The sequence below is a fragment of the Sminthopsis crassicaudata genome, chromosome 2 (genome assembly GCF_048593235.1).
Source record: "Sminthopsis crassicaudata isolate SCR6 chromosome 2, ASM4859323v1, whole genome shotgun sequence".
In the NCBI taxonomy this organism is placed as follows: Eukaryota; Metazoa; Chordata; class Mammalia; order Dasyuromorphia; family Dasyuridae; genus Sminthopsis; species Sminthopsis crassicaudata.
Window position 1 is genome coordinate 208,024,988 of NC_133618.1, and position 144,179 is coordinate 208,169,166.

Genomic DNA, 144,179 nt, shown 5'->3' on the forward strand with positions numbered 1-144,179 from the left:
TTGAATTGTCCTTGCTTCTCCAATTATTTTTCCATGTTGCTCACTCAAAATATGGTATTCTAAAGCTGAAATGTTATAAAATTGTAGCCAACTCTACCCCCCCCACCCAAGTCAACATGTTCATTTAATTCTGAATTTTAAAAAAATAAGAACTAGTCATATAGTTAGAGTTCATGAGCTTCCTATTGCTTCTAGGATAACATACTAAATTTTCTTTTTAGCCTTGAAAGCCACTCTAACTCTGGCTCCATCCTATTTTTCCAGGTGATTTCACATTTTTTTTTTATTCCTCCTATGCCCAGGCTGGCCTTCTTTCCTCTCTACCTGGCTCTGTTCCTTGCTTCCAGATTTCAAAATCATACCCTATCTCATCCTGAAATTTTCTCCAGTATAATGTGCTGTTGTCTCCAGAAGCTGCCCATCGCTCTCTGGGAGCAGATCTGCTGTGTCAACTCAAATCTCTCGTACAGATTCTTCTTCCTGTAGAGAACCGTTGTCTCCAGACAGTTGCCGTTAACTCTGGTCCAGAGTAGTGACTTCCCTCTTTTATTCTCCCAGAGAATGGGCGTGGGATAGTGCAAGGGCTTCTGGGAAAAATTACTTCAACCAATGAACTTGCTCCTCCTAAGCATGCAAGCTCTTCCCCAGAAATTCACAAGTAAAACTCCCAGTAAAGGCCAGAACTAGAGAATTGTCAAGTACCGACTTAGCACTTTGTAAGAACCTAATATCTCATTATCTCATTAACACTTAGTAAGAACCTAACACTCCAGTAGATGGGGTCACCTCACCTTGTAATATCCAACTTCTCTATAGCCTTTTCAACCTGGGATATCCTTTTCTAAGGCTTACCCCCACCCCTTTTCCTACTGCTGAATTCCTCCTGGAGCTTCCATTTAGAGGCCATTTTACAAATGGGAACAGAACTTGCCCAAAACCCCATAAGTAGAAATGGAATGGCTGTTATCCTTCATTCTTGAAGAAGACCAAAATGACATCACTATGTTTATCAAGTTACAATGTGTCCAACTATGGCTGATCAAAACAATAGGAGCTCAGAATGCTTTATCACAAGTAGGACACAAATAGTCCATGTGAACATATGGATTGGATTCTCTAAATTTGCAAACCTCACATTTCTTTTGAGCTAATTTACCTCTGCTTTGCTCATAGAGTATGGCACCTACTCTGATGAGGTCATGCCATGCCAGACAGTCCTATGACAATGTCTCACATAATCAATTCCAAAATTCTTAAGACAGACTTTGAGGGTGCCCCTGTATCACTTTTTTCTGATGACTGCATGAGTGCTTGCCCTTTGTGAATTCACCATAAAACAGTCTTTTTTGACAAGTGTACATTTGGCATTCAAACAATGTGGCCAGTCAGAGATGTGTACTCTCTAATATAGTTGGAATGGTTGGCAATTTTGTTCAAGGAAGAACCTCCATCTGGTATCTTATCTTGCCAGGTTACAATTGCCAGGAAGGCATATTACAAAAGGTGTTCAGCCCATCTCTTTAGGATTACGTCCTTATCACTAATCAGTGTGGCTCCATTAGCACTCAGTAGCGAAGATGTGCCATAAGTCTATGGCCCATAAATACCTTCAATGCATCATAAAAGTACTTTGCATTATTACTATCAGAATAAAAGAGAATTTCATATGCTTTCTTACTGAGTCAAGAAGTCTATATCTCTCTAAGCTTTACTTAAATTTTATTTTTGATAGAATTAAATGCTGCTATCTTGGAAGTGAACTCCTGTTGGTAGATTCTGTGGAGCTCTCATCTTTCATTTGGAAGCTTCTAAATTTCCTCACAATTTTCATCAAACCAGTCTTGATGTTTGCAAGTGTTCTGCCTCAAATGAGCAAATGCAGAGCTATATATCAAATCTCTGAAAGTTGCCCACTCTTTTTCTGCTCCACTATTGCCAACTCTTTATTGGTTCAATTTTCCTTCCAAGTTTGAAACAAGCTAAGAGAAATGTTCTAATCTATTTTCATTAATTCTTCTGGTGTTCATTTTACCTTGGGGCTGCCACTTTTGATAAATGCAAACATGATCAATGCAACACTCTCTATCACACCTTATCTTCATCACTCTCACATCCTGTCTGTCTCTTCTCTTTACAATATCATTGTTTGTTAAGTATTAATGATTGCTACAAGGATGTGTCCATGAAATTTTATTGCATTGAGGTAAATGGAAGACAGTGTTAATGATCAGAAGATCATGAGATGAACAAGTCTTCAGTAATAAGTAATCATTGTTGTTGCTATTTCTGACTCCATTCCTCCCCAAAATTTCCTGATATCTGGTAATCTGAACCTTCTCTAGCAATACAGTCACCCAGAATTATAAGCTTGTTCTCTTTTGGCACATGGATGATAAGTATCTCTAGGTGTTCATAGAATTTTTCTTTGACCTCATCAGGATTCTTCATGGTGGGAGCACAAGCCCTGATGATGGTGACATGGTATTTTCCTTTAAATGGCAATCACATTGTCATGAGCCTGTCTTTTTGGAGGCATACAAATTTATTGACTAGATTAGTTTTGATTGCAAAAATCTACATCAGCCTCACAGCATTCCCCTTCACTACAGCTACTCAACAAACAAACAAACAAAAACACCACATGTATCCAGCTCTAACTTCATTGAGCTAGCCTTCATTTGTTAGCCTTGATTCACTCAGGGATGCTATTTGGATACAATACCTGCTGAGTTCTCTCACAAAAAGAGCTGTCCATCTTTCAGGTCTACTGAATTTTATGCTGTCTACAAGTGTGCACACATTTCATGGGTGAATGGAATCATCTTTGCAGAACTTTTTGTACTTTTTTGATGTTTCAACTACAGGGTAGGGTCCCCACCTGTCAGGGTGATCAGACAAGCTTGAGCAAGCAGACAATTTTTAGGGCACCTTTTCTTAACCCTTTGTCATACCATGATATGAGCAGTGTGAACTTTAAAAGCCTGCTCAGATACACTTCTAGTGAGAAGACAACTGTACGATCTGTGAGCAGGATTGTGACTCCAGCTCCCAATATATCTGTACCTGCTGCTTTGTCATTTGCCTGTTACCAGAGGACTTTGAGTTAGTAAATATGTTTAAATGGTATGGGTGATATCTTTTGATTGGTACATAAATTGAGTTGCACAAAGTCACCAGCCTCGTTCTCTCAATCATCACAGGCCAGTAGCATGATAGAATCAAGATAATTGGTGATAGATTGAAATGTAGCAGATGGTCTTGATGTCTGAGGTCTAACCAAGCCCCCCTCAATGCTCCACGGTAACTGTTTCAGCTGCTTCGTTCTCGCCTGCCCCCTGGGAAGACCCTTGAAATACTCTCACCCTGGTTTAGCCCATCTGCTGAAATGGTTTACTGGATGTGGCCACTGTGTATGCTATAGCTTATTGGAGCCACAGGTAAAAGTTAGGTAGATCACGTAAATACCACAGCTGGAAAGCAGCCCTGAAAAGAGCTCAGCAGTCCTCACAACAGAAGTACTAGTCTTCCCTGAATTCACCTTATACCTAGTAAGTGGAACACTTAAGCTTAGAAGTTAGGCTTCTGACTAAAAATACATCAGTGTTAAGAGTAAGTTGTTATAATGTATCATATAACATTGTAAAAACCCTCTAGACTCCAGTTTGTTTTGAGATTCTCTTGTGCATAAACAGAATGCTTTTGCATTCACTGTTATCAACATTTCTTTAAGCCTTTAACCAAATGTCTTATTTCAAAACAACCCTACCCATCCCTGTTCCTACAGTAAAGGGAAGACCCTCCTTAAAGGGAGGTGTTTGTTGTTGGAATCAGATCCTTCATTCCAAGCTTTGGAAAACCGTTGTCTCAAAGCCTTAATTTTTCATTTCTTTGACCCTTTGAACGATCAACTTGGTACCTCTAGGTACCTAGGTATTTGTATTGATCAAATCAAATAACAGGAAAGGGAAATAAAATGAAATTATTCTCAGTTCATATACTTGGATATCTTCATGGAAGCAGTTGGTGATACAATGGTTAGAAATTGAGTCTGCAGTCATAAAGACCCAAATTCTTTTTTTTTTGTTTTTTGCTGAGGCAATTGGGATTAAGTGACTTGCCCAGGGTCACATAGCTAGGAAGTGTTAAGTGTCTGAGGTCATATTTGAATTCAGGTCTTCCTGACTTCAGGGACCAGTGCTTTATCTACTGTGCCATCTTGCTGCCCCAAGACCCAGATTCTAATTGGACCTCAGATACATACTAGCCATGTGATCCCAGGAAAGTTACTTAACTGCAATTTGACTCAGTTTCCTCAACTGTAAAAGGAGGATAATAATAGTATCTACTTTGTAGGATTATAAAGATCAAATAAGATAATAATTGTTTAAAAATTATTAATATAGTGCTTCAAACAAAGGTACTTTATTTTTTTTCCTTCCCTTCCTCTCCTGCAGATTTCTTCCATAATGTCTCCTCTACTGGTATAGCTCTTAAATCCTCCATATTTTATTATCTTATGATATTCTTGTCCATGTCATTAGATACATTCTCCACAAAGTATCTAATAGCCCCAGATGACTTTTTCTAGTTCTTTTCAATGTCTTGGGATATTGAATAGGTATATCTCCTTTTCTAGTTATATGTATTTTCCTTTGTCATCATTTTAAATTTAATTCTTAATTTAACAAACACCAAAACCAACAAAATAGACAAAGCGTTAGTAAACCTGCTTTATAAAAGGAAAGAGAAAAAGCAAATTGTCAGTCTTGAAAATGAGAAGGGAGAATTCACCACTAATGAAGGGGAAATTAGAACAATAGTCAGGAGCTACTTTGCTCAACTTTATGCCAATAAATTCGATAACTTAAATAAAATGGAAGAATACCTTCAAAAATATAGCTTGCCCAGATTAACAGAGGAAGAAGTAAGTAGTCTAAATAGTCCCATCTCAGAAAAAGAAATAGAACAAGCTATTAACCAACTCCCTAAGAAAAAATCCCCAGGACCAGATGGATTTACATGTAAATTCTACCAAACATTTAAAGAACAACTAACTTCAATGCTATATAAACTATTTGAAAAAATAGGGATTGAAGGAGTCCTACCAAATTCCTTCTATGACACAGACATGGTACTGATACCTAAACCAGGTAGACTGAAAACTGAGAAAGAAAACTATAGACCAATTTCCTTAATGAATATTGATACTAAAATCTTAAATAAGATATTAGCAAAAAGACTTCAGAAAATCATCCCCAGGATAATACACTATGACCAAGTGGGATTTATACCAGGAATGCAGGGCTGGTTCAATATTAGGAAAACTATTAGTATAATTGACCATATTAATAATCAAATTAATAAAAGCCATATGATCATCCCAATAGATGCAGAAAAAGCATTTGATAAAATCCAACATCCATTCCTACTAAAAATGCTTGAGAGTATAAGAATAAATGAACTATTCCCTAAAATAATAACGAGCATATATTTAAAACTGTCAGTAAACATCATATGTAATGGCAATAAACTAGAACCTTTCCCTTAAGATCAGGAGTGAAACAAGGTTGCCCACTATCACCATTACTATTCAATATAGTACTAGAAACGCTAGCCTCGGCAATAAGAGCCGAGAAAGAGATTCAAGGAATTAGAATAGGAAATGAGGAAATCAAACTATCACTCTTTGCAGATGACATGATGGTATACTTAGAGAACCCCAAAGACTCTGCTAAAAAGCTATTAGAAATAATTCAGAATTTTAGCAAAGTTGCAGGATACAAAATAAATCCACATAAATCCTCAGCATTTTTATACATTACCAACACAATCCAACAGCAAGAGATACAAAGAGAAATTCCATTCAAAATAACGGTCAATAGTATAAAATATTTGAGAATATATCTACCAAAGGAAAGTCAGGAATTATATGAGCAAAATTATGAAACACTTGCCACAAAAATAAAGTCAGATTTAAACAATTGGAAAGACATTCAGTGCTCTTGGATAGGCCAAGCGAATATAATTAAGATGACAATACTCCCTAAACTAATCTATTTATTTAGTGCTATACCAATCAGACTCCCAAGAAACTATTTTAATGACCTAGAAAAAATAACAACAGAATTCATATGGAACAACAAAAGAGAATTTCAAGGGAAGTAATGATATAAAAATTAAATGAAGGTGGTCTAGCTGTACCTGATCTAGAACTATATTATAAAGCAGCAGTCACCAAAACCATTTGGTATTGGCTAAGAAATAGACTTGTTGATCAGTGGCATAGGTTAGGTTCACAGGGCAAGATAGTGAATAAAAATAGCAATCTAATCTTTGACAAACCCAAAGATCCCAACTTTTGGGATAAGAATTCATTATTTGACAAAAACTGCTGGGAAAACTGGAAATTAGTATGGCAGAAACTAGGCATGGACCCGCATTTAACACCACATACTAAGATAAGATCAAAATGGGTCCAAGATTTAGGCATAAAGAACGAAATCATAAATAAATTAGAGGAACAGAGGATGGTTTACCTCTCGGACTTGTGGAGGAGGAAGGAGTTTGTGTCCAAGGGAAAACTAGAGACCATTATTGATCACAAAATAGAAAATTTTGATTACATCAAATTAAAACGTTTCTGCACAAACAAAACTAATGCAAACAAGATTAGAAGGGAAGTAACAAATTGGGAAAACACTTTTACAGTTAAAAGGTCTGATAAATGCCTCATCTCCAAAATATACAGAGAACTGGCTTTAATTTATAAGAAATCAAGCCATTCTCCAATTGATAAATGGTCAAAAGATATGAACAGACAATTTTCAGAGGATGAAATTAAAACTATTTCCACTCATATGAAAGAGTGTTCCAAATCACTATTGATCAGAGAAATGCAAATTAAGAAAACTCTGAGATACCACTACACATCTGTCAGATTGGCTAAGATGACAGGAACAAATAATGATGAATGTTGGAGGGGCTGTGGGAAAACTGGGACACTGATGCATTGTTGGTGGAGTTGTGAAAGAATTCAACCATTCTGGAGAGGAATCTGGAATTATGCCCCAAAAGTTATCAAAATGTGCATACCCTTTGACCCAGCCATACTAGTACTGGGCTTATATCCTACATCAACTGATGCTGAGTGAAACGAGCAGAACTAGGGGATCATTATACACTTCAACAATGATACTGTATGAGGATGTATTCTGATGGAAGTGGATATCTTCAACATAGAGAAGAGCTAATTCAATTCCAATTGATCAATAATGGACAGAATCAGCTACATCCAGAAAAGGAACACTGGGAAATGAGTGTAAACTGTGAGCACTGTTTTTTTTTGTTTTTTTTTTTTTTTGGTTTTGTTTTGTTTCTCTTCCCAGATTATTTTTATCTTCTGAATACAATCATTCCTTTGCAACAACAACAAAATTTGGTTCTGCATATATATATATTGTACCTAGGATATACTATAAGATATTTAATATGTATGGGAATGCCTGCCCTCTAGGGGAGGGGGTGGAGGGAAGGAGGTGAAAAACTCGGAACAGAAGGGAGTACAAGGGATAATGTTGTTAAAAAAAAAAAAAAATTACCTATGCATATGTACTGTCAAAGAAGATGTTATAATTATAAAAAATAATAAAAAAATTTAAAGAAAAATTTAACAAACACCAAATATTATGGGATTTCCATGTGATGAAATCTAGATAAAGGGTAACTAAATGAAATTAGGTTTAATTGAGGTCTAGTGGCAAATTCTGGGTATAGGAAATCAAACAGAGCTCCCCTGCAACCTCTTTGGATTCGGCACAAGGATACAGAGTTAAATGAGTTCTATTGGTGGCGCAGAGTTTCCTGTAAAGGGATTTACAGGCCCAAAAACTTAGATTGATAAAAAAAGATTTATTGTAGGGTTTGGAAGCAAGGTTAAAGTCTGATTGGTAAAAGGTATTAGATAGAGAAAGAAATACATCGGAAGGTCCAGTGGACAGAGAGTCCATGATCCAAAGCATGTTGCTAGCATGTTTCGATCCTGTGTAAAGAGATGATTCCAGCTTGGCCCGTGGGTGGATTTCCAGGTTGGTTCCTCATCAAGGGCCAGAACCTGACAGGTGGAGGTTGGGAAACCTGAGCAGATCATTAGAATGGGGCCTGGGACAGCCCAAGTTAACTAAGATTGGATGGGGGCTGGGAGCCAGTTATCTCCCTTTGGAATTCAGAAGGGTGCTTTTGACCAGGTCTTGTAAATCAAAGGTCAGCCATGGGGGTTGGGGATCATAAAGGAATCTTAAAGGGGCTACTGCCCACATCACATGAATCTTGCAAAATAGTAATTAAAAAATATTTTACATACACCTGCAAATCTGTTATGTATAGCTTGCTTTTCTTTTTAAAATATTTGGCAAATTTAAAATGTAGTTTTCAAAACTTTCCTGTTTGTGACTTTTTCTGACCTCCTTTCTGTTCTCTTCTGATGTAAAAAATATTTCAATGATCCTATTTCTCTCATTTTTTTTTTCTTAAATTTTTATTTACCCTATCTCTAATCCCACCTCCTTTTCTTCCATAGCCCTGAAATTAGGAAAGGAGAGAAGAGGAAGTGAAAAGGGAAGGAAAGGAGGGAAGAAGAAACAAATGTAACAACTATCTGCCATATATATTCTCAATGATTTCTTTTCTGCCATAGGACCACAGGATCATGAGTTCAGAACTAGAAGGCATCCTAGAGGTCAGCTAGCTTGGTGATTATTAAAATGTGGTCCAAAGACCCATAGGGGTTTCTAGTGCCCTTCCAAATAGTTTTGCAAGGTCATAACTATTTTCATAATCATACTAAGAAATTATTTACCTTTTTAAAAACATTAAAAACAAATGGACAGAAGCATTTTTCCTGGAGTAACTTGACCTAAGAATTAAAGACTTAACTGTAAACAGGAAGACCAAGTTACTAGCTTCTCTGCAGAATTGTCTTTTTGCCTTACAAATGAATGAATCTATGAACCTTCTTGTTTTCTTTGTATTCATCCAGCACCAACTAATCATCAAAGAAGAGCTTTCATATGAATGCTTGGCAACAAACACAAGTGGTGCTGAAATATTCAAAATGTTGAATAAAATTCTTGAGTCTTGTGGTTTATCCTGGGACTACTGTGTTGACATTTGTCATAACGGTAGAGGAAAAAATGTTGGTTAAAATTGCTAGTTCCCTAACATAAAATCCAGGCAGTGGTACCAGATTGTACCAATAGTCATTATATTCTTCACTGCCATACACTCACAATTTAAAAACCAAAAAAATTGGTTTCACTGAATAAGGTTCTTGATGAAACAACAAACATTATTAACTTGATTAAAGCTTCACTCTTGTGTACATATCTTTTTAATATTCTGTGTGATGAAATAGGAAGAACAAATAAAGCACTTCGGCTGTATATCAAAATACAATGGTTTTCTCAGTCATTTGTTTGAGTTGTGAACTAAACTAACTTTTTTTTTAATGGAACACAATTTTTTTTTAACTTGAAAGAATTATTGAAAAATAAACTAAGGCAATCTTGGACTATATTAAGAGGGGCATAATTTCCAGAAATTGCGGATTTCTATTTCTATTTCATCCTGCCCTGATTAGTTATTCAATAACCATTTATTAAGTGCCTACAAGGAAAGGTAAAAAATCTCCTTTGAGTTGTTTACAATCTGATGGAGGAGAAAAGATGCAATGAACTTTGTAAATGTAGGAAGCAAGAAAGTAGTGATAAGATCAATTTATTCAAGATATCCAAAAGTGGAATGGAGTATTTGGGGAAGGGGGATTTGCAGGGTGTTACTAATGAGGCAAAGAAAAGGGGGAACCCCATTTCTTGGCACATAGATAATCCATGAGGCGCAGCGTCCCCTGTAAAATGAATTTACAGGCTGGAAAACCTAGATTGATAAATAAAAGGTTTATTGTAGGAATTTGGAAGTAAAGCTCAGTTAGAAAGACGCCAGGGCCAAAGGTGGCCGCTGGCGGGCAGGGACCCTTACATGGCTGGAAGGATACCATGTGTTGGCTGGGAGGGCTCCTGCAATGAGGGCGTTCTGGCTCACCTCTTTTATACCCAAAAGATGATGGGCCGTAGCCCTAAGTTCTCTGTGGGCTTTTCAGTTAGCTCAGATCAGGTGAGGGCGGTGGGGGGAGGGGGAGCTGAGCTGATGATGGTGGGGGCTGGGCCCACCAGGATTTGTGAATCAAGGTCAACCATGGCTTGGACAATTAGAAAGGAATCTTAAAGGGACCCCAACCCTCATCATTACAGCCTTACAAACTAAGCCTGGAAAATTACTTGTTGGAGAGGTTATATTAGAGATTCCTTTCATATGTGTGACTAGATGGCAATAAATAAATCCAAACAATAATACATTTTTATTTACTGCCTTTCAAAAATCAATAAATAAAGCAGAATCTTATCTCTCAATTCTGTGATAAAACAAAAGTGTTGAAAAGAATTGGTAAAACTCTATTTCCTTATCATGTTTTCACCAAAGATTTTTTTATAGATGCAAAGATAATTTTCATAAAGATTTCCTAAATATGAGAAAACTGATAGGCATGTGGGTCAGAAATAACTGGTATCATTTTTTTCTTTTTCTTTTTACTAATAGTTTCCCCTGTGAGTTTTCCCTTTTTTTTGGAATATCCCTTTTTGAAATATCTTAGAAATCATTCGCTGAGTGATCATTCATTGCATTTGCCTTAAGTGTCATGTTCAGCATAGATTTCTTCCATATGGATTTGGTCATGTAATAGAAAAATTTGAAGCTTTAAAGAATCTCTACACATAAAGAGTATCTTTTGCTTTTCTTCATATACCATTGCTTAGCATAATGTCTGGCAGATAGTAAGTTGATAATAAATGCTTATAAATAATTTAAACCACTCATGTATAATAATGATGATGATAGCTAGGATTTATATAATCCCTACTATGTGCCAGGGGCACCATGCTAAGCACTTTTTAATAATCTCATTTGATCCTCACAACAACCCAAAGAGATAGACGCTATTATTATCCCTATTTTACAAGAAACCGAAGAAGACAGTAATTAAGGGCTTTGCTTAGGGTCATATACTAAGTATTTAAGGTTGGATTTGAACTCAAGACTTTCTGATTCCAAGTCGAGGGAGCGATGCATTTTGTCACCTTGCTACTCCTATATCTCTTTCTTTGGGGCTTTGAGGCTTTCTTTGGGACACTGGAGATAAAGATGGCAGTAATAAAATAGCCCTTACCCTCAAGATACTTAAATTGTAATTGGGAAACAATACCTACAAATCTAAACATAAACAACACAAACTACTTTTTTTTTTTTCCCCTCACAAGGCTGCTCTCATAACAGAAAGCCACAGGTACAGCCATTTTCCTTGACAGCAGCAGTATAATGGAGAATGGCTGCATGGGAGAATCAAATTAGGTTTTAGTCACATTCGAGAAAATAAATTTCTTTGTACTCAGTAGCCTAAACTCCTAGCAACAAGAGGTGGTAGACAGATTGCCGGCCTTGGAGCCGGGGGATAAAAGTTTAAATCTCGGATAGAACGCACATAATTTGTGTCCCTTGACCCCGGGCAAGTAACATAATTCCTTAGTTCGCCCGCGACCATCCCCCAAGACTGTAAATCCCAGATCCTCCCGGGAAGTTCCCTATGGAAATGAAATCACGGGCCTGGACTCTTCCCTGCCCAGCCCAAAACCAATAACCTGAGGGCATAGAGGGAAGCAAAAGAATCAATTAAATGTTTTGCAAATAATGTAAGCCATTATCAACTTTCCCCTTCCGAATAGGTTCTTAAGATCCCAGGGCACGAAAGAGCTGACTCCTCCTTTCACCCTGGGGCAGAGATTGATTAGTCCAGCTGTAATTGCAATCTCGGTAAATACCACGCTCTGGAATCTGGGGGGGTAGGGGAAGGAATTCCAAATTTACAAGAAATCAGTTTCAGAACAGTTCAAACGGCCCTCCGTGACGGCTCGCTGCACGGGAAAAGCAAGGAAATGCTCGGTCCCCCGGAGGGCGCGAGGCCCCCGCAGCCACACCTGGCTCTGCGCAGCACCGGCCGCATTCCCGAGCCAGCGCTGCTGCTGTTGCTGATGCTGCGGCTGATGCTGCTGAGGACTCCAGGAGCGCTCCCCCACCCGCCTTCCCCGGCCCTGCCCACAAGCATGGCGGCTCCCTGCGCGGCTTCACCTCGCCCAGGACGGCGCGAGTCGCTTGCCAGTAGTCGGCACTTCCTATGCCCCGCGGTTTCCTGCAGGGCTGGCATTTAAATCCAGCCGCACAAGCTGGGGCATGCAGCCGCGCTTGCTGCCGCCGCCGCCGGACTGTCCGCAGACGCTGAGCTGAGCAGAGCCCGCTGCACGGGGGGTGCCTCCCGCGGCGACCTGAGCCGAGCAGCCTCCGGAGCACAGTGGGACCCACGCCACTCCCCGGGCGTCCAGGAGGCGCGCGCCGAGCGCCAGGGCGGGGGTGAATTCTAACTCAGCGCTCCATTGCAGCCGCAGCCCGAGCTCTCGGAACGGGCTGCAGCGGGGGGAGGTGGAAGGGAAGGAGCTAATTTGACATTTTAATTGCAGATATGACATTTATTGCTGAGACTAAGTAGCGCTTAGGTCCTTCGGGTCACACGTTCTCTGCCTTCCCACGCAGTTTCCCTAGCTGGATGAAGAAGGCTTGGGAGTGCACTCAGGAGAAGGGGAGAGCGTAGTCCAGGTTGCCCCTCCTTGCGTGGTAAAGGAGCGGATAGGTCAGTCTGCTACTGTAGCCCGGTCCGCTTCTGTGTGTGCATTAGCTGGCTGATGGTGAGCCGCAGGGAGCAGCGAGATAAAAGGTGTATCTCCCCTGTGTAGGAATTCGGAGTGCCCCTGATTGTGGGTCTCTTTTTCTTTCTCACCATCATAATTTTAAAATAAATTGGGCCAACTTTTGGTAGCCATCCCCCCTTTTAAAAGAACCAAGTCGGAAAGAGTTGGGGGCTGGGCAGGTGCTCTCTTCCTGTCTGTATCCGAGACTAGAAGAGAGAACAGGAACCTGGGAGAGGCGGTAGTACAGCCGTAGACTGCTGGGACACCCTCAGCCAAGATGTTCAGCTGGCTTGGGCATGACGACCGAAGAAGGAAGGATCCGGAGGTGTTCCAGACTGTGAGTGAGGGGCTCAAGAAACTCTACAAGACCAAGCTGCTGCCGTTGGAAGAGTACTACAGGTTTCACGAGTTTCACTCTCCTGCCTTGGAAGATGCCGACTTTGACAATAAGCCCATGGTCCTCCTCGTGGGGCAGTATTCCACTGGGAAGACAACCTTCATCAGGTGAGAGGAACTTGTGGGCTATTTCCATCACTCTGTAGATAGGAGTGGGTATGTTAAAACCTTGAACCAGTCTATTTCCTGGAGCCCATTTTCGCCTCTCCAGAGTCACCATGCATAGGCGAAGACTGGAAACATCTTGAAAAGTCTTTAGACAATTTGGGGCTCAGAAGAAATCGTAGGCTCGAAGGAGTGGAGCTAGGTGGGACCTTAGAGGTTATCTGGGCCACTCCCCATCATTTTATGTTCCTATAATTAGGTGATTAATAAATACTTGATGGATTTCTTTTTAAGATGAGGAAATAGTTCAGAGAAGTTGTGATTTGTTCAAGGTCACACAAATAGTATCAGAATTGGTATTTGAACCCAGATACTCTGATTGACTCCAATGTTCTTTCCACCGTACTATAGAACTTAAAAGTTGCTCCATCTCTTAGTTCACTACCTCACTCCATTCTTCTCTATTTAACCCTGGAAGTCAATTGAATTAACTGCTCTTTTTGAAAGGGTTGGGCGTGGGGGCAGTAGTTGGCTATATTATTCCCCTTACAGATAATGAAACTAAAGCCCAGAGAGCAGAGAGATAGGAAGGATTTGGCAGTAGGAAAAAATGTGGTGAAATTTCCATAGCCCCAAAGTTTCCAGGTTATTTCTGAAACATGCTTGACTTTGCTCTTCTTCCTTGTTCTGGGTTAATCTGGTAAGATCCTGTTGTAGCTATTTATCCTACGCCTGCCATCAAAGAATTAACATGCAGTCATTACCCTAAACTCAGCCGGTGTCTGGACAAGCCATTGGAGAACCATTCTCCTTCATTCTTCCTTGTTTCCTGTTGCCTCTGAGAGATGAAAATGGCGAGGACTTCCATGAAGGTCCTTTTTTTGGGAAGCATTGGTGATCTCAGTCAAAAATTTTATTCCTTCCAAAAAAATCCCCCAAACCAGAAACAAAACACGGGAGGAAATTGTGTATGTTTTCATTTTTTGCTTTATAGAGGCCCTAGTACCAAAAGTGATCAGGAGGAAGTTCACCGACAAATCACATGACTTGCTACATGGTACAGGTCCTGATAATTGAGCCATCAAAATCTCCTAATTAGTGTACTAGGAAGATGATGGCAGAGTATAGTCATAGAGAAAGAGCATGGAGGATAAGGCATTTGATTTTGGTAGCCCAGTGGATAGAGCATTGGGCCCTGAATTTGGAAGATCTGAGTTCAAATACAGCCTCAGTCACTTATTAGGTATATGATCCCAGGCAAGTCACTTATCCTCAATTTGCCTGTAAATAAACATTATAATAGCACTTACCTCCTCCCACCCTCCCAGTGGTTGTGAGTTTCAAATGAAACAGTAACTGTAATATGCTAAGCTCAATATGTAATAAGTGCTGTATAAATGTTGGCTATTCTTATTATAGAAAGAACTCCAAAGTTTGCAAAGAATGTCATGAATATGATTTCATTTGATTTTAACTATAGCCTTGATACACCAATGTCAGAGCACTGTAAGTAATAGTAACCCTGTTTTGTTGATGAAGAAACAAAGAATCAGTTGGTCAACTGACTTGCTCAGGTTACCTTGCTAAGAAATATCAGCAAGTGGATTTAAACCCAGCTCTTGATGCCTCTTGTCCAGCTATATAACTCTGTGATTGTGCAAAGAAAGTTTTAAGTACTGATTGTCAGTCCAGGTTTCTGTGGCCTCCTTTACATCCCCAAATATTTCCAAGATATTTCCGAGTCTACTGAAGTATACATGGCTTTGTTCTTCCTTGATTGGGATTAATAGAGTAGGATCCTGTTGTAAGTACTATCCCAGGCCAGCCATCAAATGCCTGATATCCATCCTACATAGCCTTTCGTCTAACATGGGGGAAATGGCAGATTTTTCTCTCCCTTTTGCTCTTCATGGAATCATAGGATTATGAATGTCGGAAAAGACTTTAGTCATCATCTTAATACCTTTGTTTTTTGGATGAGGAGACAAAAAATAGGAGAGGGAGAAATGACAAATGGTTCTTGGCCAAGCCAGGGTTAGAACTCTGAGCACCTGATTCTTTGTCCTTTGTGAGTAAGTTTAGCAGGAAATGCTTATCATCCTGAGAGAAGATTGTCTGTTCCTTGGAACTACAGAATGCTTGAACTGGAGGGGACTTCACAGGGTCAGATTAGGGTATATCCTTTGCGTTTTTAGGAGATTTTGTGGACCAGGATCTCCTCCATACTCCAATCCAGTCATCAAATGTGGGCTAGCAGAAATAGCTGTGGCCTTCTGTAATGATCTAATTTACTTAAAGTCTTGGAGTTACTGTTTTCTGGTCAATAAAATGGTGACTGTAGTGTTTCTATTATGTCCCTTCCAGGATCTTTGTCATGAAAACAATCCCCACCTATTTCCCCTCCCAAGAATGTAAGCTCCTTGAAAATGGTAACTGTATCCTATTTTTAAATCATCATATTCCCAGTAAATAGACATTTTGTAAATTTTTTATATTGAATTATTTGGTAATTCTCACATTCAAATTATTTTTTATTTATTTTGTCACAGCATAAGTAATGATGGTAAAAGGTTTGAGTTTCTTTGTTGTGGCCACTAGGATTTAAGCTGGTGCCTTGCTATAGTTCAAAGAATATTGCCTATGCTGGAAATTTCTGCAATGGACTGATTAGATCTTCTATAGTGTATTCAAATCTGGGTGCCACACTTAGAGGGGAATATCAAGCAATTCAGTTTTGTCATGGATTTGAGAAGTATGGGTAGCTACCTAGAGAGTTACAGGCTTGGAGGAAGACCAGGAGAAAGCAATGGATAGCTCCCAAACATTTTAAGAGATGTCTTATTGGCCCAAAAAATGTTGTTAATATTCTGTGTCTAGAGAAAGTTTGCCTTGCCAGTGTGTGCAATTCCCCTAGTTAATGTTTTTCTTTTCTAATATTTCTATCATTTTTTTGTGAAATGATTATCTGTTATAATAATGAATCACATATAAGTTTTCAATTTAAAAAAATCTTTAAAAAAAAAAAAAGGTTTGTCGTATGGAAAAAGAAGCTGATTTTTCTATATTAACTTCAGAAGGGTAAAAGTAGGACCAATGGGTAGAATTAACAAGGAAGGAAATTTTGCTTTCATTCATGAAAAATGTCTACCCAAAACTGATAATTATAAGATGGTGAACTTTTTATTCACAAGGGATAATCAGACAGAGGCTAGTTAAGCCATCTTTTTAGGATGATTGTTGAAAAAAATCTCAATTTTGGTTTAGAGTATGTGTATATATGTGTGACCCTGGGAAAGATACAACTCCTACATCAGTTTCCTCAACTGTAAGTTGGGGAAGATAATAGTTCCTACCTCAAAGAATTGGTGTAAAAATAAAACATTTTGTATTTGTACAAGATTTAGCATCAAACTTGAAGGATTATCTTGAGGCTCAAAAGAGATAACATTTGTAAAGAGCTTAACACAGTGTTTAGCACATAGTAGGTACTACAAATAAATGCTTATCCCCTTTCCTCCCTCAAATGGAACAATAATTGGAAAGCACTTAGAATGGTGTACATAGTGGTTGCTTAATAAATAATTATGATTAATTCCTTCCCCTTCATTAATCCAATAATCTCGAAGATTCTATAACTGGGTTTCCTAGGCAAAGAACTTCTGGGAGGCTACATTTATGAATTAAAGATAGGAACATCAGTCTAGATATAGTATTTTTTGTTCCCCAATTGTCTCTGAAGTTATACTCATGACTCCCAACTTTTAGGACAGAACAAGCTCAGAATTAGAATAATTGGAACACATGGGAATAAAAAAAAAATGCTTGTGTGATTTCTGTGTGTGCAGACAGACTATTGGAATTGTGATGAATATCAACTTGGGTCTTTCTGCCAGCAAATCTAATGTCTGAAGGATTTAGGAACTATGTGACTACGGAGAAAAAAAGATGTAATAATGACTATAGTTCACATTTGTAAGCCATTTTAAGGTTTACACAACATTGTAGATGTTGAATCTGGCAAAAATCATGTGAGATCAGTGCCCTTATTTTTCAGTTTTACAGATGAAGAAACAGAAGCCACACAGTTAGTATATCGTCTGAAGCTGGATTTCTGTCTCCAAATCCAGCACACTATCTTTTCTACCATACTGCCTTTCAAATTAATTTCATTTCTCTTATAAAATGGGAATAATAATACTTAAAGAGCCTTTTTCATAGGATTATTGGCTCCAGTGAAATAATGCATATAAGGAACTCCGTAAATCTTAAACTATTATATAAGTGAAATTATTCATTATTATTGCCAACATTAGTTCACAGAAGTATGACCATTCTAGAAAAAGCTTGGCAAGAAAGGGTACATGAGTAATAAGAGTAGACCAGCTCTTGCCCTTTGAGGTTTGTGAAATTCAGTGTTGGTTTTCCCCAAACTTTATTTCAGAGCAGCCTGAGTCCATGCCCAAGGGGATAGAATAGGAAGACAGCTAGGTTCCTGGTCCAGTAGTTTCTTTCTACACCTTCTCTTTAAAGTCAGGCTTATCCTCATTTAAAGTACCAGTTCTTGAGAGATGTTTGGAGCGGTGAGAAGCCAGTAAAACTTGAAGGCAGCATCTGAAAGACACTAAGAGAACTGAGAGAATGAGAGAGAAGTGGTCAGAGTTAAGTATTTTTGTATTACGAAAAATTTCCACATTAAATATCCTCTTTGCTAACTGACTAAGTCGTCTCTAGCTCTGTTTGGAGGAGATGGCCATCACAAATTCTTCTTGGTCTGAGGCAAGGGAAGAGCAGAACAGAGCCCATCCTCTTCCCCACTTTCAAAGTTAGCCTGAATTTCCTTTTTTTAAAACCAGAGAGATTAAAAACATTATAATAGAGCAGTTATTAGCTGTGAGTCTATGAAGCTGTTTTTTTAAATGTAATAACCATTGCAACATAAGTAATTTTCTTTGTAATCTTGAGTATTTTATTTTATGTATGTGAAAATTCTTCTGAGAAGAGAATTCCATAGGCCTTGCCACACTGCTAATGTAAATCCATTATGCAAAAGTGGTTCAAGATCTCTGCTTTTGTTCAGGTGCTGGTCTTTTGTGGCAGAGAGCTGCAGTGTATATCAGGAGATGCTGCCAGCTCCGTGGTATGTGTGGCCTAGGGAGGCCACAATACAATACAAGATTTCACTGTATCATTGTTCAGAGCCTCTCATCCCTGCCAAAACTCTTCCTTCTCTTAGAGGAGCTAGGGGCCCAGGAACGCAGCTGTCTTCCTGTTCTGTCCCCTATCTCAGCCTCTCCTATTACACAGGATTTCTCTCAGTCAGTTCCTAACTCTGGTACCAAAATGCCCAGCCTACCTAAGCAGAAGCCTGTATCTGGGTACCTAGCATTTGCCTCTTCTTCCTTTACTGTTGGCTTGCTCTCTCCTAAGTGTCTGCCTGTAATTATATGCTCTTGCCACTAGGTCTGTTGCCTGCCTAAGGAAGTACATGCAGATAAGAACATTCTTCTAATAATTAATTAACAAGCTGTGGTCTCTGCCTGAAATAACTTCCCTGGCCCAAGGCCCAGTCACCCAAGTAATAAAATAAACAACAAATTGGCCCAGGCTCTGTTCTCTGCTAGTGCTGCCTGCTGCTAGTATACTAGTCCAAAATCACTCATACACCAGCATTCTCTTAGCCTTTTTTCTCTAGACACTTGGCTTTGAGTCCTTATCTCTCAGATCATCTGTCTACCCACAGATTATCCTGCATTGCTGTTTCCTTGGATCCTATTTTTTTTTTCCTGAGTCCTTTCCCCTAGGTTATGAGCATATGCTTGCGGTACCCATGTAGGTACCCACCAAGAGGCATTGCTGGACTTCAGGGCATTGTTGACTGGAGAGCACTGAGAGGGACCAGATTGACAGGATATCAGGGCTGCCCCAGGTTGAGATCAGTGCCAAATCTCTTATGTCATATGTTCCATCTGTACCAGTATCCTTGTCACTGGCAATGAGAAACTGATGGAGTTTATTTGTTTTTAAATAATATATCCAAATTGCTTTTATGGAAAAGTAGCTTATTCAGACTTCTTTCCATTTTCCTCTGTTAATTCTTTATGATATTCTTTGTATCATTCCCAGTGATGACTCATCAGTGGAATATGATAGCACAATTTTCTATTACTATGCTCACTTCTTTCCCCTTTCCCCTCCATATTATTTTACCAGAAAAGCTGTTTCACAGATGAACTGTAGGAATGGAAAAAGGTAGATATAAGTTGGCTTGGATTTATAAGAATATCCTTATAGATCTCTTCCGAGCTATCATTCTTCTCTTAGGCTTTCAGATCCCATGTACCTTTTCCTGATTTGGTGTTACTTCTTTTCTAGGTCTCAAGCCTGCCAAAAATGCAGAATGGGGCCTGGATAGTAGTGCATCCTATAATTTCTGCTCAACCTCTTAGAGCTCCTGAATAGGATAGAAAGAAACAAAAATCCTTGAAAGAGGAATATTAATAATGATGGCTTCTTCTTGGTTACTAGTTCAGATTCAAACTGAGAATTCTGTTCTGAGGACTAATACCCTGAGGGCTCTCAGGAAATGAAAGGATGAAAAGCATTTAGTTAGGGGAGAGCAAGGTTGAGCTACTTGGTTCTATGACATGTAGCTAGACTATTTTGTATTGTTGTGACTCTACTGGGAAGGCTTTCCTACAGGCTTATGTCAAGGTGGGGGAATTTATTTCATCCTTAATATAGCTGAGAAATAGCATGGTATAGTGGAATAAGCCTGGACCTAGAATCAATATCTGCATTCTGCTTCTGCTTCTGCTTCTGCATTTTATTGAATGTATGACTAAGGATACATTTCTTCACTATTCAACCCTTAATTTCTTTCTATGTGTGTATGTTTGTGTATTTATATGCAATCATTTACCTTAACTATATGTTTATTATGTATACATAACTTAAATATATCCATATATGTATGTATATATTTGTGAGTGCATTTTATATATGTTTGTGTATGAATATACATATATATACACATATATAATCTTAAATATGTGAGTATGTATATGTATGGTTTGCAAAGTTTCTATTATTATGACTATTAATACTTCTCCCCCTGCCAAGATCCTGTCCCCTTGAAGTGCTAAAAGGAGAATTGTGGTTCTGGGAAAATGATATTGAGTCCTGCAGAGTTAGAAGAGGAGAACTGGATTGAGTGCTGTCCTATGTTTGAAAAGCACAGTAATCATCTGCTTGCCAGACTTCAAACACATCTCATTTAATTTCATTCTCCACTTCCAAGGAGAATAGGGTATTATTTCCTTTTTATAAATGGGAGAAGTGAATGATGGAGCCAGGCCTCTTAGCAAATGTACTATCTTGATTAGGTCAGCTTGCTACTTACTGAATTTTTAGGGGCAGTATGGCATAATGTAGGAAGATAACTGGTTCTGCAGTTAGGAAACTCAAGTCCAAATCCAGCCTTAGAAGCTTATTACTTATAAAACCTACCTATGAGCAAATCACTTTACACTAGGCCTCCTTTCTAAACTGAGGAGGCAGAGCTTAATGATCCATACTTATAATCTCCTACTATTGGGGAGGCCCAAGACAGATAGATCTCTTGAGTTTGGGAGTTCTGAGCTATAGGGTTATTGGATGTTCATACTAAGTCAGGAGGGTGAACCAGTGCAGGGCAAAACAGGATTTCAGCCTGGATGAGCTAGAGAGACCCAGTCTCTAAACCTCCCCCTCTCCCCCCCAAAAAAATAAAAATCAGGAATTGGATTAGATGGCCTTCTGGGGCCTCTAGGAAGCAGGCTGACCCCCAGGGTTTGGCCCTTTCCTTGTTCATGCTCTTCTAATTCTGGGGATAGACAGAGATGGCCGTCTTCTACTTGGATGGACCTATCAAGTAACAAATCCACTCTTCTTTACATGTCTGTGGGAATGTTTTTGTCTCTCAACAGAGGCGATTTTTATCTTTCCCCATAAAGAGGCAGTGTGTGAAGCTTCTCAGTAGATTTTTCCTTTGTGCATTTGGCTCTAAGCACAGTAGGACCTTTGTTCTAGGTTTGCAAGGTCTACCTAGACTCCCTGTGCCTTTCCCCAGCCCAGCCTCGTCTGCCCTGCTCCAGCTTGGTGTTCCCAGGATCTGGAATGGGGATTCTTCCAGGGTCTTCATTTTCCTTGGTCTCCTGTGCTCCCGAGACTTGCTTTCTTTTGTGAACAGCAAGGTGGGCTGACACAGAATGCCAGGCTTACTCTTGAGGCTTGTCGTCCAGTATTTCTGGGTATTGCAAATTGCCATATACGTGGTCTGTCTATTAGGAAGGAGCTAGCATTTGAGAAGTTAGTGTAAAGATAGAAACTTAATCACTGAAGTTTATCTTCTTCACTTTGGGGACAGAAATTCTTGGGCTGGTATTCAGTTATGTTCCTTAGCATTTGACTTCTCCCTCCCCAGTAAGGTTCTAAGGCAGGACTAGAACTCAAAACATAAACCTTTCTCATACATCCTTACTGCTCAGTTCTTACTGCAGTATCTTAATTTTTTTTGTGTTTGTTAGAACTGCTTTTCTTTTTGACCAAAAAAGTCCCCACAGTCTAAAGAAACTTCCTAAAGGTTCCAATTTATTATTATTATTATTATTATTATTATTTTATTTTTTTTTTTTTTTTTAAGGGAGGGTGAGGTACTTGGGATTGTGCCACACAGCTAGTAAGTATCTGAAGCTGGATTTGGATTCAGGTTCTTCTGACTCCAGGGCTGATGTTCTATCCATGAAGCTGCCCTCCCAATTTACTTCTAAAATATAAAGTGGCCACATAAAGGACTGGTTTTGCATTCCAGAAGGCTTCAGGTTCAAACCCTGTTTCAGATCCATAATATATGATCATAGACCAAGACCATTGGTTACAGATGAGTCAGGGCTCTCTATGCACAGAGGGAATTTTTATACCAAAAGTTTTCCCATAGTGATATTAGAGCCATAAGTGTGCACCATCATAATGTTCCTCACTGGGAATGATTTGTCTTGATGATTCCTGAGCTCCTAGAAATATCCTCTTAGGATCCTGGGTCTCCACAAACAAGCCGGCATCTCTTTTAATATTAGACATTCCTGTTTCATTTTTAAGAAGAGATTTGAAGTGATGGGCCTACATGCACAGAAATGGCATGATTTATGTGGCTGTTTTCTCTAAACTATGTTGTAGCTTTCTCTAGAAGTCCTATTCTTTGGTCAGTATTCTTCAGAGTTACTGGGATAACATTCCTCATTTAGCATTTAGCACTCCTTTGCATACAATGCTCAGCCTGGTTCTTGTGTCCCACCTTCCCATTCATGCTGTCCTTTGGTGACTTCTTCCATGGTGACTATAATTCCCTGCCACAAAAAGGAAAGATTGATCCTTCAGGGAGACAGACATAACATCTAGGGAGTAGGTATAATGCCAGCGTAAATGTGATGCAAACCAGTAACAACCTCTCCTCCACTGGTGTGTGTGTGTGTGTGTGTGTGTGTATTTTCAAAAGTCTCACTTGTTCTTCAGTTAGTAGGGTTGCAGAATAGACAGCAAAGTCCTGAGCCCTGCATACACTGTACGGTCACTAGAGATACCACAGAAAAAAAAATGGGATTGTTCTGTCTGATCCTTACTGATTGTAGTGAGAAACTAGTAAGAAAATGAATGTGATGGTAATGGAGAAGATAAACTGGACTTATTCTGTATCATTACCTAGAACAGAATTTGGAACCAATGAGTCAGAATTTAAGGAAGTTGATTTGGGCTCAATAAAATGGAAAAAATTATGCTTTTTTGTAAAACTTAGTGGGCTGTCAGCTCACTAAAAACTGTCTTGTTAGGTCTTCTATAACCATGCATTTTTTCCTCTGTAGTTTAACAATTTTCTCTGTACAATAGGGTTAATAAATATCTATTGAAAAGTGAAAAGAAACATCCTTGAAAGGTGTTTTTATTTTGGTTTTCAGACCTAAGGTCCTAAGGTGCTTGCCCTAATAGTAATCCCATTACTGGAGGAAATCCTGGCTCCAAACAGTATTTGTTTGCTTAGGCTGGAATCCTTGGGAGGGAATGTCCTAGCCATTGGAGGTACCAGCCCAAGATAGTTTAGATCTGTTCACAGACAGCTGTGGTCTTTGATTTTTTTGAGACCTGGATTACCCATGCCCCAGTTTTAACTCGTGTATCCTTAGTTTCTCTAGGGATTTCCTCTTCTGTGTGTTATCTTTGGGGAAGGTTGGCCATGGCAACCCAACTGAAACTGCTGGGCAACCTTTATGCAAATGAACTGTTTTGTCCTGATAGTACTTTAGTCAGTATAAGGCTGTGGAAATTCCAGAGTTGGTACTGAGGTGTGAATCATCACTATTCACTAGTCGTGTGTAGTTTTTTTTATTGGGGAGAAGAGGAAAGAGAAAGAGTGTTGGTTTCATGCCATTTGCTCGTTTCTCATTCAGAAGATCTAGTCTAAAGAGTTCTTAGGATGGGAGTTTGGAGATTTAGGTACTTCCAGCTCTGTTTGTAACTTGCTGCTCTTTGATCCATGCAAATTACTTCCAATCTTGAGACTCCCCAGTTCTCTCTTATGCAGAATGAGGGGATCAAAGAAAGATCATCTCTAAAAGCCCAAGACTCTGCCACTGTTCTTCAATTTTAAAGTTAGATTCTTTCCTTCTTCTGGCCTCTTCTCTGTGTGAAAGAGACAGACCCTTCAGCTGCAGGCCAGATATTCACTTAGCTGTCGGAAGGATTGACTTTCTCAGGCCTAACACATTTCCATTTCAAGCTGCTAAAGGACCTATGTCATACATGTATCACATATAACGAGTCCTTTTTTAAATTTCCTGTGCCCACCAATTACTTTTCTTTTATACACTGGGGCAGTGCAGGTTATCAGCCAGCCAGAATTGGGCTGGTATATGGTATACTCTAATCTAGTATATATATATATATATATATATATATATATAAAATCCTAATAGAGGTATAAGCCTTGTGTGAGAGACTCTTCTGAAACAAAGGACCCAGGTGTACTTTGGAGATGTTTTCATTCTCTCATAGCCCCCATGTCAATATGTGCATGATACCCATGCCCCTTCGTTAATGAAATATGACTAAATAATCTCTAGTCAAGTTGTATGTAAATTCCCAGAGCCATTTAAAGGCTGAGTCCAGATTTCTTCATTTTCTTTTTTTTTAAATCATGAACCTAACAATCATTGCAAATGCAAACATTTCAATATATAAAGAATAAGAGAAATGTATAAAAAACTATGATATTCTCTTACATAAGATTTGTTTCTTAAAAAATATAAATACTGTATATTATATGCATGTATGTATATTTCTATATATATATGTATATACGTATATACACATAATTTTAAGATAGTAGCAAAGTTGCTTTATTGTCTGTACTTCTGTTTTGTTTTGTGCATTTTTTAAAATATAGTTTTATTTATAGACTGTTTTTTTCACCTTCTTGCCAGGCTCTGTCTCCACAGCATGAGTTTCTCGGTGAAGACTGGCAAATGTCTATTAAGATTTCTTTGCTGCCAAGTCTCTTGTGCAAGGTGGTAGCAAAAAACCTGTTTGTTTATTTTTTCTTTCTCTGTCTCTCTCTCTCTCTCTCTCCTTGCTTGCTTTTAGCTTCTTGCCTCTCTCATTTTTCTTTTCCCCTATGCATCCTCCTTCTGAGGCCTACTTATCATGTATATATATATTTTTAGAAGGAGTAAATACTTCACTCAAGCTACTTAAAATGGAAGGATAGAGGAATAGTTAGCATAGCATTATAGTCTTAGATGTGAAGGTCATGTCCTCTCAATTTGGGACCCCTAAAAATATATTTTTAAAATTTTTTATTTTTTTCCGATTGCATGTAAAAACAAATGTTAATATTCATTTTTAGAAAATTTTGAGTTTCAAATTTTTTTCCCTCACCCCTTCCTGAAATGGTAAACAATTTGATATGTTATACATGTGCAATCATGTAAAACCTATTTTTATATTAGACCATGAAAATAATTGTTAGGGCAACTTATGCCTACATAGGTTAGACCAGTGATACTTAAACTTTTTAAATAAGGGCCAGTTCACTGTCCCTCAGACTGTTGGAGGACTGGACTATAGTAAAAACAAAAACTCATACTCTGCCTCCGCCCCTCAGCCCATTTGTCATAACTCAGAGGGCTTCATAAACATCCTCAGCTGGCTGCATCTGGCCCTCAGGCAGTAGTTTGAGAATCCCTGGGTTAGACTTTTAAATTAAGTCATTGACCCACATGCAAACTTGGCAAAAGTTCCATTTCTGTGAGCTGCTTTTGTTGATGATAAGGGATCTAGGTACAGTATTAATCAGAAGGAACTGGAGGGAGAGATGTCATGGAATGAACAATGCTTGTATGAGGAGAGATGAACAGAGTTTGGGGGAGTAGGGGTGGGGAAAGGTGGTACAGACCTATGATTTCATCAATATAGGGAGTTTGTAGCATGAAAACTCTCCACTGATGCATGTCTGCAACTCATCTGTAATTTATAGTCAAAAAGGGACTGGGACCTTAAGGGATTAAGAAGCTTCTCTAGGGTCAGGTAGTATGATATTATGTTGGGTATTGTATTGGGTATCAAGTTTCTTGACTACAGTGCTGGCTCTTTGTCCATCATGACATACAGCCTCCCAGAAGCAGAAAAGCAATCTTTTTAAAGTTAAAAATAGAAGCATTTAATAAAAAGACATAGTTAATTAAAGAAACAACCAAACATTTCCCCAATAAGCCTTCCACAGATATATAGAACATCAATGAGAAGAATTGACCCATTAGGGAACCCATGGGGAAGAAAACATGCAAGGTATATGTATAGGCAGGAATACTTGGAGAGATAATCCCAGAGAAGAACATATGACTTATCTTTGAATATATGCTAAAAAAAACAAAAAAACAACAATTTCCCTTCACTTACTTTAGATGTTGCAGTAGAGCATCCCATGCCTTTATTTCTCTTAATTCAAATAGTACACAGACTATTCTACCATCTTTTCCTTTCCCTTCAAGCCCTAGCAAGTATAACTAATATTATCTGCAAAATTTGCACTTGAAAATAACCTGAGCTAAAGGAGCAAAGTCTATATAGACATCGTTTCTGTTTTTAAAGCATAATTATAGTTTATTTGTCATCCTTTTTGAGTAATTCTAGCTTGCGTTTATAGACTACTTGAATGTGTGCTAAGCATTTTATAACATTATCTCAATAGATTCTCATTAACAATCCTATAAGGTGGATAAAATTATGGCCTCTATTTATGGATGAGGAAACTGAGGCTTAGAAAAGTGAAAATACTTAAATTAGTGTGAGAGAGGTTCTGAACTGAGCTTTTTCTGACTCCACCTCCTATACAATGTCCCGTCTTATTAATGATTTCATATACCTTAATATAACCTCTAGGAAACCTCAGCATATGTCTTCTTACCTACAGTATTTTCTCTAAAATAAGGATTCTTAATCCAAGGTACATGAACTTAAAAAAAAAAAATCAGTATTATTGGTTTTATAATCTTATGTATTTTACCCATTAAAAATTATTTTGAAAAGAGATCCATAGGTTTTGTCAGATTACCAAAGTGGATCCATAATACACAAAAATTAAGAAATCTTGCTTTAAGGTAAAAACTGAACTCCTCACCCTGTTATGTAAAGCTCTTCACAACCTGGCTTCAGTCTTCTTTTCTAATTTGATTACAAATTATTCTCCCTGACACATTTTACACTCCAGCCAAATTGATCTACTTGCTATTTACCTACTATTGTATAAAAGCTATTCCATCTTCCCACTTCTGTGCTTATATACAGGCTGTCCCTCATATCTGGAATGCCATTCCTCCTGACTTTTGCCTGTTGGAATCTCTAGTTTCCTTTAGCCCAGGTAGTCTGAGAAAAGTATTTTTGGTCTCTCCCTCCTCAGATTAGCCTCTCCATATTTCTTTTATTTACATGTTGTATTCATTCTGTATAATTTAATCTCTTTGAAAGCCCATACTGTAGAGTTTTAGCTTTTTAATTCTGGTGCCTGGAATATTGTAGATGCTCATCTTAGATTGGATCAGAGTGGATAATGGCCTATAAGAGCCCCTTGTGGGATCTTTCTTGGCATTATGGTGTAACAGAAAAAACACTACACTTGGTAGAGAAAATGAGGATTCAGATTCCCCATTTTATTTGTTAGCTGTGTGATCTTGGACAGATCACTTATCTCTAATTCCATTTTCATCATCTGTAAAATAGTGATCATGACCTGGATTGCAATGTTGTTTTGATCATCAAATAAGAGAATTTAAAATTTAAAATTAACCAGCCAACAAGCATTTATTAAGTGTCTTCTATAGTTCCAAACACTATCCTAAGCACCGAAGATAGAAAGGCAAAGACAGTCGCTGCTCATAAAGTGCTCAAATAACCATGTGCAAATAAGATATACACAAGATTAATTGGAGGTAATCAAGAGAGGAAGACACTAGCTTTAATTAGATCACAAAAGACTTCTTGGAAGAGATGGTATTTTAATTGAAATTTGAAAGAAGCCAGGGAATTTAGGAGACAGATAAGGAGGACTGAATTCCAGACAATGGTGGACAGCAAGTTAAAGTGTCTAGAGTCAGGGGATGGAATACCTTGTTCAAGAAATAGCAAGAAGACCAATGTCACTGGCTCACAGAATACACAAAGGGGTAGGACACTAAGGAGTGATAAAATTGGAAAGGCAGTAAGGGATCCCCTTAAATCTGTCATTAGGTATTCATGGACCACACTATGGTTAAAAATCTTTGGTTTAGAGGTATCATTCTGTTAAATGATAAATACATTTATACATAAGGATAAGTACATAAGTATAAGTCTTAGAGTAACTAGTGAATTAAAAGAAAAAGAAATACTTCCTAGCTGTGTGACCTTGGGCAAGTCACTCGACCCCAGTTGCCTCAGCTAAAAAAAAAGAAAAAGAAGAAAAATAGGAAGGGGCTAAGTTATGAAAGGCTTTTAAAAACTGAATCGATGATTCTATCCTTGATCTTGGAGATAATAAAGAACCACTGGACAAGATTGATTAGGGTGGTGATGTGATCAAACATACTTTAGGAACATCAATTTGCTATCTGAGTGAAGGATCCAGCAGCAAATTGTTGTAGTAACCCAGGAGTGAGTGATAAAGACCTTGACAGTGTCAGAGGAGAGAATGGAGTATATATAAGAAATGTTGTGAAGGTAGAAACAATAGAACTTGGCTGCTAGTTGGATACGGAGTTGGAAGTCAAGGGTGATATCTGATTGTGAGCTGGGGCAACTTGGGAAGGTGATGGTACCCTCTGTATAGCACCTTAAATTGTGTAATTGCTTCTTGTACAGAATGCTGAAATCCAGCTTCTTTTTCCTTTTGCCAGGTATTTACTGGAACAGGACTTCCCAGGCATGAGAATCGGGCCTGAGCCCACTACTGACTCATTCATCGCGGTGATGCAGGGAGATGTGGAAGGAATTATTCCAGGAAATGCACTGGTGGTAGACCCGAAGAAACCCTTCAGGAAACTCAATGCTTTTGGGAATGCCTTCTTGAACAGGTTGGTGAGCAGGGGCCCTTTCCTGTCCCTCTCCTCTTGGGGGCTACAGCGGAAGAGGTAGAATGGAAACAGTAACAGAGAAGAAAAGATGGAGTCAGCTTTTTCCTTAGACTTCCAGCCTTTGTTGTAAGCAGAGGACTCCCCCCTCCCTCCTCTGCTGTTGGTATCTTGGGTCATGCTGAGCCGAGCCAAGTCACTCTCCATGTGGACAAACATGAATAGGAGCCTCGCAGTGGCAAACACCAGGCCCATTCAGTGCTCCCCAGGGTGGGAGCCGGGGCACTGTGCCAACCCGAATTCTCCTGGCCCTTCTTTCTCCCTTCTCCGGATGAGTGTGACCCAAGCTGCCTCATCTGGTATATTTGTTTCCTGGCGGTTAATCTTAGCCTGCCTGGAATTTGGCTCAAAGTCATAGGATTATAGCTTTAGAGATGGAAGGGGCTGTAAAGGTCATCAGGTCCAAACCTGTTCATTTTAAAGATGAGGACATAGAAGTCCTAGTGATGTGAGTGATGTTACTTCCCTAAGATCCTACAGCCAGTAAATAGGAGAAGTAGCATTTCAGTCAAAGGCCCCTGATTAAAAAATCAATGTTATTTCCATTGTACCAGCTGACACCTGTGAGAGGTGTTAAATCCCAAGAAGCTGCTTAAGAAACATGGAGATTAAATGATTTTCCTGGAATCTCCTAGCTTGTAAGTGTCAAAGGCAGAATTTGAATGTAAGTCTTTTTGATTTCAAGCCTATTGCTCAATCCATTCTGCCTCGGGTGCCTCCATATATCAGCAAAAAGCATTTTCATATTGAAGATGTAAATAGGGAAAATGCAAGGTCACATTGGTAGGCTGGTAAAATTCAGGGGTCCCATAAAACAGGTCACAAAAAACAAACTCATATACTTTCAGCTAATAAAAACAGAAAATTAAAGTTGGAAGTAGAAGAAACCTTAAAGATTATCTCATCCATGGTGTACCTCCAGAGTGTGAACTGATAAACTACGAGGGTCATTTGAAATATTTTTTTCACTGTGTTAATTTTTCTTGCCTTTTAAAAATTGCAGCATGACTTATGGAAATGTTTCGCATGACTTCACATGTATCATAGGTATCATTATTTGCCTTCTCAATGGATAGGAAAGAAGGTGGAGAGAGGGAGAGAATTTGAAACTGAAAATTAAAATTAAAAGTTTTAAAAATACATCATCTAATCCAATCCTATCATTTTTTAAAACTCAAAACACAGAGAAGTGAAGCTTACATGGCTAATTAATGACAGAGCTGGTATGGAACCCCAGTTTTGAGTTCATGCAGCTTGAGAATCAGTTGAATAAACTAGGTTGTTTAAGCTGGAGAAGAGAAATTTAACAGGGTCATGGTAGCTGTGTTCAAATATTTGTGGGCATGTAATTATTATAGTCAAACTTGACCCCTAAGCAGAGTTGACAAAATGTACCTTTGACCTTCTTTATAAAGGTGGAAAAGGTACTATTAAAGGTAGCTTTTTCTGTCAGACTTGGCTAATGTGTTGATTAGTTATGCTGAAAGTTTTTGTCCTTTTATATTTTATTTATTTATATATTTATATATTTATTTATGCAAGACATAGATGGATTGTACTTAATGGGCCTTGAGTTCACCTCCAACTGCCAGATTCTATGATTCTGGTGCCATTGAGCCTGGAGTCCCTTCTAAGAGATAATGGAGGTCCAGTAATGTGTAATATTATGCTCCTGCCATGCATGCTGAACTATACGGGATGTGGAAGAGATAGAAGAAACAGTGTCTACCTTCAAAGAATTTATAATTCAATGAGACAAATAAGTTTGGGTCAACAAACTAAGTGAACAGTACAGGATACAATATAACAAAGCACAGAATTTCATGGTACAGTTTGTAAGTGTGGCAGATGTTCCAAGGGGAAGGATTTCAGTAGGGATCATCAGAGGGGCAATGAAATTTGAAAGACAAAATTTGGATTTGGAATAGTGGTAGCCATTCTTGCCATGCTACATAGATGGAGGTGGAACCTTCTCTCTCCTGTACCCCCAAATGTTTCCTCTTTTTGTCCCTTTGAGGAAGGATATCTCCTATTTCACAATACTTTGGGGAGTAGCAAGATGAGTCCAAATGTTTGGACTAGTGACCCTTCTATAGGCACAGTGCTTGGGGAAAAGCCTGTCAGGACCTCAAGATAATTCAGAGCATCAAATTGACTTAATTAGAATAGAGATTGCCTCTAAGAAATAAGACTGGATACTCAGAGCTGAAACAGTATGTAATGGGTATTGATAGCCAGGCAGAAGATTTTGGACTTGAGGCAGTAGGGAATGACCCATTTTTTGAGCTACTGAATGATGGGATAAAGGCTTTGTTTTCAGAATATTAGTCTGATGGTGGAGTTCTGGATAAATCTGGATAGATCACAACAGGAGAGTATCCTGGATCATGCAGTGTGTGGAACAAAGAAAGTGTCTGATATATGCTTAATGATTGAAGCAGAGGTATGCAGGTAACATTTAATAGCCAGTTCTACAAAAATATGCCCATGATATACTTTTAAGTTTAGTCAATATTATTAACATCTTTTTTCCATCACTTCCATAAATCTAGACAATGAACAAATCAAAACGAGCCTTAATTTGTAGCATTTGTTAATTTCTTTAGTATAAATATTCTCATTGAAAATAAACAATAAAGCTGGTTTTGAGTTGGTTGTAGTGTCAGAAGGGCTATCCAGTTAATCATTTAGGTATGAATGAGAAGAGCCTAATTTCAGAGCTCCAAAAAAGAGACCATCTAGTGCAGGCCAGACCTAAACAGCTCCCTTTTGCAGTATAGTTGAAAAGTGCTAATCTGGCATTTACTTAGTCTTCAAGTGACAAAACACTCATTACTTTTGAGTCAATCTGTTCAATTTTTGCATATCCCTATTCATGGAGCAGTTTGGTGGCACAGTAGATAGAACACCGAGCTTGCAATCAGGAAGCATTAGCTTCCTGGGTTCAAATCTGACCTCAGACATCTACTAGCTGTATGACACTGGGCAAGTTTTTTAACTGGTTGCCTCAATTTTCTCATCTGTAAAATGAGCCAGAGAAGGAAATGGCAAACCACTCCAGTATTTTTGCCAAGTCATGAAGAGTTGGACATGATTGAAAAATGACTGAACAACAATAAAAATTAGTGAGAGTTAAACTTGATCTAAGTTGTTGGGTTTTTTCCCCTTCCATCAAGCTTCATTTTCCACTCAAAAGTAGAAGGATAACATTAGGAAAGAAGGAATTAATGTTAAACATTCTAAAGAAAAAATTTACAGGATTTGGTGAATTTTGAGGTGAACTATGATTTTAAATTCAGTATATACTTCATTTTAAAATTTTCTTTTAATATCTTTTAAAAAATTTAAACTTAAATACAAAATGAGAAAAGAAAAAAAAAACCACGTACACAGAGGGCCATAAGAAAGTATTCAGTATAAAATAATTTCCATTTCAAGAAAACCTATATAATAAATACAACACATTGTTTTCAAAGGTGTCTGACTTTGCTTTCTTGTTGGTTTTCTTTTGTTCTCTGTTAATTTAATTTTTCCCTTTCCCCCCATCTTAAAGAAAGTTACAATTATGTGTGTGTATAAATATATATGTATGTATAAAATACATTGTGTATATGTGTATGTGTGTGTGTGTGTATATATATATGTATATATATATATATGTATATATATATACATATATATATATATATATATACATATATATATATATTATACCTATATGCCTAGTATGCCTATATACACTCATACTTATAATGTGTAAGACTATACCATGCTTATTTCCATGTGTCATCTGGTCCAGGTGGATAACATGTTCCTTCACAGATCTAAGTCTTTTCATATTTTTCTAAATCAACCAGCTCATAATTTCATACACCATACAATATTCCAACCCAATCACATCTTATCTGAGAGTGTCTATGACAATTTTTTATACATTCCTTCTATTCTTGATTATATAGGTTTTATTTATATGAGGAAGATATTAATTCAAAATAACATCATCTTTTTCACATTTCAAAAATGCTTTCACTTTACAGTATAGTTAAGATTTGATACTACTGAATCTACTTCCTTTTCATATTTTTTCCTGGCTTCTTTTAAGTTTATAACCTTTTGCTTTTCTGTATGAACTTTGTTATTTTTTTTTCTAACTCAGCAAAATAACTTTTTAGTCATTTAATTGGGAATAAATTGAATTTGAATAAATAGATTTGTTAGGTGAAATTGTTATTTAAAAAATTATATTGGCTTTACCTATCCATGAACAATAAATATTACTTCAGGTTTTTAGATATGAATTTATTTGTATACAAAGTATCTTATGTTTTTGTTCATGTAGTTCTTGTGTCTGTTTTGGCAGGTATATGCTCAGATATTTTTTACTGTCTAGGTATTTTAAGGGATCTAAAACAATATTGATGAGTAATATTGCTGACATAGTATAGTTTCTCTATTTTTCCCTTTTGTTTTTAACTTCAGTTTTGTTTATGATCGTGATTACTATCTCTGCTTTTTTTTTTACATATTGAATTCTACTCCTGCTCTTTATATCTCTTATTTTTATGTTTCCTGAAAGCAACATATTGTTGAATTCAAATTTTTATCCATTTTTGTTTAATAGGGAAATTTGTCCCATTCACATACCAAGGTACCACCACTTCTTAAGTATTTTCCTCTCTATTCTTATCATCCTATTTATGCTATCTTTCCTTACTCCTCCATTCTGTTTCTATCCACCTCCTATTCCTTTATCTACCACCCTTCTAAAAGTGCCTTCTTTATCTTCTCCCCCATTCTCTTATCTTCTTTTTGAATTTAGTAGACTTTTAATATTCTACACACACACACACACACACACACACACACACACACACACGTTTGTGTGTGTGTTATTCCCTCTTTAATCCATTCCCATTGAGGATAAGGTTCTAGTATTACCTGCCTTCCCCCATGTTACCTTCTTTTGTATCAATTTTCCTTTTATGCTTCATATACATAAGATAATTAGTCCTTTTTTATCTCTTCCTACAGTTTTATTTTTTGGAATCACTCCATCATACTCAGCTCAACCCAAACTTTTCTTTCAGATATCTAAATAATGAAGACAATCACAAGAGTACTATTAATATTTTCACATATATGAAGCAAACAATTTGAGCTTATTGAATCCCTTATAATTGGTTAATTATATAACACCCTTATATTTCTCCTGGGTGTTATAAGTCAAATTTTCTCTTAAGTTTTGGAGGTTTTCTCACAAAAATCTGAAAGTCTTTCAATTCATTACATGTTCTTTTTGGTTTTTTCCATTCAGGATTACACTTAACTTTGCTGGGTAAGTTACCCTTCCAAGACTTACAGTCATTCAGTATTCTATCTGCTAAGTCTTGTGTAATCCTTATTGTAGCTCTATGACATTTAAATTGTTTTTTTTTTTTTTCCTTCTTGTTGCTTCCAATATTTTCTCTTTAATGTGAGAGCTTCAAAACTTGGCTTGGATATTCCTGTAAGTTTCCTTTTGGAATCTCTTTTAGGTGATGATGATCAATAGACATTTTTTTTTTTCTTTAGCTTCTTATACTAGAACTTCAGAGAAACTTTCCTTGAAAATTTTATGAAATACATCAAGATTCTTTTTTTTTTAAAAATCATAATTTTCAGGTAGTCTGACTATTCTTATTTTGTTTCTCCTTTTTTTCACTCTTGATTTTATAATTTCTTGGTATCTCTGGATGCCATTAGCTTTCCTTTGCCCAATTCTAGTTTTGAAGGAGGTATTATCTTCTTTGAGTTTCCCCCCCCCTCCCCCCAAGGCTGGGGTTAAGTGACTTGCCCAGGGTCACACAGCTAGGAAGTGTTAAGTGTCTGAGATCATATTTGAACTCTGGTCCTCCTGAATTCAGGGCTGGTGCTCTATCCACTGTGCCACCTAGCTGCCCTTTCTTTGAGTTTTTGAAGTCTTAGTTTGAAATCCTGATTCTACCACTAATTACTTGTTTGAGCTTGGCCAAATTAAGGTCCCTGGAATTCAGTTCAATCACCTGTAAAAGGAGAGGGTTAGAGACTGGAAGATCTCCAAGGTCCAGTGGTGTTTTTTGTATGTTTAACATGATATTTAACAGCTGACTTCTTGGGAAAAAATAGACATGCCACTATTAAGTTTAATCTGAAATGTTAATGTTTTCTTTATCATTTGCTTACGTTAAGCCCTGATTTGTAGTCTTTGCCAATTTCCAAGGTGTGAATGCTCACACTGAAAATCTAACAGTTGGAGAGAGCTGGTACAAGCTGGTTCTACCAAACTGCTGAGCTGCCTTCCAGACTTAATCTTATGATGTATGATGGTACCATTGAGAAGAGTCATGATGGAAAGCTCATGATTGGGGTGGAGGAGGGGAGAATTAAGAGAGAGATGACAAATTTGATTGAAAACCTGCTTAATTGTGAAATCATGGGGAGATATCCAAGTGAAAATATGTAGTAGGAAGCCTCTTGGATGAATAAAAGTGGAAAATTTTCTGGCATCAGAGATGAGGATTCTGTTATAGAATGAGATGCTAGGACACATCTCTTTAAACAGGAACTCATCTCAGTTATCTGTTTGATAGATGATCCATGGCTAAAGCCTATGTCAATTTCCCTCTGCCACTGAAAAACACCAACTCTAGATTTGGCAAGTACCAAGCAACTGAAAAACAAGTGATAAAATGAACTTAAGGGAAGCAATTTTAAAGTTAGAGCTTTGGGCAAAATAAATTATAAAGTATATGTGAAAGCCAACTAGAAATGATTCTTGCATTTTAAAAATGTTTAGTAATCATTTGGACACAAAGCACTAGTGCTCAGGTAAGAGAGGGAGGATTCATGTAGAAATGGTGAAGCATGCCTCCTGTCTCTTGGCAAAGAGGTGGTTGATTATAGCTGCAAATGAGGTATATATTATCAGACAGGCACAGAGTTCATTGTTTTGTTTAACTGTATGTATTTGTTACAAGATGAGGTTCTGTAGAGTCTGGGAAGAATCACAGGGAAATTGGAAAAAAATGTCAAAACATTTTAAAAAGGGAAGGAAATAATTTAAAAAAGGAGGCAGTATAATATCACAGGAAAGGAACTGAGCTAGCAGTCAGGGAAATAGGATTTTATCCTTAGATCTTCTTCCAGTGACTATATAACTAGACAAGCCATTTGAGAGGCAAAATGGTTAAAATTATTTATTTTAAATTATTGTAATCAATAATTATAAATTATTGTAATAATAAATCATTATTTAGTGCTCAAAGGATTGCAAACTGCTTTACATAGAGTATATTATCTCATTTGGTCCTTATACCATTTGTGCTATTATTATCCTTACTTTTCAGATAAGTAAGCTGGGGTTCAGCAAAGTTTAATGACTTGCCAGTGTCTTACAGTTAAGTAGGTATTTGAGACAAAATTGAAACTTGGGTCTTGCTAAATCCAAACACTATCTTATTATATGATCCAGTCAGGAAGACCTGATTCAAACCAAGAGTGTGGTAATAAATGATCAACAATTGAAAAAGTTATGTATGACATACTTTAATTTCCATTACTTTCTTAAGTCCAGACAGAAAATAAAAACCAAGCCCAAATGAAAAATTTGCCAATTGTTAAGGTGTAAAGTCGCAGTGGTCCTCAAACTTTTTAAATAGAGGGCCAGTTCGCTATCCCTCAGACTGTTGGAGGGCCAGACTATAGTAAAAACAAAAACTCACACTCTGTCTCTGCTCCTCAGCCCATTTGCCACAACCGGGCTGGCTGCATAAATGTCCTCAACAGGCTGCATCTGGCCCGAGTTTGAGAACTCCTGGACATTCACACTGAAAATTTAACTCTTGTCTACCTAGGCTCCAGCTGCATAACCAAGTCAAGTTACTTATCTTAGTAGCATCCGAAATATTAGGATTGTTGTGAGATTCCTGTGAGATAATGTTTGTTAAACCCTTGGCATATGATAAGGGAATGAATGCCATTTAACATTCCTTAATGTTTCTGTGCCTTCTCAATTTCTTCCTCTGGCTTAATGTCGTTATAGCACTACTTTGAAGATGAAATGACTTACCAGGCTGCAAAGCCCCATACAAATACAAGGATTATTAATCTAGAATACTATGTGAATGCTTAATTAATTTGAAGGGTTTTATCACTTTGCAAAAGTGAGTAGATGCTTAGCCATCAATCCATCATCCCCAGCATTGATTTGGGCCATTTTCCCTATTCTTCCCTAAACTGTATCAGGGTTTTTTTTTTTTTTTGAGGTTTTTTTGTGCCTCTTGTAAATGTTCAGAATGTTTGAGCCAGGCCCCTCCTGCCTCAGCCTCCTACATGCTTTCTGCCTGGGCTCAGGCATCAAGTGGATAAAAAAGGCCTTGCTCATGCCCTTGGAGTCACTATTGTCAACAGGCAAGCCTGTGTGGGGTGGGACCTGGCAGTCATACTACTTAACAGGACACATTTCTCTCACAGCCATTTCAGGAATAGCCCAGTTTCTCTGATATACCCACTTGAAAGACCCCGATGAGATTTTTGCTCTGGGAGAATGAGTGGATCCAGAATTATAAAGACCCACAAATCATAACCAAATTTCAATTTATAGGAATTTCTCCTCATTCATCCTGCTATCTACTCTTCGAATATTCTAATAAACTACATATCACTTCAAGATTAGTTGGGCTTGAAAATGTTAAATTCATTTTGAATTAAGATGGGGGAGAGAGGAGGAGAAAGGATAAGTACTATGCACTAGGAAGTGTATTAAGTGCTTTACAATCATGACCTCTTTTAAACCTAACAACATCCCCAGGGACAGGTATTATTATTATTATTCCTATGTTATAGTTGAAGATACTGAGGCGGTCAGAGTTTAATTGATTTCTCCTGAGTCACACAGCTAATAATTTCCATCCATTTCTTAAGCCTAGATAGAAAATAAAAATCAAACCCAAATTATAATTTGGCCAAAATCAGTCAAATCTGAATTCAGTGCATCCTGACTCCAGGATATCCTTATACTACTGAGATCTTTTTTGTTCTTCAGACATTTTTCAGTCATGTCCAATCCTTTGTGACCCCATATGGGGTTTTCTTAGCATAGATACTGAAGAGGTTTATCATCTCCTTCTCCACTAGATACAGTAGATCCATCTTGTCAGGCAATCAGATCCACTGATTTAGAGCCTTTTCCAGTGTCATAAAAACCAGTTAGTGTCTGAGCCTGGATATGAACTGAGATGCCTCATATTGTAAACTTACAGTTTCTCAAAAAGGGGAGAGTTCATAGAATCTTAGTTTTAAGGGTAGAATGGAGTCTTAGAAGCTATCTAATTTTGTCTCCAGAGGTCCAGAGAGATTAAGGGGACTTACTTTCCCAAGACCCAAGGGTAGAAAGAGTTTGGACCCAGATTTTCTGACTCCAAAGCTCAGAAACTCCCTTCCATTGTTAATTCTGGATATTGTACACATATCTTGTTCTCACGAGCTCAGGCTATCTTTTAGACTCTGGGGTTGCTCATCCTCCCAGGAGATCTATGATTAGGCTTATATTCATCATTATACAGGATATAGAGTCATAAGAATGCTGGTGAGAAGTTCTTTTTGATCTCTCCTAAAAGCAGTATATCTGAGAAAAGGTCTAAATTACTGTAAATGTGAACTTGGATTCTTCTACTTGTTGGAAGAACTGTGTGTCTCTGTGATATGTTATCAGAGGTGGGGTAAGTGGGGGAAGGTGGAAGATTAAATTCCTTCTAGAGAATTTCATTTTTAAAAAGTCAGGTTGCTCACTTAGTAATTTATATGCTACATCATACTTTTTTTTTTTAAGCATCTTTTCTCATTCATCATTATCCCTATTTTGCAAGTAAAAGGCCTTAGACACAGCTACAAACGGGTTGTGACTTTCCTGAAGTCACAGAGCCAGGATATGTCACTGGAATGGGTGTTTGAGGTACAAAAATTAAGCAAAAATAGTCTTTCATACCTTTAAGGATCTTACAGTCTACCTGTCTTCCACTTACTATGTTATTTTGGGTGAGTCAGCTTCCCTTTGGACTTTGTTTACTCATCTGTAAAATGAAGTTGCTAGACAATATGGTAGCTGAGCTGGGCATCAGGAGATGGGTTTAAATCTTTTTTTCTACCATGAATTTGCCACAAAATTTCAGACCAATTGGTTTACTTTTCTGGCCATGATTCTCCTTGTTTGTAAATGAGTGGATTGGGCCAAAAAGATCTTTAAGAAACATGGAATATTGAAGAGTTGTTTCTGTAGGAAGGTTTTCATTTTTAAGTCTGGCCTCTTTGCTGCTTCTCTCCAACAACTGCTGGGATTTCTTTCTCTGAACTTCTCTGACTTTATCCTACATATACATGTCTATATACATGTTGTCTTCTCTGGTAGGTTGTAAGCTTTTTGAGAGCAGATTTTTCTATTTCCTTCTTGAGGGCAGATCTTTGTATCTATCTAATAGACTGCTTGATACATAGTTGGCACTTAGTAATGCTTGTGGATTATTTTATTAACCTAGCAATTAGATATCCATTTTAAATATATTAGGGAGACAGTAACTGGATTTGGGTAAATCAGAGAAAATTTTCTGGAGAAGATAAGTATGGAGTTCCATTTTAAAGACAAGAGATAGGAGACAGTAGCTAGGAAGGATTGAAATTGTCCCACTTGCAAGGAGCCTTTAGTTTAATATATAATCTGAGCATGGGCTCTGCCTTTCACCAGAGTTCCTTGAATGGAGAACAAATCTTATATGACTACATATCTCAACAGTTTGATTAGCCCATTCAATCAATTGTCTTTCAGTCATGTTTAATTCTTCATCACCCCATTTTGGGTTTTCTTGGCAGAGGTACTGAAGCAGTTTTCCATTTTCTTCTCAAGCTCATTTTATAGAGGAGGAAACTGAGGCAAGCATGGTAAAGGGATTTGCCCAGGGACACACAATTAGTAAATATCTGAGGCCATATTCGAACTGGGGAAGATGAGTCTACCTGACTCCTAGCCAGGCACTCCATCTGCTGCACTACCTAGCTGTCCCTTACACATGCTTAGCCAATGTTTATTGAATGAATGAATGAATTTAATTGAATGAATGAACTTTGAGCTGCAATTTGTGATCTAGTATAAGAAATCAGAAAGAAAAAAGAGAACAGAAACCAGCAAGAATACAGAGGTCATCTAGCTGTATACTAATTGACCTTTGGAATCCCTTAATCTGCCTCATATCTATTACTTAGATTGAGTTCCCCAGATCTGGCAATTGGAGCTACAGTTAAGAAAAGAGGCCAGCTGGGACTGGTGGATCCTATTCAAAACTATGTCCCTGACTTATTAGACCAGAAAGAAGTAACTCTGGGTTTGGAGTCAGATAATATGGGGAAAACCCTTGCTGCTGACATGTATTATCTTGGCCAATTACTTTTGATTCAAGGCTTCAGTTTCCTGATCTGTCAAATGGGGATTTGAACTAAATGATCTAAGGTTGTTGTCAATCTAACATTTAAGATTACAAATTAAGAATTAAAAAGTATCACAGAAATACTCTGATCTGCAGCCTCATTTCATTTTTTTAAAGAATTTTTAAAAATTCTGGACTTGAACACCAATTTAAATTAAAAATGTGATCTGCATATATGTGTGTGTATAGGGGAAAGAAGTTATACATAAAGCTGCAAACTTCTGTCATATAGTCATAATAACAAATTCTCCATTTGACCTTCAAAACCATATTTCTGGTCTATAATTTTTTCTACCTTTCCTTTTTTTCTGTACTCTTTGTCCCTTAAAAAAGTTTCAATGATTATCTTTCCTTTTCTTTTCATTCCTTTCTTTTTTTTTTTTTTTTTGGATGTCTTAAAACAAACAATTTCTCTCTCTCTCTCTTTCTGTTTCTGTTCCTCTTTCTCCTCTCCCTTCCTTAATTAAGGGAGGAGAAAACACCTTTTAACAAGTACACTTATTCAAGTAAAACAAATCCCACTTAGGAAATGTGTGTCTTACTTTGCATCTTAAATGTAGCTCTTCTCTGTCAGAAGCTATATTACACTTCACCCTTATACTCCTGTTTTACAGGTGAGGAAAAGGTGGTCCAAGAGACTTATTTTCTCAAGGTCTCATAGATGATAAGCATCAGAGTCAATATTTAACCTTAAGTCTTTTCATTCCAAAACCAGTGATTTTTGTATGATAAGACCCTGAATAATAATAATTTGACATTTATTTAGTTCCTTCATGTTTGCAAAATATTTGATGTATATTATCTATTTTGAGCCTCACAATAGCCCTATAAGGTAAGGCATATTATTAACCTCATTTTACAGATGAAAAACTGAGATTCAGAGAAGCTAAATTACTTTCCTAGGCTCATACCAATAATCAATATCCAAGTCAGAGTTTAAATCCAGATCTTTCTGATTTCAGGTCTTGCATGATACCCACTATGCCCGAGTGTCTTTCAGTTTCCAGGCTTAACTTATTAATCAATGAACATTTTTGTTGCCTTCCCAGGAAAGCCACAAATTCAGCTACATATGTCACTGTGATATACATACAGAGATAACATTTGGATGGGCTGTGCCTTGTAGAGAAAAACAGATGCTAAGAGAAATTAGCAGCTCTACTCAAATACTTGAGAAAATAAGTCTTAATTTCCTAATTAATGATATCCAAACATTGTATTGGTGATATTGGCAGAGGTGGGGCAGGGTAGTGAATTCCCCATCCCTGGGAATACTGAAGCATATGGTGGTTGATTTTTGAGGAGATGTTGAAGAAAGGGAGTCTACTTTAGGGAAAGGTCAATCTAGAAGTCCCTTTCTACACTGAGATTCCCTAATTCTTCAAGCCACTATTTTTGATATATAGGATATAAAGAAAGAATATATGGGAATTGGTTTTTGTCATTTTTTACACCACCTCTTCCACTTTTCCCCACCCCAAAGACCCAAGGCTTCCATGAGGAAAATGAGGGACATGTTGACAAAATGTGATCTTTTTCTTACCACAGTGTTTTTTTTTCTTTCTTTTTCTTCTTTTCTCTTGTAGATTCGTGTGTGCCCAATTGCCCAATGCAGTGCTAGAAAGCATCAGTATCATTGACACTCCTGGGATCCTGTCTGGAGAGAAACAAAGAATTAGCCGAGGTAAAAAAGCCATATTGCTTTATGTGCTGGATAGAACAAAAAGGTGAATTAAGGAACATGAACCCATAAATCTATTCCAAAGGCAAAGCCCTGGATAAGGAAATAAGGACAGCTAGTTTCTAATCCATAGACCCAGAATGCTTTGCCCCTCCAGGGTCTGAGAAAGATGGTCTTGAAATTGTCCCAACAGGAGATGGGGAAGGGGATTGAATGGTTCAGAGCTTTATGGAAAAATCCCAGGAGCCCCATATCAGGGTTGAGACTTGGATCTGGGTTCAAGTAATTAGATTTCTCAGTGCCTCTGGCAACTGAGTGAGTGTATAACTTGCAAAACAGTTGCAAATGTTTGTTGGTATTTGGCAATGGGAGTTCCATATGCTAGTGAAATCAGAGAATCTAGTTTAAAAAGGGAAAAAAGTTGGCATTGATGTAGAGCTGGAAAGTTTACAGAATGACTTAGATTCATTAGCTGATTTGATCCTCACATCCCCAAGAAATAGGTACTATTATTATCGCCATTTTCTGGATGAGAAACTCAAAGTGACATGCCCAGAAACATATATAGATGACAATTGTCAGAGGCAGATTTGAACTCAGGTTCTTCTGATTCCTTCACCATACTCTCTCCACAGTTCTCCACAGAGTTAGATCATTGCTGTGGTGGGGGCAGGTGAGAATATAAATTCTTTTAGGTCCTTCCTTTCTCCTCTTCCCCTGGAAATTCCAAGGCCAATTCCCATGGCTTCCTTCACTACTGAAATCTTGGCACATAGCTATTTTTAGACGTGCTTGTCTGGCCTATCTTCCTGGGGCCCCCAGAAAAATTTTAATTTCCATATGGCATCTCAAGGGAGTAGCATTCTCAAGGGCCAATAAAAATCCCTATCTTTTACTCAGGAGGAAAGAATTTGTTTGGGCTATCATCTCCAGTCCACACCAGATCAACATCCAGAGCCAGTGGTGGAGTAGAAACGTCTTCATAGTAGAGTAGAAAAATATTGAGTATATTAGCGGGGTAGATCCTGTTTCCCTCTTTCTTTCCCACTTATCTCTTCTTTTTTATGTCTGCATCCTTGAACACTCTCCATTAAGAAAGAGTTCTAAGATCATTAAGGAGAGAGGAGAGGTGAGAATTTCAAGACCGGGTTAGGAGAAGATACTTACTTAAAAAATAAATTGTTGGGGCAGCTACATAGCGTAGTGGATAGAGTACCAACCTTGAAGTTAGGAAAACCTGAATTCAAATCTGGCATAAGACACTTAACGGTTCCTGACTGTGTGACCCTGGGCAAGTCACTTAATCCCAATTGCCTCAGAAAAAAAAAAAAAAAAAAAAAAGCAAATAAATAAATAAATGAAATGAAACAATTTTTCACTTTATGCAGACTGGCAGCTAGATTCAACAGTGGTAAAAAACCTTGGGCCTGGAATCAGGAATTCCTGAGTTAAAAAATCTGGCTTCAGATTTATTTACTAGCAAAGCATCTTAATCTGTTTCCTCAGTGTACAATGGGGGTAACAATAGCACCTACATCCTAGAGTTGTAAGGATCAGATAAGATTATATTTCACAAAGCACTTAGCACAGTGTCTGGCTTATAGTAAGTGCTTAATAAATGCTTGTTTTCTTTCTTTTTTCCTTTCCTCTCTTGAATACTGTCATACTGTGGGTGAAGGGGGTGGGTGGGGTAGCATTCTGGCTGGATGTCTTCTCCATTATGGAGAGACATCCAGCCAGAATGCTACCCCACCCACCCTTCTCCATTATGGAGAGGGTAAATTAAATTCTAGCAAAGGGAAAATGGCATAGGGGCCCATTCTAGGTCTTTCTTATATTGACACCTCCCTTTTCAGAACTTTGGCACTAATTGAAATCCAGGGAGTAATTCTTGGGCACATAAAACTTGTAAGTGGTGAGCGTGGTGCACTAGAAAGAATTTGGAGTCCTGGGCTCCTAGGATGTGACACTCAGAGCCAGAAGGGACCTCAGAGACTCTCCAGTCCAATCCCTGAATGAGGAAGCTGAATCTGTGAGAGACTATAGGAAGAGTCCCGAACAATAAAGTCACAGGTTTAAATTCCTGCTTCTGACACTTAATCCCTGTGCAATTTTGGACAAGTCACTTTTATTTTGACCTCATTCTCTTCAGTTAAATGAGAACATTGGACTAATGGGCTATAATAGAGCTATGATACTTTTATTGGTGGGAGAGTGGGGAGAAATCTCAACAATTGGAGCTAGGATTTTCATATTCTCCAATTTTATTGTGACTTTGTGTGTACTATAAGGTGTAGCAATATCTGGCTAAACCCTCTGTTCTTGGGCCTCCAGTGATAACTAGGGTGGGGATGATTGGACTTTGACCCAGGGTGTCAAATTTAAAAGGTGCTGACAGCACTTTGTTTCAATTCCTCAACAGCAAAGAAATGACAGAGCTTAAGACTTAGTTGGTAAGAAACTATCCTAAGTTAAAAATGACCTTCCTCTCCCTGGTCTTTGTCTTTGGCTTCCTTTACCATGTGTGATACTTTTCCCATGCTCATAAATTCCTAGTTGTTACTTTGTCTGCAGATTTTGGGTTGCCAGAGATTTTTTCCTTTCTCTCCTCTTTACTTCATTTCCTATTCTTCTCCCAAGTTAGATGACAAAGTGGACAGAGCAATGGGCTTGCATTCAGGAAACCTGAGTTCAGCTCCTACCTAAAAGCCCTATGATTCTGAGTTTTTTTCATCTGTAAAATGGACAACAAGTAGACTGATGTTTATGATCTAATGCCAAAAGAGTGCTTTAGATAAACTGGAAAAAGCTGTGGAGATTAGAGGATTACATTTCTCTCCCTCTGTCTTTATTTCCCCTTCATTCTTTATCTCCTCTTGCTCAGCTCAGCTATTGTCCTTGCCTGAATAGGGAAATGTAGGCCTTTCCCCTCCCCCCCATGGCTTGCTGCTACAGGAGACAAAGGGAAGCGAATCTCTACCCTGATGTGTGGGCTCCGAGAATTTTAAGACCATGTCTCTCTTCTGGGTACCTTATCTTTATCTCATCATGCTTTCTCTCCTTTCCTGTCCAGATGCAGAGGAGGGCTATAGCTGCCTGTATAGATGCCCATTTGGAGGTATACCCTGATGTTTTCTCTAGCACATAGCCTCTCTGACCTCATAGCAGCTTGGGTAGCTCTTTGGGGTTTTGTTTTTATTTTTATTTTTTGCTTTTTAGCCTCTCCTTTTGGTTTTCTCACCCTTCCTCCTACTCCCCAGCCTTACTTCAAACCGGTAGAATTTGTAACACTTCTGCCAATAGTTGTGACTCATCCCATCCCAAAGTGGTGTGGTAGCCCTAACTGAGAAATAACAACTTAGCAAATGTACAACCCAGTGTCTCTTAAGAAGTATGAGACAGGCTTGGTGCCTTTTAATTTGAATGACTTGGAAAAGGCACATTTGAATTTGTGAGTATCTCTGAGAAACTCTTTCTTTGACAGAGTACTCATAAAGATTCAAAAGACCTAGGTCTCTGAATCTTTAAAGAGATCTAGATTAGGATTTCAGAGTAGCATTATATTGGATAAAATAGCAGTGTGATATTAGACAAATCTCTTTATCTCCCTGGGCCTCCTAGTCTGCTCATTCATAAAACAAGAGCGTTAGATGAGATCATCTCTTGCATTTTTTCAAACTTCAGTAGTCCAAAATTAAATTCTTTCTCTGCCAAATAAGTCAATAATAAATCAATATAGTCAAATATTATATGTTATAATTATATATGTTGATATTTATTCAATATATATATGTATAGATCAATATATAAAATCAATATAATCAAATGTATAAATTATAAAATATAATCAATTCTAATCAAATCAATAGTGCCATTGCTGTTGGAAAGGGCATAACAATTGATTGCCCTGTGGCTCATTTCGTCATCCCTAAAACTGCCCAAACCAAAACTATCTTCCCTGGCCACCATTCCCCTTAAATGTCTTGTGTTCCCATTAAAATGTCAGCTTCTTGAAAGCAAGGATTGTCTCACTTTTGTATTTGTAGCTCCAGCATCATAACTCAGAGCTTGAAACCTAGTAGGTGTGTAATAAATGCTTGTTAGTCAATTGAATAAACATTTATTAAACACTGTGGCAGACACTAGGTATACAAATACAACTATGAGGTAATTCTTTGTGGAGGGAAAAGATTGTAAGAGATTGAAGGAGACCTAAAAATGGTGAATTTTGGTCTATCAGATGGAGTTGTAGTTCGGGCTAGACTAAATACCTGGGTTTGCATGTGACAGAAGAACCTCTGGCTTGGGGTGTTCTTCAGTCTTTGCTTCTTATAGGACTTTGGGGGATTTGTTTGGGTGGGTAGGGAGAGGCTGGAGAGGTTGGAGGGTCTAGAGAAGGACTCAACTGGTTGGTACCACCCCACTTTGTTTTGTCAGTGGTTCGGGGTAACTGGTTACTGAGAGCTAAAACAATGACTTCTTGATTCTTCAGTGTAACCTACCATGAGATTCTCCCTTTATCCCTCTGATCTCCTAGTCTCTTTTTCCCTGCTTTATGTCCTTCTACATTGAGAGAAAAAGAGTAAAGTCTGTAATATACCTTTCCTGAGGAAACCAGTCTCCAGTTTCTCTGGATATGTAAAGTTATCATATTTTTCTCCCTTCTTTAGATATGGCTTCTACACATATCTTCATCTTTGTGGAATTCAAGAAGAAAACCTTTCAGTTTGAATTTCTTTCATAATTTAGTCCCATCCTTTTTTTTCCCCTCCTTTCTCCTTGCTTCCTCCTTTTCTTCTTCCCTCCTTTCTCTCTTTTTTCTTTTCTTTCCTCATTCTATCCTTACCTTCTTTCTTCTTCCTCTCTCCCTCCCATTCTTTGTTTCTTCCTCTTCTGTTCTATCCTTTTCTCCCTTCCTTCCTTCTTTCTTCTTTTTCTTCCTCCCTCCCTTCCTCCCTTCCTTTCTCTTCTGTTCTATCCTTCTTTCCCTCTCTTCCTTCCCTCTTTCTTTTCTTCTTTCTTCTTCCTCTTTCTTTCTTCTTTCTTTTCTATTCCTCTCCCTTTCATTGAAGTAAGGAAAACTTGTGTCAGACATTTATTAACTGTATGACCCTAGGCAAGTTACTAAACCCTCCTAAACTCAATTAGATTGTAAGCTCCTTGAATACAGGTACTCTCATTTCCTTTTTTTATACTCCCAGTACTTAACAGTGGACCTAACATAGAAAGATACTTAATAAATGTATATTGGTTGATCTGTAAAATGGGAATAATAATAGCATTAACTCAACAAGGTTATTGGAAGGGGATCAAACTATGACATATGTAAATCACATTGAAAAGCACTATGTAAATGTTAGCTATTTTTTTTCTTCCTGCCTTGTCTATACCAAGGATTCTTTCCCTCCAGCTCACCCCCCCTGTTTCCTGACCTAACCCAAACCAACCTTTCCATGGCCATTGCTTAGCCCTGATCTTAGGGTTAAAATTCTTCTGTTTCTTGTCTGGCACCCACAAGCCTTCTAGAATTTGATTAGGCCTAGCAGGTCCCCCTCCCTCTGCTTTCTGGAAGAGATAATGGATCCAAGAGTCAGTTATCACACCAGAATATCCTCTTCCTGGCCCGGATCCAGACCACAAATGTGGCTGTTGGCAAAGATGGCCCAAGTTATAAGTGCATCCTGAGAACCTGGATGCTGCCACAATATTCCTGCCTTGGGGATGCTGTTGTGAGTATCTCAGTAGATGGTTATTATTTTTTAATTGCTGGAGTCATGGTGAGTATGGAAGGAAATTAACCCTCCCCCCCCCCACACACACACAGCCATAAAGAAACAAAAGGAATGAGTCTAACAACAACAACAACAAAAACAACTAAACATCTTTGAACCTTTGATCTGAATAAAGCTTGACATTGCTGGGACCACAAACTGAAAGAGAAGTTTTGTGTTGATACAGTGCCCCTCCTTATCCTTCTCCCCTCCTCAGTTTGCCAAAGAAACCTGCCTTTCCATTGAAAAGACAGGAATCCATTTCTTAGTCCTCCTGCACTCCTGGCTCTATTTATTCTGTGTTACTTAGCCCACTGGCAGAACCAGCCTGGCCAGTTTGTATTAGGCCCCTAATCAGTTCTTCTTGCCCATGCTTCAGTTTGGGGCCCTATGAATGGGGTGAATGTTATCTCCTGGTGACATTTTGGTTCCCTCCAGGAAACTTCCCGAGGAAAGTGTTGGTTATGCTCCAGTATTCCTGTGACCACCCCTTTGGGAGGTGACCTGAGGGAACTCTTAAAAGGTCTAGATGTAGGCAGGAAGACTTCTTGGCTTGAGTTTGGGTAGGTGAGTGTTCAGTTTCACTGACCAAGACTTCTGGTAATGGGTGAAGGCAGAAAAGTGCAGAGTACTTGATATATATGTACAGTGTGGCCCATGCAGAGCACATAAATGTGCGAGGGATACTGACTGGGTTGGGAGAGGGAGAAAGTGTGGAAGAGAGGAGAGGGACTTTTGTTGCTAACAGTGAGGTCTGTTCTGTCCTTTTCTTCTAGGAAAGACCCAGTCCTAGGGATCTTACTTGGAAGGGAGTGGTGGAGCTTAGGTGGAAGGGGTATAAAGGCTAGACCTTGTCCTGGGCCAGGGTTATTGAGCATTTCTAATATGGAATTTCCCACAACCTCAGGAAAGGAGTCCTTTGAACTCTGGACTAGTTTTAAGAAATTGTCAGGAATTTCATCTGAAGCCAAATATTTTTACTTTTATTTTATTTTTATTGTTGAGGCAATTGGGATTAAGTGACTTGTCCAGAGTTACCCACCTAGGAAGTATTAAGTGTTTGAGGCCAAATTTGAACTCAGGTCTTCCTTACTTCAGGGCTGGTGCTTTATCCACTGCACTACTTAAGCTGCCCCTAGTTTTATTCTTTAGATAACCAAGTGAGTAGGCAAGCTCAATCTTTGTTTCGTGTCCTCAGATCCCTCAAGCAGTTTCTAGATATTTAAAATCAATTCCTTTTGAGGTGAATTACTCTGAACTTTAAGCAGATGTTTACTTCATGGCTTATAGGATAACCTGCTTTTAAAATATATTTTTTAGCTGAGTAGAGGTTGGGATGGAGTAAAGTGAGGATGGATTCAGTCGAGGAGAATGACCAGAAGACCAAGTATGAGGTGTTGAAGACCTATACTAGACCTGAGTGGAGAGAGGGGCAGATGTTAAGGTTAAAAAAAATGTTGGCAGATTAGTTATTTGAGGTGAGTGAGACTGAGTACTCTAAGCTGCAGGCCTGAGTGACAGAAAAGATGGTAGAGCTCAGGATAGTCAGGAATTTGGAAGGAAAGATAATGAGTTCTGTTTTGGATGCATTAATATTTGAAATGCTTATAGAATACTGACCCTGTCCAATGTTCAGGAGATAATTGGTAGTACAAGACTGAGCTCAGGAGAGAGATTAGGACCAGATAGAAATAAGAGATGGGGTGTTCAAAGAACTGCAAGTAGGTCAGGATAGTTAGACCCTACATTGTGTGGAGGGGGGCCAAGTATGTGAAACCTGGAAAAGTAGGAAAATTTTAAGTTATAAAGAGCTTTAAATGATATACTGAGGAGCTAGTTATATTTGATCCTGCAGGTATTAGAGCTACTGGAGCCTTTTGAGCTGATGCCATGATCTGACCCATTAAAAAATCATCCTAGCAACCAAATTGGAGGATGGATTGGTGTGAGAGAAAGGCTAGAAGTAAGGAGACTGGTGGAAACCTCATTTCACTTTGAGTCTGGTAGTTTACCTCAATTTATGAATGGAAAAACTGAAGAAAGATCTGTGGCATATTTTTATCATAAATATCATAACTAAAGAGAAGCCTGAGATTTCCTGACACATTCACCGGTGCAATGGTGGGAGTGCAGAATTCATGTAAGAAAAATATAGGTTCTGGTCCTGTCGTTTATTCACTGTGTGATTTAGGGTGCATAATTTCTGTGGCTAAGTCCTCTATCTGTAAAATGAAGGGATTGGATTATATGGGTTCTAGATGAGCTCTAGACCTTATTCTCCTCCCAACATCTCACTCAGTAAGAAGACAGAAGAGATTCAGGTCAGCATTTGTGTAGCTCTGTAACTTAGAAAAGCAGTACACTATCATGGAAAGGGACCATTTGTTCAACAAGAATCTATGTATTTAAGTTTTATAGAGATATTTTATTTTTACATTACTTTGAGTTATTCAGTGTCTTCTTTATCCCTTCTCTCCTAGAAAGTCATCTGTACTAGATTTTTTCATTCATCTGTTCTGTTCATTTATTCATCATTTATTAAATACTTCCTATATATCAAGCACTAGAGGGTATGAGATTATAGAATTTAAGAGTTGGAAAGATCCATGGTATCTACATATAATTTACATACGAAAGAAATCCCCAATACAACATATCCAATAAGTATCTGTTCTCTGCATTAAGTCATCTTGGGGATGGAGGGGAAGGGGAAGGTTTAGAGGGAGGGAGGAATGCAGTTTAAAAAAATTAACCAATATATCAACCAAATCTAACAATGTATACAACATTCTATATAACTAGTCTCCCACCTCTGTTAAGTAGTTATAAGGAGGTTCTTTCTTTGGTGGATCCATGATTGTGTTAAAGCAGATCATAGTTTTTCTTTGCTTTCTTGTCCTTTGGAAACATGTGCAAATACAATTATTATACAGAAATCTTTGCTGACATCTCAACATAGGAGGCTAAATTTTTCAGAATTCTTTACATTTGATCCTTACAACGAACCCTATCAGATAAGTACAACAGGTAATATTATCTGTAGATGTAGATGAGGAAAGTAGGAGAAATGCTCATTCTTAACTCAAGGTCACACAGCTAATAAGTGTTCAAGGTAGGATTTAAATCCAATTCTTTAATTGCTCTTGGTTCAGCACTCTTTCCAATGTCCCATGCTGATTTTCTGTATTGTGGGGTTATTATGTTATGGAGTCAACTCCAAACTAAGAATTTTGAGTTAAGAGGACTCGGGTCAATTAAGAGAACTCCAGCATATAGTAGGTATTTAATAAATGTTTGAGAAGAAGCATCACTTCTAATTTGGAGATGGGGAGAAGAAATAGGAGAGAAGGAAAGTTTCTTGGAGCAGGAAGGAGATTCTTGTGCTTTCATTATTTACTACCTGTCTAACTAAGAGCCAGGCCTTTCCTGGCCTTAAACAAAGTCAATTCCTCTTTGTGTCTCTTGTTTCTTTGCCCACCAACTAAAGTTACTAATACTTATCTCAGAGGGCAGTTCTAAGATCCAAATAAAATAATGTAGATGAAAACTAGAAAACTATTTTCAGAGTATAATGTGTATCATGCAGATTAAGGTAATGGTTGGCGTTTTTCCACATATCTTCAGACCATTTCTCAGTGTGTGGGAAGAAGTCAGATGAAAAATTGGTGACTGTAAAACCTCATTCATTTCCTGCAGCTGAGCATTAGACAAGCTTTGTTTCTAGTTCTCTGGTACCTTTAAAGGCAGAGGATTTGAGTATAGGTCAGTGATGGCTGCACAGTTTGGGTAAGTTATCTTGTTTGGTCTAGTGCTTTTCAAGCAGCCCAAATAGTACTTATTAAATGTACTAGATTTTTTCATTCATCTGTTCTGTTCATTTATTCATCATTTATTAAATGCTTCCTATATATCAAACACAAGAGGGTATGGGATTATAGAATTTGAGAGTTGGAAAGGTCCATGGTATTTACATATAACTTATATACAAAAGAAATCCCCAATACAACATATCCAACAAGTATCTGTTCTCTGCATTAAGACTTGCAAGAAAGGCAAATCCACCATCTCCCATCTCATTTCACTTTGGGAAAGTTTTATTTATTATGACATTTTTTTCTAGAAAATTTTCCTCTTTACAATTTATACCATTGCTTTAGATATTAGAAAATAGGTTTTATCCCTTCTTCTGCCCCCACCCATCCAGTCTTCTCTACGCTAAAATCCCCATCTTTTTCCATTGATTTTCACAAGATATGTTCTTGAGACCCACCTCATTGTGTCAGTGCCCTACATGTGGTCTGACTAATGGACTTAGAATAAAGCCATGACTCCCCTGAGACAGCTGAATGTGGTATTCATTTTTTGGCTGCCATATTGGTCTTTCTCACTACGCATGTGTATTACTGCAAAATTCCTATTCACTATTCTTGACCTTCTTCCAGCTTCCAGTAAATTGCTTCTACTCTCAGATTAGAGAACATCCTTCCCTCAGTTTATAAATGAGGAAAAAATAATCCAGATGAGCAAATATCTAACTCAGTGTCACACAGCTGGTAACTAATTAGGCCCCAGGTCTTCTGAATCTTGGTCCAATATTAATGGTATTATTCCACAATGATTCTCCAAAAATCAGATTCTTAAAGTTCTTTCACCACAGATCCTGATAGGAACTGGTGTTTACATGGAGCTATTTTTAAGTAAGAGGCAAATTTCCATTCTTGCAGTCAGGCAGTGCTGACCTGGTATTTTCTTAAGTTTTTCTTCTTCCCTTTACCTCAGCTATGGAGACTTGCCAGTCATTTCTTTTTGCCTTCTGTTTTGGTAAGGGACATTTGAGCCCATCCTGGCAAATTAAAAGGTCTGGAATCATCCATTGGCCATCCAGTAGCTTTAGATTAAGCAGTCTGAATTCCAAAGCCTCCTCTCTCTTCCAATAGGTAGAATGTCTAATTTGCAGTTTCTCCAGTCCTTTATACCAGGCCCAGAGGTGTTTTTCCCTTTTCAATTTAGGAAATTCCTTTTTCATAAGAGGATGTTAATGTTAACTCTGGTGATTTTTTTTTCTTGCTGTCCATAGCTTCTAAAATAGAACCTAACAATGTTTTTGTGTTGTTTTGAATTCATTTGTGATTTCATTGGTGTAAGCATGACCTCCTGGTAAAGAATTTCTCTCCTTCAAAACACGTCTTCAACCATGTGCAATGTATCTATGAGAGCATTCCCTGGGATACTAAGAGGTTAAATGGATTGCCCCAGGTCATAATCCAGTTTGTATTAGATATAGGGCTTGGAACCAGGTGTTCTAGATTCCAGGGGTCCTTCCTTACCCATGACTCTACCCTGTGTCTGTCTTGTACATAGTTTCTGCTCAGCAAATACTGAATACATAAGTGTAAATAATAAATACCTATAACACAAGATAATAGATAGAAAGATAAGTGAATTATAGGGGCTATATCTGAACAAAGTTCTGTGTGAAGTTTAAAAGGAGTTGGGGTGGGGACTGTCATTCCATTCCCTTCCAGTCCTCTCTCTGTCTTTGACACAGACCAGTGTAGGAACACCTGAAGCAGAGAATTAACCCTCACCAGCCACCTTCAAGTAGATCTCCAAAAAATTCCAATGCCAGAGTTTTTGAAATCTCAGAATCACTGCTGTATGCTGAAACTATCCAGAGGCATCAGAACCGTAGCCCACCAAGCCAATAACTTATTGCATTTGGTGAAGGGGGAAGCACAGAAGACCATTGGAGAGTCAGAGGATCTGAATTTAGACTACTCCCTGGGTGATATTAGGCATCTTTTTGGATCTCATTTCCCCATCTAGATGACCTTTAAGGTCATTTCCAGCTCAGTCACTCAGTGGGTAGAAGGCCATCCCTGAGGCTGGGAAGACTCACATTCCCAAGTTCAGATCTGGCCTCTGACTCTTACTAGCTGACCCTGAACAAATCACTTAACTCTTTTTGCCTCAGTTTCTTCATCCATACAATGAGCTAGAAGAGGAAATGGCAAATGATTTTAGTATTTCTGCCAAGAAAAGCCCAAGTGGGATCATGAAGAGTCGGACACAATTGAAAAATGACTGAATAATACAAAGGTCCCTTCCAGGATGCAGAAGCTCCCTCTGAGTACTTCAGGTTGCCTCAGCACCTTCTGAGGGACAGCATTTCTGTTGGACAGCTTCCAGAACTTTAGAGTAGCCTTGGCCCCTTATCTCTGCTGAGGGAAGTTTAAAAATAGGATATAGCTGACCTGTAACAGATCAGGGTGGCAGATCTCCTGCCCCCAGCTGGTTGGAGCATGGACAACTTGAAGCTAGTAAATATGCTTGGCAATGATCAGCTTTGCTGCAACAGGAGTTAGTTGGGTCACCATGGGCTATATTATGGAAAAAAGTACCTTCTCCTCTCAAAGACTCCTTGGGTCCCTGGTTGAGAAATCCATGTAAAAGTTGGGAGGAAGCAGAATGAATACCAGAGGATCATAGCTTTGGGCCTCAGAAGCCCAACCTGTTTATTTTTCAAATGAAAAAAACTGAGGCCCAAAGAAATTACACAGCTAATATAGGATCAGGGAGTTCAATTCAACAAGCATTTACTTAAAGTCTGCTCAGCCTTTGGCATTGTATGCTTGTTGTTACACACACACACACACACACACACCTCAAACATTCCCTATCCTCAGAGCCATTAGAACTAAGTAGATTTTCTCAACCCTTGCAGTGGATCCTGTCCTAGTGAAAACGCCCTCCCAATTTCTGGAAGAAAAGCAGCCTAGACATTAAGTTGCTATTAAAATTCTTACTACTATCTGGATCCATTCAGAACTGGTGGGCTTGAAAGGATTAGATAATATACATTACAATTTACTAGCCTCCACCAAGCCCAAGACTATTCTGCTTTTGCCCAAGTTGGTTTGTGTCCTCTGAAATGACCTGTTTCATCCCAGCTGCTTTGTCCAAGAGCACCCCGCCCTCAACCTCCACCTTTGATCTCAAAGGTCAAACTATTTTAAATCTACCTTGTAATAGTTACAAGACTGACAGTTTTGTAACTGTAACTGTAAGAGTTACAGACTTACCTTCTACTATGTTGGTTTTCACTGAAGTAAAGGAAGAAACTCTTTGGGTACTTGGAGAGAGTTATATTTGAGTTTAAATCCTCCTCAGACATTAACCTTGTGTGGTATGAATTGGTGAGGGAACACCATTTAATAAAAAAAAGCTGGAGAGAACTCTAGAGAAAAGCAAAGTTTATTGTACATTCTTGCGAGCAGACAATCGAAGAAAAGAAGCGCCTCCTGTGGGCAGGACAGCACTTTTAATCCCTAAAACCCCCTCTCACCACTGACCCTCATCCTCATTGGCTGAGGGTCTCACATTCTAAACTCGAGATCTACCCATGACATTGAACTTGACCAAAAAGTTCATAGTTGCCCATATTTGACTGAAATAGGGAGGACACTCCTCCCACCACTGACTTTCATCCTCATTGGCTGAGAGTCTTACATTCTAAGCGAGATCTATCCACGACATTGAACTTGACCAAAAAGTACATAATTGCCCATATTTGACTGAAATAGGGAGGATTTTGTGTCATGGGAGGATAGCAGGAATTATGCCCTTGAATCAATGCTCAAAGTCCTTCAGGCCTACTCCAACTCTGAAGTAGATGAAGCCTTACTCGATTTTTACAACTGTCCAGAGAGATTTCACTTCATCTCATTCACCCTCGTTCAATCTTATTTTCCTGGACTGTTGAATGGCAATAACAGTAGCACCTACATCCCTGGTAGTAACTAGTTTTTTCTTTTTTTCCCTGAGGCAACTGGGGTTAAGTGACTTGCCCAGGGTCACACAGCTAGGTGTCTGAGGTTAAATTTGAACTTGGGTCCTCTTGATTTCAGGGCTCTATTCACTGTACTACCTCGCTGCCCTGAATTAGTACCCCAGGTAGTAGCTGGGATTAGAGACAGGATAACAAGAAATCTATTCCAATCATAGAAGTCCTACAGCTGTTTCCTCATCTGTAAACTGGAGATAATAGCACCTATAGATAAATATATGTTCATGCATGCATGTATATATACATACATATGCATAGATATGTTATATGTAGGTATATGAGTTGTATACTGCACATATAATATATGTATTGTGATATATATTCATATATGTGTGCATACATTTGTACATTTGTATCTACATTGTATGCATATAAATGTGTGATACAATGTAATGTGTATTCTTGTGTGTGTCATACACACATGCTCACATACATGTGTAGATGCTCACGTATGTTTACAAGCATGCATCACACCACACAATGTGTATTCTTCATGTGCTGTGCATGTGTTCACATACTATGCATACACAGTGCATGTGTGTGCTGTATGCTGCACATATGTGTATGCATTCTTGTGTACTATGTGCATGTTTGTATGCATGTACACATGTGTATATGCACTATATGCATGTATGTTGCTATGCATTGTCCATGTGTGTACATACATCTTCTTGCACATTGTGTTATATGAATGTGTTCATGCATGTGTGTATATACATGTGCATGCATTGCATGCATATGCTATATGCTTATAATGTGTGCCTGTATGTTATGTGCATTGCTGTCATGTATGTGTACAATCACATGTATGTCTCTGTGTTTGTGCATTGTGTGCTGCACATATGTGCATATTCTTGTGTGTTTTGCATGGCAGTGTGTATATGTAGTCATGTGTATGTATGTTACGTGCATTGTTCATATATATGTTTACATGCATGTGTGGATATATACATACATGTGTACAATTATATATGTGTGCATTGCAAAAATAAAAACACTATAAGACATCTCAAAAGTCTCTGTATAGTTAAATCACTTATGTCTCTGGGCCTCAATGTGCTCATCTGAAAAATAATAATAATCAAAATAATAATAATTCTTGACATTTATGAAAGTTTTTAAAACTCACAATGCATTTTATACATATACTACCTCATTTGGTCCCAATAGCAGCCCCCAGAAGTAGTTATTATTATCCTTGTTTCAAAGATGAGAACACTTTTTGGGGTAGGATTCCAATTTAGGTCCTTCTTACTCCAAGTCAAATACTTTAGCCACTGTGACTCAAAAAATAAATGAGAAGAACTAAAGTCCTGCCAAAATTCACTGAATTTAATTAACTCTTCCAGTTCTAAGATTCTGTGATTTTTGCTGTTCTGGAAAGCATTCAATAAGTGCATATATATCCATACTTTTGCATACATACAAATGCATAACTAGATACCATACCATCAAAAACCAAAGATGATAACATCTGAAAACATTTCATTCAGCCATATAGTAACTGATTCTTCCCCTAAAAAATTCATGTTTAATCTGTTTTAATATTTTTCATCCTCATAAATATGGAAATCAACAAAACAATACATCAAGCCCTTAATTGTATCATTGCTGATTAAATAATAATTATATAATCTAATAATCAGGAGGCAATTGAATGTGTGACCCCAAGCAATTCATTGAACCCCCAGATTGCCTTACAGAAAAACAAAAAAGAAAAATAATTGACCAACCCATCTCTTATTTTCATTTTATGTTGATTTTATTCTTCTTGACAAGTAGCCATAGTGGATAAAGAAATAGTCTCAGAAGAGGCCTGCCAGGTGCAGCTTCTAGTTCTGCTTTTTAATTTTGTGACTCCAGGCAAGTCATTTAACTCTTCCATACCCCAGATAACTGTCTTGCCAGAAATTGAAGAAAGGGTGCCAATTTGCATGAGAGAAGGAGTTTCTTCCTCTGGGAGTTCTTTAATCCTCAGATAGGATATTTCTTTCTTGTGCCACTTGGAGTTCTCACAGCTTTTTTGAAATCATTAATGATCTCTGGGGGACTTCAGAGAGCTAGCATTCTCATTTTGCTTCTGAAACATCTCTTCCCTAAATGATGGTAATATTTTGACTCCTGCTTGAAGTATATACAGAAAAGCCCCAGGAGTTTTTGTATACAAACCAGCATGGGGAAAAAATGCTCCTGGGCTCCTAAGACTCTCCTGATATTGCTGTCTGGGGAATGACATCTGGAGACAAAGCAGGTCTGTGTGGGGCTATCAGAGTCGGTTCTGTCTGAACAATAACCATTACGGATGATCTGGGCTGGATGAGCCAGGAAAGCTTTGTAATGAGAGATAGGACTCTGTGAGCCTCCAAGGCTGCAAGGCAGCCATCTGAACCCTCACTTTGCCTCCTTTAGCCTGTCTGCAGGCAGAAACAGCCTCTGCCAGACTCTTATTGACTTAATGTTTCAGCCAGTGATGGTAACATGTTTTGATTCTTTGGGGTATGTCATCTCCTCTGCCCCTCGCTACACCAATCAAAAGATATTTATTGTCTTTTAGGGAAGATATAGAGACACAGTTCCCACCTTTGTGAGAATATCAGGCTAGTGCTATGCAGTAATAGCTAAAAGAATCACAATTCCTTCTCAGGTCTAAACCTTGCCCAAAGGTATTGACCTTAATTTCTTTTCTCCAGTTTTGATTTTTCTCAGATCCAAGGGATTTTCGATGCTGGCAGAGCACTTGCTTGCTTAGGGTCTCTTTAAGTCAAGCTCACTATGATCAGAGCACTAGATAGGAATGATTGATATCATGTAGCATCTGACATTAGAACAAAAAGCTCCAATAAACAAATGTTTAGCCTAAGTTTCTTTGTGGTGTACATTAGGAAATGTCACTGTTTCACTGTAGTTGATGGACATAAGAAATTAAGTATCTTCCGTAATTGAATTCTTAATTTTTTGGTATCATGAATTCCTTTGGTATTCTAGACTCCTGAATAATGTTGTTAAACATATAAAATATATAGGATCCCAAAGGAAGCTACTTATATTGAAATGCAGTTAACAAAATGTTTTTTTAAAAAGTTGCAGACCCCATGTTATGATTCTATATCCTGTAACAATAGCACCTCTTTTTTCTCTTGTTGTTCAGTTGTATCCTATTATTTGTGACCCCAATTGGGGTTTTCTTGGCAAATAGAATAGAGTGTGTTGCCATTTCTTTCTCCAGCTCATTTTATAAATGAGGAAACTGAGGCAAAGAGTTAAATGACTTGCCCCAAATCACATAGCTAGTGAGTGTCTGAGGCTGGATTTGAACTCGGATTTTCTTGACTCTAAGCCGAGTGAGTTATCTACTTGCCTCTCCTCTGAATAGGTTCATGCAATTAAAAAAAAAAAAAAAATCCTAGTACTCGGAGACTAAAGACATGAATTTGAGGCCCAGTGGAACCATGCTGAATAAGTCACCAGATTTTTCAGTACCCTGGCCTGGTCACTTTTAAGATGCAGAGTTAGAGGTTGAAAGAGTTCACTCATCAGTTAAATGCCAAGGTCCATCTAAATACATATGCTCCTAATACCGCAGGGTCTTTGTGACTGTAAAGTACAACAAAAGCCTAAGCTATCATCATAAATGAATGTTTTTGATGAACAAATATTTTCCCAGATAATTTCTAAGATTCAGTCTCTAAGTCAGTAAGAATTAGTCCTCTCTCTCTAATTTGTTAGTCTAGTATAGAATTGGGGGTAAGTGGTGAAAGAGAAGAAACATTGCCTAGGGTCAGATGATCTGGCTTCAAATCCCCTCCTAGTCACTCCCCTTCCTCATCTGTAAAATAAAAAGTTTTGATTAGTTGGTCTCTTCCATCTCCTCATCCTTTGTTCTTCTCTTGGAAGGTTTTCAGATCGATATGCAAATCTAGGGCCATTGGAAAGGAGTTTGATGCTTTCGGCTATCCTGACTCCAGGCCACCAGGCTAAACTTTTGCTTGGATTGTTCCATTTTTGGACCTTTCCCCGATGTCAGACAAACCTTTCTGTTGTTCTCTCTTAACTCTGTCCCAATCCCACAGGTTATGACTTTGCTGCAGTCTTGGAATGGTTCGCAGAACGTGTGGATCGCATCATCCTGCTCTTCGATGCCCACAAACTTGATATCTCTGATGAATTCTCTGAAGTCATCAAGGCCTTGAAGAACCATGAAGATAAAATGAGAGTAGTATTGAACAAGGCTGACCAGATTGAGACACAGCAGCTCATGAGAGTGTACGGGGCCCTCATGTGGTCCCTAGGAAAGATCGTCAATACCCCCGAAGTCATCCGGGTCTACATCGGCTCCTTTTGGTCCCACCCACTGCTTATCCCAGACAACCGCAAGCTCTTCGAGGCTGAAGAGCAGGACCTCTTTAGAGATATCCAGAGCCTACCCAGGAACGCAGCCCTTCGGAAGCTCAATGACCTTATCAAGAGGGCCCGTCTGGCCAAGGCATGTCCCATCCCTTGGGGGATTGTGGGGATGGGAATGGGTTGAGAAAATTATGTAGGCAAATGGGTCAAAGAGTCCTGGTTTGGGGAGCCCTCACCACAAGAGCCATTGAATATTGTTGGAGTGTTGGCCTCCAGTTTGTTGCCATATCAGGCAAACAATGCATTGACCCACTGGCTCCATCTCTTGTCCTATTTGGAATTGTGAAAAGATATGAGACCAGGGCAAGCAGAATGTAAGGGGATGAAGAAAACAACTGGTTGTTAGAAGAGAATGTTTAGAAAGTGATGGTAAGAATGACTGAGAGAGAAATTGAGAGAGAGAGAGAGAAATGGTTTTCATCCTCTTCAATCAATGGGCTTCAATCTCTCTTGCTTTTTAGGTCCACGCCTATATCATCAGCTCTCTAAAGAAAGAGATGCCATCTGTGTTTGGGAAAGACAACAAGAAGAAGGAGCTAGTGAACAATTTGGGAGAGATTTATGGACGGATTGAGCGGGAGCACCAGATCTCGCCTGGGGACTTCCCCAACCTGAAGAAGATGCAGGTAAGCAGAGAATATCCTTTGAAGCCTTGTGTGAATAGCCAGTGTGAGGGATCCAGCAGAGCCAACATAACTGGATTCTGGCTCTAGGACAAAAAAAAAAAAAAAAAAGTATTGAAAGTATTATTGAGATTATAGAGGGAAGATTAGATGTAAAAAAAAAAAAAAAAAAAAAAAAAAAAGCTAGCAGGGTTTCACAGAAAGAGCCTGAACATAGAATTAGAAAGCCAACTATATAAATTAAGGATATACAGAGCTATACAGAAATTTTTTATCTTGAAGGCAACAGTCTGTGCCATTTTGGGGATTTCTGAGAATTCTAACACTTAAGTAGGTGTGAGTATCCATGGACTTTAATATATTTGTGAAACCTAATATTCCCAGACTTTCTTCAGATGGCAACTTGTTTCTCAGTATCTTAGTGTTGAAATCATTGCTTGTTGTGAAGTGGGTGGAATTACAAAAGCCTTTTGGGTCATCAGTGTATCACTGAGCCTGGGACTTACAGCTCCTCCAGAGTTCTGCTCTTCATGTTCACTATTATGCAGGACTGTTGTATACATGGCAAAAAAGAAAATGGTTCTCCTGAAAAGGATATGGAAGGGCTAGATATTTACCTGTTTATGAACTCATTTCTGAGAATTAGTTAGGATTTAATAAGAGATTTTGGTGAAAGCAGCTGCCACAAGACTTAACATGGAAAGTATCATTTATATTGCTGTAAACCTCTATTTACTCACTGAGTAGAGAACATGAGGAAAGTAGACTCATGGAAAGATTGATTTGAATGGGGCAAACATTGGACTAAGTTAGGTTGAAGTGCTTATTGAATTGAATTGAACTATTCCAGCTAGATGGGATAAAGGAAACCCTCTAATTCAGCTCAGTTATTTTAATTATCATTGGGGCTAAACCTCTGCCTTTTGGTAAATGAAATCACATCAGCTGCTCCTATCACATTTTGTTAGCCAGACCCCAGGAGAGCTAAGTTAGGAATGTCCAAGGTAGCACTTGCTCTCAAAATGTGGCAGCACTTCTTAAAATTTTCCTGGATTTTCATCACACTGTGACTATTTTTCTGTATGGTGATATCTTCCTAATGGCCTAAGATGCCATGCATACTTACATATGTATTGGGCTAGCAGCCATAACAGGAGTTGTAAGTTTTCATTTTATCACTGCCTCTCAGCTGAAGCCAGGGAGGACAAAGTCAAGTAGACTACTCTTTACTCAGGACTTCTTAAGGTGACAGGTAAATGTAAAACCTGAACATACCTTTTTAGGTCATTGTGGAGGAGGGAAAAAAGGATCTTTGAACTCCTGAGTTAGATCCTGTTGACTTTTATGGTGATCTTGGGGCAAGAGTTGATGTCACAGAACACTAGAGCTCCCAGATTTAAGAAATATCCTTTCCTACAGGATCATAAATTTAGTTTTGAAAGGGACCTTAGAAATCATCCAGCCCACCCATTCCTCTACCATTTTACAGAGAAGGAAACTCAGACCCAAAGCTATTATGTCACTTACCAAAAGTCACAAAAATTTACCATCACCATTATTTACTATATTCTGTGACTATATAAATTGCTCTAATTCAGTCTTTCTCAGTTTCCTCATCTGTAATGGTGACAAAACGGAGGGGATGCTTTTTTGTAGTGCTAAGGAACTGGAAGCTTAGTGGATGCCCATCAGTTGGAGAATGGCTAAATAAGTTATGGTATTTGAATGTTATGGAATACTCTATAGGAAACAATCAGCAGGCTGGTTTCAAAGAGGGCCTGGAGAGATTTACATGAGCTAATGCCAAGTGAAGCAAGTAGAACCAAGAGAACATTGTACACAGCAAAAACAAAATTATGTGATCAATTCTGATGGATGTGACTCTTTTCAACAATGAGGTGATTCAGGCCAGTTCCAATAGACTTGTAATGGAAAGAGCCATCTGCATCCAGAGAGAGTTCTGTGGAACTCTTTCACCACATAGTATTTTCACTTTTGTTATTGTTGTTTGCTTGCTTTTTGTTTTCTTTCTCATTATTTTTCTTTTTTGATCTATTTTTTCTTGCACAACATGACAATTGTGGAAATATGTATTGAAGAGCTGCACGTTTTTAACATAGATTGAATTACTTGCAGTCTAGGGGAAGGGGTGAGGGGAAGGGAGGGAGAAAAAATTGGAACACAAGGTTTTGCAAGGGTGAATGTTGAAAACTATCTTTGCATATATTGAAAATAAAAATCTATTTTTAAAAATGGAAAGGATATTTAACTATTTCAAAGGGATATTAAGCAGATTCATGATATATATATGTAAGCACTCTGTGGCCTTTGGGAGGCCAAGATTATCTTAATCAGAGGGAATAACAGAATTCATTTTGTCTTTCTCTTTCTTGTCTTACCCTTCTTAGGACCTTCTACAGGCCCAAGATTTTACTAAATTCCAGCCCCTGAAGAACAAGTTGCTGGAGGTAGTGGAGGACATGCTGGCTCATGACATCGCGCAGCTTATGGTGCTGGTGCGTCAGGAAGAGACCCAGCGGCCAGTCCAGATGGTGAAGGGAGGAGCTTTTGAGGGTACCTTACATGGCCCCTTTGGACATGGCTATGGGGAAGGAGCTGGTGAGGGCATCGATGATGCTGAATGGGTGGTGGCCAGGGACAAGCCTATGTACGACGAAATCTTCTATACCCTGTCCCCAGTGGATGGCAAAATCACAGGGGCCAATGCTAAAAAGGAGATGGTACGTTCCAAGCTGCCCAACACCGTACTGGGCAAGATCTGGAAGCTGGCAGACATTGACAAGGATGGAATGCTGGATGATGAAGAGTTTGCCCTGGCCAACCACCTCATCAAAGTCAAGTTGGAAGGGCATGAGTTGCCCAATGAGCTGCCCTCCCATCTCCTGCCCCCCTCCAAGCGGAAAATGGCAGAATGAAGGTGATTTTTCTGAGCAAGCATGAGCTGGAGTGAAAGATACAAAATGTGAGAAAATAAAAACATACACATATACACATAAATTTAAAGAACTACACCTTTAGATAAGGGTGGCCACTTTTACCAAGCCAGCTAGAATTTTACTGGTTTGGACATGTAAATGAGCTCCCAGTATTGGTGGGAACTCATTCAAAGCACCCAGATAAAGTAATTCAAAGACTTCTAACCCTATAACTCAAAAATAGGTAATCCTTCCCCTTTTTTTTTTTCCTCTTTGTCTCCAAGTCCCTTTTGCCTCCACAATAACTCTTAAATTCATACTTCTGTAGAAGTGGTCACCCTAATTTAAAGGTGTGGTCACCCAAAGGTAGTATTCCAATTCTTGGCTGATACTATTATTCCCAGCCAAGAATCTGAGTAGGCAAGAAAGGCTTTATTCATAATAGGCAATTAACTTTTTTTCTGTATATTTTTCATTTGGCTTCCTAATATGAAATTTTCCCTGGCAAAGTAGGAAATATGCAAGAAAAAAGGGAGTAGATTATATCCTTTAGGCCTCTGTTTTCCAGGATGAAGGAAAAGGCCAATGTATTAACCTCAAAGGTATCTCTTCCCAAGGTAATTACTAAAGGACTTGTTCTAATTGATCTATTCGATCAATAGAACTAACTATTTAGTTCTATTTGGACTCATTTAATCCATCATTTGTTTAGAGAGATTTCAAGGGAGGAAAAAGGAATGAAAGATGGAGAGAAAAACCAAAGCTTTATATTAGAATTTTCCTGCTGATCATCAAAAGCAAGGGGATTATAGCGAACAGATGTTGTAACAGTACATATACATGTGGTATATACCCATGGAAGCTCTGCAGTTTGGGTTTCTGGAACTCAGTTTGGTGAAGAGGACCAGATATAGATTTATTATCTTTTCTTCAATCTTAAAGCATGGACGACACCTTTCAAGGAAGCTCTACTCTACTCACATTCTGCTTCTTGCTGGAGCTGCCTCCTAAAGAAGAGGGGTGGACAGTCAATATGCCCATCTGACAAGTGGAATTAAAGAATCTTACTGCTCTTCAAAATCTGGGACTTCTTGAGGGTCCATATTATGGAAACTCAACAGAGCCACTGGCAGAAAATAGGTTGGGCAAAATGGTTATCATCCAATACTCTTTCATCTTTTACTTCTTGCTTCCAGTAGCTTTTTGAGCTACATCCAGATGATAGCCCTTTTGCAGTGTGCCCACCTATTTGTTGTCAAAAAAACTCTCCATCCTGAGTTCCTATCTTTTTGGTAACTCTCTGTCTTCCTTTTGCTTTTTGGCATCATATCATTCCTTCACATGATGTGCTTGTACTGTGACAGGAGACAAACCCCAAATGAGGCTAATTTATTTTATATCTCTGTTCACATTCTATAGATAGATATTACATGTATCTATAATGTGTTTATTCTTGCATTACATTTTATCAGGTGTTCACACATTAATACCGTACATTAATCATTTGGAACCCTTGATCCTAGAATATCATTCAATTGATTGGAGACTGAGAATGGTGAAATAGAAAGGCTGGAGTTCTTTTAGGGCATTCTACTTGGTGCTGCTGCGAAGTCCACCAAAAAATACATTGAAGCCATTAGGGTTTTGGAATATCTCCTTCAGAAAGTCTCAGTGGTTCATCCTAGATCAAGTTATAAAAGGCACATATAGAGTACTCTCATATGCTCCCACACAGGAAGGACAGAGAAAGTCCTCAAAACTGGAGGTTTCCTTCTGCATCATACAATTCCTTTTATTTTTAAGGGTAAAACAAAGGAGGAGGTGCCCTTTTCATGGGGTTCATTTCATAAACAAGGAAAGTAGCATTCAGCAAGGCTCAGTACTAGACCTTAGTCACCTGAGGATTCATATCCTGGCTCTGCCACATGTGTGTGACATCAGGCAAGTGGCTTAATCTCTGTGAGCCTTAGTTTCCTTATATAAAATGAAAAGATTAAACTAAATCAGAAATGTCAAAAACATGCATTGTGGCTAGCAACTCTGCCATACTCTGCCCATAACAGATTGAAATGTCCATGAGAAATCACAAAAATACATTAAAACACAGATAATGTTAATATGTGATGTTCTAAGTCACTGTGCAGCCTACAGGGATGCTTTAATGGCCCCTCTTTTGACCCACTGGATTAGATCATTTCAGAGTTGCATTCCCACTCTAACTATACTTCTGGGAAAACTGGAGAGGGTCACCAGAAGTTCCATCGTAGAATGCAATATAATTGAACAAAAGCTTTTGGAGATCTGGAGACCTGAGGTCAAGTCTTGACTCTGCTCTTAAATAGTTGTATGATCTTGGTCAAATATTTTCAAATTTCTGACCTCCAGTTTTCTTGTCTATAAAATAAAGGGAGCAGAAATAGATCATCCTTAGGGACCCCTTCAATACTACTATCTAAGATGAAGGTGGGTAGATTCCTAGGAGGACCAGTATTCATTCTTTAAGGAAGAATGGAAAAGAGAAGGGAGTTAGGGGAAGGCAGAGAGCATCATTTCAAAGAGTAAAGAGAATATCCCAGTAACCTTTGTTCTTATATATTCAGCTACTTGAAACTTTAAGATATCTACTCTGCTCCTCCCTTAGTGGAGTTGTTTTTTTGTTTATTGTTTTTCCCTTTCCCCTTTCCTTCAAAAGAACTTTGCTGGAGGAAAAGTATAAAAATTTAACTTAGAGGAAAAAAAATTCAAAACAGTTCTATTCAGTCCACTCTTTCTGTTTGTTTGTTTTGTTTTGGAATTAAATCAGATTTCTAAAATGCTTGTGGTGAAAGAGCAGCTGGGGCCCCTCAGGGTGGGTTAGGAATCAGATAATTCTCTGGATGGGAGTATTTCCCTTTGGGAGGATGCTACATCATGTGAGTTATTTTTAATGCAGAAAGTAATTCACCCTGAAAAAAAAAAACAGCCTAGATATGTAATAGCCTTCTAGAAGAGAGCCCTCTGAAGCCTTGCTAGCCCATTCAGTTGCAAAATGGCCAGACATTGGTATCTCTTCACTACGCACACATTGAGAATTCATCTTGAGCACAGATTCTAATTCAATAAAATCTGATTAAATAAAAGTTAAAGTGTGTTCTTTCATAGATGAATGACTTTATTTGCCCAACTGTTTTTCAGTTATTTTTCCAGGTATTTTACCTTACTCTGTGCCATCTGCCCTCTACTCCAGCCATCTCCCTCCCTTTCCACCCCTCTAGCAGCATGCATTCCTCAGATGGAGCTAGGGGCAATGAAGAGTTTTTGTTTTTTTCCTCCATGTAGAACCAACCCACATGGGAATCATTCCACAGAGCAGACCTTGCCCTTGTTAGCTCCAGGAGTTAGCCATTTGTAATACTCCTAGGGCGGATGAGTTTCCTGTGTCTAAAGAAGGTAGGACTGACCTCCTGTAGATCCGAGCAAGAATCCAGAGGCAGGTTTGAGGCTCTCTCCATCCTTATCAGAGTAGGTCACATCATCTAAGATTTGGACCCTATTCATAGCATAATGGGGTAAGTGCTGCCCTTGAGGTCAAGAGGATGCTTCAGAGCAAATCATTCAACCTTTTCTCATCTCCAAAAAGGGGACAATAATAGCACCTATCTCAATCGAGATAACATATAAAGAGCTTTGTAAAGCTTAAAGTGCTATATATAAAATGCCATCTATTCTTCCTTTTTAAGGAAGACTAGGGCTTCTGAACACTTACAGTACTAGGTTTTAGCAGAAATTATGAACAACCTAGTTGGATTAAAACCCAGCTTGAGTGAATGAGTAATTGATCTCTCTCGCCTGCTTGAGAAGTCCCACCTACAAGCAGCTGTTTCTGGCATTCTCCTTTCTCACATTCATGTAAATGCTGAGCCATCCAGTAAGTCTTATCATGGGGTGTGCCAAGCTATTTGTGGCAAGGCTATCCCAAGAACCAGGACTGGAAAAATTTCAGTGCTAATGAGAGAGCTTAATTTCATCTACACTAATACACCACCCCCATCCTTCCTCCTTCCTTTAACATTGCTGTCTCCCTTTCTCCCACTCACCCAGGCACAGTTACAGCCCATTTTTCAAAGAGAGTGTTGTATTCAATATGCATAAATCATGGGATCATAGAATGAAGGCTGGATGGGACCTTCTCAAGAGACAACTAGCTGCCTGCTCAAAGAAATCAGGGCAGGCCTAAAAGTAACCAGCCCAAATGTGTAAAAGTCTAGCAATGAGCCTTGAATTAATCAAGTCCACAAGGGAAACTGGGGGTGAGGTAGATAGAGCACCAGTCCTAGAGTTAGGAAGACCTGAGTTCCTGAACAAGTCACTTAACCCCATTTGGCTTGCAAAATAAATAAATAAATAGAATTGAAAATAAGAATAAGACCATGCTTTCTGCTTTGTTCCCATCCAGAAATTCTAGAAGCTTCTATGGGATTGGGCAGCTAGAAAGTGTACATGCCCCTAGGATTTCATTGGTATAGAAAATTCCTGATGAAAAAACTCCAATGCAAACTAATTCCTGCTCTATAAATTAGTCATAAAAAATAGTCTGGAGAATTGAAGAGTTAAATGACTTACCTAGGGTCTTTCAGCTAATAGGTGTCAGAGGCCATGCTTGAAATCTTTGAAACCTTCAAATCTGGCTCAGTTATTTACTGAGCATCCGGCTGCCTCTGTGCAAAGAATACTACTCCCATTTCAGATGAGAACAATGAGGGTGAGAAACTTTAAAGTTTTGCCCTTATCAAGTCAAGAAGCATTTATTAAATGCCTATAAATTTATCAAATTTATAAAATACCTATTTTGATAGAGTATTTGTTAAATACTCTATGCCAAGAACTGTGTTAAGTTCTAGAGATAAAAACAAATAGAAGCTCTCAAAGGAACTCATTTTTCAATGGGAAAGACAGGTAATTGCGTACAAACAAGCTAGAGGCTGGATAAGTTGTAGTTAATTTTAGAAGAAATTAGTGAGTGAATAGGGCTTAAATTCAGATGCTAATTCTCTATCTATTATCCCATGCTGATTCTTAAGCTCTTTTTATGACCTGATTAAAGAAAGAAATGATAGAAGGAGGTAGAGAAGCTTTTACAAAATGCCATTTCTTAGAGGTTTTTAGCACAGCCCTTTCAGGTTATGGATAAGCAAAAGGTAAGGAAGCTTGTCCCTGGCCTAGTTTATGGCTGAGCTGGAATGGAGACCAGGACTCCTTGATTCCCAGCCCAGGGTTCTTTCACCCACCATATAAGTAACTGATTAATGGAGAACCAATTGAATCAAAGTTTTCACAATGAGTAGAATTTAAAGACCACATCATCAGCTCATAATTACCCAAATCAGAGTCTGTTGACCACATTCAGAGCCATTACTCCTAAGTCCCCACCATACTGGTGGTGCCCTTCTGCACTTTCCTGCTGGAAGATCCTCCCCAGATCCACATGCTTGACTGCCATACTTCCTTCTAGATCTTGCTACAGATAAATATGAAAGAAGGGGGTGGGAGGAAGCAGGGGAGAGAGGATAATTACATTGCACCTTCCTAAGCCTTTTCTCATATTCTTCAGAGACTTTTGCACAAAATTAGAAAAGCCACCCCAAATATTCACAGGGACTATGTGTCTGACCTAAGGCAGAGCATTCAGAGCTCCTGTAGGTCTAATCAGCCACAGATGTACATACTAATTCGACTCCAACACAATAAAGTCATTTTGATCCATTTTGAGAACAAAGGACAACACTCCACCTCCCAGAAGATTTTGGTCCTAAAATACTGGCAGTAGAAACAGAGAATGTGAGTGACAATGATATTGGCTACAATATGTCTGACAAGGAACTAATCCAACTTGGCCAGGTATAGCTGTTACTAAATTGGACCCAATCAGAACACAGCAGAGAGTAAGCAATGAAGAGGGGAAAAGAGGCAAAAGTTAGACCCCACTACCATTTTATCAATCTAGTAATTAATAAAATACTTACTGAGCACCCTTTCCATGCCTAGTTTTGTGAAAAGTGCTGTGGGGAACAATGGAGATAAAATTAGAAGCATTGTGGTATAGAAATTTAGAAAAATCCAGACTTGATTAGTGAAGACCTGGACCTATAATACAACCTAGATATATGAATTTGGACCAGTCATTTAATCTCCAAGGCTAGTCTTTAAGGCAAGTGAAAGAGAAAGTGCCAATTTACAAAGATAGAATTGTTTCCCCCCCAGGAAATTCCCTTTTCTTGTGAAATCCCTATGAGTCTAGAATAATAGTAGCTCGTGTTTCTGTCGGGCTCTAAGTTTTACAAGTGTATTGTTCTATTTTAAATAACCATCTGATATAAGAATTACAATACCAAGTCACATTTAAGACATATATAGATAATAATAATAATGAAAGTTAGCATTTGTACAGTGCTTTTAAGGTTTACAAAGCACTTTACAAATATTATCTCATTTGATTCTCACAGTAATCCTGAGAGACTGATGCCATTATTATCCCTGTTTTACAGATGAGGAAAATGAGACACAAAGTAGTCAGTATTTTATCCAGGGTGACAAAACTTTTATCAGAGGCTGGTTTTGGACTCAGGTCTTCCTGAATCCAAGGCCATCCAATTGATAATCAACTAAGTGGAGATAATAATAGAACCTATTTCATAAGGTTTTGTGAAAATCAAATGATATAATATTTGTAAAGTGCTTAACACAAGCTAGCAAGTAGTAGACCATTAATAAATGCTTGTTCTTTCCCTCTAGCTATTCTACCAAAAACACCTAAGTAATTGGAAGGCTATTCAGTGTGCTTGGCTAGAGTCATGCAAATATAATAAAAACAACAATACTACAAAAATTAATTTATAGATTTAGCAGTGTGCCAGTCAAATTACCAAAGGAGTGCTTTGAAGAACAAGGGAAAATAACATCATAACTAATTTGGAAAACCAAAGGAAATCTCAAGGGAAAGAATGGGGATAAAAGGGTAGAAGAGTAGGAGGGGTAGAGAAAGCATGAATGAAAGAGATTTATCACTTCCAGACTTCAAATTATACTATAAAATAGTTAAATACAGACAGAGACACAAAGACAGAGACAAAGACACAGAGACAGAAACAGGCAGAAGGAGAGAGGAAGGGAGGGAAGAAGAGACAGAGAGGGAGGGACAGAGGGATGGAGACAGAGAGATGGAAAAGGAGAGGAATAGAGAGGGAGAGGGATAGAGAGTGAGAAAGATGAAGAGAGAAACACAAGAATCTATGAAGAAACTTATCTATGAAAGAAGAGAAATATTCTGAGAGACTACAATTGGTCTCTCAGAGGACAGCTTGTATGAATTCAAGAAGGCAGGTAATGAAACATGGAGTTTGAAGAAAAGAAAATAATTCAATTTGTCTGGAGCACAAATTATGTAAAAGCGAACAATGTGAAACAAGACCTAGAAAAATAGACTGGAGCCAGACTGTGAAGGGTGTTAAATACCAAAGAGAGGAGTTTATGTTTTAATTCAGATAATGGGAGATCATTTGAAGATTTTTGAACAGAAAAATGATATTTCAAATGTGTTTCAAGATGATTTTGGCAGCTGAATGATTGATTAGGAGGCAGGAAAAACAGTTTGAAGTCTATTACAATAGGACCTGTCTAGTGAAATAGACATGTCAGCAGTTTAAGGATTACTTTATTTCAGCTTTATATTCTTCTGTAGAATATCTCTACAAGATATTCAATAAATGCTTGTTGATTCCTTGACGCCATGGAGGTTGACTCAAGACTTGGCAAGTAGTTGCATATGAAAAACAGGAGAGGGGGAAAAGTTGAGAAAGGTTCTAAAACTGAAGGGAGGGCGGCTGTCTGGGAGGAGAGCATTGCCCTCTACAGAAATAAGGACATTTTGAAGAAGAGTAGATTTAAGGGAGAAGATAGTGAGTTCTATTTTAGGCATGTTAAGTTCATAATGATGAAAGAATTTCTAAGTGGAAATATCCAACTAGTAGTTAGCAATAAGAGGATGGAGAAAGAAAGAGTATGTGACGATTCGTAGGGGACCCTTTCCGTAAGAAAGCAATGAATAAAGGAAATATGCACTTACTATGCAACCAGGCACTCTGCTAAGTACAGGGAATATAAATACAAGCAAAAAGATTGATAGCCCTCAAGAAGGTTATTTAAAATGGAGAAAGACAACACAGAAAAGAGAATTAAAAAAAAAAAAATAAAATTAAAATATCTGAGCCTAAGGCATGGTGTTGTTCAGTTATTTCAGGGGTAGCTAACCCTATTTGTGACCCTGTTCAGGGCTTTCTTGGCATCGGTATGGAGTGGTTTGCCATTTCCTTCTCCAGTTCATTTTACAGTAAAGAAACTGAAGCAAGTAGATTAAATGACTGGCCCAGAATCACACAGGTAGTGTATGTTTGAGGCTAGCTTTGAATCCATGAATGTGAATCTTGCTGATTCCAAGTCCAGTGTTCTATCCATCTATTTATCTTGTACATTGGGGTAGTAGTAGGAAATAAAATGGGATAATTATGAAAAGATAAAGAAAGTAAAAAAAATTTCCCCAAAGCAGCTGACAGGAAATTATGGTAGGTTCTTGATTTGGGAGGTGATGTGGTGAAAGCCATGTTTTTAAATTAATCTGGCAGCACTTACTGTTCAGGGTTGATTAGAGGAGAGAAGGAGACCAGCTGGGAGGCCAATGACAATAATCAAGCATCAAGAGATGATGACTTTGGCTGTGGTGGGCACAGTATATATATCAAACAAACTACAATTACTTCTCATCAATGCCATGGTATCAGATTACAAGATAGTCAATGATACAGGAGCCCATAAAATACAAGTATAGAATTAGAAAGGATAAGGCACTACAATTCCATATCTATATTTATATCCCCCACAGCTCTCTGCCTTTTATAATTTATAAATTCATTATTCAGTCTTGATTTTCCATATTCACATATTCCAATTCCATATAAAAATTCAGGGAGGTTTATTTGTTGGAATCCAGAAGGCCTTGTTTAACTACGTCCGATAATCCTACTAATTTAGATATTGGAGAGTGGATTCTACTGAAAAAAAAAATCTATAGAATCAGTTAATGCAATGTCCTGCCTTTTTAACCTTCTCTCTGGCCTATCATCACTGCTTCAATATTCTTCAGCCAGAATACTCCCTTGGTTTCACCTATAAAAATACATCTATTCCAAAGGACTGTCCCAAATGGCAAAGAAGGAAATTCTTATAATGATGCTAAAATCTATAACTTTATACAATTTGGGACTCTGTAAAGAGATATCTTTTCCTTTCACCATTTCTTAGGTGAAACAGTAGGAAACCAGATCAGAAAGAATCTCTTATAGTTAAAGCCTATAAAAATGGATAAAATATGAGCAGAGTTCCTCATTTTAAAAGATAGGAAAGAAATAAGAAAGCATTTTTTAAACCTAAAATCTGAGAATATGATTTTTAAAAACAGTTCCTTTATTAAGGGGAAGCTGACATATGACACTGAGATTATAAAGGTATAGCACGAATGTTAGGCTGAATCAAGCAATAAATAGAATACATGTAATACAGAATAGGTATTTAGGTGGTCCAACAGATAGAACGTTGTCTTTGTAGGCAAGAAGTCCTAAGTTCAAATTTGTCTTCCATTGTGTCATCCTGTACAAATCAGTGAATTGCTCTAAATCTGTTTCCTCATCTATACAGAAGGGATTAAAGTAACATCTACCTCCCAAGGTTGTTGTGAAGATAAATTGAGATAATTTAATATTTGTAAATATAATTAATTGCTTCATAGTGATGTTGTGCTGAAAAATAACACTATAAGCATGGGCCTCAATTTCAGGGTTCATCTGGTTCCCATTCCAAGGAGAAACAGTATTCTATACCACAGTCCCAGATTATATCAGAGCCTTCTCAGCTGGATAGGCTGTGACAAGAAACCAAACCCAGCTCCTTCAGAACAGCTGCTGATGCAGATGCTAATCAAATATCTTGTCATGAATGACTTCAGGCATGTTGCTCCTGTTGTGTTGTGGAAGCAATAGGACAAGCCTTGAATAGTCCAGGGCTCCCCAGAAGGAGGTGGCTTTAGAAAGTGGATGGTTAGCATGTTTGTTGCAAGATTTAATCCTTTGTTAGTCACCTGGAATTAGATTTTTTAAGTGAATGTCTTTTGACAATCAGTGCTTACTATGTGCCAGGCACTGTGTTAAATACTGGGGATCAGAGAAAAGTAAAAAGAGTCCCTGACCTTGAAGAACCCTCATTCTAATGGAGAAGATAAAATGCATTAAAAAATCATTTGCAAAATATATATAGGATAAATAGAAGGAATGTCAGAGAGAAGTACAAGCTAGAGTGAGGAATAGAGAGTGGGTCTACAAAGACTTCCTATAGAAGGTGGGATTGGAGCTGACACTTGAAGGAAGCTAACAGTCACAGGTAAGAAGAGGGCCTTTCCAAGCATGGGAAACAGCCAGTGCAAATTCACAGTATATCCTTTGTATGGAACAGCTAATAGACTGGTATATCTGTGACATGGACTGAAAGGAAGAACCTGAAGCATAAGCTATCTGGGAAGGCAGGAAGAGCTCAAGTTATAAAGGCCAAACAGAATATTTTATATTTGATCCTAAAGGGAATCATTAATCATTGAAACTTATCATTGATTATTTATTATACATAATTATTAATTATTATACATAATTAGACTTATATTTCAGGGAAATCCCTTTGACAACTGAGTGGATGATGGGATTAGGGAAAAACTTGAGGCAGAAACCAATTAGAAGGCTATTGCAATAATCTAGCTAAGAAGTAATGAGAATAAGGGCAGTAGTATAATTTATAATTGGACAGTTTAAAAAAAAAGATTTAATAACATATTATATACAGACAGTCGATATTAATGAGGAGCTAAAGGTTAATACCAAGGATGTAGGTCTAGATGGTAGTGTTTTCCAGGTAGAGAACAATGGGAAATGGAAGGTAGAAAGGAAAAATTCATGAGTTCTATAGATTTAAGATGCCTACAGAATATCCAGTTGGAGATACCCAAAAGGCAGTTGGTAATATGAGAATTAAGGATAGGTAGATCTGGGAAAATTAGAAATTAATATGCCGAAACTAGGCATGGACCCACACCTAACATTGTACATCAAGATAAGATCCAAATGGGTTCATGATTTAGGCATAAAGAATGAGATTACAAATAAATGAGAAAAACATAGGATCGTTTACCTCTCAGACTTGTGGAAGAGGAAGAACTAGATCATTATTGATCACAAAACAGAAAAGTTTGATTATATCAAATTAAAAAGCTTTTGTACAAACAAAACTAATGCAGACAAGATTAGAAGAGAAGCAATAAACTGGGAAAACATACAGTTAAAGGTTCTGATAAAGGTTTCATTTCCAAAATATATAGAGAATTGACTCTATAAGAAATCAAGTCATTCTCCAATTGATAAATGGTCAAAGGATATGAACAGACAATTTTCAGATGAAACTATTTCTACTCATATGAAAAGGTGTTCCAAATCATTATTGATCAGAGAAATGCAAATTAAGAAAAGTCTGAGATATCACTATACACCTGTCAGATTGGCTAAGATGACAGCAAAAAATAATGGTGAATGTTGGAGGGGATGAAGAAAAACCAGGACACTGATGCATTGTTGGGTGGAGTTGTGAACAGATTCAACCATTCTGGAGAGCAATTTGGAACTATGCTCAAAAAGTTATCAAATTGTGCATATCCTTTGATCCAGCAGTGTTACTACTGGGCTTATATCCCAAAGAGATATTAAAGAAGGAAAGGGACTTGTATGTGCAAAAATGTTTGTGAGAGCCCTTTCGTAGTGGCTAGAAACTGAAAATTGAATGGATGCCCATCAATTGTCGAATGGTCAAGTAAATTGTGGTATATGAATGTGATGGAATATTATTGTTCTGTAAGAAATGATTAGCAAGATAAATACAGAGAGGCTTGGAGAGGCTTACATGAACTGATGCTAAGTGAAATGAGCAGAAGTAGGAGATCATTATACACTTCAACAATAATGCTATATGAGGATCAATTCTGATGGAAGTGGATATCTTTGGCAATGAGAAGATTCAATTCAGTTCTAATTGATCAGTGATGAACAGAACCAGCTACACCCAGTGAAAGAACACTGGGAAACGTGTGGACTGCTCGCATTTTTGTTTTTCTTCCCAGGTTATTTTTACCTTTCTAAATCTGATTTTTCTTGTGCAACAAGAGAACTATATAAATGTGTACACATATATTGTATTTAAGATATACTTTAACATGTTTAACATGTATGAGACTACCTGCCATCTAGGGAAGGGGGTGGAAGGAAGGAAGAGAAAAAGTTGGAATAGAAGTGTTTGCAAGGGTCGGTGTTGAAAAATTACCCATACATATGTTCTGTCAATAAAAAGCTATAATTAAATAAAAGAAAAAAAAAATTGGAGGCAGAGGGAAAGGAAGAGAGGTCAGACAATGCAACTACCTCTCAGTGGAGAGGTCAGAGAACAGCAACTGCCTCTCAGTCTCCTTGTATTATCATCCTCTTCTCACAGGAAGAAATACATTCTATAGGTCTGAGTTAGATCTCCAGCAGCAATTGGCAGGTGGCTCTCCTATCACAACAATCAGATAAGTTTACAATAAATTTTTTTTCAGTTTTGATTAAAAATAAAGGATAGATAGATATTTCTATCAACTTGTTTTATTTGCTCAGGTGATCTTATTCCATACCATCTACACATTGCCTCCTCTGTTGTCCTCCCCACTCCTTTTTTTTTTTTTTCAATTTCTTCCTGTCTATTGATTCATTCTCTTCTGCCTACAAATATCTTCATATTCCCACATTCTAAAAAAAAAAAAAAACAAACCTCACTTGATCCTTCCAATCCTGCTAACTATGTTCTGTTTCATTTGTCTTTTGCAGTTAAACTCATCAACAAGGCTATTTACAATAGGTTCTCCACTCTCCTCTCACTTTCTCATTAATCCCTTCCTACTTGGCTTCCAACTGTTTGATTCCAATGAAGCATCTCTCTAAAGTCACTGAGAATCTCTTAGTTGCCAAAATCTCCATTTTCTTTGACTTCTCTAAAGTCTTTGACACTGTTAATCAGCCTTCTTCTACTTGATATTTCCTCAACATTTTCAGGACACTATTCTCTCTTGATTCTCCTCCTATCTATTTGATCACTCCTGTCTTTTTTCTGAATACTCTTTTAGATCACACCCCTAGATAGCCTTTAGGGTTCAGTTCAGGACCTTTTATCTTTTCCCTCAATCACTAGTGATCTGATTAGCTCCCTAGGATTTAATAAACATCTCTATACTGATCTACTTATCCTTCCCTAACCTTTCTGCTTACCTCCAATCTTTCATCTCCAACTGCCTTTCAAGCATTACAAATTGGATGTCTGAAGACATCTTAGACTAAAAATGTCCAAAGCAAAACTTATCTTTATTCCTAAACCCTTCCCATTCCCATCTTACCTATTGAGTGTTCAAAATTCAATGCTCACAATTTTCCAATGAAGAAATCAAAATATTTTTTAGTCATGTGAAAAAGGTTCTAAATCATTATTGATTAGAGAATTGCAAATTAAAATTGCCCTGAGATATCATTTTATATCTAACAGATTAACTAAAATAATTGAAGAGGAAAGTGGCAAATATTGGAGGGGATGTGAAAAAATTAGGACACTAATTCGTTGTTGGTGGAATTGTGAACTGATCCAACTATTTTATTTTTATTTATTTAATTTTTTTTTATGTTTCCCCAGTTTCATTTAAAATAATTTTAAAATTTAGTTTTAAAACTTTGTAAATTGCAAATTGCAAATTTTTTTCTTTATCCCCATCCCCAACTCCCACAAAGAAAGCACATGTGGAGTTTTGTAAAATATTTACAACATTTCATGTTGTAAAAGAAAACATAGATCTCCCATCCCTCCCCCCAAAAAATCCTCAAAGGAAAAAAAAAAAGAGAAAGAGAATATGTTTCATTCACTATTCAGACACAATCAATTCTTTCATAATAAGTCCTTCAGAGTAGTCATAGATAATTTTATTGCAGAGAATAGAAAGATCATTCACAGAACATTACTTTGTAGGCAGTATATTTCACTTTCTATATCTATGTCTTCCTCTTGGGTTTTGTTGACAAAATATAGAAATATTACTGTTTTTTGTAGGTTTATTATATGTCCTATAACTTTGCTGATGTTAAATTTTTTTAAATCAAATCTCTAAAATTCTTGAAATAAACTATCATGTATGAGAATATCGTTTCCTCTTTTCCTGTCCTTATTCCCATAATTTCTTTTTCTTGTCTTATCACTACAGCTAGCAATTCTAACACTATATCAGTTAGTAATGGTGAAAACAGATACTCTTTCTTTACCCTTGAACTTATTAGAAAGGTTTAAAGTCTAACTACTTTAATTATAATGCTGGCTATTGATTTTAGTTAAACATTGCTCATATATTAGTGAAAAATATGTTTATTTCCATGTTTTGTAGTTGTTGGATTGGTTATTTTAAAAACAGGAATGAGTTATATCTTGATAAAGACCTTTTCTGCATTTATTGATATTATCATGAGTTTTGTTGTTCTTGTTACTTTCATAGTCAATTTTGCTTATAATTTTTCAATATTTAACCAATCTGGAATTCTGGTATAAACCTAACCTGCTTATAGGATATATCTTCATGATCTGTTGCTGTTGTCTCCCTGCTAATTTTTTATTTTATTTTATTTTATTTTAAAAACATCAATTTTAATTGTGGATAATAGCTAATTTTTTTTTTTTTTTTTCTGTTTTGACTCTGCCTGCTTTAGACCTCAAGAATATGGTTTCATTACAGAAAGGGTTAAATAAGAAATCCTCACTTTCTAATTTTTTTTTTTCAAATAACCTTTGTAGTATTGGAATTAAATATTCTTTAAATGTTTGATAGCATTTGATACCATTTTTGTTTTTCTTCCTCGTTAGGGAACTCATTTAAAATTTGTTTTAATTTCTTTTTCCTAAGAGGATGGATTATTTAAGTCTTCAATCACTTTTTCTGTTAATTTCACCATTTAACATTTGTGTAAATATTCATTTTACTTAGATTGTCCATTTTACTGTCAAGTAATTAAGTAGTTTCTATAATTTTCCCCTATTTCTTCCTAATTTGCTCCAAATTCTTTTTTTTTCATTTTTGATACTCATAAACTGATTTTTTCTCTTTTTCAATCAAATTAGCTAACAAGATATCTATTTTGTTGTTTTTTTCCCCTAACAATTCCTAGTTTTATTTATTAATTCAATTTTGGAGGATGTTTCTTTTTTTCTTTTAATGTCAATTTTTAAAATTTTATTTTCAGGATTCATATTTTGGTGCTAAATTAAGTCTTCAAAATATGTTGTTTAAAATATATTTAAAATATGTCAAAAAAAAAAACAAAACCAGGAAGGTTTTTCATAACTGTTGTTGCTGCTGCTGCTTCATGTCTAATTCATTGATTATCTTTTCTTTTATTAATGAAAGTAATAGAGATATTTTACATCCTAAAATGTAGTCTCATTGTAGTTATTATGTTTAAGATAATATTTGTAGATTATTTAGCAAAATGTCTCATACACAATAAGTGCTTAATAAATATTTGTTCCCTTGTCCCCTTTATCTATTGTTCTTAGTATTTGCTCTTTGAGCCACCCATCCTTAAGGGTTAAATTATTTGGTCTCTAAATTTCTAAAAAAATTATTATTTCTGTCCTTTACCTCATTAACTTCTACCGTATTCCTTCCTCTTCTCTCAGAAAGCCATCCCAAATGAAAAAGATTGTTTTTAAAGATGGAAAGAAAAGATGAAAAAAAACCTTAAATTTACATTTGCAGATCTCTTAATTTGAAAATACATGTGTGAAGGTGATTTATCCTATCTCTTCCTTCAAGTTATACTTGTAATATAATCTTATATCCTTGAGACACTGATTCAAGATTTTTTTTTTTGTTTATTCTTTTCATTAATATCATTGAAACCATTGCGTATATTGTTTTATTGGCTATGTTTATCCTATTTTTTCTGTATACATCAAATTCATTATTTCTTATAGGACAGTATCATGTATGTCTTCTTATAGTTGATCTAATTTTCATGCATGAGTATATTAGCATTTAAATTTAATATTGATATTGGTTTGTTGCTTATAGTTCATTCAGCATAATGTAATTTCTTAATTTATCCATTTTAATATAATGAATGTTTATTTTTGTTTGCTGATAACATGATTACAACTTTTGCTTTTTAAATTCACCTGATGCATAGTACATTTTTTCCAGTTCATTTTTATTCTGTGTGGGGTTTTTTTAAAGGCATTTCTTGTACTCTACAAATTATGTTTGTTTTTTTTTTTCCTTATCCAACTTATCACTTTTTCATGTCACTGGACTATTTAATCCAATAACATTCAAAATTATGAGATCTAAATCTCTGTTTTCCTTAATTTGTCCCTGTTTTTTCCCCTCAAATTTAGGCCTTTTCTCCTCATCCTCTGTAAACACAGTACTTTTTTTTCTTCAGAGCCAAATCACACATTCTTATTTTTTCTTTCCTTTTAAAACTCTCTTTGTGATATACCCTTCATGGTTAAAAGTTATTTTGTTTAGGAGTAGCTTTCCTTTTAATCTACTGACCCTTTTATTACTCTCTCTCCCTTTTTAATCCTCCTTTTCTCCTGTGACTAAAATTTCTTTCTGTAACCAATTGGGTATGTATTTTTCCCTCCTTTAATCACTTCAGATAATTGAAACTCAGGTGATGACCATTGCTTCCACCTCTTCATCTTTGTATAGTCTTCAATTTAGACACCCCAGTCATGTAAGAATATTTCCCCTATCCTTCTATTCCCTTAGCTCCCCTCTTCCTCAAATTATAACATAACCACCCTTTCTAGGCCTCTGCTTTATTAGTTTCTTGCTATAAAGTCTGAAAATAGGGCTTTGAGTACACACACACACACACACACACACACACATATACACATTCACATATTATAATGTAAACAATTCATCCTTGCTTAGTCCCTTATGATTTCTTGCTCAAATTTAAGTTTGTGTTTCTCCTGCTTCTGTGTTTATTTTACAAAGGTTCTAGGGGGCAACTAGGTGGCGCAGTGGATAGAGCACCAGCCTTGAATTCAGGAAGACCCGAGTTCAAATCTGGTCTCAGACACTTAACACTTCCTAGCTGTGTGACCCTGGGCAAGTCACTTAGCCCCAGCCTCCAGGGAAAAACAACAAAAAACCAAAAAACAAAGGTTCTACACCGTTCTCATCTTTTCATCAGAAAGTACTCTTAGAAATCCTCTATTTTATTAAAAGATTCCAAGATTTTATTCTTCTAAGATTATACTCTGCTTTGCTGGTTCAGATATTCTTAGTTGTAAGTTAATATTTTGTTCATAGCATTCAGATATTCCATAGATTAATAAATTATTTCTCCTTGATATGTTTTCCAGGTCATTTGCTTTTTATATAAGATAACTTTCACTTCAGGATTTTTTTTAAAAAGTCTTTTGGCTTTGTTTCAACACTTTTCATTTTCTCATGAAGTCACAAACTTCTTTTGGGGATATTTTATTTTTTAAGGTTCCTTTTGCTTGGGGTAAGCTTTTGTACCCTTATAACCAAGCTATTAATTCTCTTCTTAATTTTTTCTTTCATAGATCTAATTTGTTTTCCATTTTTCCTTCTATCACTCTAATTTCTTTTCAAATTATTTCATCTAATGTTCTCATTTCATTTATAAAATAATTTTACCTCTTAAGAAAAACACTTGTTTCATTTTCCCTAAAAATTGTCATTGAACTTTTGCCCAAGCAATGCTTTCCTTTGAAGCTTTGCTTGTAGATGTTTTGGAGTCATTTTCATCTTCTGAGTTTATTTCTTAAGCATCCTTATTACTATAATAACTCTTTATGGTGGTATTTTAATTTACTCATTCTTCCAACTTTATTTCCTGACTTTGGATTTTAATCTCTGTGTACTTCTGGAGAAAATACTAATCCATGCTTGCTCCTATTCGTTGTCTTCTTGGGCCCTGCTGCTGCTTTCTTGGAGTATTGTGTGTTGTGTTATTCCAACATATCAGGAATACCTAAGGCTGAAGACTAAAGTTTTCATTGCCCCCAAAACTGTTTGATTCAAAATTAAGTCTGACTGTCTCCATTTTGATTTGAGCTCTTTAAGTGTGTGACATTTCTGGATCTAGCCAACACAGCTGTAGGCTTGCCTTGGTTACAGTACTAGCAGATTGCTGCTGGATATAGCCACTATCACCCTTCAGGTTCAGAGAGACAGAACTACAATCTTTCCCTTCTTGTAGGCTTCCTATCCTTACTTCTTCAAGTTTCATTCTGGGCTAAGAGCTGAATCCTCTGAGACCTTTCCCTACGGAGAGAGTCACATTGTTGCTGTTTGCTTCTGTACTTGATACTTGTAGAGTACATGGCATAGGACCTATGACTGCTCCTTGCTCTGAATCTTTACCTCTACCCTCTCATATACAGGTCCCTTCCTCAATACATGCCAAAGAGATCTGTGACCCAGCAGTTACTGCTGAGTGAGAGTTATCTGCTGGCAACTGTTCTGGTACCTTGCACAAGGTCAGTCCTCTCTGTACTATATCTGGATGTCTTGTCCTAATGCACTGCCATACTTGTACCTTCTTTCAGTCTTCTCCCTGGAAGGTTTCATGTAGTTTGACTTGCTCTTAGCTAGCCCCTCTCTGCAGATCTCTCTACCTTCCTATGTTGATATCGGTAGGAAATATGATTTTTTTTTTTTTTTTAATTTTGCAATCAGGACTCAGTCTGATCCGCTTTTTTTAGATATTTGTGAAATTGCTTAGCTGTACTACTTTCCAAATGGCTTGCCTATACTATTTTGTGAGTTGACTTAGGAATGCTATTTTTTTTTCTACTTTACCATCTTAGCTGATCTCCTGGTCTATTATTCTTTACAATGGTCCTCATTGACTCACTAAAAAACAAGTAAGAACTTTTGAGTTGTCTTTTCCAGGAGCAGGGTTTAATCTGTGCTGATCCAGTCACAATGTCTTGCTCCATCCTCTTTATAAACAATGACCTGATTGGGGTTAAAGGCCTTGTCATAGAGTATAGCCTCATTGATTGGTAGGAATGGAACCCATACCCTTTTCTCTCTTCCAGAGGTAAGTAGCTATAGTTACACCATGAAGACCATTTCAAATATGAACCCTTAAAACTCACTAAAATTCTATGTAAACATAGCTAGTGAGCATGTGAGGTAGAGGTCACAAATACAGAATATTGGCTTTGGCAAAAGTCCATGTCAAAGGCAGTGTCCTTGCCCTTGATGGATTTTGCATGTGTGTGGGTGAAGGAGGGTAGTGGAGAGTGAATCACACAGTGTTTTTTGTTTGCTTTTTAAAAATCTCTTCTTGTGATGACAGAAGCTAGATCCAACAGATAAAAGAAGAAATCAGAGTGATGACAGTTCCTATTGCCTGCCACCACTGCTTTAAACTTTTCTATTAAAACTGTCAAAGATTTTTCAATTTTCTCTTTTTCTTCAGAAAGTTACATGTGTCCTCAGAGCCAACAAAATAACTCAGCAGTGTCCTTTAATACTTTGAATTAAATTTTTTAAAATGAAAAATGAAAATAAAAACTCTATAAATCATTGAATATTATTAGGAAGGGATTCAATGGATGTCTTTAGGATGTCTGGTTATCATAGAAAAAATATTCTATTTTCACCTGTAATTTCTTGGAGGTATCATATCCTCTAATAATATTCTAGGGACAAGAACTATTTTATCTTTGCATCCCCTATACTTATCTATAAAGACTATCTCTAATAATAAATGCTTAAATGCATATTGATTGGTAAATATTCCTAGTCAATATTTTGTCCATAGCATTTAGATATTCCATATATTATTAAATTATTTCTTCTTGATCTGTTTTCCAGGTCATTTGCTTTTTATACGAGAGAACTTTCACTTCAGTATTTTTTTAAAAGTCTTTTAGCTTTGTTTCAACATGGCAAGGTTCCCCATGGCAAGAGGTTGGATATTGGATCAAATAAACCCTAAAGTCTATCTATTTTTTTTTTTTAAATCCCATGATTTCAGGACCAGTGGATAGAAATTGCAGAGAGGCAGGTTTTGTCTCAATATAAAGAAAAGGAATTGACAGTCCTCTGAAGTAGTTAGTACCATAGGATTAGAAGTCTTCAAGCAGAGCTAGGAAAATTCTCTTTCAGGAATTCTGCAGAAAAGATTGCTGCTTCAAATAAAGAGCGAGAATTGATGATCTCTTAAAATCCTTTTCACCTTGAAGAGGCAATTAGTCTTGCTAGTAAATTCCCTTTCCAAGACAACAGTATATGTAGCAGGTGGCTTGCTTCTAAGTTTAAACAGGATACTCCAATGGCATCATATTTTTGCTTGAATCCCTCCACAGCTACTAATGTTCTGTCTTCCATATAGTTAATCCTTAAAAAAATGTTTACTGAAGGAGTAAACAAGTAAATAAATGAAGGCACTGCTTGTTCATATCACTCAACTGAACTTTAGTTTCCCCATCTGTGAAACTGGGACAGATAGTAAGATCTACTCTGCCTACCTCAAAGAGTTTGTGGAAGAATCAAATCAGATAATATTACAAAATATATTGCAACTATAAAATGCTCTAGTAATATTGTTACTAATATTTCTCTAAATAATAAATATAATTCTCATGTTGTAGTTATACAAACAATTGGCAAATATTTATTAGCTGGTTACTAGGTGCTAGGTGCTAAATGGGATGATAGAGATACAAAGATAAAAATTAAATAAACCTGTCTTTCAAGGAACTTGGATTTTAACAGGAGAGACAAATGCACTTAAATACATAAACAAACAAATAAATATATGTATATAAAATATATAACAAATACAAAATTATTTTTGGCAAGGAGAGGACTAGCAGCTTAGGGGATTAGAAAAGACATCATGAACTGTATGCAGATGTGGGGCTTGAAAAGAGTTTTGTCAAATTTGGAGCAGTGAAGTATCCAAAGTATTAAATTTGAGATTTCCAACCAAGGAAAACAAGGAATAAGGAGAAGAGGCATAAAGAATATCATTAAAGAAATGTTTTGCAAAAAACAAATAAACTATTCATATGAAGACTGGGAAATTATTGATGGACAGCCCACATGCTCATGATATGAGAAGTAAGTAAGGCTGGCTCCCACATTGGCACTTTGGATGGATTTTCTATGTGAAATTTAGAGAAGATAATGGACAAGAGTCAAAAGGAATAAACAGGCACATAAAGGTTATGATCTCCATTCCTGGAGGGAGTATTTACACTGAGGAAACTACTGAAACAGTTGAATATTTTATTGAATAATCTTAATGATTTGAAATGTGATTCAAATTATAGAAATTTATATATGCATATATATACATGTATTCAATTTATATGTATACATATATACTATTTTATTTTTCCCAGTTAAATGTTAAAACAATTATTAGAACATTTTTAAAGTTTTGAGTTCCAAATTCTATTTTCCCCTCTTTCTGTAAGCAATCAGATATAGATTGCCCATAGGCAATCATGTAAAATATTCCCCATTAGTCTTTTTGCTCAAGAAAACTCAAAATATGCATTCAGTTTTAAAGATCAATCAACAAGTGTTAATTAAAAAATCTATTATGTGCCAGGACATGGGGATTAAAAACAATGGACCCTCCCAAAAATAATGCTTATATTTTCAGGGGCTCTTAACTTGAGATTCATGGACTTTTTTCAACATATGGCTACCAAAAATGTCCTTGACACACACAAAAAAATAAAGAATCCTGGTTCTAGATGGACATTCTATGATTCTAGAATCAAAATAATGGAACTCTATTTGTTAGCTCAACCTTGGTGGTTTAAATAAATGTCACTATTAGTTAATAGAAGGTCATCCATTAATCTGATAGCCATTTCATAATGGAAAAAATATTTGTTTAGGCAGAAAATATCATACCTCTGGGCAAAATTATGAAGTCAATGAGATAGGATTCTTCCCTTCTTCCCTCTAATCTTACCTTTTCTTGATTGCTTTTGCAATTTTCTTTCTTTCCTTTGGATATATCCAAGTCCCCATTTTGTTACTTTACCTGCCCCATCACCTGCCTCAGAACAGGATTTTATGTTTCAGATCTTTCCTGCTTCATTCTCCCTTTTCAAAATTTATTTGTTCTGTGCCTTAAAATCCTGCTCATTGCTGTGAATGTCCAACTTGAAATAGATAGATACATAGATACATACATAGATATTGATATTCTCCTGATAATGTTACATGTATAAATCATGTCATGTCTCTGTCATAGAAGAAGCAAAAATATAGATTTCTGAAGTGATAGAAGCAGTTCATTTTGGGAGTAAGTGGGTTGAAGCATATGGCCAATTATAACATACTGTGAAAAGCATTGTCATGGAGATAGATGACTGAAAAGGGAAATGGGCTAGTCATGTAGTAAAAGTTCAGGGTAACAGATGGACAATCCTAGTGTTGTACCAAAAACCATAGAATATTTAAAAATAAAATAAATTTAAAATTTAATTAGGAGTTTACATGAAATTAGAAGGAAGTCAGGGAAGCTAATAGGGTAAAATAAAAAGAGAAAGAATTCCAGCCATGGGGATAGCCGGTAAAAATGCTCAGCACTGGGAGATGAAATCTCACAAGCATGATTGATGAATAGTAAGAAAATCAATATCACTGAACCATAGAGTACTTGATGAGGTATAAAGATGTAAGAAGATTAGAAAGATAGGAAGGGAAAGTTTATGGAAGGCTTTATAAGACAAACAAAGAATGTTAGAGTTGACCCTAGGAGCAAAAGGGAGTCACTGGAATGGATTAAATAGGACATGGTCATACTTGTGTTTTAGGGGCATCAATTTGACAACTGAATGGAGGACAAACTGGAGTAGGAAGACTCCTGAAATAGAAAAATTAACCATCAGACCACTGAAAGAATCTAGTCATGAGGTAATGATGGCCTGCAATAAGGTAATGGAATTGTCAGAGAAAAGAAGGGGGGTTATGTGAGAGATTTTACAAAGGCAGAATTAATAAGTCTTGGCAGTAGATTGGACAGAGGAGGTGAGAGAGACTGAGGAGTTAAACATGACATTTAAGTTGTGAGACTGGATAGAGGGAAGGATAGTGGTGATGGTGGAGGGGAAATCCCTGAAACTGTTCTCCTAGACTTTGGTGGGGAAGCCATGGGGGGTGAACTCTGAGAAACTCTCCTGTGGGAGAGGCTCACCTCAAGGAATCAAGAGAACTGGCTTCATTCTGTTATCTTGGTGGTGACTAGCTATACCCTCTATTGAGTTCAAACTTAAGTGGTCTCATTCAGCTGTAGATCTGGACCTGATATAACTTAAATGATCTCATTCAATTGGAAATCTAGGCTTGGGGGCAGTGACAACATTGAAGGAATCTCATTCAATTGAAACCCCAGTCTCAGACTTCTGATAAAAAAATTTTTTTAATTCATATTTTTGCAGAAGTCTGAAGTAGTATGCTTTGCCAAGGGACCTCTCCTCTTTGCAGAGCTGTCTATCAGGACTCCTGCCTGCTGTGAAGAGGCTCTTCTTCTCAATGATAACTTTTTGTTATTTCTCTGCCAGGATGTTATCACTAAGAAGTCTGACTTCCTAGCAAAGTTGTCTTCTCAGTGCCAACAGAATAAGCTTTTCTTTTGCCATTCAAACTTCTCGGGTTCGGGAATTCTTTTCACATTGGACCTGTGACAACCACAACAGTAATAGAGAAATTTAGGAAGAGTTCAGTGTTTAGGGCCGGGGAGAAGAGAACGAGTTCAGTTTTCAACATGTTTTTAAGAGGTCTACTCAAATCCAGTTTGAGTTATATAATAGACAGTTGGAGATCAAGACTAGAGATCATATTTTACTTTCTATCAGTTCTTGTAATAGTTTCCATCCTTGTGACTGTTCATCATTGTGAATGAGATGATGTGAGATCTTTCAAGACAGTTGTGAAAATTGAGTAAGGCTTCATTTACTTCAGAATTTGAGTAGGCCTGAAGGACATTGAAGATTGAGTCAAAGGCATACTTAAGTCCCCTTCCTGTTATACTGCCATGACATCATTTTCTCCCTATTTCAGTCAAATATGGGCAACTATGAATTTATTGGTCAAGTTCAATTTCTTGGGTAGTTCCCAAGTTTAGAATGTAAGAGCCTCAGTCAATGAGGATGAGGTCAGTGATGGGAGAGGTATTTGCGTTAGGGATTAAAAGTGTTAACCCTGCCCCAGAAGACGTTTCCTCCCTTTGATCACCTGATTGTATAATAAACTTTGCTGTGCTTCTAGAGTTCTCTTTTTTTTATTAAATGGTGACCCCTCACCATTTCTGAACCACACCATTGTTTTCATTTCTTTTTCAGTAAGTAATAGGTCTATTTAATACATGTGTCACAGCTTATATAGCCATTTCTTAGTCAATGGGCACCCACTTTGTTTCTAATTCCTTGCTACCAAAAAAAAAAAAATAATGCTATAAATATTTTGGTTAATATAAATACCAACAAAGTATTACAAAGACCAGAAGAATGTTGCCAACAGTTTTGGTCAATTTGTAGAAGATTTACAGAAAACCATAAAAAAAGAAAAGTCATAAAATGAGAAGGAATTTGGAGAAGGTAGGTGGTGCAGTAAATAGATTACCAGCCCTGAAGTCAGAAGAGAGAGAGAGAGAGAGAGAGAGAGAGAGAGAGAGAGAGAGAGAGAGAGAGAGAGAGAGAGAGAGAGAGAGAGAGAAATAGCATAACAAATTTAGGGATCTCAGAAATCATCTAATCCAATCTCTTCATTTTATAGTTGAGGGAACTGAGATCTAGAGACATAATTTGTCCACAGTCATATAGTTAATGTGCAATTAAGCCAGAATTTGAAACCAGGTACTGATTGTACACACAGCTCCTCTTAACTTAAGTATGCAGTGAATAGAGCACTAAATATGAAGTTAAGAAAATATTAGTTTAAATCAGACTTTACTGGAGGAGCAAACTACTGCCAAATCCTAATCCTACTGTATTTTTGTGGCCAAACTAAGGCATTTTTTTTACACTTTTAAATACAAGAATACTTTATTTTAAAATGTTTTTTAAAAAAATATTCAGAACTTTCAAGCTTTAAAAAAAGCACAATCACATTTGGCATTCAAAACTATAGTTTGTCAACTCCTGAGCCTTAGATATTTACTAGCTGTGTTTTCTGGGCAAATCATTTAATCTCCCTGTGCCTCAGTTTCTTTATTTTTAAAATAGAGATAATAGCAGAATCTATCTACTAGAATTGTTGTGGAGATCAAACAAGATAATATTTGTAAAGAGGTTTCTACACCTTAAAGTGTTATATAAAAGTTAACTATTATTTATTATTATTGTTATTACTATGCTTCATGTATAGAGTTGCAATCATAATTAATGGAAAGAGTACAAACATTGAGATCATGGTTCCTTCAGAATATCAAAGAGCCCTAATCTCTCATCTCCAGGTCTCTTTCATATGCTAGGCAGCTAAGGTAATGATTCAAAGTATACCAATGTTATTTCTGCCAGGTTTAGCTGGATACATTTCAACAGGCTCCCTTGAAACAATCCTTCCATGTAAAAGAACAAAAATAATGGTGGAAATTTCTGTCCTCATGGCGGACCAGTAGGAAAGTTCTTTTGTCCATGTTTATATTTTGATATCACTTAAGACATCACAGACAACTATGTGGTTCAGTGGATAGAGTGCCTAGCCTGGAGTCAGAAAGATTCATCTTCCTGAGTTCAAGTCTGACCCCAGACACTGGGGCAAATCACTTAACCCATTTTGCTTCAGTTTTCTCATCTGTAAAATAAACTGGAAAAGGATACTCCATTATCTTTGCCAAGAAAACCTCAAATGTGGTCACAAAGTATCAGACATGATCGAAGCAATTGGACAACTGGGGAAAAAAAAAATCATATCATGTGAGTAGATACCTATTCTTCCAAAGTGTAGGTTCACCCTTAGAGTTGCATGTGCTCTCTGCAAGCCTCCACAGTTTGTCTTGAGGTTCAAAGGAATTCTCCTCATTTCAGAGAATCCTGAGCCACAGGAATATTTATTTGTAACCAACAGACATATTGAATAGTGGGGAAGGCAGCTGGTTATTCTTCTCCCAAGACAGAATAAATGTGTCAGCTGCCAAACAGTTATAGCATGTCCTCTTCATGCCCTGCTGTGTTGCAAGCTTCAACAAGAACCCCAGATAAAGGACATCCCTGAACAGGTCAGTGACATTTCCTGGAACTCCTTGAGATGAAGAGAAAACAAAAAGCTTTGGCTCTGAACTAAAACATAGAGTTAAGCTAGATCACTAACCAAACCCTCTGGTTTATTCTATGAGAGATTTTACAGCCAGCCTTGTAATCTTGATAGCTTATCCATTTGAAGACCACTTGTGCTCTTTGGTCCTCACATCAGGGACTCCACTCTGTGACCTAGAGAATTAAACCAAGACACTTTCATCCTCACATCAGGGGCTTGTTAGTGCACCAAGAAATAAATCAAGAGGCTTTGGTTCTCATATCAGGGATTGTCCATTGTTCTTCTGGATAAGGCCCATGCAGTTTCACATCACAGCATAGAGCTTCTTCTGAAAGAGAAGTGGGTATAAGTTCTGGCTGTGGAGGGAGAAGATCTGTGTTTGAATCTATGTGTCCTATGAAAAAGTCACTTCCTTTTTCTGGGACTCAGTTTCCTCATATGTAAAATAAAAGTAATCTTTAAATATCTTCCAGCTCTAAATCCTATAAACTAGACAAATAAGGTTAATAGTTTTGCCCTATTCAAATTTCATTTTCTCTTTCTGGACCCACTGTCTATTGTTTTTTGCCAAACAGTTAAAAATGCCTGGGATTCTTGTACTGGGCACTCAAACATAAATGTGACCTTTGGGGAGGTCCATCTTAAATTTAGTTGAAATTGGTAAACATATATATTGAAAAAAACAAATGATGCAAAAATTATTTGTAATATCAAATTTTTTGAAATTTATTTTTAACTTATATATGATTTATTTTTTTAATTTTTATTTTTAAGTTTCAAATTTTCTCCTTCCCTCCTACACTCACTGAGAAGGTAATAAAAATAATAAGAATAATGTCCATTGAATGTATGAAATAATGCAAAACACATATCCCCATTAGCCTTATTCTAAACATTTTTCATAAATAATATCTCTTTATCATTTTTTATTACCAATGTATTGAAACACTGACGACTTATTGAGTTGCCTAGGCTTGTTAAATATGCCATTGTGTTATCTTTAGATAATAATATTTTAACCTCTTCTTTGCCAAATCTCTTTTCTTTCTTTTTTTCCTTATTGCTAAAAAATTAGCTTAGTGAGATCAGAAAGCGGTGTTTGACTCTTGTTCTTAGTGTGAAAATCTTTTGTGTTTCTGCATTACACATATACCTCTTATTTTACTTATTATTTTAAATAACCTTTCAAGTTCTACATATTTTAACATTTTTAAACTCAAATGATATTTTATGATTATTAAAAATATTGATGTTTCCTATGGATTTTTTTGTTTTGTGACCATTTAAAATGGATCTTTAATAAATATCAATGTAACAAAAATGTGCTTTTCCCATTGAATATCAATATATCACTTAGCTAGCTAGTCAGCCAAAATTAGTCTTTAAAAAGGGATATTAAATAAAGTGACATAATAAGGACAACTGGTGCAAATATTTTCCCAAACTATGTACACATTCTGCCACAAGAATACACAAAGTCCAAAGAAAAATGGGCCCAATCTTAGAGCACATGTGACAAAAAATGGTAATTCATAGCTCTTGGAAGTCCTTTTGCTATATATCCTTTTATGTCCTTTATGGGAAACTCATGAATTTCCTTTAGGCATGTTGTAGTTTTCTATTGGGCTTCTTATATTGATTTTTCCTTGATGTGTCTTGTTTGTCCTCAGATTTTGATGCAGACACTGCTGTCAATTGTTCTGGTCTAAGCAGTCACACCGCTTGGAAGCTGAGGAGAATTCCAAATTCTCCAACTTTTCAAAGTTTACAAGGTCCTCCTCTGTCAAAGAGGGACAATGGCAGAGATAGAGGCTCTTCTTTCCCTCACTCTCTACCAAAAAATTTCTCAGGAGCTTATCTGGAGTTGCTTGCTCCTCTAGGATCCCAGATACCCAAATGCTGAACTTTTTTTTTAAGAAAACTAGTTTATGGAAGACTCACAGAATATGACTGAATCCCTTCTAATCCCAACACAATCCAGGGCAGTATTATTCTATTTCACTCTTTGCTTTTTGCTGTCTCCAAAGTAACCAAAAGTTTCTGACATCTAGTCTTAAATCCTTGCTTGAGTTGATTTAATAGAGGTATTTTTATCTGATAAAGTAATGAGAGTATAGCATCTGATTAATTACTTCAATTGGGATGAAGATGATTGATTGATTGATAGATTCAATCAATCTCCACCCTTACACACGGAGAATACTTATGGCCCATGCAAATGGATTCACAGTACATTGAATCAGTCTATTAGTATATTTATCTTGGACAGGAACAGCTGATGAAAGATATAAAAGACACAATTAAGTATGAGGAAATGAATGTTATATAGCATTTGGTTAAAGGTACAGTGCTTTTAGTTATCCCAAGCTTCTGACACCAAAACTTGTCTTTTAAATCATTATTATTCTTTGGTTAGTGCTTTTTAGTTGCAAATTATGGAACATCACAATCTCAGAAGAATCAAAATTCTGTGTCATTGAATAGGCAGTTGAAAGACATACATTGGGTGATAGTAGATTGCAGCATATTCCCAACAATGGTTTGCATACAAAAAGTGCAAGAATTATGTTATCTGGAAAACATATATAATCAGGAAAGGAGGTCTTCTGGAAAAGTAGTAAAAAGAAGGGATAATAAAGTGTTAAAAGACTCAGATGAAGGCCTTTAAGATATTGAATAGATGAGCTATGGTAGATTGATGGGAGGTCACAGAGAAGACTCAAAAAGAAAAAAAAAAGATAAGGATAAGTCATGCTCTATGATACCGGAGGGAGTGCCTATATCGTTTGTATCTCAGATCCATTGAAATAATTTTTTTTCCCCCTCCAATGAATTTTTAGTAGATTTAATTTTTTTCTAATTTTTATTTCTTGCTACTTTGAGAAATTTTATAAACACAGAAAAAAAATTACCATTTCCATATACAAAGAACAACAGAAAAAGGATATTGTAGATGTAACCACAAATATTTATTATAGAACTCTGATTTTTGTTAATTATATATTCAATTCAACATGTAAATTTCAACATTGTTCCTTCACACATCTTTCTGTTGTCTTCTGTGCACTAATTTTATCATTAATGCTTTTTTCTTTGCCTGGGAGTTTTTGGCATCACAATCACCAGCCACATCTCTGATTCTGATTCTCAACTCTACCTGCCCATCAAAAAACAAAAAAAGTTTTTTTGTAACCCTCCCTTGTAATAAATAAGCATAGCTAAGCAAAAAAAAAAAAATCCAACATTAGTTATATTTAAAATTATATGCCCCAATCTGAGACTCTAGCCTATCACTTCTCTGTAATTAAGAAATGGGAAATATGTTCCATAATTAGTTCTCTGTAATCTTGGTTAGTAATTGCTTTGATCAGAGTTCACAAGACTTTCAAAGTTGTTCATCTTTACAATATAGTAATTTTATAAATTGTTCTAACTTTATTCACTTTGCTTTGCATCAGTCCATACAAGTCTTCCTAGGTTTTTCTGAAACCATCTCCTTGTTCTATAATAATCTGTTATAATCACACAGTATAATTTGTTGAGCCATTCCCTAACTGATGGGCATTCCCTTAGTCTCCAGCTTTTTTTTGCCACCACAAAAATGTTTTTACATTCTTTGTTCTAATTTTTATGGAGTATGTGGTATTTTCTACCTGTTATTTGAAATTATTTATTCTCCTTTCACATCTTTCCTTCAGAAATCTTTTTCACTTATAACTTCATTTTTATTTCTTATTGCATTTACTCCAACTACTTTTGTGGTTCTTGTGTTTGATCCAATTTCCCCCTCTGAGAAGCTCTGCTTATAGTTATATACCTATTGGGCATCCCCTGATCCATAAATTTTCTTCATAGTGTTTGGAGTCTCCTTCATATCTCCAGCTTAGTTTCCCAATTTAGTACTTTGTGCCAGGGCCAAATTTCGTGTCTTCCTAAATTCTTGGGCAGTTTAGGGGTAGCTAGGTGACTTATAGTCAAGAAGACCTGAGTTCAAATTTGGCCTCCAACACTTATTCACTGTCTTACCCTGAGCAAATCACTTAATCCTGTTTACTTCAGTTTCCTCATCTGTAAAACAAGCTAGAAAAGGAAATAGCAAACCACTCCTGAGCCTTGACCAAGAAAATCCCAAATGGGGTCATGAAGAGTTGAAAACATTAAATGACTCAACAACAACAACATATTCTTGGATGAAGTCATTGGACCCTGTTTCTACTGTTTCATCTAGTATTCTATATTCTAATCAATCAAAAAGTATTTTAAGCATTTATTATTTTCAACATACTATACTAGGGTCTGAGATCACATATACAATAGCAAGACAATTGTGTTCTCAAGAAATTTACATTCTGCTGAGAGACAGAGATATAATGTGCTCACATATAGTAAAAATGAGGTATCCAAAAGTAAATAAAATAATTTGGGAAAGGGTCAATTGAAGGGGAGAATATGAAAGGTTACATGAAAGAAGTGACACTTGAATTTGGTCATGAAGGAATCTGGAAGTTCCAAGGAGTAAGATAAAATGAGAGTGCTTTCTAGACATAGGTACAAAGACAGGAGATAGTGTAATATTCTTCTCTAAAATGTAGTATTCTCTGGGAGAAGATTTCTTGGGGGGCTTCTGGGAGCAGCCTTCATTTCAATTCAGTAATCATCCCAAATGCAGCCAGGGATTAAAGTCCAAATCCTTTATTGTCTTCTTCAAAGTCTTATCTCCTTCATTTGGGGCTCAGTTAGTTTTCTGGAGGCCTTCCCCATCTTGGTTTCAGTGTTTTCCACATGATAGCCTGCCACCACTTCTCTGTCTTCCTTTGTTCTGCTTGACTACAAGGGTTTGTGTGTCAGCCTCCAGCCACAACAAAGGTGGAAGATGGAACGAATCTGTTTCAGCCTCCAGTTTCTAGTGCTCTTGTCATTTTTGACCCTGAGAGCTTCTTGCTTATATGCTATACACTTAGTACATACCAATCATTATATCATTAGGAAACCATTATTTGTTGTAGGATTAAATCAATGCTAAACTAGATTTAACCATTGTCTCCTCAATTCCACTTAGTACCTTGTTTCAAGTTCTGGCCCATAACAAGATAGAATGATTTTTATGTGGAAGAAAAAATGGCCAATTTGGCTAAAGCATAATAGACTATCTTTTGGATTAGTAAGGAGTAATCAGGCTAGAAAGATAGTTTGGAATCAGTTTTTAAAAAATCTATTTTGTATTTTAATTCCATTATTATATTTATATTCTCCATAGATATTAACTATTTAGTTTCACCATCATGTACTGAGAAATCTCATTCCTTCTTTATTTTAGCCTATAATTTAAAAAAAATTTCCATTTCTTTTGCAAATTTTCTCATTAGCTTCATTTTGTGTTCTAAGACAAATCTAGTTTTGTTTCTGATGATAATTTAGTGTGATTTCAGTACATTTTTCTTCTGTTATTTTTACCTCTTGTTAAATTGTTATATTGTATATAATATAGTAATTATATATACTCATATTTTGCATATTGTATTATAAATATTATACTCATGGTTTACTAATTATATTATAAATATATGCTTATATTTATATTATAATTATTATGATGTTATATATTATCACATTATAAGAATTATATTCATATTATTCATTGTGTTTGGAAGATACAGGCTTTTGCTCCTTCCTTTGAGTTATTTAAAATTTTATTACTATGAAGATTTCTCTTGATTTTGATTCATTTGGAAAATTCTTTTCTTTTTTTTTTAATGATGATATTTGGAGGTAATTTCTCTAATCTTACCATTTTCCTGGAACTCTACCTACAGAGAATTATTTATTCAGATAATTTAACTTGAATTTGTCTTCACTTCTGGAACAAAAACAATAAAACTCATCCTAAATCATATCAGTGTCAAAATTCTATTTCTTACTTCACTAGTCTTAAAATTCATCAATTTTTAGTGCAGAAGACACTGAGTATAGCACTTCTTAACTTTTATGAATAATGGAACTGAGGCTTAGTTTGGAGAAATAACTTCCAAAGCTGAGATCAAAGCCAACTTCCTCTCCTGACACCTAATCTCCTTTCAAAAATATCTTGGTTGCTCTCAGTAAAATGCTCATTTTGTTAGATTATGTTAAGGGAGGTGGATGAAAAAGGGCATTGATGAATGTTTTGTAATGGGTGTTTGGGGAGAGGAACAAAAATTGTTTCAGGGAGGAGCTTTTTGAGGTAAAGATATATAGATAGTGGTTTGTTTATTTAAAGTATCTATCTTTTCTCCACTATTAATCTTCGGTCTCATTTCTGTGCCTTTCGAATGCTTAGATACTATTTTCCCCAGTATAAAGAGATGGATGTGTAAGATTCACTCATTCTAGACGGCCTTTTTACCTATCATGCGTGCTTCTAATCAAACCACATCTTCTGAATCATCACATTCTTCCAGATTTCCTTTGGAGCTGTTCTGAAATTGTCAGTAACTTGAAAAATAAATAAACCAACACAACTCAATTTTGAAGGAATGGAGATAAGTCACAAATGTAGAAAATTATATTTTTCTTACAGTTCGGAAAATGCAATTGACTACCTAGATAAGGAAAAATATAAAACTTTAATTATTTATTTATTTAATTAATAATTAAAATGATTATTTTAGCATTAATTAAACAAGGGTTGAGTTGCTCTCATTTTCCTCTATTCTCTGCTAGTCCCTTCCTACTACCTTTACATTTAGTTTGCAACACATTTGCCCTTATACTGTTATACTTAACTAGAGTTAAGAATCCCACAAATGAGACACAACATGGCTGAAACAGAAAATTTGTATGTATGTATCAATGCCTGAAGTGTATAAATGCTGATAGCTATTTAGGGGACATCAAAAAGTGTGTGTGTGTGTGTGTGTGTGTGTGTGTGTGTGTGTGTGTGTGTGTGTGTTGGGGAAAGGACATAATTTTTAGTATTATTTTTTTAAATACTAAAAATATGGCGTTATGCTAAGATATACTATTAGGTACATGAATAGACACTTATATGAAATTTGTCCAGTAATTACTACAGTCATGAAATATAGTTAAAGTGAGACATAACAGAAGCATGACGCAAATGCTGTACTGGTATCTATGAAGAAGTGACATTGATGAGGTCCACTGAAATATTGCATTACTAGGAACCATGAAGGTTCAAAGACTCTGATGAATAATAATAGAAGGATTTTAATTGAAACTATGTTACTGGAAACCAGGTTCTGTTTTGTGTTTCCATCGTAACCCAAAAGAGGCTAACTCATATTTCTGGAATGCTTTGGTGTTTCTAAAGTCCTTTCCTCACAACAGCCTTGTGAAACAGTTGGTGCTGGTATTATGATTCTTGATTTCATAGATATAGGGAGACCAAAGTCCTCAGAAGTTTGTCGTCTCTCAAATTTTCCAGAAAAAGAAAGGAATGGAGGCCAGGAAGGTTAAGTTGTTGCTTAGATTCTTTTAAATGTCAATCCTTAGAACCCAGTTTCTTAATCTTTAGTGGGGTTTTTTGTTTGTTTGTTTGTTTGTTTTTTTGGCTTTTATATCAAGGATCCCTTTGAAGATTGGAAATTATGGTCATATAAAGAATGTCAAAAGTTTTTCATTAGGGAAATAGTGAGATACAACATGTCATAATTATGTATGCCTGAGGAGGATTCAAGGAAATATTTAAAGAGGGTTGAGGTACCAGGGGGCAGATAAATGGTGCAGTGAATAAAGTATCATCATGCCTAGAATCAAAAAGTTCAGATCTGGTCTCAGACACTTACTAGTTCTGTGACTCTGGGCAAGCCATTTAACTCTGTTTGTTTCAGTTTCCTCATCTATAAAAATGAGCTACGTAAGAACTATTCCAGTAGTAAGTTGGTTGTTTTTTTTTTTTTTTTTAACCAAGAAAACCCTAAATGGGACCATAAAGAGTAAGACATGGTTGAAATGACTGATCAACAACAAGAGGAACTAGAAGGTTAGAGAGATTGAGGGAGCATCAACATGAGTGTTGAAATCCCTAGTATAAGTGCAAGAGTTAGGGAGTAGATGAAGACAATGAGCTGATGGGATCACATGTTAGAATTACCATAATCTAGACTGTGTAGAAAATTTTGATACTGGGAACTTCAAAGGAGGAAAAGTGGTAAGAGGAAACCAAGTAGTTGCAGTGAGGAGCAAGGAGCATTCTGTCAATATCTATAGGATCAGTATATAAGGGTTGGAGTATACCCATAAGTGGAGAGGAAGCCATGGATTTGTAAGATTCAGGTGGAGGCAAATCTCATTGGGGGCTAGGACACGGGAAGAGTCTAAGAAAAAGAAAGCCAGAATAAAGAAAAGTATGTTTATTATGAAACAAAAATATCGGAGGGCACAGTGAAATAGGTAGGTCAGGATTCAAGTGAAATATTGTTCAGGAAAATGGGAAATGAGAGAACAGAAGTGGGGTTGAAGATTATTGTTGCACTTATTATTTTTCTTGTATGTGTAGTGACTGATTAATAAAGGGAGACAAAAAGTTATTAAACTGTGCATACCCTTTGATCCAGCAGTGCTACTACTGGGTTTATATCCCAAAGAGATCTTTAAAAAAGGAAAGGGACCTGTATGTGCAAGAATGTTTGTGGCAGACCTCTTTGTAGAGGCCAGAAACTGGGAACTATGTGGATGCCCATCAACTGGAGAATGTCTGAATATATTGTGGTATATAAATGTTATGGAATGTTATAGTTCTGTAAGAAATGACCAACAGGATGATTTCAGAAAGGCCTGGAGAGACTTACATGAACTGATGCTGAGTGAAACAAGCAGGACCAGGAGATCATTATATACTTCAACAACAATACTATATGATGATCAATTCTGATGGATGTGGCCATCTTCAACAATGAGATGAACCAAATTAGTTCCAATAGAACAGTAAAGAACTGAACTAGCTACATACACCCAGCGAAAGAACTCTGGGAGATGACTATGAACCACTATATAGAATTCCCAATCCCTCTATTTTTGTTTGCCTGCAGTTTTTATTTCCTTCATAGGCTAATTGTACACTATTTCAAAGTCTGCTTCTTTTTGTACAACAAAATAACTGTATGGACATGTATACATACATTATATTTAACTTAAACTTTAACATATTTAATATGTAGTGGTCAACCTGCCATCTGGGGGAGGGGGTGGGGGGAAGGAAGGGAAAGTTGGAACAACTTGTCAATGCTGAAAAATTACCCATGCATATATCTTGTAAATAAAAAGCTATAATTAAAAAAAAATAAAGGGAGAGAGAGAGAAATAGATGGTCATAAATTATTAGCCATAGGGGAAGTAGTAAGTAGTAAATGAAAAATAATACTCATTCTCTAAGCAGTGCTGTTGATGATCAAGAGCCTGGAGAGGAAGGCTTTGATAACTCTCACCAGCTTCTCCTATTGAGAAGTAGGGTTAGAATAAGATGATTGAGGCCAGTTCTAATGATCTAGTGATGAAGAGAGCCATCGACACCTAGAGAGGACTGTGGGAACTGAGTGTGGATCACAATATGGTATTTTCCACTCTTTTTGTTATTTGCTTGCATTTTGCTTTCTTTCTCATTTTTCCCCCTTTTTGATCTGATTTTTCTTGTACAGAATTATAATTTCATAAATATGTATACATATATTGGATTTAGTTATATTTTTTAAACATGTTTAACATAGATTACTTGCCATCTAGGGAAGGGGTTGGGGGAAAGGAGGAAAAAATTTGTAACACAAGGTTTTGTAAGGAACAATGTTGAAAAATTATCCATCATATATTTTGAAAATAAGAAGCTGTAATAAGAAATAAAGAAAAAAGAGAATCTTTATTCTATGCTAATTGGCTCATTTATCTTTGGTGTTGATATTAATTTATTACCAATGATACTTGTTTATATCTTATAATTAGATCTATTACAAGAGATAAACAAGTATCATTGATAATGATAATGAAAATGAATGTTTCACTTTTACTTTGGAAAAAAAGAGAAGTAAAATTAGGAGAAGGTGAGTAATATGTTGAATCTAGATCAGCTAGTCCTTTCTTTTGTGTTTGTCTTTTCTCCCCAATTATATGTTAAAATTCCTCAAGGGTAGGGAGCTATTTTTTTTAGTTCCTTTACAATATAAATATACTGCATTGCTAAGTTCAATAATGCTTATGTTTGAATGGAGCAAGCCTAGAGGGGGGAAAAAAAACAGATCTCAGATCTCAGTCACAAGACCTAAAAACTCCGGTTTTGGTCCAGGAAAACTCAGAGTAGCTTCACTACAAGAAAGGGTAGTAATGTGGAAAGAACATTAAAACTAATGGAATTGAAAAGTTAGAGAGTTTGAAGAAGCATTAATATGAATGTTGAAATTTCCAGTGTAAGGACAGGACTTGGGAAAAAGAGGAAGACAGAGAGCCAGTGATGCTATCTATAAGAACCACAATACAAATCAATACAATCTTGTTTAGATTGGGTAGAAAATTTTGGTACTAGGAACTTCAAAGGAACAGAGGTTGTTGAGTGATGATCATGACTGCAATGCTTACTAATTTTAGGACCATGGGCAGCTGATAGTACTTGTCTGAGCTCCTATTTTCTCTGTAAAGTGGGAATAATAATTTCGCACTGCCTGCTTCTGTCAGAAACATAGTTTACACGTCTTAATGCACTATCAAAAGATGATTCCTTATTATTGTTATTTATTGTCTTCTTCCTGATACTTCTGTTTATTTCTAGGTTATTATGTAAAAGAAATGGGATGAATAGAGAATTTTCATTAGGTTTTTTTTTTTTTTTTTAGCACAGTTTAGTATATTGAGTGAGTCACATTAGAACTATATCCTTTTTATCAACTAAAAGTCATTTGGACACTAAGTTGCTTTGATGCTTGCCACACTGTTTTAGACTAGATTTGCCAATTTCATCCAGAGGGTTCTAGAGCAGGGGTTCTCAAACTATGGCCTATGGGCCAGATGCGGCCCGAGGACATTTATGGCTCCCCGAGGGTTACAGCAAATGGGCTGAGGGCTGAGACAGAGTGTGAGTTTTTGTATTTACTATAGTCCAGCTTTCCAACAGTCTGAGGAACAGTGAACTTGCCCCCTATTTAAAAAGTTTGATGATCACTGTTCTAAAGGATCATTGAAGTTCTTTCCACACTTTTAATTTTGTGCTTCCATGGCTCTTTCACTACTCTACTACCAACCTATGGAATTGGGATTATTTGTAATTATTATTTTGATTTGTATTGTTTCTTCATTTTATATATTTCCTTCCCATCAACAAACATTTATTATTTCTCTTCCATGTTTTCCTCCTCACATTTATATAACAACAACAGAAAAAAAAAAGAAAGAAAGAAAGGAAAGGAAAAAAAGAAAAACCAATATGCATAGTTAAGCTAAGTAAATTCCTTCATTGGTCTTGTTTGAACAATGTTGGTCTCACTCTGCATCCTGTGTCCAACACCATTTGGACAGGAGGTGAATGTTGTACTTTATCTTCAGTCTTCTATAATCATGGTTTGCTTTTGTGCCTATCAGAGGTCTAAAGCCCACCCTGTTTATTAAGGAATTATCCCAAGATAAAGAAGCATCTTGTTCCAGGAATGGGTCTCTAGAGGTTTAGGGAATATCTGCATGTACTCCTTTAAGGATCTTCCAGTCATCTAAACATTCTAGACATAGCATTAAAACTGAGAAAATAACATAGTTTAAGGATTAAAGACATCTTGAACAAAGTCCAGTCCCAAAGAAATCACTGGTGTGAATGAAATTGTCAACTTCCATCCCCCTAGGGATCTAGAAGTCAAAGATTAATGGCAGGCAGTATGGAATGGGGGTTGAACTGGGCAGGCCTTTGCTCTAGATTGACAGTTATTCATGGGATGAACTGGGAATGGAGACAAAAGAGTTTCAAATACCAAGTCAAGGTAAAACAAACATCCTAGAGGAGAGCTTCAACCCATAGTAACAATCCAAAACGTCTATGTCAGAAGCACCAAAGTTAGTTCAAGGAAAAAAAAAAAGTATGGACAGATCAAAGAGAAGAAATAGAGAGGTCAAGATCTAGCCAACATAGGTAAGAGAGCAGGAGACATCAGCTTGTGTTTATATGTGCATTGTGTACATATGTTTAAATATATTGTGTATTTATATACATAAGACATACCTTATATTGTTGTTTTACAGTCATGTTCAGCTCTTCACAACCCCAAGGGGTTTTTCTTGGGCATAGATACTGGAGGAGTTTGCCATTTCCTTCTCCAGCCCATTTTACAAATGAGAAACGGGGGCAAACAGGATTAAGTGGCTTGCCCAAAGTTACACAGCTAGTAAGGATCTGAGACCAAATGAGTCTTTATGATTCTGAGCCTAGTGTTCCAATCAGTGTGCCCCCAAGCTATGTGTTCCACACATGTGTCTGTGTAAGTATATGCCCCCAATAGACATATATGTGATAGGGAGGTAGAGACAGGGAAGAGCAACAAAGACAAAGACAAGAAGAGAAACAGAGAGACAGACACACAGAGAATATTTACTAAGTAATTACTATGTGCCAGACACTGTTAATTTCTGGAAATAAAAACATATGAAAGCAAGATAATCCTTGTCCTCAAGGAACTTGGAATCTAATGGAGGAAGGCATTTCATAAAGGGGAACTAAGAAAGGGGAATAGAATATGCCCCAAGTATAGCTTAGATATGGCTGGGAAGCCTGGCTCTGGGGAAGCTGAGGCAAAAGCTCCTCTATCACAGAGCAGGGCTGGCCCAAGTTTCTGGAATAGTATTCCTTCTTATTCCTGGAAGGAATGGCTTGATCAGAAGCTTGGCTCCAAACAACAATGACAAACAGGACTGAAGACAGACAGGGATGGATCAACAAAGCCAGACTCCAAGTCTTGGCACAAAGCCTGTTTTCTGAAAGAAAAATTTCCCAGGCATACTCTATCATATTTTCATGTTTTTCCTTTCCCTCTGAGATTATATACATGTGATATGTATGCATGTATGTATATAAAATGTATATATGTATATGTACACACATATATACAAATTGTACTTATCAATGTGAATTATTTGTACATATATGCACATTTATATATTTACATATATACACACTCGCACCTATCTATGAATATATTGTGGTTGTAGATATATGCATATATATTTGTAAATGTGTATATAAGCATATCATAATGTATAAGCACACACACACATATATGTATATATACATATATAGTTATGTTCAATAATATATAAGCTCCTTAAAGGCAAAGATTATTTTTGCCTTTCTTTCTAGCTCCAGGTTTTAGCACAGTGTCTGTCACATAGGACATGCTTAATAATTGTGTGTTGACTTGACTTGAGAATAAAGGGAATATAGGATAGGTGGCACAGTGGATAGAGCACTTTGAATGGAGTCAGGAAGACTCATTTTTGTAAATTAAAATCTGGTCTCAGACAGTTACTAGCTGTATAATCCTAGTCAAATCATTTAACTCTGTGTGCCTTTATAAAATGAGCTGAAGGAGCAAAGTAAAGATTATAATGCGGCAGATTCATCAAGACCAGATCACATAGAATAATCTCATTCCCTTTAAGAAAGAAGGTGAGGAGATAGATTATCCAGATTTTAACAAAGATTTAGATAAACTCTCAAACAGTCATCAATGATTCAGTATCAATATGAGAAGAGACTGCAGTGGAATACACTAGGAATCTATGCATGGCTTTGCACTAATGACAGAGTGGAAAGAGCTCTAGAACTGAGTTCAAATTCAGCCACAGACACAATAGCTGTGGAAAATTTCAAAATTGCCCAATGTACAAGAAAAAAAGAAAGCACTGAGGAAGAACTCTGAGCTATTAGCACGTTATTGAAAGGTTGATGGCCTCTCAGATCTTTCTCATGATCTAAGGATGCTCCCTTCCTCCAGGGCCTTAGTTTAATAGTGCTCAATACCTAACAATATAGGTGAAACAGACTAAAAATAGAGAATCTCACTGATTGATAGACCTTGCCCTTGACTCTATACAAAGGTCTTCACACACACACACACAAAATCTTATTGCTTGACAAATGGACTAGTGAGCAGAGTTTATCAGAGCTGTCTTAACCTTTTAGTAGACTTACCAAGCTGATGAGCACACTGCATGTAGAAATGCAGTCCAAGGGCCAACAATGAGAGTCACTCATAGGCTTCATGCTCATGATTATCTCCTCATGTTGGAAAATAGAGAGATGGCAAAGAATAGTGGGGTGACAAAAATAGCTGGGGGACTTTCCTTGTAATTGAATAATCTTTGCTATGCAGGGTTTGGTCCTCATAATAGGGAAAAACAAGGGTGGAGGTCCTCTAGTTCACTTCCTATGATTAAGCAAGCGAGCTTTCAATCTTCAATTCACATCTCTGAGATTTAATATGAGAACTTATAATCATTACCCATTGTAATCATATCAAACTAATTAATACTGATCAGGATAAAATAGGAACCCAATTAATTATCTCTCACATAGCTATGTAATCCTGAGCAAGTTAGTTGATAGAGTACAGATCAAAGCACACTTTTAAAAATTTCTTTATTTTTCCTGGGTCTGTAGCTGGATCTATGTTTTCTTTTACAACCTGACTAATATGGAAATATGCTTTACATGATTATACATATATAACCTGTATCAAATTGCTTGTCTCTTCAATGAGCGGGTTACAGAGGGAGGGAATTTGTAACTCAATTTTGAAAAAGAATATTGAAAATTGTTTTTACATGTAAATAGGAAAAAATAAAATACTAAATTAAAAACTTAAAAAGTATAATAGAAGAGTAAAAAGTATGACTAGGTAAGTAAAAGAGTAGGAGAGATAGAAGATCTGGAAGTTTTGGCTTAGAGAATGGAATTTCAGAGAAACATGTATTGGAGATAGTGCAATTCCAAGAAACAGTGGGTGTGACTTGGTCATTGTGTGACTGAAGTGGCAGAGAATGAGATTATCGAGAAGACAGAATGGAGGTTGAGGAGCTGTGTGATCTTGTTGTTAAAGGGATTATCAATAAATAATATTTGTGTCCTAGAATGATAACAGAGAAATAGAGCGAAGGAAAAGATCACAATGAGGTTCAAAAGTCACATATTATTTCCATGTATTTGGTGAAAGTCACTTAAACTCTCTGAGTCTTAGCTCCTTCAGTTTCTAAAGTCCCTTATAGGTGCTTCAAATACTCCATTTATTTATTTTATTTATTTATTTATTTTTTTCCTGAGGCTAAGGTTAAGTGACTTGCCCAGGGTCACACAGCTAGGAAGTGTTAAGTGTCTGAGACCACATTGAACTCTGATCCTCCTGAATTCAGGGCTGGTGCTCTATCCACTGCACCACCTAGCTGCCCCCTCCATTTATTTTTATTACCTCAATCTCAATGGGTTTTTTGAAGTTCTCCATCAGCTCTTTTTACCACCCCTCACTGAAATCCCCAAGTTCATTTGCTATTTAGCTCAAGTATCATCAGATCCCTTGGAAAGCAAGAAGCATGTGTGTATCAGATATACATTAGCTTGGGGAAAATCCTCATTGCATCTAAGCATCCTATGTCAGTATTGTGCTCACCTACACAATATTAAAATTCTGGAAAAGTCACATTTAGCCTCTATTGCACTTACCCTAGTCTTTCTGGGGTCCTCTACCAAATCATAGTCAAAAGATTGGACAGCTTGGCATATTATCTTTTCAACAAGCTTTTCTCCAGATTTCTAACTGAAGTCTTCCACCTTAGCATGCTGGGCTCTTCGAGAATAAGGCATTGCAGGAAAAATCAAAGTCTTGGGAGGAAAGGAAACATCCAGGAATAGGAATGTATCAGATATCTAGGGAGCAATGGAAGTAATGTCAATATTCACCTAGTAATCAGAAGCCAATTTGATCAATTATGAGTCAGTGATCATGTAAGTATCAGATATCAAAGCAAAGTTATGGGTTGGAATCTAGACAAGTAGTCACATCAGTAAACAGAAGATATGAAGACCATAAAGCTAATTTCTACTTCAAATGAGAAGTCCTTTGTATGTTCACAACTGAAATAAGATAAGAGCTGACTCCTAGGGCATGACTAGAACTGTCAAATAAGATCAAGGGAATCACAATTGATTGACAAGTCACCTGACTAAAGAAGAGTCAGAGTTCAAAAAATATCCTCATTGATCACATACAGCTTTAAAAAGACACTAATACCAGTGTATTATTTTACTGTAGTCCTAGTCTTAATGCCCAAGGTTAAAAAGTACTCAAAAATGTAAAGATGAAGAAGACAATGAACAAAACATAGTAGGTGATTGGAAAGATAAGATCATAGAAACAACCTCCAAATTTCATTCAAACTATGCTTTCCACACTGGATCTGCTTGAGACACATTGTATACTGAGTTCATTAAAAAAAAAAAAGAAAAAAAAAATCTCCTTTGGGATTTTTTTCTAACAAATTAATGGGGATTGAGAAAAATGCAACCTACCCCAAACAAGTCACTTAATCTATTTGTCTCAGTTCCTCATCTGTAGTATGGGGATAATAATAGCACCCCCACTCCAGAGTTGTTATGAGAATCAAGTAAGATAATAATTGTAAAGCACTTAGCTTAGTGCCTGGCACTTAATAAATGCTTGTTTCCTTCCTTCCCCCCCTCCCTCAAAGAGTTTGTATTGTCTTGAGTGAAAAATAGTAATTTCATTTTCATGTCCTTGCCTTTGTTTATTGTTCCCTCTATTTGGAACCCCCATTTATTTTTGGATATGTATCCATTCTTTTAAATCCCACCTCAAATGCTATTTCATATACAAAGTCATTCCTGATCACAGGAGGGGTAACTGCCACCACTCTTTCTTTATCACCCATGGATTTGTAATTTTTGAATGCATTTTCCATTTAATAGTATGTAGTACAATTAATCTGCCTTTAAGACTTATATCTGTACTAGAGTTTAACCTCACATTAGGCTGGGGCCATATTTTATCTAAATGTCTATGTAACATAACTCCTGTATATGCGCTGCAATATATATATACATATATTTCCATTATGTCTCTAAGAATTATTTAGTTCCATTTGCTTCTCTGTTCCAAAAGACTTCATGTAACTGATATTTGCTGACTAATGAAACTTTTAGAGGCTGCCAATGGCGCCTCCTTATTTTCCCTGGATCTGCAGAACAAAAGCAGGATCATAATTTATAATGGAACACAATGAATCTGTTATCCTTGGACATGCACATTTTCAGATAAATGCAGATCCTGCTCCTTGGTATCAGTCTTGTACCCTGCCTCCTTAGTCTTACACTCTGTCCTCCCACTGGAAGCTGAGGAAAACTGGCTCCTGTCTTAGACCATAAATTATTTCCAAACAGTTCCTGGAAGGAGCAAAATACTAAAGCAACACCTTCCATGCAGTTAAAGCATTTCCTGCCAAGCTGATAAGAATTTCCTGTTTTGCTTTTCATTATCATTATTATTATTTTTTATAGTCATATGCAAAATCCTCAGGAAGGATACAAGAATCTGTCATATGTAGGTAGTGCCATTTTTTGCAGTTTTTTTTCCTTTGTTTTGTTTTGGATCAAACTTAGAGTTTCATCAATTTAGGGACTCCCAATGAGGAAACTTTTTCCATCGATGAAGATTGGCGTCTGCTCAGATGTTATAGGGTTAAGTCTTACAGAGCTGCCCAGGGCCACTGGGAAATTAAGTGATTTACACCAGAATCACACAGTAGATGTCAGAAGTAGAACATTTTGGAATGTTATTTACTGAAGTGATGGTGCATCAAGTCATGATTTAATCAGAAGGCTGAAAAGGGCGACTGTAGCTTTTTGATTTATCCAGAAATCCTTTTAACTCTTTCTTAGGTCCAGTTTTATCAACTTCTCGGAGTCAAGGCAAGATATTATAGAATCAAAGAATCTTGGAATTCCAGAACTGGAAGGGACCAGAGATGCCTTTCAATCCAATCAATTAGCTGAAAAAGAATCCCCACAACAATACAACAACAGTCAAATGGCATCCAGCCTTTACTCAGATGCATCTGTGAATAGGAAGCCCATTCTGTGGGGAAGTTATCTATTTCATTTCTGGAAAAGTACATGAGATATGATTCTTCCAACAAACTTCAATTTACTTCTTATACCAACTGCTCCCATTTCATCTCTCTAGAGCTAAAAGGAACAAGTCTAGCCCTTGTTCCATATGAATAGCTATCTATTGATATATAATTGCTTTTTTTTTTTTTTTTTTTTTTTTTTTGGAGTTCTTTAACCCCCTGAGCAGCCCATTGTAGTTTCTCAGTCTGGAAATCATCCTTTCAAGATTACATGATCTCTTTTCTCAGGAACCTCCATCCCTTGAGCATGAACAAGGAACTTTTCAGTTAAAAACCATTTAAGTTGTTCTTTTTAAGTTACCTAGTTTTCCTCTTTTGGGGAAAAGGAGGATACTGATAAATTAATAAAGTATGATTTTAAAGCCAGGATTAAAATAGTTTCCTGCATCTCTCCTACTCTGATTATTCCTCTTGAACTCCAAAGGGACCTAGGCCTTTGCTCATCTGGTCCTTGAGCACAGAAAACAACTCCCCCCCCCCCCCCCTTCCATACTCAGAATCTCTAATATAGTGGGAAAATCTTTTAGATGTGGCAAATAGTATAGGTAGGGACAGAAGCAATTACAGAATTTTTTTGCTTTTCTAGGCATGTTACAAGTGCTTTGTTTTTCTTTCTTTTTTAATAGTATGGGGAGTGAAAGATAAGAAATAGAGATTTGTGTTGATACTTTAAAATTAATTTTTAAAAAAACATTTGCAGCATGTTTTGCATAAATTATCTTATTTGACAATTTTAACAGATGTGGATAATAGGTGCTATAACCATCCCATTTTATAGATGGGAAAACTAAGTCTGAGAGAAGTTAAATAACTTGCTGGTTCATATAGCATACCTCAGACTCTTAGTAACTGCATGACCTTGAGCAAGTCACTTAGATTTTTTCTTCATTTTCATCATCTGTAAAATGAAGGGGTTATTTTCATTTAATTTATTTTGTTCTGAATACTTTCCCTCCCATTTTCCCCTCCCTCACCCATTGAGAGAACAAAAAACCAAGATTCCTTACAAGTATGTGTGGCCAAGCGATAAAAAATTTCCACATTATCAATATCTATCTATGAAGATAGATAGATATATTTTCAAATCTATATTTCTAACTATGGGCATATCTGTACATAGTATATACATATATAGATATGCACATATCTTTATATCTATCTTCAATCTGTTCTTTGAATGCATCACTTCTCTTCATGCAGGAGAATAAAATGTTTCATCATAAAGATTCTTTGAATTATGAGTGGGCATTATGCTGATAAGAGTTCCTAAGTGTGTCAGAGTTGTTTGTCTTTGCACTATTCTTGTTATTGTATAAATTGTCCTCCTGGTTTTGCTCACTTTATTTTGTATCATTTCATACAACTCTTCTCAGGTTTCTCTGAAACCATCCCTTTTATCATTTCTAATAATAGAAAAGGATTTCATCACCTTAATATAGGTTTACATGTTTAATCATTCTTCATTTGATAAAAAAACTCCTTAATATTCAATTCTTTACCCTCATGAAAAGAGCAGTTACAAACATCTCTCTCTTTCTCTCTAATACATAGGAGACCTTCTCCTCTTTCTTTTATCTCTTTGAATGGAATCAGTGGAATTATGTAAGCAGAATTGTCTTACTTTACCTGAACTGTATCTCTTATTTGGTTCTGAACTCTTCCCCTGTTCAGAAATCTTATAGGTAATTTTTCCATGCTTCTCTAAATTATCTAGAATATTACCCTTTATGTCTAAAGTATGTACACATTTGGAACTTGTCTTGGTATATATTGTGAGATATTGGTCTATACTCATTTTCTTCCAGATTGCTTTCCAATTTTCCCAACAGTTTTTGTTGAATTGTGTATTCTTATCCTAATCCAGAGTCATCTCCAGTCATCTTCATCTATATCTTACTACTGGATCCAGATGGCTCTGGAGGGGCCTCACTTAAATCTAATTCATTTGCCTATCATAGTATCACCTCCCTGATGTCAAGGTCCTCTTCGAGAATGAAGGCCAAACAACAGCAGCAATGTACACATTTGGAACTTGTCTTGCTATGTTTTCTGAGATGTTGGTCTATATATCCATTTTCTTCCAGACTACTTTCCAGTTTTTCCAATGGTTTTTGTTGAACTATAGCTTCTTGTCGTAATAATTAGGATGTTAGGGTTTCTCAAACATTAGGCTACTATGCTCTCTTGCTTCTAAATATTGTGTACCTAATTTGTTCCATTGATCAACCCCTCTATTTCTTATACAATACCAAATTGTTTTGACGATTATTGCTTTATAGTATAGTTTGAGATCTGGTACTCCTAGTGCTTCTTTTTTCTAATTTTTTTTCCATTAATTCCCTTGGAATTCTTAAAAATGGGCTACATTTAATGGCCACTAATCCTTCCTACCCTAAATCTATGATTCCCCATTACCTAACATGTATATAGAACCTACTCTGCTCCAGGTATTGTGCTAAGAGCTTTACAATTATTACTTTATGTGTTCTTCATAACAACTCCTAGAGGTAGATGCTATTATTATTCACATTTTACAAATAGAGAAACTGAACCAAACAGAAACTAAGTGGCCAGTCTAGGATCACACAGCTAGTGTGTCTAAGGAAGAATTTTAACTCAAGTCTTCCTGACAGCATACAGCCATCTAGCTGATGTCCCACTTCATCAGAAAGCAAAAATCTGTGAATAGAAAATTTTGTTTTTTTAGGGGAGTTGTTATTGTTGTTGTTTTTGGAAGCAAATTCTTCCAGAGAGTATTAAGCAAATTAGCTCAATGACTTCTCTACCCAGAGGGATATTTGGGTCTAAGCAAATACTGGAAGCATCTGTACATAATTATACTTGTACTTGTCTTCCTCACTAGAATGGCAACTCGCTGAAATTATGGATTGTATCGTTTTTTGTTTTTACATCCTCAGCACTTAGCACAGGCAAGACACATAGTAAGTACTTGGCAAATGCTTCCAAATTGATGGATTGATTCCTAGGACTTCCATCCAAAATGGAACTTCATTGCCAATCCTCTCTCCCAGGCAAACAAACTTAAAACAGTAGCCATCTTTGATTCTCCTAATCAGTTCCCCTGCCTCCAACGTTGCCTGATTAATTTTCCTAAAGCTCCTTTTTGATTTTGTCACTCTCCTAGTGAAAAGTCTTTGATGGCTATCTATGGCCTCCCCAATTTTAATTCCTGGACTAGCATTCAAGATTCTCCACATTCTGGTCCAAACTTCCTTTTTAGCTATACCTCCCAGTCTGACCTAACACTAACCCCATGCTCCAGCCAAACTAGGCATTATCCCCAAATAATCCTGCACTTTTCTGAGGCCCCCATCTTTGCTCATTCTCTCCACTTAGAAGGTTCAATTCAAATGCTACCTCCTCTTTGAGATACTCCATAAATGCTCCTCTCTGACTTATAGCCACTCTTTCACTAAATAAATATTGAGTAAGATCCTTTTGCAAGAAACTGAGAGGCACAGTGGAACCTCGAGTCAAAAAGACCCAAAATCAAATTGGGCCTAGGACATTTACTTGGTTGTGAGACTTGGGCTTAACCTTGTATGAACTTCTGCTTTAATTTCCTCACCAGTAAAACTGAGATAATGAAATGGGATTAAGAGGGTCACAGAAATAATAATTATAAGAAGGTGAATCCAGTTCTTGGCTCATATTCTTTTCCCAGTCTCTTCCCTTTGCCTGAAAAGCACTGTACTAAGGCCATATTTTTTAATCTCTTTATATCCTCCATGTATATAGTAAGTACTCAATAACTGTCTGTTGAATGAAATTCAACAATTCAAACAACTATTAAACAAGGTCCTGACATAGGCTCTAGAGAACAAAGACAGAAAGAGTTTACAATTAGAAGCTTACATTCTATGGGGGAATACAACTTGAATATGCAAGGAAATTTGAGAAAGGAAAAATCCTTTGTCAGTTTTAGAGGTACACCATGCCTTAAACCAAAATCAATATGATTCTCATTGGTAACCCATAGATCCAAGGCCAAGCCTTATTTGGTGATTGACTGGGATTGAATGTTAATAACATGAAGTTTGGTTAATGCTTTGGCCAGAAACCCTGAGGGCCTTCCCCTCCCAAATTCATTTATTTAGATTTTTTTTTTTTGGGGGGGGGAAGGAATAAGTGAAAGAGGAGGTTCTTTGCCTCAATTGCTACCCAGCCTTCACCACTGAATATGTGCAGACTCAGTCAAACTGAGACCTGTTGAAGACCTTGGCTTTAAAAGTCCAAGGTCTCCCATGCATCCAGGCCATCTCCAGTCTTCTTGATCTATGTTTGGTCACTGGATCCAGATGGCTCTGGAGGGAAAAGTGAGGCAGGTGACTTTGCACAGCTCTTTCTCATTTAAATTCAATTCATTTGCATGTCATGGTATCACCTCCCTGAGGTCATGGTTCTCTTCTAGAACAAAGGACAAGCAACAAAGGGACTTGAGTCCAGGGAAAGTTGCTTAGGAGGAGGTAACCTCTGAACTGAGCCTTAAACAAAGATAAGGATTCTGGTTGATAAAAGTGAGGTGGGAATTACGTTTCAGGTGCAAATAACTTCTGCAAATATGTGTAGAGAGAAGTAGGGAGACGGTATAATTAATGGAAGAGTTTGGGAGAATATAGAATAAAAAATAGTATGAAATAAAATTAGAATACTAGATTGGAGCTAAATTGTGGACGTTCTTAAATACTAGACTGTAAAATTTGGCTCTATTGCAAAGGTAAGGCAGAGCCATTAGTGATAGGGGATGGAGAAATGTCAGTCAGTCATTATGCGTTCCACTATGTTCAACTTCTCCACCTATGCCAAATGCCCAGAGTTCAAATCCAACTTCAAATACTCATTAGCTCTGTAGTTCAGAGCAAGTCATTTCTGTTTTCCTTAATCCACTTGAAAAGGAAATGGCAAATCACTTTAGTATCTTTTCCAAGAAAACCCATGCACAATATGATCTACTGGGTTATGAAAAGTTGGACAAAACTGAATGACTGAAGAACTACTTGCTGACTCCTGACCTAGATCCCAGTAAGATTGCTCCGTCACACTATCCTTAGAATACTAGATTGTCAGAGCTAGAAGGAATTTTCATGCTCATCTATTCTAGACTTCTCATTTTACAAATCAGAAAATTGAGATACAGAGAGGTTTATTTTAACAGAGTTAAGTGACTTACCTAGGGTCACACAGCTAAAGAGTGACCACCATCCAGAGTAAAGTGAGTAAAAAAAAAAAGAATAAGGTCTAGTCATCTTCCTGGCCATACTTACACTCAAGGATTTAGAGGAGCCTCTTGGCTTACAACTGAAACATTTGCTTTTTGACATTTAATCAGTCAACACTTCCAAGTCCCTGGCTACTTTGGTATCAACTCACATTCAGGTCAGTCATTAATATGCAATAAAACTTTTTTTTTCCTAAAGACTTCTCTTGATGTAAAATACAAATGTCAAAAGGCAGGTATAGAGTATCTTGCCATTGTCAGCTTTATCCAGCTTAGAGGATCAGGTGAACTTTAGAATTTCCTCATCCCTAAATCATACTTTTTGCTCTAAGTCCTGGTACTCAGAGAAATCTTTTTATTTTATTTTACTTTTACCCCCCTCTATTTCCACTTGTCTTCATCTAAAACCAAATATAGAGCTCTATAACATCTAAGCAAAGTATCTTCTGCTTAAATGTCCGGTCGTATCTTTGAGGTCAGGTCATCAAGAGTACCAAGATTCTCATCTCCCACGCTTTCTAAGTCTCCTCTCCGGGTAAACCCCACTAGAATTCTCCTCCTGTCAGTCCCTAGTTCACTGACTCATTCTGACAATTGTTTCTCACCCTTCCTGTCTCCATGCCCAATTTTTCTTCTTCCTCTCTTCCTTTCAGAAACCCGGGAGTTCAAGCTTATTGTTTAGCTTCAGCCAGGCAGTCGCCAGGTCTACAGTTCAGTGGTTAACAGTTAATCTTCAAAAACACATTAATTCACATAGAATACTCTGAAGACATCTCCTACCTCCAGCAAAGTGGAAAGATAAAAGAAGCTAAAATAAGGAATATTTTTCAAACACACCCTAATGCCTCATTCCAGGGGCATTGCCACTAGTATGCTAAGCTGGCCTTTCACCAATTCTTTAGTATTATATTTCCATTAAAAGGATTCTATTCTACTTGTTGTTTAGCTTCTCCCCTTCCCGCAAAATAGAGGAGCCAATTCTCAGGAAATAGAGACCCCAAGCAAATGGCTTTTCAAATGTCTTCTCTGCCTTTTAGAATAGTCACAGTCTATTGTAACGGAATAAAAGGGGTTTAATCATAGAAGAAAGAGACATGAGATCATTGCTAGTCATGATGGATGGATCAAATGGAGGGGATATAGGCATGTTTGTAAGCAGTAGAGAAGGAGCCAGGGCATAGAGGGAAATGGAAGATAAATTAAAGAGTGGAGATGATAGAGGGAACAATATGTTAAAGAAGTAGGTACAGAACAGGACCACCTGTTCAGGTAGAAGAGTTTGCCTTGACAAAGACAAGGACCAGTTCTTCATGTGACACCAGAATTAAGGCAGAAATAAGGGGAGGAGGGATCTGAGTGATAAGAAAGAAGGGAGAAGATCTTGGTGATCTTTTTTCTTTCATTGAAATATAAGGAGGGGGCAGCTAAGTGGTGCAGTGGATAAAGCACTACCCCTGAAGTCAGGAGGACCTGAGTTCAAAATCTGGTCTCAGACACTTAACACTTCTTAGCTGTGTGACCCTGGGTAAGTCACAACTCCAATTGTCTCAGAAAAAAAAAAAAGAAATATAAAGAGAGATTTTCAACTGAAAGGATAGAAAAGAGGGGGGTGCCATGGGAGGTTTGAGGAGGGATGAAAAGATTTTTAAAAGCTGCCATGGTGAATGGGACACTGAGTCATTTAGGGAAGTATAAAACTATTGCTTTGTCATGGGTCTCATTGAGTTTATGTAACATGGTTTCATGATTTTTCTCCAGCTTCATTAAGCAGTACATGAGTAGGAGGGAAAGTAGTTTTGCTGATGGGAATTATCCAAGACTGAGGCTTGGCAGGATAATAGGGTAATGGGGCAAGTGACTCAAGAGAAGAGTACAGTATAGTACAGAACTGGTTAACCAAGGGATCCAGATGAGAAAGAAAGGGGGTGTTACCAGTGCAATGGCCTGGGAAAGCTGATATGTTATCTGTGTAACCTTGAACCTTTATCTTTACATCTTCAGTCCTTTGATTCTTCATTTGTAACATAAAAAAGTTGGACTAAATCAGACTTTTTGATCTTAGGACCAAAATTACTGAGAGGCTGCTGAAGAGGAGAAAGTAAAGATGCAAGAAAGCAAAGCCAATCATACACTACAGTGAAGTGTCAGAATAAGACTTAATTGCAACAACCCAGTGATCTGTGTATCTGTTGTTATGTGAGGAACAGATAAATTCAGAGTTTGGATAAATTCAGTTGTCATCATATTAGTCACCAAGCTGTGGATTCCATATTTATCACATCTGTAAAGACTATTAAGAGAGAGAATGAGTGAGTGAGTAAGTGAGGAGTTACTATGGAAAGACACTTGGGCACTCAAGTCAGAGAGAACAATAGTATTTCTGAAGCAGCTCTGGGAAAGAGGCCAGAAGACCACAAGACCCTGGATTAGGAGGTGAGGGAATGGACCAGTCTGGACTGAGCATATGGTGGAGCCCACTGAAAAGCAAATGCTAGAAAATAGCACCCTGCTCCATCTCACTTTCTAGGACATAATCACAGGTATCCAGTGCTAGTTCCATAGTCATTTCAGCTCTACCTGAATCTATGATCGGAAGACTTAGGCTTTTTCTTATAGGCTACTTCATTTTGTTATTCAGTCATTTCAGACATGTCTGATTCTTCATATCCCTATTTGAGGCTTTCTTGGCAAAAATACTAGGATGTTTTTGTCATTTCCTTTTCCAGTTATTTTACAGATGAGGAAACTGAGGCAGACAGGGCAAGTGATTTGCCCAGGAACTACTAAGTAGTGAAGCTGAACTCAGGTCCTTCTGACTTCTGGGTTGGTGCTCTATCCACTTCACTATTCAGCTGCCCCATTTTTTGCATTCTCTTTCTTAACAGAACAGGTATTTCTAAGTTCCAGTTACATGGCCAGGATCACTTACTGGGATTTCCTGCTGTACGTGGGGTGATAAAATGGAAGAAGAAATATTCCTGGATTTGGAATAAGAACACTTGTTTTAAGAATCAGGCTCTGCTACTGTTTACTAGTTAGGTTGTCTTGGGCAACCTAATCTCAATTTCATTATCTGTAAAATAAGGGAATTAGGCCAAAGGATCACTAAGACCCTATTTGATTATTTTAGTATTTCTGGAGGCATTTTCTAGTCTGGACTATTATTCAATCATGCCATCAGTTTCCTATCAACAGGGCAGCAACTTTAAATTAATGCTGTCATTCTTCAATAAAAGGCAGCCTTCCTTTCTTCCTCTGCTCCTGGGCCAGCTCCTAAATGATGAAGTATGGGAACTAACAATATGGGAGTGCATCCTGGAATAAATTTAGTATATGGCTTGTGTGTATGCATATGCGCCTCTTTCCCTTTGGTATTTTTAATTTGAACATCGAGTAAAATTAGAATTTCCTGTTGAGCTGATAAGAAATTCCTGTTTTTCCCCCAAAGTCCAATGTCTATTGGGGGTATACAAGCAATGGGGTGGGGGAAAGTTACTGAAAGGTTCCAAGAAGGATGGCAGTAGAAAGGAAGAGCTATGGTGGAACTTAGCCCATATTTACTTATTTTTTAAAAATAAGATAAGTTGTGCTCAAAAGAATCCCATAATATGATTAATAATTTCCTGAACACATTTATGTCCTTGACAAGTTCTAGAAAATCTCTTTGCTACTTGTTTCTCTGGGTCTGGGATATATTTAGCTGCTTGATGCATTTTTTTTTTCATTCTTTTGGACACAACCTGCTAGAACTCGAATAGCCTTTAGTTATGCAAAATATGGACTCTATATTGGATTAGCTAGAGGATAGGTTAGCTTTATTCTGTTCTGGTTTTGGCTCTGATTAAATCTATGTTTCTGTTACCACAGTATCTGGCATATAATAGCTACTTAATTATAGGCATAATAGTTGGTGTTTGTTGATTTGTCAAATACCTTATCAAGAGGTTCTTAGAGAGCTATTATTTCAGTTATTCCCTTTTGTATTTTTTCCTGATACATATATAATCTATATCCTTAATCCAGCCACCTCATGTTATTGGTCAAAAAAAAAGTAAGAGTATCAGAGTGTGTACTGCTTGATATAATCTATTTCCACTAAAGAAAAAACAGTTCTAAATTCATTTTTAATTATTGTAGGACAGTGATGTTATTATTTTTCATAAGTCTTAGAGGCTACTGCCTTCAATTAAATTAATATCAAACTGAGATTATTTTTTGCAGATCAAAACTACTTCTCCCAACTTTGGGGTTATTTTTCCTATTCATCAACATCAGAGAGAATGTCAGCCTCCTACTATCTTCCAGAAAACTTTTTTTGTACTGAAGTAATGAATGGTGATATCAAAGTAGAAGCTAAGAGGAACAGAAGTCTGTGTGAAAAGTTTTTTTTTTTTTTAAATGTCATTTCCTTTTAACCCATTGCCTTCACTGTATTTAGGGAGTATGGTGAATACAGTAATGAATTTTGGGAGTCAAGACGACCAGAGTTTGAATTTTTGTTTAACTAGCTGTATGACCCTGAGCAAATTATTTAACCTCTGTTTGCATTTTGGAGAAAGAATACCTCCAGTATTCTTGCCAAGAAAATTCCATATGGAGTCACTAAGACTCAGATCTCAACTTCATGTAACCTAAAAATTTGATAATTATGTGACCTGTACCTTCACCCAAGTCACTGATAAAAATGTTGAATAGACTATGGACAAGGACAATATCCTGTGAAGAACTTAGAAAGACTGCTCTCTGGTTTGATATTAATCTATTAATTAAGAGCCACTCTCTGTGGCTCTGTGTACATGCTCATTCATCCAGTTCCATATCTACCCAACAATCTTATCTTACACACCACATCTCTTCACCTTCAACACAAGGATATCATGAAAGACTCTACAAAGCATCTTACTGAAGTCCAGTGGATACTATGTCCACAGTATTCCTCTGACCTTCCAGTCTAGTTACTCTTTGAAGATAGGAAATGAGTTTAGGCTGATGTGATTTGTGCTTGATGAAGCTGTGCTGACTTATACTTCTCATCACTTGCCTTTCTATATACTTACAAATCATTACCTCAAAATGCATTTTGGAATTTTGCCATTTATCAAAGCCAATTTGAGACCAGCTCTCTATTCATTATGTCATGAAACTTCTTTTATTTAAGTCAATAACCAATGCCAAATAGTGAATTCTGTTACTATTAGGAGTTGCTGCATAGTTCAATATATAGAAAAATAAATGTGAAGATAGGAGGCTCAAGTTCAAATACAGCTTCAGATATTTATTAGTAGTGAGACCCTTAGAAAGTTATGTAGTTTTTAAAATTTTGTTTATTCATCTGTAAAAAGGCTAGAATTAGATTATGGAGGAAAACTTAAATGCCAGACTGAAGAGTCTGTTTTGGATTCAATATCCCTGGGCCTTTTAAAACTCAAACCCTACAATCCAGGAAGTACATCAGGTGAAGGCTCACTTTTTCTCTTTTTTTTTTGTGAAAAGCAGTAAGATGATATTATCATATCATCATTTCCACAGTACTGTAGCAACCCCTTACTGCTTATTGATCAGAAAAAAAAGTACAGCAAAGGTCTTTTCAAAGAAATCTTTTAAAGAATGAAATTTGTATGTAGGCATTCAAGGAAACAGTTGTTCCACTTTTAACTAAAAGAGAACTCTTGCAAATATTTATATATTCAAAGAATGTCATCATTACTTCATTGATGTTTCTGTGACAACTTTTGATCTGTTCCTGGAATGAATGAAAAAAAAATTTATGGAACATTTAATCAACAAGTCAAAAAGCTTTTATTAAGCACGTAGCATATACCAGACACTGTGCTAAGCTCTGTGAATATAAATACAAGTAAAAAGACAGTTCCTGTCCTCAAAAAGTTTATATTCTAATGAGGGGAAATGTTATAAAAGAAAAGAGTCAAGGTAGAAGTACTGAGTTCAGCTATATGAGAGTCAAGAGTACAGCCTAGAGAAGAATAAAGATATGATTGGCCTGGACATCCACCCTAAAATGAAAGTTTTAGGAGGAGCCATCTAATCAGAATGAGAGACTGCAGGAATAATAGGATATTTCTAATACGGACACTCCAGGAATGAAGGAGCTTCTAAGGTGAAGAGGTTAGAGAATCAAATGTAAGGTACTATGTCTAAGAACTCAAATACAAAAGCAAAGATAGTCTCTGCCCTCAAGAAGCTTACTTTCTAATAGGGAAAGAAAATTCACAAGGAGAGTGGTGGCCAGAGAGGGACATTTTGTTCAAAAGATTACTAGGATAGTGGGCAGGGTCTTATGGGAGTTGATTCATATACTCCATCCAGCAATAGTAGCAGAGTCAATTTGATCATGGTTCCTGCCTTGTGAATGGAGAAGGAAAGAAGGAGGAAAGGGCATGCAAGAATGCTGGCAGGCTATGGAGGAAATGACCAGAGAGGGTAGGTAGTAAAATAAATCATAACTTGTTCTTTCCCAAATAAATGAGAGATTGTGAGAGACTAATTCACTACTCAGGACATCAGAGTTCCAGAGCAGAAACTTGCCTTATCCACACATATTCTCTACTCTTGCAATTTCTTCATAAATGTCCTTTACACATAAGGATCCATCACAAATATTCTCTGGTCTTTTGTATTTCTTATGTGTTTTCTCACTTATGATATACCAACATGTGGGAGAAGAAGCCTCTTATGTGTACAGATTCTGTATATTTCCCTTGTCATTTATTTAGTTAACTGATTTAGTTATATTTTATTACATATTTTAACAAAAGTCATAGCAACAAAAATAAACTTGTCCATTAATAATCTAATTAATAATACCAGACAAGATATTTAAAAAAGGAGATATGCCTGTCAAATATGCTTGCCACTGTAATAGGGGAGATCCAGTATTTAATCCATACTGAGGAAGTGATAAAGTACACAGATGGCTATTTGTCATCAGGGCAGTTGAATGGATATAATAGGGTTCATCCATCTATATCTTTATATCTATATCTTTATCTTTATCTATATTTGCATCCCTATCTCTTATCTATTTATATTCAGTATTTATATCTTTACCTATAATTGTACCTGTGACCACCCCATGTCTACCTCTCTATCTATAGCTATAACTATATTCATACCTTGACAGACAGTGTATATGGACAATGAATTGGACCAAGAATTGAAAAAGGCTGGGTTACCTTTAGGAAATTGCATAGTGACTTTCATAATCCCAATCTTCCAATTGAATTGGTTTGAATACTAGTATTCAACCAGTGTCCTATGGCTATGAAATAGAAATACTGTGGTCCTCAAAAAACTGCAAAAGTACCATCTGGAGGACAACAGACTTGCATGATAAGTACAAACAAGTATGTCATCATAGAGCTACTTGAGCCAAAAAGAAATGGTGAAAGCAAAGTATAATTGATGGACAACCCATGTATTCTATTAGTATACTCATGATATCAAAAAAAGTGAGGGAAATGCCTCTGGAGAAATATCAAAGACCAAAAAACTCCTAAGAGAGGCAAGCTTAGATGGTTTAAAGATTTAAATCAATGGAGAGAATACCTATATGATTTAAATTACAACATTTTGATATTCTGAGAGTTTAGAATTCTGAGAGACAAATGATTGTGATTTTCTTTGGATAATTTGTCCTTTGGTTATTCTGGTAAAAGAAAAATATCAGTGGGTACTCATAAACTGTTTTGTTTTGAGTAAATGTTTATCACAAATTGTCTTGAAGGCAGCAGCTAGATAGTTAAGTGGATAGAGCCCCAGCCCTGAAGCCAGGAGTATCTGAATTCAAATCTGGTCTCACTTAACACTTCCTACCTGTGCAACCCTGGGCAAGTCACTTAACCCCAATTGCCTCAGGAAAAAAAAAAATTGTCTTGAAGCTAGAGAAATAAACACTTCTAACATTATTATTATTATTTTTAGATTAATCTGCCTCACTTCTTATTCCTGGCATAAGTGATATTAGTAGATTTTTTTTCCAGAGAAAGAGAACTAAATATAGTTCTTTCTATTCCCCTAGAGTACCTTTCTATTGTCATTTACATAAAAAAGGAATTGATTTCTACTCTTGAAGGTAAGTTCTTTACTTTATTTCTCAAATGCAAATATCTATTAAGAATCTGAGTGGAGATGGAGCCATTGTCCTGGGATGCATACAGGAACATATGGGAGCTGAGGAGAACCTAAACAAAGGCATCCAGTATAATTGATCCTCAACTTCAAGTCAGAGGAATGATTAAGTAATAAAGCTGTGTAATCAAGCAGCACATATGGCAAAAGAGCAGTTAGTACTAAGTAATTATAGTTAGAAGGTCAGTCCATAATAAGAAGAAGACCACCACAGATATGGACTGTGGTTCACTATCTCAAAGAGAGCATCAGGAAAAGGAAATCCTGCACCCTGGATAGCTAAGTTCCCTGACTAAGAAATTTGTTCCAAATTCAAAGGCACAGAATATAGAGTAAGAACCTTAGAAATCAATTGTAAAATGGTCTTCCTTAGTAGGCTAATCCTATATCTGGAATAAGATCATCTACCTGAGAGCCAGTGTGGCTTCAGAAGGGGCTGAGGAACAGTCAATATAATGTTTGCTATCTAACAATTACAAGAAAAATGCTAGGAGCAGAACAGAGGTCTCTATACAACATTTATAGATGCTGAAAGATGATGTATCTTGCCCATGTTCATACAAATAGCAGGTTACAGGATGTAAAGGGCTGAAATTGAGTTGATGCACTGAGATCGGACAACCAAGCACTTAAGGCTAATTACAGATTGGACAATACTCTATTAGAATATGCTTAGAAAATGGCCCTTCCCACTATTCTGTGCTGGCCCAATCTTTTGGTGTATACGGAGAATTGTAGGAGGGATTAGGGGGTGGAGTAAGACTTGCCAGGGTCACTTCTGGGCAGGAGACGAATCGGAGAGGTCACTGAGATTCTACATCCATCCAATTCACTCCTATCCCTAAAGACCAAGAATAAAGACCAAGGACTTTTGCTTATCCTGACTCTGGCTGATTCTAAGGTATCCAGGGGGCTAACTCGGTCTTCACAACAGGAATTGAATTTGAACTCAGTGCTCTTCTTAGTCCAGGTCCAGTATTCTTCTCTCTATACCATCTAGTCTCCCATTCATCCAGTTTAGGCTTAACGGCCCATTAATGGAGCATGAAACTTATTTCCACAAGTTTCTATTCATATGAATTGGGAGGGGAGGGAAGAAAAAGAAGAGAAAGGTTGGATAATCTGGGATTTGAACTCAAATCTTCTGCTCTATTCATGGTATCACTTATTTATACCATTGTTGAAGAACTGAATGGTATGTTGAACAGAGAGAAATTGTAATCCCTTTCACTAAAAAAAAAATATAATAAAAATAAATCATCTTTTGCCAAAGAAAATAAATGTCCGTTATGAATTCTTCAAATGATCAAACTCCAACTTTTGATGCCTACCATCATCTGGTGTCTACATCACCCACATTATCATGAATATACATAAATAAATCTAAAAGAAAAAAATAAAGTAAGAACAATAACAATCAATAATTTTTGGTGGAGATTATTATCAGAATAATCCCAGTAGAAGGTAGCAATCAGCTGAATTTAAAAGCTGTAGGTGAGGGAAAAGTGCATGGTAGGCATGGACAATAACTTGGACAAAGGCACAGAGATGGAAAATGAGATGTCACGTTAGAAAAAAAGTAAGTTGCCCAGTTTGGGTCAAGTACAATGTATGTTCAGTAACCCTGGAATCATGGGAGAGAACCTGATTTTGAAAAGCTTTAAATGCCAAACAGAAGTGGCAATAGGGAGCTGCTAAAGCTTAGTGAATAGATGAGTGACATGATCAAATTTGCACTTTTAAAGAATGTCAGTTTGGAAGCTAGGACTATGATAGTTTGTTCAGAAAGAGAAGATTAAGGTAAGGAGACTGATTAGGAGGCTATTAATGACATTCTGGTGAGCGGTGTTATGGAGTTGTGTGGTTGCCATTGGAGTAGAGAGAAATGAACGAATGTAAGAGAAGCCATGGAGGTCTTTAACAAGACTTAGCAACTGATAGGATATAAAGAGTGCAGAAAATGGATAAGTTGAAAAGTGTAGTTTGAAGGAATCTGTGAGATTTGGTCAGAAGACCTGAATTCAAATTTTAACTATGGTATATGCTACTTAAATGATCTTAGGAAAGCTGCTCAATTTCTTTAGATCTATTTCCTCTTCCACAAAATGAGGAAGATAGAGAAAATTACTTCTGTGGTCTTTTCTAGCTCTAACTCTTTGAGTTTCTGAATCATAGTGTTTAGAATAATTGTTATTCCCTCAAAAAAAAAAAAAAAAAAAAAAAAAAGGGAAACTTGGAGGAAAAGAGTTTGAAAATGAAAATAAAGACATTTGAAGGAAATGATAATGAGTTGTTGTGGATGTGCTCAGTTTATAAGGATCATTCAGCCAGAAATGTCCAACAGACAGTTGGTTAGGAGGGACCAGTAGCCAAGAGCAACACTAGAGCTGGATATTTAGATTAAAAAGTCATCTGATCAACTATATTGGACTTGGCTGTTTTCAACAATGAGGTGATTCAGTTCAATTCTAATAGATTTGTGAGAAAGACTGCATCCAAAGAGAGGATTATGAGAACTGAATGTGAAGCACAACATAATATTTTCACTTTTGTTGTTGTTATTGTCATTTGCTTGTTTATTTTTCTCTCATTTTCTCTCCTTTTAATCTGATTTTTCTTCTGCAGTATGACAAATGTGGAAATATGTTTAGAAGAATTGCACATTTTTAACCTATATTGGATTATTTGCTCTTTAAAGGAGGGGGAGGTGGGAAAAGAGGGAGAAAAACTTAGAACACAAGGTTTTGCAAGGGTGAATGTTGAAAACTATGTTTGCATGTATTTTGAAAAATAAAAAAGCTATTATTATTAAAAAAAAAAAAGTCATCTGAATGAGAACCTATGGTGGTGGGAAAAGGAACATATGAAATCAGCAAGAAGTGTCAAAAGAAAAGGTCTAGGACCAATCCTTGGGTACACACATGCAGAGGAGGCACCATTGATGCAACAAAGATTGAGAAGGTGCATCTAGATAAAGAGAAGAAAACCAGGAGAGAAACCTAAATTGTAAGGGGAGAAAAAAGCCATAATGACTATATTAAGAGTGATGAGCTAATGTTGGATTTGACCTGACAAGCTGCCATTTAAAGTACATCAGTGCTTTCTCTTTGATACACAGGTATTCTTTGTTTACAGTCCTATCATCATGGGCCTTCCAGATCAAGGCAAGGACTTCAAAGCAACTATTGAAAGCAGCATGATATGGTGTCTGTTTTATGGTCTTGTACCTTTAGCACTGATTAGTCAATAGCAGGATTGTTAGGAAGAATCCCAGACATTCAAAGAATGGTGATTCTCTCCTAGAGGGAATAGTTCCTAATCCTGTGGGACATGAGTCGTTTTCAGGCTAGGTGCCAAGAGCTAGCCAGTATGATTTTACTTTTTCATTATATTGCATTATTCATGCATACTGTTCATTATGTTCTGGATGAACCTCTGTCAGGGATATGTAGAAAGGATTCTTGCATTGGTTAGGCTATTTGATTAGGCATGTGACAAGAGCCCTGGATTTGTATTTAGAAGTTCTGGGTTCAAATCCTAGCTGTGCTGTTTAAAAATCTATGTGATCTTAGGCAAATCATTTCCCCTCTCTGCATTTCAGTTAGATTTTGTTTGTTTGTTTGTTTTTTGTTTTTAAATCTGGAAATTAGGGAAATGGATAGGTGAACTCTAATATCTCTTCCAGCTCTAACATTCTATCATCCCATGATCCAAGATTTTTTCCAATGTTACAATGCCATGATTCTAGCTCAATACAGGTTCTTCAGGTTAGCAACTAATATTTCTTCAGAGGATTCAGGTTCTTCCAGTTTAAATTTCCATTAGATTTAGGAAATCATGGCCATGATTCCTTTTGTCCTTTTGTCAAATGAAAATCAAGTTCAATTTGACTTTAATCCAACAATTATTTATTTGGTTTTTATTTATTTATTTAGTTAGTTTATTTTATTTAATTTTAATCCAACAAATATTTATTTAGTTTCTTCTAAGCAACAGACTCACTAAATATTTATGTACAATATGTTGAGTTATTTATGTACAATAGTTTGGGCTAAATGCTAAGGGATGTATAAAATTGAAGAAGATACATCTCTGTCCTCAAGGGGCTTATAGTATGTGGGAATTGATGGGCAGAACATTGAAGGAGATTAGATGTGCATAGACATCCTATTACAAAATGAAAGAATGTGAATATGCAACAGGGCTCATAGAATCATAGCTGGAAGGGCCTGAGATGCCATCTAGTCCAACTTTTTATAGGTGAGAAAACAAATCCAGAATGGTAAACCAAGATCATACAACATGTTAGAATTTGAACCCAGCTCCCCTAACCTAAATTCAGCATGTTTTCTCTTGTCACCATTCTACCTTTGTGGGCCTAACACTGTATTAGACATCCCACTCTCAGCCTCACTTTCCACATCTGTAGAATGGGAAAATAATATTTGTTAAGACCATATGGATGGGTAGATAGATAGATAGATAGATAGATAGATAGATAGATGTGTGTATGTGGCTCTGTGTATGTATATGTATGCATGTATAATTTTGCAAATCTTAAAGCTATGCATAATGGTATATCACCACTACCATTATAACCATTATTAACCATTATTAACTATGACTGTAAGAGACATAAAATGAGCATAACACAGGATCTTTCTCCTCAAGGACCTTATTGTGAGATTAGGAGACCTACTATATACAGTAGAATGAATCAGAAAAAAAATTCAAGACAGAAGATTGTCTTGTGCCAAAATGTTGGGAAGAAGATTCTATGGGAGACCAAGTTGGAGAGTGATCACACTATAGGTAGTGTTTAAGGAAGATCAAGGAAGTATTTATGAAGAAGCTGGGATTTACAATAGACCAAGAAGAAATTTAACATGGTGTCTGGCACATGTTAAGGCATATATAAATGTTTACTCCCTTTCCTTCCCTTTCCTATGGATTAAAATTCTATAGAAGAAATCATCCTAGAAAGGATAGGCAGTGGATAAAATGAAATTGGATAAAATGGATAAATGGATAAAAATAAAATAAATTTATTTTTGACATTTAAAAAAAGTTGAGTTCCCAAATCTCCCTAACTCCTCTCCCTCACTCATTCATTTGAGAGGGCAAGAAATGTGATAGCAATTGTAAATGTGAAATTTTGCAAAACATATTTCCATATTGGCTATGTTGCCCCCAAAAAAGCAAGAAAAATAAAGTTTAAAAAATATGCTTCAAGATCAATTTACTGCTTTTAGAAATTTAACAGCATTAGCTAAGATAAAATATAGAAGTCAACATTCTCAGATTTGGGGAAATGCATAATCTTGGAACTTTTCACCTAGGAAAATAGGTGTGGTTAATATTCTGTTTCATATTAAAGCTGACTTTATTATTTATTATTGTGAGAGAGACTTCCAGTAATGTAATTTTGAAGTTCCTTCCATGCCATGAATAAAGGATAAATCTTATCAAAGAGATAAGGCTTCAGAATAAACTTTGTGAGATGAAAAATAAAATAAAATAAAAAAAATATGATTCAATTTTCATACAGACTCCATCAGTTCTTGTGCTAAAAGTGGGTAGCACTTTTCATCATAAGTCTTTTGGAATTGTTTTGGGTTTTGTTTGTTTTGGTTGTTTGTATTTTTCAGAAGAAATAAGTCATTCACAGTTAATAATCATACAGTATTATTGATATTGTTTACAATGTTCTGTTTCTGCTCATGTCACTTTGCATCAGTTCATACAAGTCTTCTCAGGACTTTCAGAAATCATTCTGCTCATCTTTTCTATTAGCACAATATTATTTCCATCACAATCAATTCACTAGATGTGCAGTCACTCCCAAGCTGATGGACATTCCTCTCAATTTCTGATTTTTTGCTACTACACAGAGAGAGAGAGAGAGAGAGAGAGAGAGAGAGAGAGAGAGAGAGAGAGAGAGAGAGAGAGGGAGGGAGGGAGAGAGAGAGAGGGAGGGAGAGAGAGGGAGGGGGAGAGAGAGAGAGAGGGAGAGAGAGAGAGAGAGAGAGAGATGTTACTATAAATAATTTTCATACAGAAAAGTTCTATTCCCTTTTCTTTAATATCTTTGGAAACAGACCAAGTAACAGTAATTACTGGATCAAAGGATATATACAACTTTATCACCTTTTGGACAATTATTCCAAATTATTCTCCAAAATGGTTGGATCAACTCACAACTCCATCAATAGTGCATCAGTATCCTGATTTTTTTCACATCCCATCAACATTGTCATTTTCCTTTTCTGTCATGTTAGTTTATTTGATAGGTATGAAGTAGTGCCTCACAATTACTTTAATTTATATGTCTCTAATAAGTATTGATTTAAAACATGTTTTTATATGACTATAAGTAGCTTTAGTGTCTTCTTCTGAAAACTGCCTTCTCATATCATTTGACCATTTACCAATTGACTGAATGAACTTATATTTTTATAAATTTGGTTCAGTTTTCAAGATATTTAGGAAATGAAACCTTTATCAAAAAAACTTGCTATAAATTTCCCCCCCCCCCACATTTTCCTATTTTCCTTCTAATCTTGGTTGCATTAGTTTTGTTTTGTGTTAAACTTTTTTTTTTAATTTAATGAAATAAAAAATATTAGTTTTACTTACTGATATCCTCTTTGACCCTTGTTTGGTCACAAGTTCTTCCCTTATTCATAGATCTGAAATGTAAAATCGTCTACATTCTTTTAATTTACTTATGATATCATGCTTTATGTCTAAGATGTAAAGGGCTAGAACTGAGCAAATGCACTTGGATAATGGAGCATGTAAGACTAATTGCCAATTGGACAATTCTCTATTAACATGTTTGAAGAATGACCCTCCCCAACTATTCTGTGCTGGCTGGATCGGTGGGTGTGGACAAAGAAGGGGAAGTGACATGAGTGGGTGGAGTAGAAGGAGGAAATTGAGGCATTCTACTGGAGGTGGAGAGAGAGGAAGGAGGTGTGAAGATTGCTAGATCTAATCCCCTGACCTTGACTGCAAAAGACCAAGAATAAAGACTTTTGATTTTCCTGACTCTGGCTGATTCTGGGAGATCCAGGATCCCAACACTAAATCATCACCCATTTTGACCTTTATTTTTGTAATGATGTAAGACATTGATCTATACCTAATTTCTACCAAATTGCTTTTCAGTTTTTCTGGCTGAGGGCCATGACTCCTGGGAGATGATACCATGACATGCAAGGGAATTGGATTTAAATGAAGGAGAGTTGTGCAAAGTCACTTATTTTATTTTCTCCTCCAGAGTCATCTGGGTCCAGTGGCAAGATGTAGATCAAGATAATTGGAGATGGCCCTAGAAGCAGTGGAGGACCTTGGATTCTTTTAAGCTAAGGTTTTTAACAGGTCTCAGGACATGCCCAATGAGTGATTAAAACTAGATAAGAAATGAGGCTGAATGGCTTCTTTTACCTAGTCAAAAAAAATTTTTTTTTTAATTTTTTTTTAGTATTTTTAGTATTTTAGTATTTTTTTCTAATTACATGAAAAATAGTTTTCAACATTCATTTTTGAAAGATTATGTGTTCAAAATTTTCTTCCCTCTCCAAGACAGCAAGCAATCTGATTTAGGTTAAATATGTACAATTCTCTAAAATAAATAAATAAGTAAATAAACAAATAAACAAACAAACAAACAAACAAATAAATAAATAAATAAATAAATACGGGAGGGGAAGATCCTTAGGATTTTTGTCCAAGACAGAAAATTTTGCTATTTGTATTTTCTCTGAAGGAAATCAGCCCAAAAACAATGACTTAGTGGGGATTGGCTTGAGACCTATTGTTGGCAAATCAATGAACAGCCCTCCCTCATTTGAAGATTGTGCTATTTAACATTCTTTTCTATGACTTAGATTAAGACCTACTAATATCCTTATCAAATTTTTAGTTAATCCAAATAGCTAGCACTCAATATGATAGAGTCTGCATCCAGAAAGATCTTGATATGCTAGAACACAGCAGAAAAATCTAACAATATGAACTTTGAAGTGGAAAAATGTAAAATCTTGAATTGGAATTCAAATAATTAGCTCTACAAAATATAAGATCAGGAAAACAAGTTTAGAAAACAGTTTGTCTGAAAAGGTTTGGGCACTTTCATAGTGTGAAAGCTAAATAAGTCAACAATATAACATAGCAGTCAAAAATACTGATGTATCATGGGGTCTCTTTGAAAGGTAGAGCTTGTATGACTAAAACAGTTCTAGTTCCACTGTGTTCTCCCCTAATCAGACTTTATCTGGAGTAATGTTTTGAACACCATCATTTAGGAAGGATGAGAATTTCTAGAAGAGAGAAACCAAGACAGTAAAAGGTATTGAATTCATTATTTAACATCTGATATAGGAATTAGATGTTTAATTTGGTGGTAGGGAGGAGGATGAGAGATGCTAACAATATTCAACTATTTGAAAAGAAAATTATTCAGAAGAACTAAATTTTTTTTTCCTCTTTGTTCTCATAGGGCAATGGGAGGAAGGTACAAAGGATGAATTTGGAGAAAAGATGGTTTCAAGATCTTTGGATCAGTCAAGCAGAGCTAGGTAAGGAGAATCAGAACAGTATCCAAAACATTCAGACACTGGGTCTAGGTTGGGTGAGTCAGCTTTATGATATCAGTATTCTCTCATAGCTCTTTCCTAGTTCAGGAAATTTAATTCCAGCACATTCCTGATCTCTGATCCCAAATCTAATTCCTGCATCTTTCCCTGAACAGGAGGTTCCCCTAGCCAACTCCCATATACACCTCTACTCAGGCCATGAATTTGGAGAGGGTATATATATATATATATATATATATATATATACATCTTTTTTCCCCCTCTTTTTGCTTACTTTAAGTCCACAGCTTGTGCTCTACTCACAATATTCTTTTCAGAATTATTATGTCAACATAATTTATTATTTGTGTTTCCCTATCAAGAAGATCACTGAGGGTCAAAGAGCCTAACTACAAGTTATGAGTTGGAAATATTTCTTTTGAGAACAAAGGAGAAGCGAGGTTAAGAGTGATGTGCCACAGTTCTCTCTGATTGTCCTGACTCAGTTTCCCTTATTGTCCTGACTCAGTTTCCCTAATTGTTCTGCCTCAGTTTCCCTAAATTGTTCTGTCTCACTCCCCTTAGTTGCAAACTCCCACCTCTGATTTATTAAGACTGATATAACTCAGGGCTACTTGCTCTAAGATTATAAATTGTAAATGTGTAAACTCAAAAAGGGGGAATCTAGACTTTCCATCTGTAGCCAGATACTTTCTTAACTTCCAGTTTGTTAGAATTTATGGTCCTACTCCCCAATCTGTCAGAACTGAATTAATGGTTTCTGCCTGGAGATTCCTGTTCATCAGAGTTTGGACTCCAGCCCCCTGCCTATGTTTAGCTACTGTGTATAAAGATGTCATGGAAAAGTCACATTGACTGCTGGATTCTTGGAAATGATTGTCTCATTCAGCTCTGGGACCAAACCATGGATCCATTTGGTCCTAGTAAATCTCTCCCTTTTAAATAAATTATTAAAAACTCTCTAATCTCTATCTTGCTTCAGTTTCTCCAGCATTACTAGAGATCATCCTCAGTAGAAGTTTCTTTGCTTGATCAGTAAGAAAACAAAAGAGTTTGTATTGTTTTCAGGTGTTTCAGAAGACAATGCATTTCTTATGGAGAAAGGAGAATTGATAAACTCTTTGAACTCTTTACCTCTGAGCACTAGCAATGACCTATATTTACTGGGAAAGGAGTTATGTGACTAGAGTCTGATCCTTATCAGAAATCATAACCCTGAACACACAACTGTCACTCAAGCACACCATCCTGTTACTCCTAGATTAAGCTCTCTATCTTAGTCTTAGAGCACTTAGCTGCCATTTGCCTCTTTATCTCCACTCTTTTGGGACTCTTTTTCTCCCTATAACTGTTATGTTTCATTCAAGATCACTGACAAGACATATTGAATAATACTTTTATAGTGTAAGTTTTGTTAATTTTTTGACTACAAATGTTTCATTTAAGGTTACTGATAAGATACATTGTATAATATTTTTGTAATGTAAGTTTTGTAATTTTTTTGACTACAAATAAGAATCAAATATTGAAAGCATATAAAAGATGGGGGGGATAGGGATGCTGAGCTTCAGTTCAGAGGAAACACAAGTTTACTGTGACTATTTCTGATTCAGTTACTAGGGGGTGAAAAAAGGGTCTTTTGGTAATGAGAATAAACACCAACAAAATGTTCTTTTCTTTATGGCACAGTAATCAGACTGGAAATAGTCACAGAATATTTGTGACTATGCTGAAGTGCCTAGTGGGGCCATTTCATACCATATAATCCTTGATTTCGAGAAGCAGATTCACCACGCATCACAGTTGGGGTCCACACATGTTCCTAAGTCTATGCATTCTTTGTTTTTGTCTTTTTGTCTCCAAGGATGATGACAAGATATATTGTAAATAAATATGGTAAATTTGTTGAACCAAATTAATATAATGTTCTAAAGTATACAAAACATTTTTCTCACAATATTGTGAGATATCTAATACAACTTTTATTATCTATATTTTACAGAAGAGGAAGGGGTGAAGGGTTTTTCCGTGGTCAACAACTAGTGTTTCACAATGAATTTTCTGTTTCCAAGACCAGTATTCTTTCTTCTATACCACATTGCCTTTGTTTAGCATCTCATCACTGTTAGGATCTCACCATGATCTCTGAAGAGGATCACATTTCCATAGTGACCTAATGATGGAAAACTGAAGAATGGGGAAAACATGGACAATTGTTCAGTGATTTCTGTCATGTCCAATTCTTCATGACCCTATTTGGGGTTTTCTTGGCAAAGGTTTTGAGGCAAACAGGGTCAAATGGCTTGCCCAGAGTCACATAGATATTATGTGAGGCCAAATTTGAACTCAGAAAAATGTCTTTCCAACATCAGATCATATATTCTAGGTTCAAATGATGCCCATCATTTGCTATGGCCAGGTCATTTCATCTGTTTTATTTTCATCTATGAAATGAAAAAGTTGTACTAGATTATCTCTAAAATTACTTCTAGTTCTAAATTTATGATCTCCTGAATCAATCAAAGCTAGAATAGATTTCAAGTGAATATCTCCTTTATCCTTCTGCCTTTGTCACATTTAGCACTTTTAGGTCAAAAGTCAATGTTGCATTTCCAATGGTCTCTAACAACTACAAATATAAACCCTCCCAAAGGAGAAGAGCTGATCCAAATTGAGGAGACCTAGCACAGAAGTTCTTAACAATTTTTTGTATTGTTTGCCCTAAAAAAAGCACATGATTAAAGCAGAAACAAAATACATTGAAATACAGTTTTCACAATATAAGAAATAAAACAAATTCACACATTCTAGATTAAGAAACTTGGGGGGGGGGTGAGAAGGCTGGTGAATTGACTTGTTGTCTAAAGGAAATGAACCTGTTGCAGCAGCAACATTACATGAAGTGAATTTCCACAGTGGGAATAACCACTCAAGAAAAGGAAGTCTTTAATTCATTTGAAAAAGCAAGAAATTGTGGAGGCTGTAAGCAGTATCCTGGCACTCAGCTACTTCCTTTGAGCCTCCACCAGGGTCATGATTGTCATATTATTATGCTTCTTATCCGGTGAGGAAGGCGATATTGGGTTGGACCGAGGCAGCAGGATGTCTGTAGTAAAGAATGAGGCAAGGTACTCTTTTCCTGGTTCCCTTGGGAGGAGATAGAGGAACAAGTATATGGTACCTCTAAAATAATTCTGAATCCTCACTGGACTACAAATAATTTCCTATGTTCTGAGTCAGGTTCTTACCAAGGAGTTATGTCAGTCAAGTCATTCTGGCTGGGAATGTTGGGGAGATGCCTTAATTCATTACATCTGTGATGGTAGAGAAGGCTAAGTGGTTTTCTATGGTTTTCACTTGCCTTGGTTTTCTGTCTTCATAATCAAGTTAGAAGTCATGAATCTCTCAATCTAATTTAATCCAGTCTGGCCCAAGCTAGTCTAACCCCAAAAGAATTTGTTGAATAAATTTTAAAAAACATTTATTATATACTTATTATATATATAGTCCAGTCTTAGCTTGAGAAACTTGGGTCTTAAATACCTGTCCTCTTAGTGGAGTGAATTTTACCCAGAACTTCTCAAGTCTGAGAAAATCTACCCTGGAATTGGATTTGAAAAGGGTTTATGAAAACAGAAACAGGAAACTGGTATAAGCAAAATTATGGAGAAAGTCACCAAAAGGGGAGGGCATAAGGAAGCCAGTCAGGATGCTATAAGGTATGCCATGCTGGATTAGAGATCTTAAATTACTTTGCTCTCCTAATTCTCTCTTTCATGAAGTTTCAATCAGTACTATAGCTACTATTCAATAAGGATATATTATCTATTGATTGGTACCAATCAATTAAGAATACAAAATAGAGACCCCAGTCTGGTTTTCCTTAAGACACTTAGTAAGCAAATGCAAGTGCATTGTTGGTCTATTGGTTGATGTTATGTCCATTTTTAATTAAGTAGTTTTGAAATAATAGCACATTACATTCCAGCTCCTTTCCTGTGTGTATAATGATCTAAAAGGACACTTCTACCCTATTTGTAACATTTCCTCCACTTATAATAGATCAAACTGTTCCATCTTATTAGTCTTGGATATATCTTAGTTCTCTAGCAATTCTCAACAACTAGTCATTAGTACTTGCTCCAGGATCTGCAATGACTGGGAAATAGTTATGGAGGAGGGGGGAGATACAAACATAAGCTGCTTAGGGGACAGTTCCTCTATGAGGAGAAGACATTCCTAAATGAGACAATGACATCGGTATTTCATTGTAGTTTTAAGCTTCTGGATTCCTGGAACTAATGAATGGGTCATTGGATTGTTCTGCTGTTGTCTACCTCTCCTAACTGGACAACTATTTGGGTTTTAGGGAAAATATAATAATCATTTATTGTTTTGATTATCCTAGTTCATTATAATTAGTAATATATCATATTTATCTGACCTTTTAAGTGTTTTCTCTTTTAAAATTTTATTTTATTTTTCCTCAGTTACATGTCAAAGTAATTTTAATATTATTTTTCTAATTTTGAGTTCCAAATTCTCTCTCCCCCCTCAATTTGAAGGCAAACAGTTTGACATAGGTTATACAGGTATAGTCGTATAAAACACAAATCATAAAGAGAACACAGTCAGAAAAGCCCAAGAAAAATGAAATTTAAAAAAAAGTATTTTCAATATGCATTCAGGCTCCATCTGTTTTTTTTCTGGAAATTGACAGCACCTTTCATAATAAGTTCTTCAGAATTATCTTGGATAATTGTATTGCCAAGAATAGCTAAATTATTCATAATAGATCATAATACAATTTTTCTGTTACTTTGTACAATGTTCTCCTGGCTCTGTTCATTCTGAATCAGTTTATTTAAGTCTTTCCAGGATTTCTGAAAGCATCTTGCTAGTCTTTTTTTTCCCCCCAATTTATTTAGTATTGCATTTCCTCCCAATCAAATATAAAAACAATCTTCAACATTCATCTGACCTATTAAATATTACAAAGTGCTTTTCTGACAACACCTGTGAGACAGACAGAATAAATGTATATCTTCATTTTTCAATTCCAGACGCAACTCAGAACAGTCCAGTGGTTCCAGTTCAGAACTGGAATATATTAAGACATTTGTAAACCATTTAGTACTTAACAAAAATTACTATGCTAATATAAGTAGGGAAATGATCAATGGTGGGAGGGTTTGGTATACAAGTATACAGTACTATATTTAAAAAGCCATTCCCCAGGAAGAAATAGTCAATCATCAAAAGATATATTGTACACTATTAACAAACATATGAAAAAAGGTCAAAGTCACTAATGATAAGAGAAATACAAATGAAATAATAAATAATAAATAAATAAGTTAAATATCATAAATAAATGCAAATTAAAATAATCAACAAATTGATAATGATTACAAAAGACAGTAATAGTTAATGTTGGAAGATGTTGTACAAAGACATAAAGCATTATTGGTGGAATACTGCAGTGTACAAACATTCTGGAAAGCAATTTAGAAGTATATAAATAATGCTGGCCAACAGGGTCTACTGTTAGGCATATCTAACAAGGAGATCATTGATTGAAAAAGAAAGAAAATGATTCTATGAACACCAAAATACAAAAATAAACACTAGAACTTTTTGTGATAACAAAACTTGGAAAAAAGATGCCCATCAACTGTGAAATGGCTAGACAAATTGTAGTACAAGGAAGTAACAAAATATAATTGTCCTTTAAGAAATTGCCAAAATGCAGAAATTAGATATGGATCCACACTTAACACCATATACCAAGATAAGATCAAAATGGGTCCATGATTTAGGCATAAAGAGGGAGATAATAAATAGATTAGAGGAACAGAGGATAATCTACCTCTCAGACTTGTGGAGGAGGAAGGAATTTATGACCAGAGGAGAACTAGAGATCATTATTGATCACAAAATAGAAGATTTTGATTACATCAAACTAAAAAGTTTCTGTACAAATAATACTAATGCAAACAAGATTAGAAGGGAAGTAACAAATTGGGAAAATATTTTTAAAAACAAAGGTTCTGACAAAGGTCTCATTTCCAAAATATATAGAGAACTGACCATAATTTATAAGAAACCGAACCATTCTCCAATTGATAAATGGTCAAAGGATATGAACAGACAATTCTCAGATGATGAAATTGAAACTATATCCACTCATATGAAAGTGTTCCAAATCACTACTGATCAGAGAAATGCAAATTAAGACCACTCTGAGATAACCACTACACACCTGTCAGATTGGCTAAGATGACAGGAACAAATAATGACAAATGTTGGAGGGGATGTGGGGAAATTGGGACACTAATACATTGCTGGTGGAGTTGTGAAAGAATCCAGCCATTCTGGAGAGCAATCTGGAATTATGCCCAAAAAGTTATCAAACTGTGCATACCCTTTGACCCAGCAGCGCTACTACTGGGATTATATCCCAAAGAAATACTAAAGAGCGGAAAGAGACATATATGTGCCAAAATGTTTGTGGCAGCTCTTTTTGTTGTAGCTAGAAACTGGAAGATGAATGGATGTCCATCAGTTGGAGAATGGTTGGGTAAATTGTGGTATATGAAGGTTATGGAATATTATTGCTCGGTAAGAAATGACCAGCAGGAGGAATATAGAGAGGCCTGGAGAGACTTAAATCAACTGATGCTGAGTGAAATGAGCAGAACCAGAAGATCACTGTACACTTCAACAACAATACTGTATGGGGATGTATTCTGATGGAAGTGGAAATCTTCAACATAAAGAAGATCCAACTCACTTCCAGTTGATCAATGATGGACAGAGGTAGATACACCCAGAGAAGAAACACTGGGAGGGGAATGAAAATTGTTAGCACTAATATCTGTCTGCCCAGGTTGCATGTACCTTCGGATTCTAATGTTTATTGTGCAACAAGAAAATGATATTCGCACACATGTATTGTACCTAGACTATATTGTAACACATGTAAAATGTATGGTGTTGCCTGTCGTCGGGGGGAGGGAATAGAGGGAGGGGGGGTAATTTGGAAAAATGAATACAAGGGATAATATTATAAAATATATATATATATATATATAATAAAAAAAAAATTGAAAGAAAAAAAAAAAAAAAGAAATTGCCAAAATGATGAATACAGAAAATTATGGAAAGAATTACATGAATTGATGAGTGAACTAGAGCTAAAAAACCCCCAATATATTTGATTATCATGTAAATGGGAAGAATGAATGAATGAATGTAAATGAATTTATTAAGCACTTATAATTTCAGCAATGTACTAAATACTGGGGATACAAAAAGACAGCCTCTGTTCTCTAGGAGTACATATTCTCTAGGAACACATACCATAATTAAAAAGGCTAATAAATAAATAAATAATCAAATAAACAGATAATAAAAATAACTAAATAAATAAAGATTTTAAGAAGGTCAATTGCAGTGTAGGTGTAAAGCCCAGAAGTCCTAAGAATTCTATAGTAGGGCAGATGGCAAGGTCCAAAAGCCAGATATCAGGACTAGGGGACTGCAGAGACCAGAAGCAGGGTCTTAACCCCTGGAGGTCTTTGGGAGCCAGTGGCAGGGTAAATGGCAAATCCTAGTGGTCCTCCCTTTTATATAAAGGAATGGAGTGTTTAACTCCCATTTCATCTGAACCCTGTGTCTAGTCAAGCAGCCTAGTAGTTGGGGAGGGGGATTTCAGAATAAGAGAACAAAAGGGAAGGACTCAACAGTAAAACAATTGAAACAATTATGAAATGATAATGAACAAACCTGGTCCCAAAGAAGTGTTAAGAAAAGTTTCTTTCCCTTACTCCTTATCCCTTTTTTTTTTTTTTTTTTTTTGTTTGTTTGTTCGCAGAAGTCAGGATCCATGATGGGAGTGAGACATTACACAAAATATCAAATTTTTTCAATGTTCTAATTATTTGCTAATTTTTTTCTCTTCTTCGTCTTTTTGAAAAGTCTCTATTATGAAATATGGCTTTCTAAAGAGACTTATAAAAATTATAGAAGGGGATATTTAAATAATAAAAATAAATACTATCAATAAAAATCTATTTGAAGAAAGAAGATGGTGTTTAATTATTGAATTTCAATTTCAGGACCATGAATTAAGGTACAGGAACAATGTGATCTTTGATAGGGATATTTTATATATATATCAATAGAGGCAGTAAATATACACATGTGAATTGTACATATACATCTTCCAAGTTAAATCACAAATTCAGAGGACAAGAGGACCAGAAGAGGCCACAGTCAAGAAATGGTTGTGTCCAGTTCAAATATTCTAGAACTGATTTTACAGAGAACTCCTAGGCAGATAGTGGGCCATTTTATGTCAGCAAATGAATATGTTAGAACAGGTACTGCATGAGTTTATAATGATTATTATTATAAATTACTGTATGCTGAGTACAGACGTATACTTAGCTCTGTATGAGACTTTCAGGAATGCAGGCTCTATCCTGAGACTTGGTGTTAATGTAGGATAGAAGAATAGATTGGATTTAGTGTAGGATAGAAGAATAGACTGTATTTAGGTAAGAAAAGGTACCAATTGGGAGGAGAAAAAGAGTGAAAGGAAAATATGTAAAGGAAAGGGGCCATTTTTTCAAAACAAATAGTTTCTCATCAAAATAAAACTAAAATAAGAATGTATACAAAATTGATCTGAATATCTGAAATTTAAATTAGCTAGACTGACTTTGAATGTAGAAAGAATAACTGAAGGGAAAATGCCTCAGATGAGAGGAACCAGTGACTTTCTTTTCTCCAATTATTTAGGAAGGATATTGATTTAGGAGAAGTTTATAGATACAAATGGGTTGAAACCTCCTAGTATTAAAAGAGACACAAAATCAGATCTATGTATGAGAGTTAGATGACAAAGGAGAACTGGAGATCAGATCTTTTCTCCAATTATTTAGGAAGGATATTGATTTAGGAGAAGTTTATAGATACAAATGGGTTGAAACCTCCTAGTATTAAAAGAGACACAAAATCAGATCTATGTATGAGAGTTAGATGACAAAGGAGAACTGGAGATCAGAAAGTGGAAAGACAGAACCTTGGTTACAAGGCCAGAGTGAGACATAGACTTTGGCAGAGACCAGTAGAGATTTTTTAAGCTTCTCTGTGAAATTGCTATACTGCAGAGAATTTTGTAAGTAAAAAAAAGTTCTCAGTGAACTTTTTAAACCACTAGTCACATCCAACTGGACTTTAGTGTAAATCTTTGGAAATTGGAAGGGTTTTGCCTGCATTCTACTTCTAGGGGAAGAGGCTGAAGTAGAGTCTAAAGTCACATGCTATTTGATAATACTCTTCTTTGACATATTGTCGTAATAAAAATTTAAATGTTATGGTAGATTGATCAATGAAGGCACAGTCCTAGGAACACATACAAGGAATTCACATGGATATTTGACAAATCTGATTCCAAAAGTCCATAATGTCATAGAATGGAGGAGCCTGTGATCTACATCTGCATGCACAAATATTCTGTGACCATTTTTTTGGAAATGAAGAAAAAGCCTTTCATTTAAAACCACAGTTCTGTTTTAACTACCCAACCAAAAGATAGCTAGTATGAGTTGGAGTCAGAACAACCAGACTGCAAATGTGATTTAAGACACTTATGAGCTGTGTGATCTTGGACAAGTCACTTAACTTTAATTTGCCTCAATTTTCCATAAAATATCTTCATTGGTTTATTTCTATTATTATCATCAATAATAGTACTAATTCTGTAGGATTATTATGAGAATTAAATGTATGTAAAATTTTTTATAAACTCTAAAGAGCTAACTAATGCTAACTATTCATGTTTGCTATTCTTTTTTTTTTTTTTATTTAAAGTTTAACTACAAGGGGCAGCTAGGTGGCACAGTGGATAGAGCACCAGCCTTAAATTCAGGAGGACCCCAGTTCAAATCTGATCTCAGACATTAACACTTCCTAGCTGTGTGACCCTGGGCAAATCACTTAACCCCAGCCTCAGGAAAAAAAAATAAATAAATAAAGTTTAACTACACAGACATCATAAATGAGTATTAAAAGATTATGAATTTCAAGACCCATGAATGCATAAAATCTGGTCCTATTTAAATGAGTTGCAATTTTTTTTTTTTTTTTTTTTTTTTTAGGAGGATGCATTTTTTAACAATGACCCTGGTAAGGTGAGAGAAGAATGTATTGAGCTAAAATTTGACTCTATTTGCCTTGGTAACCTCCTTGGGAGTCACATGAAATAAGTCTAATGCTTTTAGATGATAAGTCTTCAAATATTTGACCAGGACATTCCTGAAGCCTTTTCTTCTCCAAGCCAGAACCTTTTCATTTTCTTTTACTCATCTTCCTATGGCATGGGGGTGCCTTGGATGAGGTCCTCAGTAGGGGTATTGGCAAAGAAAGCCTGAATCTCTGTAAACAATGTAGAAGCCTGATTATTCCAGGAGTCAAGCCAGGGAGGAACTCTGATAGGATTACAAAAAGTGGATTTCTTTGATTTTGTTTAGGCTTTTTGTTCTTAAGTAGACCTTTTGTTCAAGTGGACTTTTGATCACAATCCCACCCCAGGGGAGGTCTCTAATAACTCCACCTTACTATATCCAATCAGAAAGCCACGCTATGATGTCAGGTTATATTTTCTCTATAAAAGATCTACTCATACTCTAGACTTCTAATTTCTCTATGAATATTTAGACCATGCTATAGTCACAGTTCTTGGGGCTGCCCTTTAATGGTGATCTCTTCTGGATTAACTGAGTTTTATTAGGGAACTTGTCTTTCATCTTTCTAATTGCTAAAATCTCTTTCCTTGCTAATTCCTTTTGGAATTTAGCTTGCTCTTAGCATCATAGTAAAATCCTCTCCCCTTGATCTGGAAGTTTATGCCTACAAATTCTTTTAAGATGATATGACACTGGCCTGAAATCCCAATGTATTTTGGGGATCTCACTCAATACCCCATGATTTTGGTGGCTAACCCCATCACCCTGGTGACTTAGTATGGGTAGAGAATGACTGCACCCTGTAACCTCAAATGTCCTAGAATGTCAATGCCCTTTCTAAACTGATGCCTAGAAAGGAATGTAGTACTCCAAGCTCAGCAGGTTAATGCCCTCCCTTATTCTAAATCTTCAGTTCTAATGGTGTAGCCTAGTACTGAATTAGCTTTTGGGAGGGCAGCCACAGTGCCCCATGTACTGTTTTTTTAAAATTAATTAATTTTTACAAAAATTTTATGCATAGGTAATTTTCAGCATTGACAACTGCAAAACCTTTTGCTTCAACTTTTACCCTTCTTCCCCCCACCCCTTCCCCCAGATGGCAGGTTGACCAATACATGTTAGATATGTTAAAGTATAAGTTAAATACAATATATGTATATATGTCCAAACAGTTATTTTGCTGCCATGTACTGTTTTTAATACTGACTCCAAGTATTGAATCTTTTCTGTTCTCACAGAATGATTAGCCAGTGAGTCTGGTCCCTATAGTCAGTTTGTAGCAGGTAAGTGATCTGAAGCCCTGAACATACAAAATAGCTAGAGAAGAAAAATAATCAAATGGGTCAGATTCTGATAGAAAAGAAGCAGCTTGTCTGGGAGGAGACAAGGGAGGAGTTGTAATAAGCTAACAACTTCAAAGCTTATCTTTGCAACTTAATAGCTGTGGGAGGTTGGGCAAGTCCTACAGCCAATCTATATTTTCCTAACTGGAAAAATGAGATCTCACAGGATAATATAATCCTTGGTCAGGAGGAATGGGAACTGGGGTACTGTAATGGGAGATTCCTGGAGAGTTCTGAAATTCTTCCATATACTGGGGATTACAAGGCAAAGTCCCAAGGAGTCTTGGCACCCCAGCAGAAACTCTACATTAGCACCCCCATTGAGAATCACTGGACTTGATTGTCTCCAGATCCCAGAGTTAAATTTTATTTGTCAGTTACAGAATTGAATGAATTTTTCCTGCTTGAATTCTTGACAAAGGCTCATTAAAGTGACTCTTACAATTTTATTGCTACCATTTAATTGATGCACTTCCTCACTGATGGGCTGGCAATTCTCCACTGTAGCATGATAATCACATTCATGTGAAAAGTCCCATTTACATTAAATTTACATTTGAAGAGAAATAAATATACTATCTCCTGAAGAAGGAAAAGGAAGAAGGGACCGAGGGAGATAAAGAGGGTGTGATAAAGACAGACAGACTGAGGGAGGGAGAGAAAGAGTTACAAAGAGAGACTAAAACAGATGGAGAAAGACGGAGACACAGAAAGAGACAGAGATACTGAGAAATAGAGATAGAGATAGACAAGAGACAGACTGACAATTCCCGCATGTGGACATGTGTCTAAGTCAAGCAATATATATAACCATAGGCAGTTCTTTTGAGTATAAATTGTAAGACAGTTACCAAATGGCATTGGCACATGGAGTTTCCTCTTTGGGAATTCCTAGCCAGGTGATTGTTGATAAGAGGAGAGAGAAAATAGAGTAGAACAAAACCACATACTGGGCTCTAGTAGACTATAATCTCCTTGAGGAAAGGGCTATTTTGTGTTTTTCTTTTTGTATACCTAGCACCTGACAGAATGCCTGGCACACAGTAGATGCCTAGTATATGCTTGTTGAATAATGAGTGAATGAATAAATTAAGTTGCTCTGTAATTGAATTGCCAGTTAAATGGATGGCTTGAATCTTCCTTATAGTGAAGACTTTAGTGAAAGAATGAATAGTGAAATGATGCAGCTGTTAATTAGCTCTGCCATTTATTAGGTGGATGTCTGGACAAATCACTTATCTCTACATCTATAAAGTGAGAGTAACAAGACTTCCCTTGCCAACCTGCTAGAGTTGCTCCGAGGACAGCAGATCACAGATATAAGTTAATTGGAAATTGTAAAATATACAAATGCTATGAAATCATAAGAAAACAGACAGGGACAAGTTATATTCTAGCTTGTAAGAAAACTAAAAGCAGGGCTTTCAGGGAATATATTCTGAGGAAATGTGTTTAGAATAAACAGATTAGAAGAGATTACATGTGATCCAGGGTTTATAATCATATTTCAGTGGATGGATTCTGATCTACCTACTGACTGAATTAGAGGGATAATTAGAATGTGTAATCAATTTAAAAGCAAATAGGGTATAGTCCCAGAATAGCTACACGGTACAGCTGAACTGATCAGTAACACATGGGTTCAAATCCTAACTACAATATTAACTAGTTGGGTGATTGTCTATGCCATCACGTCTAAGACTCATTTTCTTTATCTATAGACTCAAGATAGCAATATCCACTATACCAACCCTCCAGAGATGTTGAGTAACAAATAATATGGTGTATAAAAATGGTTTGCAGACATTAAAGCACTATGCACATGCCAGCAAATATGATCATTATTCGAATTAAAGAGTTAGAGCAGTGATCATACTCAGAACAATAGAGGGAATGTCAGAGGAAGGGCATCTTTGTCTCTGGAGTATGGGACTATTCCTCTTGACAAATTCTACCTTCTATTCAAATTGGCCTTTTCCATCTTCAAGTCTTTGCCTTTGCCAACAGTCAGGGATGCATTCCATAGTCATTTCTGTCTATTAGTATGATCTGGTTCCTTTTAAAGCCTTCGCCAGCTTCTCCATGAAACTCTATATCCTTTGTACCTACTGTAATTTGCCTATAGAATGATACTTTGATTTAGAATAAACATAATGGAAATAGCACTGCATAGAATCTTAGA

The 144,179-nt window shown here is 36.7% G+C and overlaps 1 protein-coding gene across 1 annotated transcript; it reads left to right on the forward strand.

The window, feature by feature from the left end:
- The first annotated feature begins 12,024 nt into the window (after window positions 1-12,024).
- EHD3 (EH domain containing 3) lies at window positions 12,025-66,916 on the forward strand. Its single transcript, XM_074288128.1, has 6 exons — window positions 12,025-13,352; window positions 28,805-28,981; window positions 42,117-42,214; window positions 59,899-60,311; window positions 60,694-60,858; window positions 63,264-66,916. Exons 1-6 carry the CDS (start codon window positions 13,126-13,128, stop codon window positions 63,789-63,791), a joined length of 1,608 nt encoding a protein of 535 aa, XP_074144229.1. The 5' UTR covers window positions 12,025-13,125; the 3' UTR covers window positions 63,792-66,916.
- The last annotated feature ends 77,263 nt before the right edge of the window (window positions 66,917-144,179 follow it).

Bases quoted from the DNA above. Each gene is read 5' to 3' on its own strand.
- EHD3 (XM_074288128.1), top strand. From the start codon at position 13,126: ATGTTCAGCTGGCTTGGGCATGACGACCGAAGAAGGAAGGATCCGGAG. The intron at 42,215-59,898 runs GTAAAAAAGCCA...CCAATCCCACAG, and splicing joins GAAACAAAGAATTAGCCGAG to GTTATGACTTTGCTGCAGTC. The intron at 60,859-63,263 runs GTAAGCAGAGAA...TACCCTTCTTAG, and splicing joins CCAACCTGAAGAAGATGCAG to GACCTTCTACAGGCCCAAGA.